The 144,179-nt window shown below is 37.8% G+C and overlaps 1 protein-coding gene and 1 pseudogene across 1 annotated transcript; one reads left to right on the top strand and one right to left on the bottom strand.

Annotated features, from left to right (window-relative positions):
- Positions 1–30,804: 30,804 nt before the first annotated feature.
- Positions 30,805–141,464, bottom strand: NCKAP1 (NCK associated protein 1). The gene is made up of 31 exons (XM_069577044.1): positions 140,754–141,464; positions 126,206–126,316; positions 102,221–102,313; positions 102,007–102,063; positions 101,170–101,312; positions 100,998–101,088; positions 98,011–98,148; positions 97,214–97,262; positions 92,823–92,979; positions 90,153–90,209; positions 87,299–87,395; positions 87,113–87,219; positions 86,257–86,389; positions 82,635–82,716; positions 80,944–81,002; positions 73,773–73,918; positions 71,768–71,900; positions 66,036–66,155; positions 65,244–65,383; positions 64,599–64,730; positions 61,421–61,639; positions 61,108–61,238; positions 60,776–60,873; positions 47,641–47,734; positions 43,220–43,302; positions 42,721–42,801; positions 39,083–39,176; positions 35,598–35,714; positions 34,912–35,021; positions 33,668–33,757; positions 30,805–32,703 (listed from the first exon to the last, which is right to left on the bottom strand). The coding sequence occupies exons 1-31, from the start codon at positions 140,859–140,861 to the stop codon at positions 32,587–32,589; spliced, it is 3,387 nt and encodes a 1,128-aa protein (XP_069433145.1). The 5' UTR covers positions 140,862–141,464; the 3' UTR covers positions 30,805–32,586.
- Positions 141,465–142,891: 1,427 nt separating this feature from the next.
- Positions 142,892–144,179, top strand: part of LOC138433796 (splicing factor 45 pseudogene) — a 2,103-nt pseudogene continuing 815 nt past the window's right edge.

The following is a 144,179-nucleotide window of genomic DNA, read 5'->3' as shown; positions in this document are numbered from 1 at the left end:
TCTGGGCTGGCAAAACGATTTAATCATGTCTTCTCCCGATACCCCAGTTACAGCGGTAGTCTTTCTGGACAGTGGTGCCACAGGTTTTGTTACTGCCAACAGTTCTGTTCCTGTATCCACCATGAAGTCAATGTTTTGGTCCCCCACTTTTAAGGTTAACATGGGTTCTTGGGGACCTGATATCTCTGAGCCCCGGCAGCCCTATTTAATCTCCAAGTCAGCAAGCCTCACAACTGTGGGAGCTTCCTCTTCCTTCCTTGCCTTAGGGCATTCATTCTTCCAGTAGCCAAAAGCTTGGCAGCAGGCACACTGGTTTGGCTGTAACGGGGCCCGGGACCTCCGTTGGGACCGGTTGAAGGACTGTCCTGTCCCTGGGGCAGAGGAGGTTTTCAGGAGGGCCCGAGATAGACTTTCCCAGAGCAGCAGCTAGCATTGCAAATCTCTTGTCCGGTTCTCTTTCATTCCCTCCAGCTCTCTGGCAGAGCGCAGTTTCTGCTTAATTCTAACGTCTCTCTCCCCTTCTTGTCAGTACTCACCGGGAGAGAGCCGGGTATAGCTTGGGCGGTTCAGCTGGAGCCGGATCCTGGAAGTGCTGGCCAGAGGCTTCTGTCACCGGGAAGGGAGCCTGCCGTGGTGGCGGCTCTGCGACCCCGGGGAGGGCTGGCGGAGGAGCAGCGGCTGCTGCAGGATTTCACCTGGCCCTGGGCTGGGCAGTAAGGCGGCCTCCGGCCCTGGTGGAGCACTGAGGCAGGCACATCATTATCCAGTATAGGGGAGGGGTCAGGTCATCCCTGTCCAACTCCTGTAGAATTTCCTTTTTATCATCGGTCAATTTTTGTGCCATTAATATTTTTCCCTTTCCCTTCTGGATACAGAACCTTGTCCAAGTAGGAGGGTCTTGAGCTACCCTAACCATGAGTCAATGTATGGATATTGATCCAGGGGTCCTGGCTCTTCTGTGACTACTGTATAGACTGCTTCCGCTATTTTTAAGTTCATGGTGTTCTCTGGTGGCCATCCTACTCCCAGAGAGGGCCATTCGGCCTCACAGAGTACGTGGAGGCAGTGAGGCTTCATCTTTACCCCATGCTGCTGCTGCTGCTGCTAAGTCGCTTTAGTCGTGTCCGACTCTGTGCGACCCCGTAGACGGCAGCCCACCAGGCTCCCCCGTCCCTGGGATTCTCCAGGCAAGAACACTGGAGTGGGTTGCCATTTCCTTCTCCAATGCATGAAAGTGGAAAGCGAAAGTGAAGTCACGCAGTCGTGCCCGATTCTAGCGACCCCATGGACCACAGCCTACCAGGCTCCTCCGTCCATGGGATTTTCCAGGCAAAAGTACTGGAGTGGGGTGCCATCGCCTTCTCCACTTCACCCCATATTCTCCCCCTAATCCCTTCTTTAAATGTTTAATCCTGCACTCCAGTACAGTTGCCTTAGATTCACTTCCTCCCATCTTGCTTACCTTCTTGGACCTTCTACTTTTCCTTTTCATTCTGTCTGTGAAGTTCTCAGTACCCTATGTACTTCTGATATTTCCACTCAATGACACTTAAATTGCCATGCTGCCTCCTTCCTAATTGGGGTGAGAAGAGCTTTACCTGCCAGATCCCAGAGGGAGAAGGGGGATCGGCGTGTATTCACCTGCTGGTCAGCACAGCCAAACCAGAACACCATGTGGTCCAAGACTGTTTCTCCCTTAACTGTTAAAGTCCATTCTGCCTTGGTGGGCTTGATCAGGTGCGGATGAAAACACAGGTGGGTTAAATATCCCACGTCCCAGGCCATCTCTGGGAAAGCCAATTCATACTCACTTATGTATCCCGTTCCTTCCAGCCTAACAATTCTAAGGGGGTCAAGAATTTCACAGCAGATGGGACACCTCCTGAGGGAGGGCAGAATACAAGCATACAAGGACCAGTTTCCTATCCTAAAAATCCCCTGGCGATCGCTGGTAATAATTTTCCCTGAGACGGCATGGACCTTCACAAATGTGAAATGACCTTCACAAATTTCCTTCCTAAACCGTAGCACGCTCATCGCCCTGTGTACCAAGCTATCGCTGCTGCCTGCCTATTCCAGGCCACTGTGGGTCCATGCCCCTTGTAGTCCCTCCCAGGGGGGTGGTCAGGGCCCCTCTTCCACCCTGCTGGGTGGGTCCCTCCTCACCTGAGCGCTCAGTTCCCTTGCTGCCATTTACTACCTACCAAAGTGAAGAAACTGGGCATTGAAAGGCTGAATTCTTCCACAGGGGTGAGGCGCCTTCCCCCCTCTAGGAGATTCAAGCCACAAAGCCTTGGTATGGCCTCAAATGAGACCTGTCTCCTCAAAGTTAGGAGTTTCCCAGCCAATGCACCAAATGTTGTAGCCATGGGTTCTGAGAAACAAACTCATTCAGAAGGACAATGCAGATAGTGGAGTGCAGTTTATTATACCAGCAGGCCCAAGGCAGAATTTGTGAGCATCTTTTATAGCCCATGTGTACGTGTCTGAACCCACCACTCCAAATTCTTTGAGACTTACATAAACCAAGGAAAATCCAATCCCAATAACCCCATCATTCACGTACTATGTGCTCATGTGCTCAGTCAAACAATTAGCCAATAATCAATAAACCCAACGTTATACTCCAACAGATACAGAAAATTTTATGGCCTGTCTGGAGAAAGGGGTGATTAGTGTATGTTTTCTCTTAGGTGATGAGTCACCTAGATACGATCTTCAAGTTCCGCTGTCTGGAGGGGTCTTATCCTTCTACTGTTGTTTTCATAGGCACTAAACACAGAGTTCAGAGTCCATTGGAAAGGTGGCCGAGCACGATCAGCATGAAAAGGCCTAAGATGGAGTCCAGGCCCTATGAATTCCTTCTTCATGGGAAAGAAAACATTTTTATTTAATGTTTAGTCATTTGCTGAGAGTGAAATAACAGACTTTCACCTTTGTTAGCTGAGGAGTTTCTAAAGGAGCCAACTTTCTAGAAGAAATGGTGCATATTAAATCTTTCAAGAAGAAATAAAGTCCAATGCAAGTATTCATTTAAGAAATATTTTATATGTCATATGGTGTAATCATTCTTAACCTCTTCCCCAGCCTTTTTGAAAATCTGATGAACAATACGAATTAATTCTCCAGGAAAAAGCACACACATGTAAGTAGAGGGCCTTTGTCACAAACTCCCTGAAGTGATGGCAGGAGTGATTTTACCAAAACAGTGATGCAGAAAGCCCCACCCTCAATCCCCCAGTAAAGATCAGCAGTTAGCTAGCTCTCTGGAAACGGAAACAGCTCTGGAGAGCACTGGAGTCCATTCAGCAAGGTAGGAGAGCAAAAAATCGAGAATAACCTCACAAGGGAAGGAAGGAAGCTTCATTTTGCCTGCATTATCCCATTCCTCAAGATAACATTACTCAGGGCCAGGAGAGAACTTCTAGAAAGAAATGAGGACAACCGGTAACAGTTCCCCTCACCAGGAAGGGAAGAGTGGAGAGAGTGAGCAGCCACCTCCCCCAGCCTTCGGGGTACCTTATGAAGGTCCCATTTCAGTTTCACCCCCACCCAGAGACCGACAAAGCTGAGACACATACAGACAGTTAGCAACAAGGAAGAAAAGCAGTCATGGTTTGAAGTGACTGTACTGGGGGCCGGCCCAGGCCTCTGTGGCTACATGAGTGCAAGATGCCAGCCTAGACCCCACAGCTTACATCCTCTTCCTAGAGTGTACTTCATAAAGCCACTCCAGCTTTGTATTTGAACACCACTAGCCTGACACCTGTCACCACAGTGTCCACATCCGATGGGGGGTAATACAGCCACTGATGGGCATGCTGCCACCCAAGGTCCCCATAACAGCTTGTGGTCTTAGGTCAGGCCCTACCTTCTAACCCTGGCCTGCACAACCACACCACACTACCTGTAGTTAAGGCCTCTAGCTGTGCACCTGCTTACTCCTGGCCTGACCTCCAGTACTGTCCTCCCCTGCAGTGGGGAGACTGTGTAGTCACAGGAGAGCATACCAGCAGCCAGGGTCTCCTCCAGCCCTTGCTGCCCACCCCGGCCCCCACCACTAGGTGTGTGTCTGCAGCTGAACCAAGCTTTCCCACAGGCACCTGCAGCAGGCAGGTGTGTGCACACTGCTGGCTCTAGCCACCATCACTGTCTGGCCTGGTCACTAGCTGCTGGAACCAGAGGGATAACTGAGGAGCCCAACAGCTCGTGCAGCTGCTGCAGACTCCCACAGCATTCCCAAGGACCACAGAGTCGTTCATGTTGTGGACCTCAGCAGTGTGAGCCAAAGAGACACTATGCAGCCCTGGACCCACTGCCCCACACTCGGTACCACTAGACCTAGGATCATAGTACACTCCAACCCACAGGTGAAAGTCTTTCCTTGCTGAGATCAATCCATGAAGTCTAGAAGAGGTGACAGTTATTTAAATGTAGAGACATCTATGAAAGCCTACATGGGATCATAAAGAACCAGGGAAACATGAGTCCACCAAAGGAACACAGTCGGCCATCAGTAACAAACCCCAACCTGATGGAGGTGCAAGAATTGCCCAATAAACAACTCAAAATAATCCTTCTAAAGATGCTCAGAGAACTATAAAGGACACAGATACGTAATGCAACAATATTAGGAAAACAACAGAAAAATAAAATGAGAAGTTCAACAGAAAGATAGAAAACACAAAAATGAACCAAACAGAAATTGTGGAGCAATAGAATACACTGAGCAAGCTGAAGAATCCAATAGACAAATACACAGAAAGGAAACTCTGTGAGACTAAGAGCAGATTTCTCAGTATAGACCTGACAGACCAGGAGAGAATGAAATCATGTATATGAAGCACTAAAAGAAAGAAACTGCCAATCGAGAATAACCAACCCAGCAAAACCACCCTTGAGAAGTGAAGCTTCTTCGCCACCATACCTACTTTACGAGATATGCTGAAAGGAAGTCTTCAAGCTGAACTGAAAGGGTGATAATTAGTAACATGAAACATGAAAATATGTATATACCACATTGGTTAAATTATACATATAGTCAAATTCAGAATACTCTAATACTATAACAGTATGTTAACTACTTAACTCTAATAGAAAAGATACTGGACAAAAGTATTTTTAAAAAGCTGTACTTACAGTAATTTCTTAATGGATGTACAATATAAAAAGATGTAAGCTGTGACATCAAAAACATAAAAGGGGGAGTAAAAGAGTTTTTGTAGGTGATTGAAGTTAAACTGGTATCTATGTAGACTATTATGTGGACAAGATGTTCTACGTCAGCCTCATGGTAGCCACAAAGAAAAAACCTACAGCATATTCATAAAAGATAAAGGGGGGATTTTTTCCTGGTGACCTAGTGGTTCGGATACTGAGCTTTCACTGCCATGGCCCAAGTTCAACCCCTAGCTGGGGAACTGAGATACTTTGAGCCTCATGGCATGATAGGTGTGTGACTACTGATGCAGTCTTCTTAGCCATTATGGTTCTGTTTAGTTTATCTTTTTGTAATAAGTCAGTCTTGATAGGCATATGTTTCTAAAAATCTATGCATTTTTTCTAGGTTAGCCAACTTGTTGGCATATAACTATTCACAGTAATTTCTGGTGTATATGTATAAAGGAATATTATTTGGCCACAAGAAAGAAGACAGTGCTGCCGTTTGTAACAACATGAATGAAGCTTGAGAGCATTATGCTAAGCAAAACACATCAGAAAAAGACAGACAAATACTGTATGATATCACTTACATATGGAATCTAAAAAAGCTAAAGGCATAGACACAGAGATTAGAACAGTGATTACCAGGCAATGATGGGGACTGGGCAAAGGGGAGATATTGATCAAAGGGTACAAACTTCCACTGATAAGATGAATAAATGCTTGGAATCTAACGGTTAATTATATTGTATTACGTAGTTGAAAGTTGCTAAGAGAGTATATCTTAAATGTTCTCACCACAAAAAGGAAATGATAATTATGGGACATGATGGAGGTGATAGCTAATATTCTGGTGGTAATCATTCTGCAGTATATACATTTGCAACATTTAAGTGTATCAAACCAATACTTCTTACACCTGAAACTTACATAATGTTATATGTCACTATACTCAATAAAGCTGGGGGGAAAAGACTTTATTGAATTAAAAAAACATATTTCAGGGGAAACCTTCCCTCATGTACTCTTTTATAACTGCCTGGATAAATTTGAGACAGTTATACTTTTTTCAGTTTAAGTTTTCAGAATTGTATTAGAAAGCAATAATTTGTACCCTTTCTGACAACCCACTTGAAGATGACTCTTGCATTATTTATGCATTTTTCACAACAAGACTTTTCATGTCTTAGAATTCTTAGAGCTGGAAAAGGAAATGCAAACAAATTAGCAAATGTACTTAGCCCTTGAAAGTCTGAGACATCTGAGTAGTTACAGTATCAACTATATCATGAACAATTTCTTTTATTAAAAAAAAACTGCTAAAACTCATAGGGTTGCAGTATTCTCAACACAGAATCGACTGGAACAGAAAATGTGGACCACTTTTAAATATCTTTGATGTTGGCAAGCCAGGGGGATTTTTTGATATGAGAAAAATACGTATTTGCTTTTAAGGCAACATACTATACTGCCTGTTATGCATTAATCAACTGACTTCAACAAAGACTATCTTATCTGTTGCTTAAAACTGACCACTATAAACAGCCACTAGAGTGCTGTCTTTGCTACTGCCAAAAAAGATGTCCAAATATTTTCAGCTAAAATGCCAGCAAAGATCAAGGAGGTTTCACACTAGTTCTCCACATGCCAATGAGATATAAATGCCATCTTTTAGCACATTATAACAATTCTGTTGTACAATATTCTTTTCCAATGATCTGTAAAAAATTATGCCTTTGTTGTTGTTGTTTAGTTGCTAAGTTGTGTCCGACTTTTCTTTTGTGACTCCATGAACTGCAGCCTGCCAGACTTCCCTGTCATTTAGTATCTCCCAGAGTTTGCACAACTCATGTCCATTGAGTTGGTGATGCCATCCAACCATCTCATTCTCTGTTGCCCGCTTCTGCTCCTGCCCTCAATCTTTCCCAGCATCAGGGTCTTTCCCAATGAGTCAGCCCTTTACATCAGGCAGCCAAAGTACTGGAGTTTCAGCTTCAGCATCAGTCCTTCCAATGAATATTCAGGACTGATTTCCTTTAGGATTGACTGGTTTGATCTCCTCGCAGTCCAAGGGACTCTCAAGAGTCTTCTCCAGTACCACAGTTCAAAAGCACTGATTCTTTGGCATTCAGTCTTCTTTATGGTTCAACTCTCACATCCATATATGACTACTGGAAAAACCATAGGTTTGACTATATAGACCTTTGTCAGCAAACTACTGTCTCTGCTTTTTAAAATGCTGTCTAGGTTTTCACAGCTTTTCTTCCAGAGAGCAAGCATATTTTAATTTTGTGGATGCAGTCATCCACAAAATGATTTGGGAGTGATTTTGGAACCCAAGGAAATAAAATCGGTCACTGTTTCCACTTTTTTCCCCATCTATTTCCCATGAAGTGATAGGACTGGATGCCATAATCTTAGTTCTTGAATGTTGAGTTTTCAGCCAGCTTTTTCACTCTCCTCCTTCACCTTCATCAAGAGACTCCTCTTCAGTTGCTCTTCACTTTCTGCCATAAGGGTGGTATCATTTGAATACTGAGGTTGTTGATATTTCCCCTGGCAATCTTGATTCCACCTTGACCTTTATCCAGCCTGGCATTTCACATGATGTACTTGGCATAGAAGTTAAATAAGCAAAGTGACAACATACAGCCTTCCATATTCCTTTCCCTATTTTGAACCAGTCCATTGTTCCATGTATGATTCTAATTGGTGCTTCTTGACCTGCATACAGATTTCTCGGGAGGCAGGTGGAGATGGTCTGGTATTCCCATCTCTTTAAGAATTTCCCACAAATTGTTGTGATCCACAAAGCTTTAGTGTAGTCAATGAAGCAGAAGTAGATGCTTTTTTCTAGAATTCCCTCACTTTCTTCATGATCCAATGAATGATGGCAATTTGATCTCTGGTTCCTCTGCCTTTTCTAAATCCAGCTTGTACATCTAGTAGTTCTCAGTTCACATATGGCTGAAGCCTAGCTTGAAGGATTTTGAGCATTTCCTTGCTTGTATGTGAATTGAGCACAATTGTGCACTAGTTTGAACATTCTTTGGCATCGCCCTTCTGTGAGATTGGAATGAAAACTGACCTTTTCCAGTCCTGTGGCCACTGCTGAGTTTTCCAAATCTTGAGTACAGCACTTTAACAGCACCATTTTTTAGGATTTGAAATACCTCAGCTGGAATTCCATCACCTCCACTAGCTTTGATGGTAGTAATGCTTTCTAAGGCCCATTTCACTTCACACTCCAGGATGTCTGGCTCTAGGTGAGTGACTACATCATAACAGTTATCTTGGTCATTAAGACCTTTTTTGTGTAGTTCTTCTGTGTATTCTTGCCACCTCTTCTTAACCTTTTCTGTTAGGTCCTTGCAGTTTCTGCCCTATATTGTGCTCATTTTTGCATGAAATGTTCCCTTGGTATCTCAGTTTTCTTGAAGAGATCTCTAGTCTTTCCCATTCTATTGTTTTCCTCTATTTCTTTGCATTGTTCACTTATGAAGGCTTTATCTCTCATTGCTATTCTCTGGAACTCTGCCTTCAGTAGGGTATATCTTTCCCTTTGTCCTTTGCCTTTCTTGTCTCTTCTTTACTTGGCTATTTGTAAGTTCTCCTCAGACAATCACTTTGCCTTCCTGCTTTCATTTTCTTGGGGATGGTTTTGGTCACTGCCTCCTGTACAATGTCATGAACCTTCGTCCATAGTTCTTTAGGCACTCTATCGGATCTAGTCTCTTGAATCTATTCATCACCCCCACTGTATTATCATAAGAGGTTTGATTTAGGTTATACCTGTACCTGAATGACCCAGTGGTTTTCCCTATTTTTTTTTTTTCAATTTAAGTCTGAATTTTGCAATAAGGAGTTCATGATCGGAGCCACAGTTAGCTTCAGGTCTTGTTTTTGCTGACTGTATCAAGTTTCTCCATCTTCAGCTGCAAATATAATCAACCTGATTTTGGTATTGACCATCTGGTGATATCCACATGTAGAGTTGTTTCTTGTGTTGTTGAGAGAGGATGTTAGTTATGACCAGTGTGTTCTCTTGGCAAAACTGTTAACCTTTGCCCTGCTTCATTTTATACTCCAGGCCAAACTTGCCTGTTACGCCAGATATCTCTTGACTTTTACATTCCAGTCCTAAAATGTTCATTCACTCTTGCCATCTCCTGTTCGACCATGTCCAGTTTACCTTGATTCATGGACTTAATATTCCAGGTTCCTATGCAATAAATTTCTTTACAGCACTGGACTTTTAATTTCACCACCAGACACATCCACAATTGGGCATTGTTCCCACTTTGGCCCAGTCTCTTCCTTCTTTCTGGAGTTGTTTCTCTGTTCTTCCCCACTAGCATATTGGACACCTGCCGACCTGGGGGGGCTCATCTTTCCGTGTCATATCTTTTTGACTTTTCTACTGTTCATAGGGTTCTTGAGGCAAAAAGACTACAGTTGTTTCTCATTCCCTTCTCCATTTGTCAGAACTCTCCCCTATGCTCTGTCCATCTTGGGTGGCCCTGCATGTCACGGCTCATGTATATGAGGGAGGTACTATTTTTTTTTGGAATAAGCTACATTTAGTAAATTCAGTGATCTATTGTTACAAGTTTATACACTTTATTCCCATTGTATGGACTTACAAATTCTTGGTCAATTGGCCAAAATACAGATGAAACTTGCATATTAGAGTGCAATTTAATAAAATACTTAGCACTCCTTAGTCACTTGAATAAATAATATATATGCTAACAGTTATAATGAAGGAGGAAACAGACAGAACAGGCTCCATCCTAAGAGCAGGACTCCATCTTGGGCTGGACTTGGGTGGACTTTGAGCTAGATGCCCAGTATCTATGGAAACAACATACCAATTGGAAAACCAGGCCCCCTGGATGGAAGAGCCCCAGGGCTCGTACCTAGACTCTCTGCTGCCTAAAAGAATACCCTAATTATCTGTATAACTGAATAGAATCTTATATTCTATTACGCTTATTAGGGTATGACCACAGGCCTATTGATAATTGTCCATTGGTAACTACCTAGGCTTAAGGCATATGAGTCACAGGTTAACTTTGATTGTATCTTTCTTTCCCTTTGTTCAGACTAGTTTCAGGGAACTGCGGGAGGTGGGTTTGGGCAGGTGCACTTAGGGTATATAAAGTTTTCAGAAAAACTGGCCAGGGTCCTTGGCTAAGAGGAGACTCTGCCTTGGGCCCACCAGTGTAATAACCTGCACTCCCCTATCTGCATTGTCCTTCTGAGTCAGTTTGTTCCCCAGAAGGCGTGGCTAAAACATTTGGTACATGGGCCAGGAAACTCTTCACTTTGAGGAGACAAGTCCCATTTGGGACTACTCCGAGGCCTTGCGGCTCGAATCTTCCAGAGGTGGGAAGGTGCCTGGCCCTTCTGGAAAGATACTGCTTCGCAATGCCTGGACCTTTCATGTTAGCAGGTAGTGGATGGCAGCAGGGGAAGTGAGTGCTCAGGTGAGGAGGAATCCACCCAGTAGGGTGGAAAGGGGGCCTGACCACCTCCCCAGGGAGGGATTAGAAGGGGCACAGACCCACAGGAGCCTGGAATAGGCAGGTGGCAACGATTGCTTGGTACACAGGTTGACGAGTGTGTTAGGGCTTAGGAAGGAAATTTGTGAAGGTCATTCAGGATGTGGTGTCCATGCTGTCTTGGGGAAAATTATTACCAAGCAATTGCCAGGGGATTTTTAGAAGAAACTTGGTTTTAATGTGTTCATATTCTGCCCTCCCCAAGGAGGTGTCCCATCTGCTATGAAATTCTTGACCCTCTCAGAATTGTCAGGCTAGAAACAGGGTATACATAAGTGAGTATGACTTGGCTTTTCTGGAGACGGCCTGTGACGTGGGATATTTAACCCAATTGTATTTTCATCTGCACCTGATCAAGCCCACCAAGGCAGAATGGACTTTAACAGTTAAGGGAGAAACAGTCTTGGATCACATGTTCTGGTTCAGCTGTGCTGACCAGCAGGTGAAGTCATGCTGATCCCCCTTCTCCCTCTGGGATCTGGCAGGTAAGGCTCTTCTCACCCCAATTAGGAAGGAGGCAGCATGGCAATTTAAGTGTCATTGAATGGAAATATCAGAAGTACATAGGGTACTGAGAACTTCGTAGACAGAATGAAAAGGAAAAGTAGAAGGAGGTCCGAGAAGGTAAGCAAGATGGGGGGAAATGAATCTAAGCAACTGTATTGGAGTGCATGATTAAACATTTAAAGAAGGGATTTGGAGGAGACTCTGGGGTGAAGATGAAGCCTCACCGCCTCCACATACTCTGTGAGGTCGAATGGCCCTCTCTGGGAGTAGGATGGCCCCCAGAGAACACCATGAACTTAAACATAGAGGAAGCAGTCTACACAGTAGTCACAGGAGAGCCAGGACACCTGGATCAATATCCGTACATTGACTCATGACTAAGGTTAGCTCAAGACCCTCCTACTTGGACAAGGTTCTGTATCCAGAAGGGAAAGGGAAAAATATTAATGGCACAAAAATTGACTGATGATGAAACAGCAAATTCTACAGGATTTGGACGGGGATAATCTGAACCCTCCCCCATACTGGATAATGACACGCCTGCCTCCCAGTGCTTCACTGGGACCGGAGGCCACCTTAATGCCCAACGCAGGGCCAGATGAAGTTTCTGCAGCAGCCACTGCTCTTCCACCAGCTCTCCTGGAGTTTGTAGACCCGCAGTTTCAGCGGGCTTCAATCCCAGCAATGGAGACCTCTGGTCAATGCCCCCAGAATTCCACGTCAGCTGGACTGCCTAGATTGTATCCCCCTCTTCCGGTGAGTACTGCTGGGAAGGGGGAATAAAACACACCAATTAGACAGAGGCTGCACTCTGCCAAGGAACAGGTGGAAAGAATCCCACTACAGATGCCCCTAGAGAGCTACGACAGGATGAATGGGACACTACCGTCCACCCTATGCAGCCTAGTTTCCCAGCCATTTTCCTCCACAGATAAATTAAACTGGCAGAGACATGCCACACCGTACTTGGGGCAGCCACGAGCCACGATTAGGCTAATGGAGACTATTTTTCGAACCCACTGCCCTACATAGGATGACATAATCCAACTACTAGTCTCCCTTTTCAGCACTGAGGAAAGACACAGGATCCTAACTGAGGCCAGAGAATGGCTAAGAGAAATGGCACCTGAGGGTACTGCAGACTGGCAGCAGTGGGCAGAACTAGCCACCCCCGATGAGAGGCCCAATTAGGACTGTAACACAGAAGAGAGAGGCCACCTGGAGAGATATTGGGTGACTATTTCAAAAGGTCTCAAGAGTTGGGGCCCCAAAAAGCTATGAGCATTGCAAAGGGGAAGCCAACCACCCTCTGAGTTCTGCGAAAGGCTGTGTGAGGCCTATAGCCTTTATACACCAATAGACCCATCCAGAGGCTGCTGGGTCTCAGATGGTGATAAATGCAGCCTTTGTGTCTCTAGCCTACCCTGAAAATGTCAGATGGGGGGACACCAAGTGACTCATGAATTTTTATACATCCCTGAATGCCCAGTACCTTTGTTAGGAAGAGACTTGCTGTCTAAATTGGGGGCACAAGTCACCTCTCCCCTCAGGAAGGACCCACTGTTTGAGTGGGCCCAACCACCTATTTACTCTTCCTCTCAGTAACACCTCAAGATGAATGGAGGTTGCACGATCTCCCGGAAAGGAAACCGGGCAGGCTAAACAGTCGAGAGAGAGAGTTTATTCAACAATTCCTTGAGGTCTAGGCAGAAGACAATCCTCTCAGGCTTGCAAAATAAGTCCCACTTGCAAAACAAGTTTCGGTAAGAGAACTCAAACCTGGTACAGTTACGTCAGCACCCACCTTGGGCCTGCCAGATCTTGCTAAGCCCTTGACTCTTTACGTGACTGAAAAGGACAAGGTGGCTATGGGAGTGTTGTCCCAGACTTTGGGGACACGGGACGGACCAGTGACTTATCTCTAATCAGCTGGACAATGTTGCCACTGGGTGGCTGGGATGCTTATGAGCAGTTGCTCCAGTTGCCTTACTGGTCCAGGAGGCAACCAAGCTGACTTTGGGCCAAGATTTGTTTGTAAAAGTCCTGCATGAGCTCAACACTCTCCTGGGATGGGACCCCCATAAATGACTGTCAGCATCCCGGATTACTCAATACCAGGGACTTTTACATGAGAACCCCCATATTACCACTGAGCCTCGTCAGGTTCTGAATCTGGCCACTCTCTTTCGTGTGGGAGAAGGTGGGCCCTCACATGATTGCAAGGAAATATGCCAGCAGACCTGACTTGAGAGACCAGCCAATCCCGGACCCAGATTTGGTCCTGAACACCAATGGCACCAGCCTGGTGAAACAAGGACAGTGATGGGCAGGATATGCAGTAGCCATGGAAGAAACCATCATGGAGGCTAGCTCTCTGCCATCACTCTGGTCCGCTCAGCAGGCCAAACTATATGCTCCAATCCAGGCCCTCCAGCTGTCAAAAGGTAAGAAGACAAACATTTACACAGACTCCAGGTATGCTTTTGCCACACTACAGGGCTCTGTATAAGGAGAGAGGCCTCTGACAGCTAGTGAAAAAGATATTAAACATAAAGAAGAAATTAAGACCCTATTAGATGCTGCCTGGAAACCAGAAAGGGTTGCAGTCATACACTGCAGAGGACATCAAAAGGAGGATATCCCCCGGGCTCAGGGAACAGACTGGCCAATAAGACTGCTAAACCAGCAGCCGAGGGCTTGGGGGTGACAAGTGAAGTCTCTATTAAAGCTCTCATATTGGAGGAGCTACCTGAGATAACGCTAGACTCTCCAAAATACACTGAAGCCCAAAAACAACTAGCCAAAGACAAAGCAACTAGCCAAAGCAGAAGGGGCCATCAAGACTGAAAAGGGATATGTGGGAATTGCCAAGTGGCAAATTATTGGTACCGGAGGAGATGGCACCCACTCTGGTAAGCCAAACACACCAAGCAACCCAACTAGGCCATGATAAACTGGAACAGCTAAGTTGAAAATTTTTCTTGGTGCCAAACCTCTCTTCCCTATGCAGGACAAAATCTCAGAACTGCACTGCCTGCTCACAGGTCAACGCTGCCTCTTGGCACAGACAGAAACCTCCAGGGATTTGGGTAAAAGGCACGCTGCCCTTTGAACAACTGGAAGTGGACTTCACTGAAGTGAAACCTCACCAACACTACCATTACCTGCTAGTCATGGTATACACATTCTCGGGATGGGTAGAAACTTTTCCTACCCAGACTGAAAGAGCATCAAAAGTAGCCTGGTGTCTCCTTAGGGAGACAGTTCCCAGATTTGGATTTCCTACCAGCATTGGATCGGACAATGGCCCAGCTTTCATAGCTGATTTAGTATAACAAGTAAGCAAAACTTTATACATCAAGTGGAAATTACATACAGCATACAGGCCCTAGAGTTCTGGGATGGTGGAAAAAACCAGCCGGACACTTAAAGAGACACTCTCCAAGTGGATCTTAGAGACTGACTGTTCCTGGGTGGACTTGTTTCCGACGGCTCTGCTCAGACTCAGGATGACCCCACAGTCCCATGGCTCTTCTCCATACAAAATTGGGTATGGGAGGCCCACTCACATCATAAAACAGGTGTCAACAAATTTGCCTCAGGTAAGGGGAGATGCGATTTCACAGCAGTGGAACAACTGGGTAAGGTAATAAATCAGGTAACTTAAGTTTGCACAAGAAAGGGTGCCGTTCCCCCTTGGGGAACAGATTCACGAATTTGTGCCCGGGCATCAGGTGTGGTCAAGGACTGGAAACACGACTACTTGGCCCCACATTGGAAGGGCCCATATACTGTTGTTCTAACCAGACCTGCTGCTGCTGCTGCTGTCACTTCAGTCGTGTCCGACTCTTGCGACCCCATAGATGGCAGCCCACCAGGCTCCGCCATCCCTGGGATTCTCCAGGAAAAACACTGGAGTGGGTTGCCATTTCCTTCTCCAGTGCATAAAAGTGAAAGTGTAGTGACTCAGTCATGTCCGACTCTTCACGACCCCATGGACTGCAGCCCACAAGGCTCCTCCGTCCACGGGATTTTTCCAGGCAAGAGTACTGGAGTGGGGTGCCAGTGCCTTCTCCAGCCCCACTGCAGTTAAAGTTGCAGGTGTCACTCCCTGGATCCACCACCTGAGGGTGAAGGGAGCATACCACACAGACCCAGAGGACACCAAGTGGACTATACAAAAGGACGCCACTGATCCCCATGAAACCAAGATCATCTTAAAGAAGAAAAAGAGATGAAGCTCTACAATCAACTGCTGCTACAAGGACTTGCTGGTATCATCTTGAGACTAACCATAGTGTCAGTACAACAAGGGACCTATGCTATAATTAATGTTGGATGTTGTGTATATATTCCTAATTTATCTGGCTATATGTCAGCCATCCTAGATGTGGCTCAGATGGTAAAGCGTCTGCCTACAATGCAGGAGACCTCGGTTCAATCCCTGGGTTGGGAAGGTCCTCTGGAGAATGAAATGGCAATCCACTCCAGTACTCTTGCCTGGAAAATCCTATGGATGGAGGAGCGTAGTAGGCTACAGTCCATGGGGTCACAAATAGTTGGACATGACTGAGCGACTTCACTTGGTCACTTGGTCTTAGATGACATGAAAAGTCAGGTAAAAGTTATGTCGGATGATGTACTTCCTTTCTGGACTACGGTCCTATCTTGGGTGAAGGGTGTTTGGTGGAAAACTATATTTACCATTGTTATAGTTGTCTTGATAGTTTTGCTTTGTGGACCCTTTATTTTACAATGTATTATGAACTTTGTAACACAAAGGTTGATGTTGTTCTCCCAAATTGGAGGTCGGAGAGTCAGGGTGCAATATATCCCTATGAATGATGCTCACACTATGAGTCAAGAGCATCAGGAGAGGGGAATGAAGGAGGAAACAGACAGAACAGGCTCCATCTTGAGAGCAAAACTCCATCTTGGGCTGGACTTGGGTGGACTTCGAGCTAGATGACCAGCATCTATGGAAACAACATACCAACTGGAAAACTAGGCCCTCTGGATGGAAGAGCCCCAGGGCTCAGACCTAGACTCTCTGTTGCCTAAAAGAATACCCTAATTATCTGTATAACCGAATAGAATCCTACATTCTATTATGCTTAATGGGGTATGACCACAGGCCTATTGATAAGTGTCCACTGTTAACCACCTAGGCTTAAGGCATATGAATCATGGGTTAACTTTGATTGTATCTTTCTTTTCCTTTGTTCAGACTAGTTTCAGGGAACTGCGGGAGGTGGGTTTGGGCATGCACATTTGAGTATATAAGGTTTTCAGAAAAACTGATCAGGGTCCTTGGCCAAGAGGAGACATTGCCTTGGGCCCACCGGTGTAATAACCTGCACTCCACTATCTGCATTGTCCTTCTGAGTGAGTTTGTTCCCCAGAAGGCGTGGTTAAAACATTTGGTACATGGGCCAGGAAACTCCTCACTTTGAGGAGACAAGTCCCATTTGGGACTACTCTGAGGTCTTGCGGCTCGAATCTTCCAGAGGTGGGAAGGCGCCTGGCCCTTCTGGAAAGATACTGCTTCGCAATGCCTGGACCTTTCATGTTAGCAGGTAATGGATGGCAGCAGGGGAAGTGAGCGCTCAGGTGAGGAGGAACCCACCCGGCAAGGTGGAAGAGGGGGCCTGATTACCGCCCTGGGAGGGATTAGAAGGGGCACAGACCCACAGGAGCCTGGAATAGGCAGGTGGCAATGATTACTTGGTACACAGGTTGACGAGCATGTTAGGGCTTAGGAAGGAAATTTGTGAAGGTCACTCAGGAGGTGGTGTCCATGCCGTCTTGGGGAAAATTATTACCAAGCAATTGCCAGGGGATTTTTAGGAGAAGAAACTTGGTTTTAGTGTGTTCGTATTCTGCCCTCCCCAAGGAGGTGTCCCATCTGCTATGAAATTCTTGACCCCCTTGGAATTGTCAGGCTAGAGGGAGGGGATACGTTAAGTATGAATTGGCTTTTCCGGAGACGGCCTGGGACGTGGGATATTTAACCCATCTGTATTTTCATCCGCACCTGATCAAGCCCACCAAGACAGAATGGACTTTAACAGTTAAGGGAGAAACAGTCTTGGATCCCGTGTTCTGGTTCGGCTGTGATGACTGGCAGGTGAATACACGCCAATCCCCTTTTCCCTCTGGGATCTGGCAGGTAAGGCTCTTCTCACCCCAGTTAGGAAGGAGGCAGCATGGCAATTTAAGTGTCATTGAATGGAAATATCAGAAGTACATAGGGTACTGAGAACTTCGTAGACAGAACGAACAGGAAAAGTAGAAGGTCTGAGAAGGTAAGCAAGATGGGGGAAATGAATCTAAGGCAACTGTACTGGAGTGCATGATTAAAAATTTAAAGAAGGGATTTGGAGGAGACTCTGGGGTGAAGATGAAGCCTCACCGCCTCCACGTACTCTGTGAGGCCGAACGGCCCTCTCTGGGAGTAGGACGCCCCCCAGAGAACACCATGAACTTAAACATAGAGGAAGCAGTCTACACAGTAGTCACAGGAGAGCCGGGACACCCGGATCAATATCCATATACTGACTCATGACTAGGTTTGCCCAAGATCCTCCTACTTGGACAAGGTTCTGTATTCAGAAGGGAAAGGGAAAAATATTAATGGCACAAAAATTGACTGATGATGAAACAGGAAATTCTACAGGATTGGACGGGGATGACTTGATCCCTCCCCCATACTGGATAATGACGCGCCTGCCTCCCAGTGCTCCACCAGGACCGGAAGCTGCCTTACTGCCCAATCCAGGGCCAGGTGAAGTTCCTGCAGCAGCCACTGCTCTTCCACCAGCTCTCCCAGAGTTCGTAGAGCCACCGTTTCAGTGGGCTCCAATCCCAGCAATGGAGACTCTGGTCAACGCCCCCAGAATTCCACCTCAGCTGGACCGCCTAGATTGTATCCCCCTCTCCCGGTGAGTACTGCTGGGAAGGGGGAAGAAAACACAGCAGTTAGACAGAGGCTGCGCTCCGCCAAGGAACAGGGGGAAAGAACCCCACTACAGATGCCCCTCAGAGAGCTACGACAGCCTCCAGTTCAGGACTCAGGCGGGCACTACCATCAGCTCCCTGTAGCCTAGCATCACCAGCCATGTTCCTCCACGGATACATTTAACTGGCAGAGACTCGCTCCATCGTACTCGTGTTCCCCGCCCCACCCCCTAGGAATACAGGTACTTTTTAAGGTGTCTCCTCCTTCTCACATGCAGAGAGAATTAAATTCATTATGAGGGTTCACCCTGCATAAACTTTTCATGAACTTTCACTTCAATGGATCAATTAGGTTAATTTATGAAGCAACGCAGAATTCCTACCAGAGATGTAAAAAGACATTACATTGTCATAGCCTGAGGGACTAGAAGCTGTTCTTAAAACAGCACAACTATCTTCCCACTGTCACATTCTGCAGAATCAATGAGCAGACTTTTTCCAGAAGAGAATATATTGAGTGGTGTGGTCTTTCAGATGGAAGTCATGGTATTGCCAGCAACCGTTGGACTTAGGCTCTGAAATGACAAGAATAGCAGAACTCACTGGAGAGGTCAGCAGCTGCTTCCTCTAAACACTTTCTGGGTGCTGTGACCTCCGGCAGCGGAGGCATTTATTCTTCAAGGGTATCTGGCTGTCTTGGAAGCAAATGAGCCTGGTCGGTCCTCACTGTGTGATCAGTTGCCAAGGGAATTAATTGCCAGTGCAATCTTGAGACTAGATGTGAAGTTATACTGATAGGATAACATTTCAAGGTCTACTAATCCTTGTGCATAGTGACATGAGAAGACCATCAGGCCAGCTTGAGTATGGGAGGTATTTCTGAAAAGGGATAAGATTACAATTAAGTGTCTCAAAGCTCCTGCCCCTTTTATGAAGTACTGACTCTAGTTAGAGGTCAGTCACCACAGTGAAAGGATCATTTCTCTATTTCAGGACAGTGACCTGGGCAGTCACTCTGTTATTTCTCTGATGGTCCCTCTTCTTTGTCCTTGGTGTGTGCGTGCTAAGTCACTTCAGTCATGTCTGACTCTGTATGACCCCAGGACTATAGCCCACCAGACTCCTCTGTCTATGGGATTCTTCAGGCAAGAATACTGGAGTGGGTTGCCATGCCCTTGTCCGGGGGATCTTCTGACCCAGGGATTGAACCCGTGTTTCTTACATCTCCTGCATTGGCAGGCAGGTTCTCTACCACAAGCGCCACCTGGGTAACCCCTTTGTCCTTGGAATTTTACTTAATTTCTAAATTTAAAAAAAAAATTTTTTTTTCCTACAACATGGAACACCTTTTTGATATTCTGCCAGTGCTCCCACTCTTATGCCTATTTATATAAGAAGATCAGATTCCTCACCTTCTCCCCCAGATACTCTGGACAGGTGAATCACCTCATTAGGAGAAATCACAGAAACCATTTTTTGTGTCACCATTGAGCTACCTCTGCTCTGGGTGGTAGAAACCCCCACCTACTGTAACTAATAATGCTGTGCTCCTCCATAAGAATAAAGGGAAAAAAAAACTACGTGCGCCCATCATAAAGCAAAGAGTGTCATTAGCAATGGAATTCTGTAGTATCTGTCTAGCCATCAGTCTTTTCTATCTGACAGCATATTTTCTGAAGGCTAGGCAGGGCTGGGGGTATGACTAAACTGAAAGATGAAATAAACATGGACCCTGACCTTAAGGCTTTCCTAGAATTGAAGAAGACACAGGCAATGTAACAAATACAATGTGATTCAGTAAGTAATCAAGTAAGTAAATAGTAAAGGCACCTACAAGGTTAGAAAGAGAGGATGGCATGCTAAGGAATGGGAGGTGATGAATATGAGACAGACATAAACAACATGAAGAAAAATACAGAGGCTTTCAATGGGCAATTGTTGAAATTGTTCTAGATGTTGCAACGATATTTCAAAATACAAGCTTTACATCTGTTGTGTGTAGTATACAAAAATACAGTAGAGAGTATTACAGTACAGAGCAGATTAAGACATTTTTTTCCCATTTAAGACAATGTAATGACTTTCAAACCGGAGCTAGAATTTAGCCTGACACAAAAACATCCATTCTCATGAATGTAAATTGTGAAGTTATACTATTCCTAAAAAAGTGAACTCTCAGAAGGCAATTTTATAAGAAGCAAAACCAAATAGCCTAATAATATCAGAGAAATAACCACTATTGACTGAATTCCTGTGTGGCAGGCTCCAATGTCATTGATTTATATACATAATCTTGTTTAACTCTCACAACAGCTCTTACAATAGTTACTAACCCCATTCTACATTTAAGGATACAAAATCAGAAGAGTCAAGCAATTCATCTATAAGTGAGAGCTGGATTCAAATCCCAGATTAATTTGATGACATGGTATCATACTTCATACATCAACCCCTAAAATCCTACCAAGAACCAGTGAATGCTCATTATGATTAAGACTACATGAAGCAGTATCTCACAGCACAAAGAGCACGGCACCAAGGATCAAGAAGACAGTATCCTAGCTCCAGTCTTTTTCTATGCAACTTTGGTATAATTACTTAACCCTGGAGTAGTTTAAGTAGCTAACTTCTAAGGCTCTATCTAGGTAAAGACTAAAATGCTCCTTTATTATAACCACTGCTGTATTTTTCATTCAAGTATTATATTAGCTATTATTTTGAAGATAAGGTCATCTTTCATACATGCAGAATCATTTAATCAGTTACATTTACAGAGTTCCCTACACTAAGTGTAATACTAGACTAAATGCTGAATATTCCAAGGTAGGATCTCACGTCAATAGTTGGGTTAGGATCACAAATTCACTAAAATATAATTTCTCTTAACATAGAAAGTATAAATACTATGTGATTTTGAGCCTCAAAATGAAAATGAGTAGTTTCAAAATTGGTAAGTATGACATACTATCTATTACATATTGGAGAGACAGGGGAGCATGAAGACAGACTAGGAAAGAAATTAGGGTTGGTAGAGATTAAACTAAGAAGGATCAGAGAGGAAGTGCAGAGGTAAACTCTGTCATGAAGGGCAGAAAGTGTCAGGGAGAACAAGCCCACTGTTCTTTACCCAAAAAATGGTTTTCACTGTTTTGGCAAAGTACACAATATAGCAGAAGCAGAGGCAAGAGCTGATGCCTTTGATTGCGGTGCTGGAGAAGACTCTTGAGAGTCCCTTAGACAGCAAGTTAATCCTAAAGGAAATCAACCCTGAATATTCATTCGAAGCACTGATGCTGAAGCTGAAGCTCCAATACTCTGGCCACCTGATGTGAAGAGCTGACTCACTGGAAAAGACCCTGATGCTGGGTAAGTCTGAAGGCAGGAAGAGAGGGGGACGACAGAGGATGAGATGGTTGGACGGTATCACTGACTCAGTGGACATGAGTTTGAGCAAACTTTGGGAGATGGTGAAGGACAGGGAAGCCTGGCATGCTGCAGTCCATGGGGTTGCAGAGTCAGACAAGACTGAGCGACTGAACAACAAATAGGCGAGAAATCCAACAGCCATCACTAAATAATTTTAATTATTAGTGCTGTCACCCAAATAATTTTGTGACACTGGGGCCAGGGATTTAAAGCTGTGAGACAGCTTTCCATTTGTTTATGAAAATTCAGAAAATAATCCCTACTGAGTAATTTGGTTTTGGAGACCAAATGAGATAACTAAAGAACAGGAAAACACCTAGCATTGAGAGTGACGCAATGTAAGCACTGAGTAAGGGTTATTCTTCTGCTCCTTGAGCTGCAGTTAAATTAGTGAAGATTTAAATACTTTCGGATTAAAAAAAAAATCCCACTCACATATGAGAGACAATGCAAAGATAAGAGTACAGCTCTGGGCCAGATTTAAATCCTGGCCCTGCTACTTCCTTGCAGTGTGAGTCGGTCAGGTTACTTACCTTCCCTGAGCTTCTGTTTCCACACTGGTAAATGAGAATAATCATCACGTAGGGATACTGTGAGAACAAAATGAATGACACTTAGAGGATTAAATTAGATAAAACTTATACTGCAGTATCTGGTAAATGGGGATCTCTCAGTAAACATTAGCTCTCGATTACCCTAGCCAAAAATTTCAGTTTGGACAAAGCCCCTATTAACAGTTAAGGTCAAATTTTCTCTTGGCTCCCACCTCAAGTTTTGCCAGCTGGGCCTTGCTTCAGCTGCACACAAGGACCCTTGTATATTTATGATTGAAGGCAAGAACTAGGAATGAACTAAAGTTCAGCTTCTGCCTCAGAACTTGTACATTATCTGCTCCACCTTCAGCCTAGGCAAAGTTTAACAGCTAAACGACTACTTCAGTGTGCTTTCTGGCACCCAGAGCTTGTGTAGAATCAATGACTATGTAATTAATTACACAAGGTTACAGTCTTAATTAGCATGGCATCTCAATTTATAATTAATCATTGAATGTTCTTTTTGTGTGTGTGCATATTGATTTATTGTCCACAAAGATGTAAGTGAGGGAAAGAGGGGGGACACAGGAGGGGACCCTACTCTCCCACTGGAACTCGGGGGCTCACTGAAGCACCATTACTGGGGATTTCAGGGTACCTGGGCACTGCAAACTCTTCCCCCCACCCTCTCTGTGGTCCCTGAAAGAGCCCCACATATCCACTCTGCTGCCACTGCTAAGTCGCTTCAGTCATGTCTGACTCTGTGCGATCCCATAGACAGCAGCCCATGAGGCTCCCCCATCCCTGGGATTCTCCAGGCAAGTACACTGGAGTGGGTTGCCATTTCCTTCTCTAGTACATGAAAGGGAAAAGTGAAAGTGAAGGCGCTTAGTCGTGTGCGACTCTGTGCGACCCCATGGACTGCAGCCTACCAGGCTCCTCCATCCATGGGATTTTCCAGTGGAGTGGGGTGCCATTGCCTTCTCCATGAATGTTCTCTTTCAAATAAATATTTTAGGTGTAACTTGGAGTGAAAATCTTACTGTGTGCTTTACATGTTGAATTCTATCCATCAGTTTAAGCATGAATTTGCCTTTAGAATGCAAGTATTTCTTACATGATACTTGCCGTAAGGATCCACTTTCTACTACAGAGAAGATGCTGAAATTGGTATGAATGTGCATGCAACTAAAAATGATACATAACTTGAAATTCAGAAGCCATACTTTTACCTTGACAGCCAATCACTTCATTGCCACATTGCTAGAACCTACATTTACTGACAATTGTTTTCTCAATCAAATGTATGATGCAATAAATCCATGCAAAAAACATTAGAAAAAATAAACATCACACCATATTTCAGGTTTGTTTTTAAAAATGTTATCCAATAGCGCACAGATGAACAAAAGAGTCCGAAATGCAGTACTTAGATGCAATCTCAAAAACGACAGAATGATCTCTGTTCGTTTCCAAGGCAAACCATTCAATATCACGGTAATCCAAGTCTATGCCCCAACCAGTAACGCTGAAGAAGCTGAAGTTGAATGGTTCTATGAAGACCTACAAGACCTTTTAGAACTAACACCCAAAAGAGATGTCCTTTTCATTATAGGGGACTGGAATGCAAAAGTAGGAAGTCAAGAAACACCTGGAGTAACAGGCAAACTTGGCCTTGGAATGCGGAATGAAGCAGGGCAAAGGCTAACAGAGTTTTGCCAAGAGAATGCACTGGGCATAGCAAACACCCTCTCCCAACAACACAAGAGAAGACTCTACACATGGACATCACCAGATGGTCAACACCAAAATCAGATTGATTATATTCTTTGCAGCCAAAGATGGAGAAGCTCTATATAGTCAGCAAAAACAGTACTGGGAGCTGACTGTGGCTCAGATCATGAACTCCTTATTGCCAAATTCAGACTTAAATTGAAGGAAGTAGGGAAAACCACTAGACCATTCAGGTATGACCTAAATCTAATCCCTTATAACTATACAGTGGAAGTGAGAAATAGATTTCAAGGACTAGATCTGATAGATAGAGTGCCTGATGAACTACGGACAGAGGTTAGTGACAGTGTACAGGAGACAGGGATCAAGACCATCCCCATGGAAAAGAAATGCAAAAAAGCAAAATGGTTGTCTGAGGAGGCCTTACAAATAGCTGTGAAAAGAAGCGAAGCAAAAAGCAAAGGAGGAAAGGAAAGATAAAAGCAAGCATCTGAATGCAGAGTTCCAAAGAATAGCAAGGAGAGATAAGAAAGCCTTCCTCAGCCATCAATGCAAAGAAATAGAGGAAAACAACAGAATGGGAAAGACTAGAGATCTCTTTAAGAAAATTAGAGATACCAAGGGAACATGTCATGCAAAGATGGGCTCAATAAGGACAGAAATGGTCTGGACCTAACAGAAGCAGAAGATATTAAGACGAGGCGGCAAGAATACACAGAACTATACAAAAAAGATCTTCACGACCCAGATATTATGATGGTGTGATTACTCACCTAGAGCCAGACATCCTGGAATATGAAGTCAAGTGGGCCTTAGAAAACATCACTACAAACAAAGCTAGAAGAGGTGATGGAATTCCAGTTGAGCTCTTTCAAATCCTGGAAGATGCTGTGAAAGTGCTGCACTCAATATGCCAGCAAATTTGGAAAACTCAGTGGCCACAGGACTGGAAAACGTCAGTTTTCATTCCAATCCCAAAGAAAGGCACTGCCAAAGAATGCTCAAACTACCACACAATTGCACTCATCTCACATGCTAGTAATGCTCAAAATTCTCCAAGCCAGGCTTCAGTAATACGTGAAATGTGAACTTGCAGATGTTCAAGCTGGTTTTAGAAAAGGCAGAGGAACCAGAGATCAAATTGCCAACATCCGCTGGATCATAGAAAAAGGAAGAGAGTTCCAGAAAAACATCTATTTCTGCTTTATTGACTATGCCAAAGCCTTTGACTGTCTGGATCACAACAAACTGTGGAAAATTCTGAAAGAGATTAAACCTATATGCAGGTCAGGAAACAACAGTTAGACTGGACATGGACCAACAGACTGGTTCCAAATAGGAAAAGGAGTACGTCAAGGCTGTCTATTGTCACCCTGCTTATTTAACTTATATGCAGAGTACATCATGAGAAATGCTGGGCTGGAAGAAGCACAAGCTGGAATCAAGATTGCTGGGAGAAATATCAATAACCTCAGATATGCAGATGACACCACTCTTATGGCAGAAAGTGAAGAGGAACTCAAAAGCCTCTTGATGAAAGTGAAAGAGGAGAGTGAAAAAGTTGGCTTAAAGCTCAACATTCAGAAAATGAAGATCATGGCATCTGGTCCCATCACTTCCTGGCAAATAGATGGGGAAACAGTGGAAACAGTGTCAGACTTTATTTTTGGGGGCTCCAAAATCACTGCAGATGGTGATTGCAGCCATGAAATTAAAAGATGCTTACTCCTTGGAAGAAAAGTTATGACCAACCTAGATAGCATATTGAAAAGCAGAGACATTACTTTGCCAACAAAGGTCCATCCAGTCAAGGCTATGATTTTTCCAGTGGTCATGTATGAATCTGAGAGTTGGACTGTGAAGAAAGCTGAGCACTGAAGAATTGATGCTTTTGAACTGTGGTGTTGGAGAAGACTCTTGAGAGTCTCTTGGACTGCAAGGAGGTCCAACCAGTTCTTTCTAAAGATCAGCCCTGGGTGTTCTTTGGAAGGACTGATGCTAAAGCTGAAACTCTAGTACTTTGGCCACCTCATGAGAAGAGTTGACTCATTGGAAAAGTCTCTGATGCTGAGAGGGATTGGAGGCAGGAGGAGAAGGGGATGACAGGGGATGAGATGGCTGGATGGCATCACCGACTCAATGGACATGAGTTTGAGTGAACTGTGGCAGTTGGTGATGGACAGGGAGGCCTGGCATGCTGCAATTCATGGGGTCGGAAAGAGTAAGACACTACTGAGCGGCTGAACTGAACTTTGCCAAATATTAATTTCAAGACTCAATTACTGACCTTTTGGTCAACATGTGTACTATGAATGACTCAGCCATATACCACAGTTAAGACATGGCAATCAACAAGGTTGCATACCCCATACAGTCCCATCTCCAGCTCACTTGCTTTCCAGGTTTGTGAATCGCATCTAAGAGGCTGACCAGAACCTACACCAAGAACTTGTCCATCCATCTTACTTCTGTAAAGAAAGAAGTAGAAAGATAAGGGTCAAGGTGTGTGCACTTAATCATAAATGAGATATGGCCCTTTATGGCTAAGTTCCTAACTAGATTGCTAATTTATCCTATTTTGCTATTTTCCGGTCAGAATGACAGGCTGAAAACTTTTGAAATGCAACATTTCAGTTAGGCATGCTTGAAATGTTAACTACAGCAATGGGTACAGAAAGTTCAGCTCATACAAGAAAGAATGCAATTTAATATACTTAAAGCAACTTTCCACTCTGAAAATAACACAAGAGCAGAGTCAATAAATATTTTTCAATGGGCCCAAATAACTCAAAAATAATTTCTCACTGAAGATTAAAACATTTAAGATTTCAAACTGATTCTTTTCCCGAAAGGGGGAGAAAGAGGTCATAATATACCTTTAGAAAAAAGAAAGCAACGTGTCTATTTTGAAATTCAGACCAAGATAATCAAATGAAATGATGGTTCATGCTCAAGTGACTATAAAAAAGGGATGAAGGACATATATGAGTTATACTACTTTAAGGATTATTCATTCACAAGTCTTTACAAATAAGACAGCTGAAATCTCCCAGAGGCAAGTCATTATAATGGAAAGGTGGACATGATTTCATGCACAGTAACTAGTAGGTTATGGTTCCCTGTCTGATAGAACTTGAGGTTGGCTTAGAAAACCTGATGGTATACAATAGACTTTATCATTCTCGTATCAATGACACAGCATCAGTAAGTTCAGTTCATTTCCTTCTTTATAACCTACTTGTCTTGATTGGATCTGTAAACTCTTAATATACAGACAAAGAACAAAGCAAGACAGGCAGACCAGAGAAAAGAAAAGCTCTAGCTAGCCAAATTCGGCTCTGTCAAGCTGCTCTTGTGACAGAAATACTAATTTGTATACTTCTACTTCTCATGTATGCCAAGTTTGTTTTTGCCTTCTGGGGCTTTACCTTCACTGTTCTGGTTTCTTTTCTTCCTTCAGGTTTTATAGAGGCTTTCCCAAGTGACACTTTCTAAAGTGGTGCCCCCAAGCAACTCTTTCAATCCTCAGCTCATCATCCCGTATATTTCCCTATCACCATCAGAAGTTTCCTCCTTTTCTGTCCATCATCGTTAAGATGAGAACTTAAGTGTAAAGCGGAAACTTCTTTATTTTGCTCACTATTATAACCAGGAATCTATATATATTTGCTGAATGAATTAATTAGCAGAAAAGAAGAAAATGATTAGGAAGAGTGCTAATGACTAACTGGTAATCCAGGATGGAAGTCATGGGAAGCCTGTGTGTCAAGTTCCATGGTTACCTCTTGTAAAGAAAATGAAGGGAAAATTAAGAGATAAGTTGAATAAACAAAAGGAACAGGAGTCTAACAGAAAGGGAGGAACACCTTATTTTAACTCTAAGGTACTACTTTAATGTGAAAAAGTGTTAGTTGCTCAGTCACATCCAACTTTCTGCAACCCATGCCCGTCAAGCCCCTTTCATCGAGTCACAAAGAGTCAGACATGACTGAGCAACTAACATTTTCACTTTTCACTGTTTTAATAACTGAGGAAACACAGACTTGGTAAGGGTATTGCTACTTTAAACTACATTGATCTCAACTGGCCAATACTTGGGCTTCCCTGGCAGCACAGCTGGTAAAGAATCTGCCTGCAACGCAGGAGACCTTGGTTCAATTCCTGGGTCGAGAAGATCCCGAGGAGAAGGGATAGGCTACCCACTCCAGTATTCTTGGGCTTCTCTGATGGTTCAGATGGTAAAGAATCCAACCCACAATGCAGGAGAGCCTGGTTTGATCCCTGGGTGGGAACATCCCCTAGAGGAGGGCATGGCAATCCACTCCAGAATTCTTGGTTGGAGAATCCCCATGGACAGAGGAGCCTGGTGGGCTACAGTCCATGGGGTCGTAGAGTCAGACATGACTGAGCAACTGAGCACAGCACAGCATCAGCCAATACTTACTCAACTGCATCAGACTCTCACATGATCACCATAGCATTGTGCCAATTATAACCCATAAAGCCAGGTTCTGACTTAATTTTCTGGACTCAATCTTCCCTTAACTCTAAGCTTCCAACTGTTTTTCCTCCTGAAAAAATACCAGAGCCCTAGTCCTATGGTAGTGAGCATCTACTATTTTACTATTTGAGGTGGGGTGGGAGCGGTGGTTTAAGAAACTGGCAACACTAGCACAATAGAACAGTTGATTACATTATGACTTAAACCAGTACAAAGTTCACTCTAAGATCCTGGAAGGCAGGGGTAACCTCCTTCATCCTCAACAGTTCAGACATGTGCTCTCCAACTGACTGAATAGAGGACACTTTGTGATCAGAAATCCTGCATTAGCTCTATCTAAAAAATAGGTAGTGATTACAGTAAATAAAGATGGATTAATGACAGCTAAGGAGTGATTTCTTTTCTTAGTTACACTTAATATATGATGTAGATTTCTATTTCCTCTGAATATTTAATAAGAAAATGGCCACTTTACCTAGGTTCCAAAGTATTCTGTAAAAAGGGAACTTTCCAAAAAATGAAGTCTGTGCCGGAATGAATGATAGAAACACAAATTTAGCAAGCACATTAAAATATAGAGCTTTACAAGTTAACTTTACAGGATGTGATTTAATTGGCTATTTTATTGGTAATTTAAAAGGTTAGTATTAATTACATCAATTTATGGGGAAAGTGATTTTTTTTTAAAGTATGTATACCAGGCTATCAGTACGAAATGCAAGGAAAGCCTTCCAGCTTTTCACCTTTTGATCGGCAGATTTTTTAAAAATTTATTTAATTGGAGGCTAATTACTTTACAATATTGTAGTGGTTTCTGCCATACAATGACATGAATCAGTCACTGATTGGTAGATGTTTTTACTTGAGAACATAAAGTTTTCAAAATGACATATCTGAGAAATGAGGTTAAAATTTTTAGATAGTTTCCTACATATAGAGTACCTTTTGGAATTAGCTTACTGTGTAACTTAACAATACACCTGTTTAACAGTTTAAATTTAGAATTAAGGAATTAGTGTCATGGCATAATTTCAATCTACTCTGTAGTTTATATACTTAAATTGGATATCTTTTCATTTTAAAAAAATTATTTTTATTTATTTGGCTGTGCCAGGTCTGATCTTCAATCTTCTTTGCAGCACATGGTAGTTGCATCATGTGGGATCTAGTTATCTGACCAGGGTTTGAATCCCAGGCCTCCCCCATTACAGCCTGGAGTCTTAACCACTGGACCACCAGGGAAGTCCCTTCATTCTTTAACAGGGATACACCATTTTATAGCAATGCTGTTCTTAACTTGGATTTGGAAATAAATACTTTATACTCCTAACGGTCAATTAAAATTCAGTAATCAAAGTAGCTGTATACTAACATTAATTACTATGGACTATATTTTAATAGTCATATCACTACACTTAACATTGTTTGGGAGGTGTTTTCAATTCTAAATACATGCAGAAAAATAACATGCAAATGTGTCCCATTAGCATTTAAAGAAATCTGGAACATTCCACTTGAAAATAAGTAATCCATTAAATAAAAACAACAAATAAACTTAAAAAAGATATTCCACTTTACTAATAAGCAAAGATATGCAAATTAAAACATTTATGTTTCATCTTTTAAAGAGGCAAAGATGCATCAACAACAGTAAAACTGGTATGTATCAACAGTTTACCACAGGAGGAAATTATACTCAAACACATAATTGTAAGAGTAAAACTGATATAATCTCATTGAAGGGAAATTTAATATGTTTAAAATGTATACACCCTCTACCAAGCAATTTTATTTGTAAGAAATTATGCCAAAGGAGATAAAAGCCCAAGTTCATCAAGATATTATTTATAACACAGGAATACTTCCTTTTATTGCGCTTTCCTTTACTGCACTTTGCAGATACTGCATTTTTTATAAATTGAATGTTGGTAGTAACTCTGCATTGTCAGATGATGGCTAGCATGATTTTAACAATGAAACATTTTAAATTAACATATGTGTTTTTTTAGACATACTATTATTTCACAGTTAACACACTACAGTGTAGTGTAAACATAACTTTTATATGCACTGGAAAATAAAAAAAACTCATGTGACTTGTTTTATTGTGATACGCACTTTACTGTAGGGGTCTGGAACTGAATCGACAATATCTCCAAGGTATGCCTGTAATGAACAAGAAGAAATCTGCCTAAATGTTCATCTACAAGAAACTTTTAAACTAGTTATGGTATACAAAGAGGCATTAAAAAGAATATCAAATAGCAGACTTTTTCTACTTGAGTGAAATAAATAGATTACAGGCAAGTATATATGTTATGATTACATTACTGTAGAGAAAACAAAATCAGCATGTTTGCAGTATAAATTCAGAAGAAAATAAGAAAAGTTAAGACAAACAAGATGTTAAAAATAGGAGTGTTATCTACTTTTAACTTTATTTAAAAATTTATTTGGGGGGAAGGGTAGAAAGACTCTCTGCAAAGAACAATCCCATAGTACACCAATTAGTCAGTCAGTTTAGGTATATGAGACAAAAACTGGGGCAAGATAAACTTGACAGGACTATGAAAGAGTGACTTTTTTCTTCACCTGAAGAGGGGTAAATAATGTCTTAACCCTTCCACATACTAGCCCAATGGAAGTGTATATACTCAAAATGCCTATTTTACCTTTGAGGATATTACTACTGACAAGATATTACCGCTCTAGGATCCTAGTATTTCAGAGCAAACAGCATTTAATCTTACTTTGAACTGTTTACTGTGTATTTAGGTTATTTCAAGTCTAAAACTATTTCATTAAAAAATTCCTTACCACTGGAAATTTTCAACAGATAGTGACAACTATTCCCTGCTTTAAATATAAACTGGAGAAACCATACCCAAAATAGAAATACAGTCTTGTGGCACTTCAATTTCATTCCAGTATCTGAACTACAAAAAAATTACTACGTTCACAGTAGCTTTCTTTTATCTTAACACAAGTTACCAGTGTATATATACCAGCTTGTGAACAACAGAAGCTCTATGATATCCAGATACACAGCTCATGAGAAAAAGTCTATTTCTGTGATCATTCTTTGTTTTCCCCCCAATCTTTCAAATAAATCTATTTTCTCACTGATAAAAATTAGCAAGCTGATGGCACACAAGTTTCCTTTTAGCTCTTAATTTTTAAAAAATGTTATGCAACTTTATTTTCTAATTTAGTATTTTTTCTAGTGGAATATTTTTCAAAACATTTAAGCAAATCTTATAATAGGTGACCTAGTATCAATGTACTACTTAGATATACCTAAAATAAAGTTTATTTTAAACTAAGTTTAAACAAAAAAAATTCCATTTTACTGAATAAATTTCTGAGGATCCCAAAAAGAAATCATTCAAAATGTGATAGTCTAGTGTTTATTTTGTTACGGCAGGTACACTTGAATTTCAAAAATTTAAAACATATAAAAAGTGGTTAGGGACTAACATTTGTATCAACAGTTGATAAATGTCTAAGATTATTTATTATACAGCAGGGTACAATGGTAGTGCTAATGCCAACAGGGCACCATGGAAATTAGTCTAAAAATTATTATTAGGCTTTATACAAGCAACATCATTTGCTGCTGTTTTAGAATTTGGGGACACAGTCTGCTTCTAATGCTAAGCAGTCCATGAACACTTTTAATGTTATACAGTGTTACAGTAATTAGTTTGGCAAATGTTTCAAAATAAAGTAGAAATGTATTCATAACATCACAGAAATGCACATCCAGTTTTGTTTTCAATAAGAACCATAATAGGTACAGGTCAGAACTCTTCCCTATATGAAATAATTTACACACAATGAATGCTATAATATCACTATCTAAAATAATCACTAAATACAATTATTTTTCAGAAATAAACAAGCAAAGGTGTTTTTTTCTTTATCAAATATCAAAAACATAGAGAATGTATGATTTTCAAACAAATGATATTCTAAAATTATTGGAATAATTTCAGTGAATTCCGTAAATGTGCAACCTAAATCAACCAAGTATACTGAAGTACAACCATATTAAGAAACTGATGATCAGAAAATACAACCATATGAAAGAAATTTATAATCCACAAAACTGTTTTTCAGGTCTTAAGGTCAAACAGTTCCACAGTTTACAGGTAAAACAGAGGCAACAAAAATGCGTGCTTGTCTTCAATAAGTAGGTATTTTATGCAGAGGATGTAACACTTTGCTTGTAGACAGCGTGGTATGCATTTCTCAGCAAGACATAAGGAAAACAAGATTCCAAAAGATCCATTGTCAGGAATGGGGATTCCTGCACAATCTGAAAAATTCCAAAAATGTATTAATTCAAGTTACTTATAATGGAAACATTTACTGACAATGAATAAAGCATCAGTTTATATTGCTCTTACTGGGAACACATAAATTTTTACTTTTACTTTTAAAGTACTTTACTTTTACTTTAAAATCTGAAATGTAAATGTGCCATAGTGTATGCACTAAAACATTTTAAATCACTACTTCTCAATTAAATCAGTTAATCAACAAGAAATACCAAGCACTTGTATTGCCCTCAACAATATACCATTTATTTAAAATGCAGTCCATATCATCAAGTCTAACTGGGAACACAACACTAAGCTAAAAAGCCAAATCAAACCTCAGACCATCTATAATCAAGTGGAAAGCTTAAATTCTAGAATTTTCAAAAGAGAAGAAAAATCAGTGTAGGCTAAAGTAATCAAAGTCTATCTAAAAAAAGAATCTGAGCTACAAAGTATGTGGAATCATTATTAGGCTAGACACAGACCTCTGCAGATAAAGGAAATTATTCTAAGTGAGGAAACAATCACACTACAGAAATAAGCACAGCTGGCTTCATGGTAGTAAAAAGAAGGAACTGACTAGGCACAGAAAGTTATAGGAAATGTTATTAGATGGGTGAGATGGAGTCAGAAAACAGAATATTCAGAAAACTAGAAAGAGATGAAACTAGGAAGACTAGGAAAATATAAAGCTTGAGTGTTTCCCAACAGGTTGAAAAACTATTTATAAAAGAACACTCTACAGGTAATGGTGATTCATTCTGTCATTTTCTGATATCCTTACCACATGGCAGTCTTTTCAGCAATTATTAGGAAATGTGTGGCTTGGGTGGAGTGAATATAAATTGTCAAAAAAGTATATCAGCTCTTATTACTATTTAATGACTAAAATACCAAGAAAATACTATCAGGAATGACTGGAACCTTTTTGTGATTAACAAAAATTAAAGTAAGACTTACCATATCTAGCAGTAAATAAACAGATTCTCTATTCCGTGTAGTTGTTTTATCTGTCTCCTGGCCAATTTTCAGTAGACTGGAAGATGCAAGCTTAAAAGTATACATACATTTTAAGTAAATAAGTTTTTTTAAAATAAAACTTTCACCATGTATTTATCTTCAGTATGCTTCAACTTGCAACACATTTCAATAACAAGGTGAGCTTAGGTTCTATACTTTCAAGCAACATTTAAGAGCTATTAAGGTATAAACAGACACAAAGATAATAAATAATACTGAAAAATTATTAGAATGATTTCCAATAATAATTATTGGAATAATAAATATTTGGCTAAAGTAATCAAATATTCTTACTGGTCTTTAAAACAGATTTTTTTTAGAACAAGTGAGAAAAAAAAAAAACCCACAATAATTTAAATTCCTTTTTCTCTTCCCAACATCTGTATTAACTATATTTCCTAATTGCCAAATAAGAAAATTTCACACTGAGTTTGAGTTAATAATACTACAGTGAGATTAAGACATTAGGTCTTGAATGAAGGAAATGAAAAAGAAAAATTTTAACTCTTATTACTGTTTTCTTTGAAATAGATGTTATTTTATTCTCCAATTAGTACTACATTTGCTTTAAAAATTAAAAAAAGAATTATTACAAGCTAACAGGATTTATAACTTAGAAAGATGCAAATATTCTAGTGTTCTTATATAAGTGTGTCTTCTAAGTAAAATATGAAAAGGTATGCTGATAAAGGAAAGAAAGAGCTACACTACCACAGAAACTAAGATCAATACTTCATGAGGCTAGAGTCAGCATTACTACCTTCTTTTGGCAGTGAGTAGTATTCTTATTTTTGAATTTGTCTCCATTCACAGACTTTCTCCAAATAAATGGAAATAAATAAAATATATCCTTTTAGAGGGAACATTCATTCTCCTCAGTCTTTCTTTCGTTTTGTTCTCTTTCAAACACTTAGGCAAAATTCTAGAGCAGTCCAAACATCAGCTCAGAAAAAAGTCATATTGCAGAGCTCTAGAAACAAGAGACTGCTAAGCCAAAGGGGAAAAATGCTAATCTAATTGCTCCTTGATTTTAATACCCTGTCTTTACCTGTTTCTTCTTCCAAAAATGAATAAATTAAGAGAATTTACTTTGTTACAACCCACAGTTGTGATTTTTAATTTTCTCTAAAAACAAAAACAAACAAACAAAAAAAAAGTCATGAATTTTGCCTGATTATACGTACCGCCAAAAATTCTTTAAGCCGATCTTCAATGCTTCCTTTGTGAATTGTAAACAAAGCTGCAGCGATCTGGTTGATGGCTTTGGCCAAGCAATGTATGTTGTTGCAGTGCCCTGAGAAAGTGCATATAGGGTTTGTGGTTTCTGTGTGACTTCAAAATATAAAATCTTTAATGACTTTATAATCTACATAAATAGTGGCATGATTAAAAACAGAGTTGAGGCATAACCTGCCTTGGCTTCTTTTTACTTTCATGAGAACTAGTGCCTTTAAAAATAGTGTAGAAGAGAACAACATTGCTGTATTAAACAGGCACATTTTCAAAAACCCCTAAAAGAAACCATACATCAGTTTTACACTGTCTTGGAAACTTATTAAGAGCTTAGCTGCTTTACGAACATTTCCCCATTCAATCCGTTAAATAATCCTGAGTTGGACAGTCCCTTCACTATCCCCTGCCACATACATGTGCAGGCACCCACAGGCTCACATGTACACACTTCATATGTGTATGTGAAACTGGGGCTTAGAAAAAGAAAACTTCAGTCTTAAGATTACACATCTAGTAAGTAGCAAAACTTAATCCACTTCTTATTGTGTTAAAAAAAATACACAATTACTTGAAAAGTACCTACTATATCAAAACTCATAACTCTCCCAATGCCAAAAGAATTTTAAACTACTATTACCTTCTATAGCAGGGCTATACTGAGACATCACGTTACTGGCCAGTGTGGGCAAAGAAACGGCCACAAACACCATTAGGAGGCAGGCAATTTTATATTCTTCTTCTGGACTTATGTTTTCTAAGGCAGAAAAATTACAAATAACATCAAGATTAGTTAAGAGTTGACGATCTAAATCGGAAAAAGCACATTTTAATTTTTATGTCTTTTACTGAGTCTCTATAGAGCTGATTATGATTTTGTTACAAGAAATATAGAATGCATAGAAATAATACACAATAGTATCCGCCGTTATCAAGTTGTTAAGCATATTTCAAGGACATCTGAAAAAACAGTAAGGCAAAATTTCCTTTTTGTTTTTTAAATTGTAAGGTTACAGGACTAAAAATATATCTAGAATAACTGACATCCTAAAATCTTCTACTTGATAACTAATAATAAATTATTTAATAGGAAAATTCTATGTTTCAGTATAGAAAATTATCTCCTAACTTACTCTGCCAAGTCATCCAAAAAACTCAATTTTTTTCTAAAATAGATATACATGTGATCTGATAATTACTATTAAAAATATATAAACGTATAAAGTAAACTGGATTTCTAACTTCTTCATTTTAGAAGACAGGAGGAACCAGTCATAAATGAATATAAGTAACACTGTCCTAATGTTTTAATTATTAATTGTAAAATAATTTATCTAAAACATTTATTGTATCCATATACTAAAATTGTGTGTTATCTAGGTATTTCACTTATCTGGTACCTGAGAATTTCGAGTCACTCCACTAACTATATATAATAAAGAATTTAACATAAGACAAGAGTCAGAATATATTTGAAAAATCTAGCTGATTATGACTATTCACAATAGCCAAAACATGGTAACAATCCAAATGTTCATCAACAGATGAGAGGATAAAGACATCCATCAATAGATGAAGGGAATACTACCCAGCCATAAAAAAGAACAAAACAATGCCAACTGCAGAAACATGGAAGCAACTAGAAATTATCATACTAAATGAAGGAAATCAGAAAGAGAAAGACAAGCACCATATGATATCATGTGGAATACATACCATATAATATATGTGGAATCTAAAATATGGCATGGGCTTCCCTCGTGGCTAAATGGTAAACAATCTGCCTGCAATGCAGGAAACCCAGGTTCGATCCCGGGGTCAGGAAGATCCCCTGGAGAAGGAAATGGCAACCCACTCCAGCATTCTTGCTGAAGAATTCCATGGACAGAGGAGCCTGACGGGCTACAGTACATGGGGTCTCAAAGAATCAGACATGACTGAGCAACTAACACTTTCACTTTCAAACAACAAGGTCTTACCATAGCACAGGGAATTATACTCAATATCCTGTGATAAATCACAATGGAAAAGAATTTTATGTGTATAACTGAGTCACTTTGCTGTACAGCAGACTGGCACAACACCGTTAATCAATGATATACACTTCAATAAAATTTTTTTTAACCTGGCTGATTATAAAAAATACAGCCCTGGCAAATCAAGCTAGTTGCAATAATTATCCATGTGATTATAATTAACATTTTGCGTAAGTGATGAAACAAAACTAATGTCAAATCAAAAAAGAACTGATGAACTTAGACAAACACCATGTTACATCCAAGGAAGTAGGGGAAGCATTTTAGTACCAGAAACAGATGAAACATTTTACTTTGTGGAAAAAACTAGAATTCTGAGTAATACATTTTAAAGGGCTGATCTTAAAATATTTTAAATATTTAATATTACAGAAGAAGCACAAGCTGGAATCAAGATTGCCAGGAGAAATATCAATAACCTCAGATATGCAGATGACACCACCCTTATGGCAGAAAGTGAAGAGGAACTCAAAAGCCTCTTGATGAAAGTGAAAGAGGAGAGTGAAAAAGTTGGCTTAAAGCTCAACATTCAGAAAACGAAGATCATGGCATCTGGTCCCATCACTTCATGGGAAATAGATGGGGAAACAGTGGAAACAGTGTCAAGACTTTATTTTTGGGGGCTCCAAATCACTGCAGATGGTGACTGCAGCCATGAAATTAAAAGATGCTTACTCCTCGGAAGAAAAGTTATGACCAACCTAGATAGCATATTCAAAAGCAGAGACATTACTTTGCCAACAAAGGTCCATAGTCAAGGCTATGGTTTTTCCAGTGGTCATGTATGGATGTGAGAGTTGGACTGTGAAGAAAGCTGCGCGCCGAAGAACTGATGCTTTTGAACTGTGGTGTTGGAGAAGACTCTTGAGAGTCCCTTGGACTGCAAGGAGATCCAACCAGTCCATTCTAAAGGAGATCAGCCCTGGGTGTTCATTGGAAGGACTGATGCTAAAGCTGAAGCTCCAGTACTTTGGCCACCTCATGCGAAGAGTTGACTCACTGGAAAAAGACTCTGATGCTGGGAGGGATTGGGGGCAGGAGGAGAAGGAGACAACAGAGGATGAGATGGCTGGATGGCATCACCAACTCGACGGACGTGAGTTTGAGTGAACTCCGGGAGTTGATGATGGACAGGGAGGCCTGGCGTGCTGCGATTCACGGGGTCATAAAGAGTTGGACACAACTGAGCGACTGAACTGAACCGAATAATGCACAGACTTTCTATGGTAAGTAGCTCTAGTCCAATTAAAATGGGATAAACTTTCATAGTTTTTATACATTTAAAAAATTTATGTCTTAGGGTTTCTTTTTTTGGCTGTGCCACAGCTTGTAGGATCTTAGTTCCTAACCAGTAGACTGTCAGGGAACTCCCAAGACATCCTTTTCTAGATAAAAATGCTTCTAGCTATTAGACGATTTCCATCAGCAGACAAACACTTATTTTCCCATCTGAAAAATTTTCTTCTTTTGATTTTACTCTGCCTCTAGCTACTACAGTTTTATTTCTTTGCTCCCCTTTCTACAGTAAAAGTCTGCAAGAGAGTTGTTTTATACTCATTTTCTCTAATTTCTTTCCTCCTATTTTCTTTTCAGCCCTCTTTAATCAGCTTTTTGCTTTTAGGACTCCACTGACACTGCTCTTGTCACACCTATTAATTCTACACAGCTGACCATTTCCTTTCCACTCAAATGGAAGTGATTCTTTCCTGGTTTTTCTTCTCCTTTACAGATCCTTCCTTCTCAGTTTCTCTTTTGGTAGTTCCTCCTCTTCTCCCTGAACTCTTAAACTTGAGAGTGGCCCAGGACTCAGACTCTGACCCTCTTCACCTCTGCGTAACAAATGGGCTTAATAACCTTATCCAGTCTTAAGACTTAAATATCTAATCTCTGTGATGACTGCGCTATAACATTAAGCTCCAGGAGACAAGGATCTTGGTATTTTCTGCACTGATATATTCCAACTACCAAAAAAAACCCCAAAAAACCCATTGATATAAAGCAGACACCTGAACAGTAAGTATTACATCTATATTTGTGTTGCCTTGGTTATTTAATAGGACTACTACATAATTTTACTAATGTATTTTACCTGATTTTTGTGAGGAAAGAGCTACCACCAAGGCAGGATCAATCTCACAAGGTAATCCAGCAGCTGATGATAATTCATACACATTCATTGCAACCTAAAAAATATAAAAACTAGAGTAAGAAACATACTAACAAACTTCTGAGAAATCTCACTTTAGTAAGAAAAAATACATAATGTTTAAATTCGAGTCACCTATAAGAACACTCAGTTCAGTCAGTTCGGTCGCTCAGTCGTGTCCGACTCTTTGCGACCCCATGAATCGCAGCACGCCAGGCCTCCCTGTCTATCACCAACTCCAAGAGTTCACTCAAACTCACGTCCACCGAGTCGGTGATGCCATCCAGCCGTCTCATCCTCTGTTGTCCCCTTCTCCTCCTGCCCCCAATCCCTCCCAGCATCAGGGTCTTTTCCAACGAGTCAACTCTTCGCATGAGAAGGCCAAAGTACTGGAGCTCCAGCTTCAGCATCAGCCCTTTCAATGAACACCCAGGAGTGATTTCCTTTAGAATGGACTGGTTGGATCTCCTTGCAGTCCAACGGACTCTCAAGAGTCTTCTCAAACATCATAGTTCAAAAGCATCAATTCTTCGAGCTCAGCTTTCTTCACAGTCCAGCTCTCACATCCATACATGACTACTGGAAAAACCATAGCCTTGACTAGACTATGCTGGCAAAGTAATGTCTCTGCTTTTGAATATGCTATCTAGGTTGGTCATAACTTTTCTTCCAAGGAGTAAGCGTCTTTTATTTCATGGCTGCAATCATCATCTGCAGTGATTTTGGAGGCTAGAAAAATAAAGTCTGACACTGTTTCCACTGTTTCCCCATCTATTTCCCATGAAGTGATGGGACCAGATGCCATGATCTTCGTTTTCTGAATGTTGAGCTTTAAGCCAACTTTTTCACTCTCCTCTTTCACTTTCATCAAGAGGCTTTTGAGTTCCTCTTCACTTTCTGCCAAAAGGGTGGTGTCATCTGCATATCTGAGGTTATTGATATTTCTCCCGGCAATCTTGATTTCAGCTTGTGCTTCTTCTAGTCCAGTGTTTCTCATGATGTACTCTGCATAGAAGTTAAATAAGCAGGGTGACAATAGACAGCCTTGACGTACTCCTTTTCCTATTTGGAACCAGTCTGTTGCTCCACGTCCAGTTCTAACTGTTGCTTCCTGACCTGCATATAGGTTTCTCAAGAGGCAGGTCAGGTGCTCTGGTATTCCCATCTCTTTCAGAATTTTCCAGAGTTTATTGTGATTCACACAGTCAAAAGCTTTGGCACAGTCAATGAAGCAGAAATAGATGTTTTTCTGGAACTCTTCTTTATCGATGATCCAGTGGATGTTGGCAATTTGATCTCTGGTTCCTCTGCCTTTTCTAAAACCAGCTTGAACATCTGGAAGTTCATGGTTCACGTTATTGTTGAAGCCTGGCTTGGAGAATTTTGAGCATTACTTTACTAGTGTGTGAGATGAATGCAATGTGCAGTAGTTTGAGCATTCTTTGGTACTGCCTTTCTTTGGGATTGGAATGAAAACGGTTTCCCATTCTGTTTTTTCCACTATATCTAGATGTGTAACCACTGGTAAATATTTGCTGTGATTCAATCAGTGGCTATATTTCGCTGCCAGTAAATTTTCAAAATGAAACCTGTGGATGCTCATAAGTTTACTAACCTTTCTATTTCAAACAGTATATTAATTTAAAAAATTATAACCCATAATTAACATCCTTTTGTAAGACTTTTTAACATCAATTTTTAAAAGCTGAATTTAGCTTCATTTAAAACACAACAACTCTCATTTCACTGGTTTTTCATTCTGCTCATGACCATGTATAGTTTAAGGAAAAGGAGACTGGCCCACATTACCAAGCGCAGCCTGGAGAGCCCCAACCTGGGCCTCTGGCAGATGACGGACAGTGAGAAGTTCAGGTGAGGCCAGCAGCAGCTGTCTGTCCCACCTGCCCTGTTCGCCCTCCGGCCACGCACGCGGTGGGTCGATGACCGGAAGCCCCTGGCTCCCTTCCCCTCTCCCCCTTTTTTTTTTGTGTGTAGGGGGGGCGGTGTCCACCCCCACCACCCCCGCCCCTCTCCTGGACAGGTTGCTTACTACCCACTCCTCCCGGAGGAGGGACTGAGCTACTGTGCGCCTGGAAGCTGGGGCAAGGGTGAGCAATCCCTCCAGCCCTGGGGAGTTGAGGATAATGTCTGCCTTCACTTAAGCTCCTTCACTTAAGCTTTCATTTGAATACCATGATCTGGTTTTTATTTTGAAATATAAAAAAGCAAACCCAACTACAACGGCCTTTTCACCCTTCTTACACTTTGTAACTTTTCCCAGTCTCGCCTCATCACTCCTCTGACAGCACTGTTACTCTTGCTCATTTCATTTGTATTTGTCTGTTTTTTTTTTTTAAGAAACGTGACATCAACTTGTCTTTTTTTTCTTTTTCTACTGAGTATATATATTATATAAATTACACACACACACACACACACATATGTCAGGCTAACTCGTTTTAGTTTACTTTTTTCTCTGAAGCCCTGGAGTTCTCTAAGAGAGATATTTTGAGACTGAAACACTTTTGTGCCTGGACTAGGAAGATACCCATTGGGTTTGTATGTCTTTTTCATTTTGGCTTCTTCCCAAACCCCATCCATCTGGTGTTTCCCACTTCACATTTCTGGCTCTTATTTTTCTTTTTCCCCTTGTCTCTAAGCATTTGAAGACCCAACTGTGCTCCTAAATCTTGACTTAATTTATATAGCACAAATGTGTGGGAGACATGAGAGTTGGACTGTGGTTTTTTTTGTTTTTTTTTTTTGGGGGGGGGGGTCTGTCTGAGATGCAGATTGTGTCTTGAAATGATGATTATATATGCAAAGCCTCTGCCCTGCCCTCCCTCTCTTCCACACTTCCCTACAAAAAAGGCACAGTGAAGCTTCCTGTAGGGGGCAGAGGAGCTAGAGCTGGCTTACAGGGGCCCGGAGCCCTGGTGTGAAGACGAGGAGACTGAATTTCATGTCTTATGGCTATTGTTAATAAAACAGGTGGTGGTGGGTTTTAAAAATTCTGTTTCTAAATGGAGGAGTAGATGTCTTTCTTTATTTTGATGGGGGTTGGGACTTGTGGCTTTAAAAAAAAAATCACTTCTGAGTAGGATGTATATTTTTCTGTTGGGGTTTTCTGTTTGTTTTGTTTATTTTTTAGAATCCTCCACAGCAACACATGAGACCATGGAGTTAAAGAAACCCAGAGACCTTAATCAATTAATTGTACTGTTTGTGAATTTGTATAAATAATAACAAAGATCCTCTTAAAACATTTATATTCTTATAGTAAAAGGTTAAACTGATATTTATATAATAAAGGAAGAAATATGAAGTATGTTTTTTGAAAATAAAAAAGGTGACTGATATTAACCCATTTTACATTGCTACAGGTGATTAAGGAAGACTGACTTTCAAAATGCCTATATAGTATTTTGGTGCTGAGCTTTCAAAGATGCCTTTTCAAAGGCAAAAATGTTAACACATTATTCTAAACTTTATAACAGCTTAGGATTTACTAAATTTTACTTCATATATAAGTTAAATATGTCATTTTAGAAACAGTAAAATACAAATAGAAGTTTTACTACCTTCATATCAGTTTCCCTTGGAATGTGGTCCTTGAAATCTTCAATTGAACTGACAAGAAAAGGAATGTGGTAGGATAAGACCTAGCAGGAAAACAAATAATTATTTCTTAATGGCAATCTCTAAATTTATGAAATGTTACCACTCAACTACTTTCAGCTTTCATAAAATTATTTTGTCAGTTTTCATATGATTTTCTAATGTACCCATTAATGGAATGCATTTGATGGCAAACTGAGTATAGTCAAAATGGAAAATGCTTTAATGAAGAGAAAGTTGAAAAAGTAGCACAATATCTAGGCAAGTTGTATCTCCTGAATTGTATCACCAAAACACAAAACAGTAACTATGATTTCTATATGCTTTATTTCACATTAACTATGAAAACTGGAATTTTAGTTATATTACTGCCAACTATAAATGGTAAAAGTTACTTTTAATTTCTGGGAAATTAAAAAGGACTATTTGGCTATAGAATATGTACTTAAAATGACTTCTTACATCTCTGAGTGCTTCCTGTGCCAATGATCGGAAGGATAAAATCACACCAATTATTGTCATCCTCTTCAAGACACTGTCAACAGCTAAGTTTAAAGGAAGGAGAAAAGAGGAGAGAGTGAATTGGATTCTTTCTTACCCTTGGAAAAACTCTTTATCATAAAACCCCATGATAAAAGGCACAATTAAAAACAATTTGATTATAACAAATGATTAAAGAGGCAAAGGTATTGAAAGTTGATATTAAAACTAAGGAAATTATTGTTTACTTCAAGTGGAGTACACCGTTCTTTAAAATGGCTTAGATGGTTCATCAGACTCGTGAAATAATCATGCAAGCAGCCTCCTGTATAATCCTATCACAGTAATGGTAGAGGTAGGAGGAAGGAGAAGACAGACTAGGGAAAGAAGAAGCTGTTGAGGTCCAGAGTCCAGAAACAAAAACTAATTATGTAGATCATAAGCAATAAGACCAGGTTTCTGAAGACTATGAATAGATTTGATCGTTTACATTTTGGTCAGAGAGCATTATTCTGAAACTTATTAGTATTATATTCAAAATTAAAACTTGGTTAAATAAAATCAAGGGAAATTAGGATTAGAAGGATAAATACCTTCATTTTTAAAAAGCCAACATTTATTGAATTACTCCTCATACACAAGGCACTGTACTATGTAATAAAGCAGATACAAATAGAACAATAACCTAGATCTTAAGTAACAATTTAAAGGCACTGTCAAGAAAACTAAGAAAATAGAATCCTATTTATATGAAACATACACACACACATATTTGTATATATATAACAAATTGCCAGACAGATGTATAGAGAAACTGTTAACTGCAGTTATACTTTTGAGCAATAGGAATGAATTATTTTGTTTTGACTTCCTACCTCCTGTGTGGTTTGTTTAAATCTTTACCATAATCATCTTTTATTACTACACATGAAAAAGCATAAAATAAACCAAAATGTGATGAGAATCAAAATAGTAGTGTTAACAAAACCACGTAAGGCACAAATACAAATTCCACATGAGCAAAGTCCTTTTTATCTATCTATCTTTAGGACTCAGCAGAGTGCCTAAGACCCAGAAAACAAGAGGATGTTTAATGGAATGATTAGTCAAGAAATGAGACTAGGAAGTTGTTACTATCCAGAAAAGATGAAATAAAGAGAGTAAAAGAAAAGATTTCTCTAAGAACATGTCATCCAATTTATGGGCATTAAGGAGGAGTGAGAACAAAGGGGCATGCCAGTCTAAAAAAACAGGACAGGAAACCCAGAAAAAAGAATCCAGAGAATAAGGTGAGCAATCAGAAAATAAGTAGGGTGATACAATCATATACTTTCCAAAGGATGTTACCCAGAATTTAACAAAGTTTGCAAAGACTGTATCTATAAATTCCTCTTAAATATGCACAGTAACAACATATTAAAAGTTCTGAGAAACTTCACAGTAAGAAATTTTGTTTAATTTATAGTTTCAATAAATAAAATAAATTTGTTCAAGTCACACAGAAATTATGAAAAACTCAAAAGTTAATTGCTGATTGCCTCCCAATTCACAGCTTTTTTTTTTGTGTGGGGGCGGGGGGTGGGGGGGTGCGGGGCACACTATGTGGCTTGTGAGATCTTAGTTCCTCCACCAAGAACTGAACCAGGGCCACAGTGGTGAAAGGACCTAACCACTAGACCACCACGGAATTCCCCAGAGCTACTTTTAATAAATTACATAGCTTTCTCTTTTTAAGAGTATTTAAAAGAATGTGTTAGCTGACTATGAAAATCAAACTGCTACAAAAGTCCATCCATCAATTTAGCACAAAGGTAAAAACAAGATTAGAGACAGAAGAGTATTCTGGAAAATAGTTCAACTCAAAGAGTAGCTTTCTCTATCCCCTAAGTAGATCACTCTTGAGCAGACCTTTTCTTTTCCAAATCACAAAAAAATATTGTTTCATTTCAACAAACAGGAGAGTTAAAAGTAATAGTAAACATGCATTGGACACTGTAGTGGGTTAGTTGCCTCTAACCAGATGATACAGCCAGAATATTGTTTATTAGCATGAAATTCAGGCCAGTAAGGCCAGTAAGGGTGGTCAAATGAGTATTTAAAAAGAAAGAAACATGAAAAACAAAAATAATAAGAATAAAGTAAAGCATACTAGAAAATATAAGTATATAGTATACCAATGAAGAAAAGAGATCAGATAGGGATTTAAATAATAGTAACTATTCATTCACACTCCTCTTCTGTATAATGCTACCAAGTCAATCTTTTTCATTTAAAAAATTTCATTTCCCAAAGTTCCCAAGAGTAAAGCTGACTTTTCCCCCTTTCAGTGTACAGTTCTAGGAAAAACTTTTAATATGTATAGATCTACTTATTATCATCACCACAGTGGCAAAGTTTCATCACCTCCGAAACCTCATTTGCTGCTTTCCCTTTAAAGCTATGGCAAAGGCTGATCTGCTGTAAAGGCAACCTGAAATGTAGTTTAGTGGGACGTTTTTTTGCTTTTATTTACTTTTGGCTGCTCTGGGTTTTCATTATCGTGCATGGGCTTTATATCTAGTTGCGATGAGTGGTGGCAACTCTTTGCTGAGGTGCTTGGGCTTCTGGTTGTCTGGTTTCTTTTGTTGGGAAACACTTGCTCCAGGCATCCGGGCTTCAGAAGTTATGGCGTGTGGGCTCAGTAGCTGTGGCTCACAGGCTCTAGAGCACTGGCTCAGTAGCTGCAGCGTATGGGCTTAGCTAACCCACAGCATGTGGGACCTTCCTCCCAGACCAGGGATCAAACCGTGTCCCTGCACTGGCAGGCAGATTCTTAAATCACTGGACCACCAGAGAAGCTCCTGTAGTTTAGTTTCATATTAATTTTTATTAAATAAGTTTGTATTTTTAAAAAGTTTTTTATTTTTACTTTATTTTACTTTACAATACTGTATTGGTTTTGCCATACATTGACATGAATCCACCACAGGTGTACATGCGTATAACTTTGTATTTTTAAAAGCAAGATAAGCTAGCCTAAAGAAGTGATTCTTGAAGTCATTTTATAGTTTTGTAGAATTTGATATAGCTGCAAAACATTTAAAAGAAAAATATCAAAGGGGAAGTACATAAACTCTATGCATGTCTTTAATTTACTTCAGGATTATCTTTTATTTGGGAAAATAAACTCTCTGGTTTTCTCAAATATAGGAAGTATTTTATTCAGGATTTCACTAAGTCTTTAAAGTTGGAAAGGTTTTTAAATAGAATCAATAGGAAGTGTGACTTTTAGTTTTTAATTATAACTCTGAGTTCAAGGACAAAAAGCAGATGAAATTAACTCAAGTGGATCTAAAATAGTTGCCTGGATAAACATACTTTAATAAACACTTAAGATTCACTGTTATTTCACAATATAGCTCACACAAAGAATCAGTATCAAGAAGATATGTAAAAAAAAATTTTAAGTTGGAGGCTCAGGTTTTCATGCAATGAATCCTAGGTTAGCAATACAAAGGAACAAGTTACTGATTCACTTAACAAAGAGAGGTGAATCTCAACAATATATACAAAAGAGTACACACTGTTTATACAACAGAACAGGTAAACTTAAATTTATCATTTCTATAGTGATAGAAATGAGATCAGTCATTGTCAAGGGGTATGAAACTGACTACAAGGAATCATGAGTTTTCTGAAGTGAAGAGACTGTTCCTCCATGGGCTAGCAAAGAGTTGGACATGACTGAGCGAATGAACTGACTGACTGACAAGACTGCTCTACATCTTGACTGTGGTAATGGTTATGTGGATATATGGCTGTAGTGGTTTAGTCGCTAAGTCATGTCCAACTCTTGCAACTCTATGGACTAGTCTGCCAGGCTCCACTGTCCATGGGGACTCTCCAGGCAAGAATATTGGAGTGGGTTGCCAGTTCCTTCTCCAGGGGATCTTCTTGATCCAAGAATTGAACCCAGATCTCCTGCATCAGAGGCAGATTCTTTACCAACTGAGTTATGAGGGAAGCCCATGTGGATGTATACATCTGTCAAAAACCATCACACTGTTCACTAAAATGCACATTTTACTTATATAAGCTATACCTCAATAATGCTGATTTTTAGAAAGTTACAGACTCAAAAGTTAAATCTCCTTTGGTCTAAATTAATGTAGATTAACTTATTTAATGGTTTCATGAGTTAACTGATAATGATATTGACTATTTAATGTGTGATGCTAAGAGTATGGTAAGAAAAAAAATTATGGAACAGATAAGCCATTCACTTAAAAGATTCTTTCACTGCTAAAATGTTCTAGTGAAGAATGCTTTTCATAATTTCTACTTATATTTACATTTGAGCAAAAACTAATAAAGACTGAGTTTCAGGGTCTTCTTAATTCTTATAAAAAGCATGAGTTACCCACATGATAATCTTTTAAAGAGGGCAGCCATCTGGTCGGGTTTGTCAAAGCTGGTCCGCATTTGTGTTAGCACATCAACATTCTCCACCACAAGTTTCTAAAAAAAAAAGGAAAGATCCTAGGTCAGGCACAGACTTCCTTATGGTTGATGAGATAAGAACATGCTTGGCAATCACAACTGGCAAGTAGAAAAAATAACACAGAAAATCCAGATGGTCTATGCTATGTTTTTGTTATTTTCATTAAAAGAATCTTAAAATTAAATAAAATTAATGTTTTCCTTCGGCTTACAAATTCAAAAAGGGAGGAGTTCAGGAAAAAGCAATAAAGATAAGGAGTAGGATAAAGGATTATCTCATGCTTAGACACAGTACAGCACCTACAATAAAAAGCAGACACGAAGTGGATATAGAAAGCAATAAATTCCAACCAAAACAAAAAGGAACTTGCTAAAGTTAAAGCTGGCTAAAGATAGCTTAAAGCTCATCACTGGATGATATACATGAAAACAGAGGAGAAAACCAGAGGGGTATGGTACCACTTCATAAAAATTATAAACAGAGTAAAGTTTCCCAGCACTAAACAGAAATGTCAACATCTACCTCCTCTTCCAAGACCACTGAGAAAAGCGAAGAGAGGGAAGGGAGTGAAGGATAGCTAATTAAGAAAAGTACAAATCATTAAAGAATTCTTTTCTTAAAGGCAGTACTGGAAAAAGTAATTTCATTTACAAATTATAACTGAACAAATATAATTAACTTTATTCTGGCAGAGATAATGGATATATTTGGAAAGCCTGGATATCTCAACTCAGCAGGTCTGGGTTTGGAGATGTTGCAAGCATACTGTTAAAATCCCACAGGAATTGTGTTAAAAACCAATGGCTGATGACAAGAGATTTAAGGGAAGCATAAAAAGACTAATGGAAAATTTATAAAAATTTTTCTTATACCAGTATGAATTTTATTTTACACTTTGGATTATTTTTGCTTTTATTCACATTCAGATGATCAGTTCCAGTCACAATTGTTTGCTAAATTCAACCTCTACAGTGTCTAATTAGAGACACTGCCTGCTCTCTCTAAGGCCAATTCAATACTTGTCTCATCAGTCAATACACACTCAAATATATGCCCAACCTAGACAGTGTTCATGCATCTTGAACATAATATCATGTATCAGCGAATCACAGACAGCATTTAAATGTACCATTATTTTATGTGCCATTAAGGAAAAAACTCTAATAATTAAACTGACACAATATTTCCTAATCATGTAAGACACATATAATCTCAGAAATACTAATATAGGGTAATTTTGTTTCAGAGTCAATAAAACAAAATAGTACATATTTAAATAGAAACGGTGATCATTTTTTAAGTTCCTCTACTAGGCAATTTACAAACAATCCCATATACCCTGATCCAAATGAGGGAGGTGACAGTCCACAATTTCACAACTGAGAAAACTAAGGCTCAGAGAGGTTAGGTAACTTGCCCAAAGTTACAGATATTAAACAGTGGAATTTGAATTCAAGTATGTCTGATTTTAAAAGCCATGTTCTTAAACTCCCAAGAAATGACTGTTGATCTTCAGCGTGCATCATAATGATCTGGAGGACTTGCTGGGCTCCAACCCCACAGGTCCTAATTTAGCAGGTCTTAGGAAGAACCAAAAATTGTGCATTTTTAAGTAAGATTCAAAGCAAGGCTGCCTCTGCTGATCTGGATACCATACTTTAAAAACAATCAGCCTAAAGTATTTAGTTGCACATTACTCTTGAAAAGCCAATGATGTCTCTTCTTGAAAGTATAGTTTATATAAATTTCTTTTCTCCCTCAACTGTATCCTGAAACAGAGTTTTCTATATATTTAAAGCCATGATGAATGATTATCTCTGACAAATGACCCCAAAGCTGGAAAACTAGGAATTATAACTAAATAATCTAGAACAACCTGAGATTAATCAAGTGAAACAAATCAAGACTACTAAAAAAAAAAATATATTGGTTTTCTGTTCTAATGTGGTGAATTCTTGGCACAATTCATATTTAAATTTCTTACTTCATTTGAAAAAAACACCTTCTAGGACTCTAAAGAACTACAGAAGAAATGATCTGTAAAATGTCAAAACAATTCTTCTAGCAGGACTGGAAGAAGAAATTGACTTAATGGGCACAACTCCAAACACCCCAAGAATTTTAGTAGGAATGCAGACTGGTTGTTTTCTTCTACAGAAAGTAATAAAAATGTTTTATCATTAGTACACATGCATAGTGTTGACTATGTCTCTGACACGATTTATTCACAACCATTAAATATAAAGAGGCTTCCCTGGTGGCTCAGCTGGTAAAGAATTTGCCTGCAAAGTGGGAGCCTGGGTTGGAAAGATCCCCTGGAGAAGGAAACGGCTACCCACTTTAGTATTTTAGCCTGGAGAATTCCTTGGGGTCACAAAGAGTCAGACATGACTGAGCAACTTCCACATTAAATATAAAGAAACTTTTCCTTATATTTATTTTATTGGCCCACAAACTTATTTTGAAACAAAAAGGTCCTCAGCTAAAACAGAAACTAAAACAGTCAATTAATGTAACCTTTAAGATAAAAAGAAGATGCAGCCACATAATATTTATGTCAGTTTAAATATTAAAAAAAAAACAGAAAATTAAAAGCTAAAAAGTTACAGAACTATCTTAAAAATATTATAATTCCCCCAAACAATGTATTCATTAATTTAAAAAATGATTAAAATGCTATACTGGCACCATTATGCTTTAATGTGCAGAGTGCGAGTTAACAATCTTTTCTGAGGAATATTTGATAGTATCAGAAAGTAATGTAAATATTCATACTCTTTGATTCACTAAACGAAATTTCTCCTATAAAAATGTTCAAACAAGTATGTAAACCTCATGAAATGCTGATTAAATGTAGAAAAATCTCTATATATGTCTAAACTATGCTTCTTCCAAAAATCCACTGAAGTGAGAAAGGCGTAACTCTACAATAACAAAGGAAACAAGACCTAATGAGACAGCCCAACAAATTTTTAGAAGATGAAAACTGGAGCAAAGACTAAGTAGAGGTGAGAAATTTGAGTAGTTAAGTTCTTTTAAGGGAGATACAATACAGAAGGCAAGTTAATGGAAGCCTTGGAACCTAGGCAGGGCTCAGAAATTGTAGGCAGTGGCATAGAAAGGAAGACTTGGATTTGATAACAAGAGGGTAATTATATGCCTGTCTGGGGCATCTTCCACATCCAACTTCTCACGTGATGCTGACAAGAGGATGCTACATTCAGGAACATCAGGTAAAGAAAGTGGAAGGCAAATTAAGCAGGATTGCTTTCCACTCCCACTTTGGGTAGGCTTTGTCTTGGGTTTTGATAATAGAGCTCCTTGCTCCACAAGACCACCAAGACTACAGGATCTTACAAACCTTACTTCTGAATTAGCAAATGTCTTCACATCAAAAGTGGCTTCAAGGGGCACTTCCCTGGTGGTGCAGTGATTAAGGATCCATGCTTCTACTGCAGGGGGCACAAGTTGGATCCCTAGTTGGGGAACTAAGATCTAGAAATAAACACCTCACCGTCTTTTTAGCTCTTCCTCAGAAGATGTCTATCTTCCTTTCTTCCTATCTCTCTATTTAGCTCCATTTTTCAAAAACAGTTGTCCTTAAGGTAAGTTCAGTTCAGTTCAGTTCAGTTCAGTCGCTCAGTTGTGTCCAACTCTTTGCGACCCCATGAATCGCAGCACGCCAGGCCTCCCTGTCCATCACCAACTCCCAGAGTTCACTCAAATTCACATCCATCGAGTCGGTGATGCCATCCAGCCATCTCATCCTCTGTCCTCCCCTTCTCCTCCTGCCCCCAATCCCTCCCAGGATCAGAGTCTTTTCCAATGAGTCAACTCTTCACATGAGGTGGCCAAAGTACTGGAGTTTCAGCTTTAGCATCATTCCTTCCAAAGAAATCCCACGGCTGATCTCCTTCAGGATGGACTGGTTGGATCTCCTTGCAGTCCAAGGGACTCAAGAGTCTTCTCCAACACCATAGTTCAAAAGCATCAATTCTTCAGCACTCAGCTTTCTTCACAGTCCAACTCTCATATCCATACATGACCATTGGAAAAACCACAGCCTTGACTAGACGGACCTTCGTTGGTAAAGTAATGTCTGCTTTTGAATATGCTATCTAGATTGGTCATAACTTTTCTTCCAAGGAGTAAGCATCTTTTAATTTCATGGCTGCAGTCACCATCTGCAGTGATTTTGGAGCCCAAGAAAATAAAGTCTGACACTGTTTCCACTGGAAGTTTCCTTAAGGTAAGAACTGATCTAAATAATCTAGCCTACCCATACTGGAAGCAAAAATCTGTGTTATTTCTATTAATATAAATTTATAAACTAAGTATTCTAAGCAAAGTAATTTTATAGGACACTGAAAATGCAAAACAAAATTAGAATCAGCACTGATAAACAAGTACTAGGAGATTTATCTCAATAAAATACAACAGTGTAAAACAAACTGAACTTGTCTATATGAAATACCATTATATTATGACCATAACATTTCTTATGGAAGAAAATATAAGCATACACACTAAGTAGGCCTCAGTACACCGAGGCTGAGAAAACAAATTTATGAATAATACCTCCAGTTCTTAATAATACACAAGCAGTTAAATTCACAGAAATCTGAATTACAACTTGGGATTGTTAAGAATGATCTCTGAGAAAACCACTGTAAAGCACTGTGCAATTCCAGATAACTAAATCCTGAGGACTAGCTTTGTTTTGCAGAAATCTAAATGATAATGGGCACAATGCTAGACATGTAAAGCTTTCATGTAAAGCTTTCAACCATAAGGTTGACCACAGTAAGAAGCCTTCTGGAAAATGCTTAACTAAATCATGATTTAGTGCTGAGAAGCAAAAAAAAACAAAAATATAAAGCTCCTAAACAGCAAAACATAACCATGCGGTTTTTCTAAAAGTCTTACAACTGATAAAATATGCAAGGTTTTATGAAGGTAAACTGAAAACTCATGTCAAGTAAGGAAAATCACAAAGAAGATTACTAAAATCAAAAGTTTTAAAGAAAAAAAGTTTTAGTATTGTAAACCGTCTTCGTTTTGGGGTATATTACATTTAATGAGAAACCCAAGTTAACTCACACCGATATATCTCTAAAGATAATAAATCTAAACTCTTACCTAAAACGTTTCTTTTGACTAGCTTTTAAACTCAGGTTTAATACTATCAAATATCTGAAAAAGAACCCAGCCAAGAAATAACACTCAAGTCAGAAAACCCATAGTATTAAAAAAGAAGTCAACATTATTTACATTATTATTACATCAACTTTAAATTTTAATACCTAAGAAAATTCAGTCACTCCAAGATATAAAGAGAAATGTTAAAACATCAGCTTTTACCATTTATTTTAAATAATAAGAATATACTTGATAACATTAACAATTAAGGACATAGCTAAGGACAGTTAAGTTTATAAAAGGATTACTGAGACCATGAGAAAAATCTGAACTCAAGAAAGATCCAAAAATAATGAACAATAACATGTAAAATTATGAAAATAATAAAGGTCTAAAAAACAGTATAATACAAAATATAAGATGTGGAAAACCAAATAAACAAATGGGACCTAATTAAACTTATAAGCTTTTGCAGAGCAAAGGAAACTATTAATAAACAAGATTAAAAGACAACCCTCAATGGGACGAAATGGGAGAAAAAACCCTGCAAATGAAACAACTGACAAAAGATTAATCTCCAAAATATATAAGCAGCTCATACAGCTCAATATCAGAAAAACAAACAGTCCAATCAAAAAATGGACAGAAGACCTTAACAGACTTTTCTCTAAGGAAGACATACAGATGGCCAATAAACCATCTATATGTCTTGTATATACTGAGATGAAAAAACACTCAACATTACTCATTATTAGAGAATACAAATCAAAACTACAATGAGGTATCACCTCACACCAGTCAGAATGGCCATCATCAAAAAATCTACAAATAATAAATGCTGGAGAGGATGTGGAGAAAAGGAAACCCTCCTACACTGTTGGTGGGAATGTTAAACTGATACAGCCATTATGTTCTCAAATGGTATGGAGATTCCTCAAAAACAAAAAACAGGAATAAATCTACTATATGACCCAGCAATCCCACCACTGGGCATATACCCTGAGAAAATCAAAATTCTAAAGACACATGTACTCCAATGTTCACTGCAGCACTATTTACACAATAGCCAGGACATGGAAGCAACCTAGATGTCCGTCAACAGATGAATAGATAATGAGGTAGTACATAGCTACAATGGAATATTACTCAGCCATAAAAAAGAATGCAACTGCGTCATATCCAGTGAGGCAGATGAACCTAGCATCTATTATAAAGAGCGAAGTAAGTCATAAAGAGAAAAACAAATATTGTGTATTAATGCACAAATAGGGAGTCTAGAAAAGTGGCTTTGATGAACCTATTTGCAGGTAAGGAATGGAGACTCAGATGTAGAGAAGGGACTTGCAGATACAGTGAAAGAAAGAGAGAGTAGGATGAATGAAGAAAGTAGTGACATACAGACACTATCATGTACTAAACAGATAGTAGGTGAGAAGCTGCTAAGCACACAGGGAGCCCAGCCTGGAGCTTTGTGATGACCAGAAGATGGGATAGTGGGAGGAGAAGAAGGCTTAAAAGACGGGGTGTATGTATAATTAAGGCTGATTGTGTCACTGTTCAGCACAAACCAACACAACATTATAAAGCAATTTTCCTTCACATAAAAAATAAATTAAAAAAAAAAAAGTCAATCTGTAAGGACAACGTACATTTGTTATGGCTTCCCTGGTAGCTCAGCTGGTAAAGAATCTGCCTGGAATGCAGAAGACCCCAGTTTGATTCCTGGGTCAGGAAGATCCCCTGGAGAAGGGATCAGCTACCCACGCCAGTATTCCTGGGCTTTCCTGGTGGCTCAGATGGTCCCCTGCAAAGCAGGAGCCTGGGTTTGATCCTGGGTAGGGAAGATTCCCTGGAGAAGGGAACAGCTACCCACTCCAGTATTCTTGCCTAGAGAATCCCATGGACAGAGGAGCCTGGTGGTTACAGTCCATGGGATCACAAAGAGTCAGACACCAATGAGTGACTCTGACTTCACTTAACTTCATACATCTGTTAAAACCCACAAGATGCACAAACCAAGAAAGAACCCTAATGTAAATTAGGGACTTCAGGTGATAATAGTATGTCAATGTAGGTTCACTGATTATGACAATATGTACCCACTCTGATAGAGGATGTTGATAATGGGGAAGGTTATGCACATGTGAAACAGGGCATATATGGAAAATCTCTGCCCCTTCTGCAGAGATTTTGCTGTGTTCAATTTTGCTGTGAACGTAAAAGTGTTCTAAAAATGTCTATCTTAAAAAAAGGTCCATCTAGTCAAAGCTATGGTTTTTCCAGGAGTCATGTATGGAAGTGAGAGTTGGACCATAAAGAAGGCTGAGCACCAAAGAACTGATACTTTTGAACTATGGTGCTGGAGAAGACTCTTGAGAGTCCCGTGGACTGCAAGGAGATCAAACTAGTCAATCCTAAAGGAAATCGCCCTGAAAATATACACTGGAAGGACTGATGCTGAAGCTGAAACTCCAAACTTTGGCCACCTGATATGAAGAGTCGACTCACTGGAAAAGACCCTGATGCTGGCAAAAACTGAAGACGGGAGAAAGGGACGACAGAGGATGAGATGTTGAGATGGCATCACTGACCCAATGGACATGAGTTTGCATAAACTCTCGGAGATAGTGAAGGACAGCGAAGCCTGGCGTGCTGCAGTTCATGGGGTCGCAAGGAGACAGACACAACTTAGTGACTGAACAACCACCTTGTTAAAAAAAACAGATGTGGAAGCCATGGTTCAAGTTAGTGTAGGAAAACAAATGAGGGGAGTGAAGGGGAGGGGGAAGGAAGGAGGAGGAAGAAGGGTTAAGAGAAAAGAAAAAAAAAGGTATCTGATTCCAAGTTGAAAACAGCATGGTATAGCTACATAAGTGCTGATGCTACCTTAAATTGTATTATATAGTAAGTACAGTGTCCAGGATAAGTAACTGCACTCTCACTAATCAGATCTCTAGTTGAAGTTGAAGTTTATTCTCAGTTCTGGGCACTATTTTCTATAAGCAACACCAACAAGAGAATTTGTGACAGAAGAGAGTGAGACTATGTATGAATACATTTCACCTATGGAAGAGAAAGGCAATATATTAAAAACTGCTTTAAACATGTGAAGGGTCATTTTATTACAGGTAGTCTCTACCTCTTGAGGTAACAGTAAGGGCCAATCAAAAATTACTATTTAGATATGAAAGTGTAAGTGAAGTCGCTCAGTCTTGTCCAACTCTTTGCAACCCCATAGACTGTAGCTTGCCAGGTTCCTCCGTCCATAGGATTTTCCAGGAAAGAGTACTGGAGTGGGTTGACATTTCCTTCTCCAGGGAATCTTCCCGATCCAGGGACTGAATCCAGGTCTCCCTCAATGTAGGCAGACGCTTTACCATCTGAGCCACCAGGGAAGTTTAGATATATACATAAGTAGAAATATACAGTAATTGATGAGATTGCCTCTTTTTCAAGATCAACTCATCCACCTAGGAAAATGTATGTTTCTGCATTAGCTAAGGGTAGGTTCAGTTCAGTTCAGTCACTCAGTTGTGTCCGACTCTTTGCGACTCCATGAATCGCAGCACGCCAGGCCTCCCTGTCCATCACCAACTCCCAGAGTTCACTCAAATTCACGTTCATCGAGTCGGTGATGCCATCCAGCCATCTCATCCTCTGTCGCCCCCTTCTCCTCCTGCTCCCAACCGCCCCCAGCATCAGCGTCTTTCCAGTGAGTCAGCTCTTCGCACGAGGTGGCCAAAGTACTAGTTTCAGCTTTAGCATCTTTCCTTCCAAAGAACACCCAGGACTCATCTCCTTTAGAATGGACTGGTTGGATCTCCCTGCAGCCCAAGGGACTGCAGCCTCAAGAGTCTTCTCCAACACCACAGTTCAAAAGCATCAATTCTTCGGTGCTCAGCTTTCTTCACAGTCCAACTCTCACATCCATACATGACTACTGGAAAAACCATATCCTTCATTGGATGGACCTTTGCTGGCAAAGTAATGTCTCTGCTTTTGAATATGCTATCTAGGTTGGTCATAACTTTTCTTCCAAGGAGTAAGCGTCTTTTAATTTCATGGCTGCAGTCATCATCTGCAGTGATTTTGGAGCCCCAAAAAATAAAGTCTGACACTGTTTCCCCACCTATTTCCCATGAAGTGATGGGACCAGATGCCATGATCTTCGTTTTCTGAATGCTGAGCTTTAAGCCAACTTTTTCTCTCTCCTCTTTCACTTTCATCAAGAGGCTTTTGAGTTCCTCTTCACTTTCTGCCATAAAGGTGGTGTCATCTGCATATCTGAGGTTATTGATATTTCTCCCGGCAGTCTTGATTCCAGCTTGTGCTTCTTCCAGCCCAGCGTTTCTCATGATGTACTCTGCATAGAAGTTAAATAAGCAGGGTGACAATATACAGCCTTGACGTACTCCTTTTCTGATTTGGAACCAGTCTGTTGGTCCATGTCCAGTTCTAACTGTTGCTTCCTGACCTGCATATAGGTTTCTCAAGAGGCAGGTCAGGTGGTCTGGGATTTCCATCTCTTTCAGAATTTTCCACAGTTTATTGTGATCCACACAGTCAAAGCCTTTGGCATAGTCAATAAAGCAGAAATAGATGTTTTTCTGGAACTCTCTTCCTTTTTCGATCCAGCGGATGTTGGCAATTTGATCTCTGGTTCCTCTGCCTTTTCTAAAACCAGCTTGAACACCTGGAAGTTCACGGTTCATGCATTGCTGAAGCCTGGCTTGGAGAATTTTGAGCATTACTTTACCAGCATGTGAGATGAGTGCAATTGTGCGGTAGTTTGAGCATTCTTTGGCACTGCCTTTCTTTGGGATTGGAATGAAAACTGACCTTTTGCAGTCCTGTGGCCACTGCTGAGTTTTCCAAATTTGCTGGCATATTGAGTGCAGCACTTTCACAGCATCATCTTTTAGGATTTGAAACAGCTCAACTGGAATTCCATCACCTCCACTAGCTTTGTTCATAGTGATGTTTTCTAAGGCCCACTTGACTTCACATTCCAGGATGTCCGGCTCTAGATGAGTGATCACACCATTGTGATTATCTGGCTCGTGAAGATCTTTTTTGTACTGTTCTTCTGTGTATTCTTGCCACCTCTTAATATCTTCTGCTTCTGTTAGGTCCATACCATTTCCGTCCTTTATCGAGCCCATCTTTGCATGAAATGTTCCCTTGGTAGCTCTAATTTTCTTGCAGAGATTTCTAGTCTTTCCCATTCTGTTATTTTCCTCTATTTCTTTGCATTGATTGCTGAAGAAGGCTTTCTTATCTCTCCTTGCTATTCTTTGGAACTCTGCATTCAGGTGCTTCTATCTTTCCTTTTCTCCTTTGCTTTTCACAGCTATTTGTAAGGTCTCCTCAGACAGCCATTTTGCTTTTTTGCATTTCTTCTCCATGGGGATGGTCTTGATCCTTGTCTCTTGTATAATGTCACTAACCTATGTCCATAGTTCATCAGGCACTCTATCTATCAGATCTAGTCCCTTAAATTTAGTTTTCACTTCCACTGTATAATCATAAGGGTAGTTCAGGTGACTGCTAACATCTCTTTCATGTTTTGACACAGTACTAGAAAGCTCTGGAGTCAGGGTGACTGTATATATAGATTCAAATTTACTTAGTTATATATTAAGCATGTCAGCCTGGACAATTTACTTAATCTTTCTTGGTTTTACTTTTCTAATGTGTAAAATAGGGACAATACCAGTTCTAAGGATTTAAAGGAGTTAATAAACTACATGTAAAGAGCTTAGAAACGTCCTAGAATAAAGTAAAAAGTCAGGAAAGCTATCTGTTTTAATTTTTGAACCCAACAAATATTTACCAAGCACCTCTATCTGCTGGATATCAATTTAGCACCAAGATTTTAAGAGAGTTTATAATTAAGTTTTTTTTCTAGTGAAAGGGACATAAGATGTGTGACATGAAAGGTCACAAATAACACAAATAAAGCTGGATAAAAAGAATATAAAGTAATGGTTGCTATTTTTAAAAGTGTGGTCAAGAAAGGATATTCTGATAACTGAAAAATATATGAATGTTACAAGAAAACAAGCTAAGACAGTATCTCAGTGAACAGTACTTTGAGACCACACAACAGCAAGTAGGCTAGCTGGGATGGAAGAGTAAAAAATGTGAGAAAAAGTGGAAGGCCAGATCCTCTTGGCACCTTACAATACTGTGAAGGACATCAGATGCCTTAAACTCTCACAGATATGTACAGGCCAATTTCTATTATCACATCATAATGCTTAACCTGCCACATTAAATGGCAGAGAAGCAATAAAAACACTAACAGTTCTAGAAGTGTCTGAAACAAACAACAGTTAGCAAAAGCTAAATAACCGGACCATAATTCTTCAATGATCTCATACTGAGAGGAACACAAGAAAGTACACTGGGATGATAAATTTGCTACCAGAGAACAGAAGGATAGAAAAGAGATCATGAATTTACAGAGGAATTAGTCTAATAAGTCCATACTGTTAGTAAAGCAAGCAAAGCACCAAAACTAGAATTGCAATGTTTGTGTATTTAAAACTATGTAAGGTATAATATCTATGCATTTAAAATCCACATTATAAAGTAACTAAAGGCTGATTTCTAACCAAGAATTGCAGATCTTTCTTTTAAAGAAGAAGTGAGAGGATAATGACATGATGAATACTAAAATATTTACTGAGTTCCTATTGTATGCCAGGGACTATGCTGAGTACCTAAGCAGCTGAAACATATCACCTAAAATGATTCTTAATCCCAAGTCAAAGCTCTTAAGTGACAGGACCAAAATCCATGATAGCCTGACTTGAAAAATTGAGTTCTTAACCACTGGGTAATACTGCCTCTCCTTTTAGTTACACTGAGTCTTGCTCTCTATTCACTCAGCAAAATATTAATCTTGCAGGAATTGACTTCATCTATTTGCTCAATTTTCAGTAAATGAGATTACCACATTTAGACTTCTCAGGTGCTACACCTGAAATGCAAGCTACTTATTAATGCTATATACCATATTCTTAAGTAATTTAAAACAGAAGGCACAAGTAACCACCAAAAAACTTTCACAAAGAAAAAGCCGTATTTTTAAAGGTGGCTTTCCTATTTTGTTTGTAAATTTAAAAATTTTGGTGGCACAAATTTAAATTCTTTCAAAAACTAGATAGCTGTTATATACAGACTCATTCAGTATAAATCACTTTAGCCCGGAGATCTTTTTACAAGGCTTCTGGAGTTACTTAAGACGTTGCTTCAGCTCTTTCACATCTTTATTAACATGATAAGCACTTTTTCAGTTTAAAAGGCACAAGATAATTTAAAAGACTGCCTAATAATAATAATAAAAACAAACAAACAGTGGGATGTGGTAGGGAAGTTCAAGAGGGAGGGGACAAAGGTATACCTATGGATGGTTCCTGTTGATGTGTGGCAGAAACCAACACAATATTATAAAGCAATTATCCTCCAATCAAAAATAAATAAGTTTTTTAAAAGGAGAAAAAAAACAATAAACCTAACAATGTTTATATTGGAATCTGTGGAAGGTAATACATTCAAACTACAAATTTAAACAGATGACTGGCTCGAACTTTGAACACGGTCACTGGAAGAAAGGCATCATGATACAACAGAATGAAGACGACTAAAAGTCAAGAAATCTGAGTTTTAGTCTCCTTTAGCTAGTCAATTCACCTCTCTAGGCTTTCTGCTTTATCATTTGTAAAACAGAAGCAAATGAAGATGCTACTGAAAGAACTTGCTAGCTCTATAATTTTGTATAATTTATAAATTTCATATTCAAATAATTTCATTTCATGACAACTTCATGTCAGATTAAAATAATTAATACTCTAGGCTTGTTTGTTCACATTTTTGAAATATTTTAAAGCTCAAATCAATAAAAACTGTATTACCTTAAGTTCAGCAACTTGTGATGAAATATGCCACATAAGGCTTTCACTTAGGAACTTCATACCATATGGGCCAAGCAGCTCTGATAATGACCTCATTTCTGAAAGGAAATGGAATTAATTTTATACTTTGACAAAAAAAATTTTAAGAAGCAAATTATTAATTGAAAACTCTAAGAAAAGTTTCTAGAATAAGAAAGAACATAAAGGCCTAGGTAAGTCTAAAATTAATGTTTGATTATCCATACAATTGAATGAAAATAGTCATAATGGAATCAAAACCCAAAAGAATCAAGGTTTCTTCATTCTCTAAAATATGCCAGAGTATTATTCACCTGATATGTCAGAATATTCCTCTGCATTAAATGTTAATTCATTTTCCGTAGGTAAGTTCACAAAAGCTTTCATTGCAGGGAAATAAGCTATATGACCATTGCTGACTTGTCTTAACAAAGTTTCCAAATACCTAAGGAGAAGAGTAAATTTGCAACTGGAGAATTTAATTAAAAATTTATTAAGGTATACATTCCTGCATATAATTTTAAAGTTGACCAATAACATAAACAAGCATTAATCCATTTAAAAACTTTAAGTCGTTCATTACAAAGAAACTTTTTATCATTCCAAATTTCTAAATATGTTTCTTACCAATTTGTGTACAGACTCGTAATGGTTGGTTCTCCATGACTATCTAAATGTTGTGTTTGTTGAAGAAGAACATTATTAAATACTCTTGTAATATCAATTTGCACATAGTTTTCTATTGACTGGAGTACAGTCATGTATGCTCTTACACTTGTTAGAAGCTCTGATGGTTTTGCAATTTCCTGTGTGGCTTGATTATACATAGTCATTCCAACAATTGACCTGGAGCGAGGATGGTAGAAAAAATTAAAAAGCTCTGATTTTTGTATTTCGGTAAATAGGCCATTCAATCTACAATTCATGAAATTACTACTACTATCATTATCTTCCAAAGCAACAACTTTAAAAAAGAATATACTTAGTAGATATATAGGAATGAAATGGGGGTGCAAGTGATTAAAAAAATACTAAGGGCATAAGCAATAAAAATGATTTAAGAATAAAGAGGGTTTTAAAAATTCCTTTAACATGATATATTGTCTCCAAGTAAATGGACTATTCAAGTCTACAGCTTGAACTGCTTTAGCACTGTTTTTAGTTTTTAGGCCTTATATATATTACCTACAGTCTTCATATTTAATAACCCTGCTATGCAGTTATCACCATCATTTCATAGAGGAAAGAACAAACCTGAGGTGCAGAACTCAAGTAAACTGATCAAGGTCACTTTGGAAGTGCATGCATGTGTGTGTGCCAAGTCGCTTCAGTTGTGTTTGCCTCTTTGCGACCCTACGGACAGTAGCCTGCCAGGCTCCTCTGTCCATGGGACTCTCCAGGCAAGAATACTGGAGTGGGTAGCCATTCCCTTCTTCAAGGAATCTTCCTGACCCAGGGATCAAACCCACATCTCCTGTGCCTCCTACATTGCAGGCAGATTCTTTACCTGCTAAGCCACCGGGGAAAACCTAAAATTCCCTAATCATTAGATTTATAAAGATCTTAAGACTTGTATCTGTGAGGATAAATTCATAAAGACAACAGACAAATTCCATCACTAGTAATAGTCCCAGAAGAACAACTCAAGATGAAAACTGCTGTCCTTGTACACAGCCAGTAAGTCTTTACGACTGTGTGCAAGTGATCAGCAAAATTCAATCAACTAATATTCACAAGCTATTTGTTCTGGCATAAAAATATTTCCCAGGTAAACAAGTATACAGCCTTGCCTTGAACCTGATCACTAAGTAGATGTTCGATAAAAAGAACATCTGCTTCTCTGTGGATAAATGGACCAGACTGTTTACAGAAAGCTGTAAATAGAGAGCTGTAGAGAGCTGTAAACAGAAAGCTGTTTACAGAGAGCTGTAAACTGAACCCTACCTTCCACACAACACTGTACCAATCCACCGAGCTGACAGTGATAAGTATCAGAAGGTGTCAATGTCCTATAGTCTAAATACTGAAGCAGTTTTGGTTTCACTGTCAGGATACCTTCCTTACTAAAGAAGAGCAACACCTGACTTTGCTCAGTACCAGACTCTTTGCAACTGATGACTTGACACTCAATTTACTGCCTGTTTACCTATTCTATTTTCTTCTATAGTTGTTGTAGCTCTAAATTTTATACAGTTTTATTATTACTCATATTTCTTAACACAATATTACACATAAGGCACAAATATTTGTTAGTGACCATAACCCTTAGCCAAACCTTTTAAAAATCCTTTGGCAAAATTTCTTTCATAAGGCCTTTAAGAAAAATGTATTGAATCAATCAATATTTTCTTTAATAAATAAATGTGTAACTTTAGAAAAAGGCTGAAGAAACATTTACAAAATTTCTGACTTGTTACATAAAATATCAAGAAACATAACTTATAAAACTAATTAGAATTGAGTGCCTCACGGGTCTAGAATTCTATTGGCATAACAGCATATTTTGGAGTTCACGAGACTTTCGTGTTCATCTAACCCTGAGGTTTTCACACATTCGACTGTGACCTGCTATAAGGTATGTATCTAATATCACCAACTCAGTACACACAAACATATACCTAACTAAAAAGCTCCATGAAACAATATTTCTACTTAGTACATGCAATGCACTGAGTTTCCCCCCTATTTCTTCTTCCTTCTTTCCTTTCCTCCCTCTTTTTTCTTTAAATGTTCACTACAACTTTCTAAACTGATTCCATGATCCTACTGGGCTGCCACCTGCCAGCTGAAGTACACCAATTTGCTCCAATCTTCTCCTTTTTCTTAGACAGCATATTAAAAAGCAGAGACATTACTTTGCCAACAAAGGTCCGTATAGTCAAAGATATGGTTTTTCCAGTAGCTGTGTATGGATATGAGCGTTGGACCATAAAGAAGGCTGAAAGTGAAAATTGCTCAGTCATGTCCAACTCTTTACAACCCCATAGACTATACAGTCCATGGAATTCTCCAGGCCAGAATACTGGAGTGAGTAGCAGTTCCCTTCTCCAGGGGATCTTCCCAACCCAGGGATTGAACCCAGGCCTCGTGCACTGCAGGCGGATTCTTTACCAGCTGAGCCACAAGGGAAGCAAAGAAGGCTGAGCGCCAAAGAATTGATGTTTTTGAACTGCAGTGCTGGAGAAGACTCTTGAGAGTCCTTGGACTGCAAGATCAAACCAGTCAATCCTAAAGGAAATCAACCCTGAATATTCACTGGAAGGACTGATGCTAGAACTGAAGCTCAAGAAGCTCTAATACTTTGGCCACCTAATGTGAAGAGCTGACTCATTAGAAAAGACCTTGATGCTGGGAAAGACTGGAGGCAGGAGGAGAAGGGGACGACAGAGGATGAGATGGTTGGATGACATCACTGTCTCGATGGATGGGAATCTGAGCAAGCTCAGATGGACAGGGAAGCCTGGTGTGCTACACTCCATGGAGTTGCAAAGAGTTGTACACGACTGAGCGACTGAACTGAACTTAACTGTCCTTTTTCTTATAAGGAAATTAAGGCTCACCGAGATTAACTAGCCTCTCCAGTGTTACAATGAGTTAAATGTGGGATAAGACTGGGTAATTTAAGTAATTCCCAGTTCACTATTCTTCGTACTTCCCAGTTATTTTTTTATACTACAATTTTACTAATTTATATACCATTTCTACTAATGCTTTCCCTCATAAAAGACTGCACAGATATGAAGAATAAATAAAACAAACTCATTAACTTAATCAACAAACAAAAACAGTTTATATTCTTTCTTACTTAGTAAAGCGGATTTCCAGATGAGAAGTCAAATATTCTCGTGGGGTAAAGGTATGTTCCCAAACCACCATGTTTGGTACATAATTTATAGAGAAACACAACTCGGAAAGTGCAGTGTGCAACTTATCAAGGCTGAAGAATATTAATAAACAGTAAAGAAAAAAATTAACATTTCATAATAGCAATATGAAATTAATTTCATAAGTATATCAGAATAGTAATGGCAAAATTCAACTTTTCTTCTCTCTTAAACTGACATGTTCAATATATAATATATAACAAGATGCCAAAATAGTGTCAGACATCTAATTTCAAATAAACTGAAAATTACAGGTTGCTTATAGTATACCCCTCCAAATTTTTGGACAGATTCTTGGCCTTCAATATTCAACATGTTAAAAAAATGACATCTATTACATGTATTTTCTTCAAAAATCCAAAATAAGTACTTTTGGATTAGATAAGCACTAACTGGCTAATTAAGTTCACAAATGTCAAAAAACATTAACAACAGGGAAATGAAGAATTTACAATTACTAGCATTTCCTCAGTACTAATGCCATACAAAAAAAAGAAACTAACAAAAAAACAAAACAAAACTCCTCTACCTGTAACAAAAAGATACAGTAATATTGGATGGCTTACTTGGTCACGACCAGCCTGTTTTTCCTCATGCTTTCAACTCCTGGTTTTTCCCTTTCAGGTTCCCCTTTCTTACCAGTCTGTTTTTTTGACTTCTTATTCACTGCTTGACTGATGGTTTTGGCACAATGCTTGGGCAACAACTAAATTTAAAAATAAATGAAATCATATACACCAATTACTCTGAAACATTAACTACTGAAAGAAACTGTAGCTAAACCCAGACTATGTGGCAAATACACTAGCACCAAGAACAGACGTATGAAGTGAGACGCAGCATTCATCCAGCCAGCTTGGAGAGCCCACTCAGCTTGGAAAACACAGAAACAGGTGAATCTTGTGTGAAGAGACATTTCACAGAGGTAGTTATATCAAAGCTACACTTCAAGGACAAATTAGAAAATACCAGGCAAGCGAGGAATAAGAACACTTTGCTGAAAGGAAAATGGCCTATGAAGACCAAAACCATGATAGAACACAATGTGCTCTGAACCTAATTAGAATGACTCAGTAGTGGAGCATAAAATGCTGGGAGAGATGTTTGAGCTACCTCGGGAAGGGACTGGAATGCCAAGCTAGAGGCTGGATTTTAAACCATAACCCGAAAGACGGTGGCAATGTCTTAAAAACCTAACAATGGAGCTTCATAATAAGAGGTAATGAGATTCACTGAGAGTTTGAGGATAAGATTAAAAACAGAAAAAAAAAAACAACAAAAAAACAAACCAGCTAAGAGATGATTTTCTTGCCTTCAACACAATTTTCCCATCTGTAAGGAAACATTTAAATTATTACCTGGTCACTAAGAGTACACTGTTCTGTGCAAATATCAGTGATGAGATTTCGAGCTTGTTTGGCCATTTCATCAAGGAACATATTACATAAGGAAAGACTGCGATCTCCAATATGATGTCTCTGTCAAAGAAAAATAGTAACAGAAACAGTAAAAATTATAACAAAGTAATCTGAATTAACAAATCTAGACAAACCTAGAAAGCATATTAAAAAGCAGAGACATTACTTTGCTGACAAAGATCCATCTAGTCAAAGCTATGGTTTTTCCAGCAGTCACATATGGATGTGAGAGCTGGACCATAAAAAAAGCTTGAGTGCCAAAGAACTGATGCTATTGACCTGTGGTGTTGGAGTAGACTCTTGAGAGTCCAATCAATCCTAAAGGAAATCAGTCCTGAACATTCATTGGAAGGACTGATGCTGAAGCTGAAGCTTCAATCCTTTGGCCACCTGATGTGCAGAACTGACTCATTGGAAAAGATCCTGATGCTGGGTAAGACTAAAGGCAGGAGGAGAAGGGGACAACAGGATGAGATGGCTGGATGGCATCATGGACTCAATGGACATGAGTTTGAGCAAGCTCCGGGAGCTGGTGATGAATAGGGAAGCCGGTGATGAATAGGGAAGCCTGGCGTGCTGCAATCCATGGGGTCACAAAGAGTCGGGACACAACTGAGCGACTAAACTAACTAACTTGAATTAAAAGAGTTTTTAAATAAACGTAGAAAATAAGGTTCAAGTGTATCCTACGTAAGGAGTGGAGATGGGAGATGTTATAGTTCTCTTTTGTCTCTTATAAAAACTAACCTACCATATCGTATTTGCACACAATTGACACAAAGTACTTGGTGATTATACAAGTATGACTGGAAGCAATCTGAAAGGACCATTATTTTCCTTACAATGAAAAAATATTCAAATTCCACAATGTCCTATATCCAGTTCTTAAATACTAAAATATCAAACATATGATATGACAGAACATGTTAACTTTTAGGAAATAAATGTTATTTTTAAAACCTTAAAAAAAAGGAAAGAACAGATTTAGAGTAATATTTGCTGATCTCACTTGATTATATACATACGTGTGTGCGTGTATATATATATATTTTAGCAAAGAATTTTGTAGTTTATAAACAGAAAACAAGTGCTCAAATATTTAAATAATATCATTAAAACTCGAGTCAGTAAAACAAATTCACAAATCATTCAATTCTCTAAAATCCAACTTCCCATCCCAGAAGAGAAAAAAAAGCTGACCATGCATGCATTTTCTGAACTCAATAGGGGAAAAAAGAGAACATTATCTCTAACTTTTGGGAGATTATATATGTTCGTGTAGATACATGTGCTGTGTGTGCTTTGTGCTCAGTCGTGTCCGACTCTCTGCAACCCCCCTGGACTGCAGCCCGCCAGGCTCCGCTGTCCATGGGGATTCTCCATGCAAGAAAACTGGAGTGGATTGCCATGCTCTCCTGCAGGGAATCTTCCCAATCCAGGGATCGAACCCAGATCTCCTACACTGCAGGTGGCTTCTTTATCTTCTGAGCCACCAGGGAAGTCCACGTAGACACATACACTCACTCAAATCCATCTATTTCTAGCTACAGATCTGTATCCTTTTAGTTTTGCCGGGTGCTGCAATAGTTTAACAGGTTTTTCTTGTTAACGGTAATTGGAACGTTTAATATATAATACTGTATAATTGTGCCCTATACAATTTGTGCTGCTGCTGCTACTGGTGCTAAGTTGCCTCAGTCGTGTCCGACTCTGTGTGACCCCATAGGTGGCAGCCCACCAGGCTCCCCCGTCCCTGGGATTCTCCAGGAAAGAACATTGGAGTGGGTTGCCATTTCCTTCCCCAATGCATGAAAGTGAAAAGTGAAAGTGAAGTCACTCAGTCGTGTCTGACTCTTAGCGACCCCATGGACTGCAGCCTACCAGGCTCCTCCATCCATGGGATTTTCCAGGCAAGAGTACTGGAGTGGAGTGCCATTGCCTTCTCTGATACAATGTGTAATACTTTACAAAGAGACAGATTTTTACTATTCTATTTTTATTTTAAAATTTTTTATTGAAGTACAGTTGATTTAAAATGTGTGTTAGTTTCTGGAGACAGATTTTTACAAGTTTCCCTTCCCTGACCTTCCATAATTATATAACAAAAACATTTAAACATTACAAACATTATTTCTTCACTGAAATAAATGTTAAGATAATATAAAAGAATATAAAAATGCTTACATATGTAAAACAACTGTTCTTTGATGTACCATATTACCTTACAACGTATTTTATTTAAAATGCCCTTTAAAACTTGAATAGGAAGCAAAACCAAAAGGGATCCACAGACCAGATATAATTAAATAATGGTTCACTTTACTTAAGGTAAAATTTCAAATTATAGACATTTAGATTTTGTTTAACCAAATTCCAACTCCTGAAAGATAATATATCCCTTACCATCCCTTCTTCCTGAAAAAAAGGACTTGAACTAGCATTGCTTTAAACTTACTAAACTAACTTATTTAAAATACAGATCTGACTTCACTACTTCTCTTCAACGGCTAAAAAATGCTGAGACTGGAAAGCAAGACAACTAGAGTGTAACGCTGGCTCTGTGCTGCGAACAGGATAATGGCAGAAGCAGAGACCACGTAGGAGACAGTAACAATCATCCAGGCAAAGGATGATGGGGCTTGTTCAAAGGTGCAAAGAGGCAGGAGCCTGAATACTTATGTAAAAGTACAGCCAAAAACAGAAAAGGTTTCAGGTTGGGGTAGATGTGGAAAAATCAGGGATTCTATTCTGGACATGTTACACTTCAGATGGCTAAAAATACCTAGGTTGCAGTATAGAGAAAATCTAACTTGAAGTACTGGGCTGCAGATATAGATTTAGGAGCCACTACCATAAACACGACTGAGCAACTTAACTTTCACTTTTCACTTTCATGCATTGGAGAAGGAAATGGCAACCCACTCCAGTATTCTTGCCTGGAGAACCCCAGGGACAGAGGAGCCTGGTGGGCTGCCGTCTATGGGGTCGCACAGAGTCGGACACGACTGAAGTGACGCAGCAGCAGCAGCAGCAGCAGCAGCAGCAGCAGAAACAAGATTTTTAAACAATGAGACTGAAAAAGATAAATGGCCTACTATACCAGATGGTACAGTTATGGCAACTCATTACTTAGGTTTCCATTAGTACTGGCTACCATTATCTAGGAATCCTGCTGACCCAGGATTTTGTGGGAATTTCAAATCTAATTCATACTATCTTTCTGCAAATTCACTCTAAGTACTCCAGCTTAAAATAAGGGCTCAGCATTAAAAAGTTATTTTACAGGTCTTTTCTATAATCTTTCTGATCTAAATGAGATGAAAGGCTAAAACTAAAACTATAAATTAAGACTGCACTGAGAACTATTAACTCTGCACACCAACTTAGTGTATCCTCACCCAAAGGTGAATTCCCTCAGTGTTCCAAGAGTGCCCCATGTATATTTTTACCACAATACAGATCATCAAATCATGGATTTGTCTAGGGTAAGGACTATGTCTTTGCATCCTTGCAAATACAAGTTTAAGAAAGCTGGCTGGAATGTAACAGGCTTTAACAAATTAGCTAAATTAAAAACAGAATAGTACCAGTCATGTCCAACTCGGTGAATTCAAGGACTGTAGCCTGCCAGGCTCCTCTGTCCACGGGATTCTCTAGGAAAGAACACTGGAGTAGGTTGCCATTCCCTCCTCCAGGGGATCTTCCCAACCCAGGGATGAAACTCATGTCTCCTGCTCGGCAGTTGAATTCTTTACCACTAAGTCACCTGAGAAGTCTATATTTATATGTGTGTGCATGCACACAAAATTGCCCAGTTTTGTCCAACTCTTTGCGACCCTATGGACTGTAACCCACCAGGCTCCTCTGTCCATGGGATTCTCCAGGCAAGAACACTGGAGTGGGTTGTCATGCCCTTCTCCAGAGGGTCTTCCCAATCCAGGGATCAAACGCTCATCTTTTACATCTCCTACACCGGCAGGTGGGTTCTTTACCACTAGCACCACATTGGAAGCCTCTGTGTGTGTGTTTGTGTGTGTGCATATACATGCGGGGCTTCCCTCATAGCACAATGGGTAAAGAATCTGCCTGCAATACAGGAGACCTGGGTCAGGAAGATCCCCTGGAGAAGGAAATGGTAACCCACTCCAGTATTCTTACCTGGAGAATCCCATGGACAGAGGAGCCTGGTAGGCTACAGTCCACGGGGCTTTAAGAGTTGGCCATGACTTAGAAAATAAACCACCACCATATATATATACATACATATACATACTTTTTTTCTCTCCCCCTTAAAGGCAAAGGACAAAAGGAAAGGAAAAAAAACACAAACAATGAGGATGGAGATTTGTTGAGGATTTTCAATGCCTGAGATGTTTCCACCTTCTCCATATGCAATGGAGAACTCTAATGCTACTTGAAGAAGGAAAGAGGCACTCTAGTGGCACTGCGGTTGTCTTTAAGGCTAAAATATTGAAGGAAGAAAAATTATTTAGGAGTAGATATGAAAACCTTTGAAAAGCTGAACTACAATAGTGCCAACAGCAATGGAAAGTAAAGGATGGGGTCAAGAAATTATATTACACAAATAAAATTAAGAGGACATGATGAGTAATTAATGTGAAGAAATGACAGTGAGGAAGAAACTGACATCTTACATCACACATTACATTACAGTACATCTTAGGTATCATGATTAGGAGGGAAAATTTTTCATTCTAAAAAATCTATAGATCTATTAAAATTGGTGGTGTCATATCCTCTCACAGGTATTAATTAATCTTAAAAGCACTCCCTAATAAATTTCCTGTAGGATTATTGAAAAACAACTTGTAGTAGAGAGTACCTAATACTTAAAGATAATGCTACTGCTCTTTGTAAGTTTCTTTTCTATAAGTTCTGTAGTTCTAAGTAAAAAGATTCAACACTAAGCTATTTTTTAAAATACTATTTAATTTTAATATATACTTACCATACTCACTAAGTGTTATTTTTCTTTTTGGATGATTATGAGAAATACTGATACTGCATATTTGATAGATACTTGGTATGTGTAAACTACAGAGTACTTTAATTACTCAGTAACTGTGTATGCCAGTATGTGAATTCTTACAAACACTGGCAAATCTCAGTTTTGCTTACGGTATCTATTATATTAACAAGTCAGTGAAATCCTTCTTTGAAATGCTTATATTTAGTCAGTAATGTTTCCATTCAATTTGCAAGTATTTTCAATGAGCATTTCAGATGAAAACTAAACATATAAAAATCACTCATTATACATAACTTTACCATAAACATTAATGCCTGACTATTTATTTTAATAAAGGTTAATTCCAAGTGGCTTTATGCCTGGGAAATCCCATGGACAGAGAAGCCTGATGGGCCAGAGTCAATGGGGTATCAAAAGAATCAGACACGACTGAGTGACTGAACAAGTGATTTTATGATGTGTCCTTAGAAACATGTACCTGTATTTATCCAATCATTTAAATAAATATTACATCATATGCCTAATCAAGCACTCTGACTCTGCACAGAAATATATTAGGTGGGCAAGCAGGTTAGGTAATTATGACTTTGTGAGTCTTTATCTTTGTGAACATTCGGTCAGCTGTATGTCTGGAGTAGCTTATTCTGCATACTATTTTAATCACAATAATACTTGAAATTACCTCTTCTGGACACAGTTCATGTGTGCAACTCATAAAATGAGTGCAAAGTAGTGGAAATGCGATTGAGTATCTTGATTGAGAGGGTAACTCCAAACACTGTTGAAACATCTTCTCAAAAGCACGACTATAAAAACTGTAAGGAAACAAATTAAAAATCAGAATCACAATTTTTATAGTTAAAATTAAGTTAGTTTAATTTGATTCAAGTAAATGAAAATTACCAACTGTAGCATTCTCACAGGAAAAGTTATTTTTCCAAAGAGTTCTCTTACATACCAATAACCATTTCAGAGTTATAAAATATTATTTATAAAACATTAACACATTTAAAAATAAAAGTTAAAGAGAAAATAAACCATATCTATGGCATTTGAATATATACCACTCAACCCTTACAGCATCAAAAGTCATCAAAGCTAAGTCACTATCAATTGTAAGAAACACCATTATTTTATGTACCACTAAGAAAGAAAAATACTGTTAATTAAACAATACACCATCAACTTTAAATTACTTCCAGATTGAAGAGATGTTAAATCTAAAAGAATATGAGGTGATAAAATATAGATTTAATACATCTTGCAATAATAAAACAGAAGTAGTAAATGTCTTTATTTTGGATGTGACAAAGTAAGAATGTGGTTAAGAGCAACTATGATATAATTAATTAAATGACTGAAAATTTCCAAATTTTAAATATTATTCAAAGTGCCTTATTTCCAGGAAACAGAAAAGGAATTTATTTTTTTCTTTTTGAAATTAATTTATTTGGCTGTACTGGTTCTTAGCTACAGCACGCAGGATCTCTGGTCTTCACTGCAATATGTGGGACCTAGTTCCCTGGCCAGGGATAGAACCCGGGTCCCCTGCATTGGGAGTATGCAGTCCTAGCCAATTGACCACCAAAGAAGTCCCCAGAAGGGGAATTTCTAATTGCTGTATCCCTCTTTTACAATATATAGCTCAAAAATACCTAAACATTAAATGTTACATTTTCTTTTCAAGGTAGCCTCTGGGTCAGACAATAGGATAGGGTTCCAATCTTAAAACTCTTACAAACTTGTTATATATTAACTATATTTCCTGAGTTCCTTTAAGAGATCCCTTAAGTCTTCCCTGCCAAGTAATTTGGATTTCTTCTGCAAAACTGCTAATTAAAGCCCCACTAAAAACTGCAAAAATCAGTGTAGATTGGTTTTCTCCACAAAACAAAATTAATCACAAGCTTTTCAAAATGATCTCTATTTAATACAGAGACACTACTATCACTATCCACTGAAACTATTTTAGAATTAAAGGAACCTACCAGGCTATTCTCATCAGCTTCCCTAAAGGAAAAAAGATCAAGAAGCAGAAACAGAGTGGACACTGTACAGCTTTGAAATCAGAATACTTAAGTTTGAGTCCTGACACCACTGTTTACTAATTTTATCACAATCAAGTTCACTTATTCATTGAAATACTTACTAAGTACTTACTCTGTTAAGACACTAAGGAAACAAAAACTTGACCTCCTTCAAGAACCACATAATGTTGGCAGAAAAGGAGGAGCTGCAAACTACTATGAATAACAAGAGAACTTTATAATAGAAGCAAAGGAGAGTGGAGCACAGTGGAGGGAACTGTCACCACATTATCACAATATTAGTGTCTAACTTAATACTACAGAGTGAAACCACATGGAATTTAATTTCCAACATTTGCTCTACTTGACCCAATCCAAATTGTTTTTCCTTTAAGGACACAATTTGAAGTGACTGTTCTTCACTTCTTCAAAGAAAGTGTAAAAAACAAATTCACATCAGTAAGAGGTGCTCTTATAGACAATTAAAAACAGACTTAAAATCCCAACATAGTAAACTTCACTACTGGCAGGTTGTTCTCTATTCCCTTTATTCTTAGAATCTCTTATTAAACTGTCTTAAGCACCACACTAACATAATCAAGAAACGTATCTTTGGATAATAAAATTTCAAATTCTAATTTAAAGAAAATTACAACATACCAAAATATGGAGAGATCTGATGTTTCCACCAACATTTCCACCAAGGAATCTACCATTTTTGTGTGAAAAATTATTGTATTCATCATCTTTCCAAGTTCTCTGTGATCTGAAAGGCTAAGTGAAGCCTTAGAGACACTCGTATATGCCTGAAAAAGGAAAGAAAGGAACAAACGTAGCTTAGGTAATGACTTCAGGTACAGACCAAGTTTACAAGAAAAAAAAAAAAAAGAAAAAATACCCACTATTGAAAAATATTTAAAGTTTATTAAGAACATCATCTTTTAAAAATTGTCTACAGTGACTCAAACTTAAAATTCCTATCAAGACTTTCTTTAAGGAAACTGAAATATTATTCCTAAAACAGAATCTAATACATGGGTCATTCAGCTTGAACTCCTAAAGTAAGTGAAGCTACATATCAAAGATATAAAACAATGAATTGTCACATGGTGTCCCTAGCAAAAGAAGTTTTCGACTTACTTCAAGAGAAAACACATATTCAAAACAGTTAAGATGAAACTTAAGTACTGCACATGTTGATTCAGGGAGGTTTTTGATTATGGTGAATCATTAAAAACTGGAGAGCATAACACACTGTACTAACTGATGAATTCTAGAGAAGCATTCTGAAGGTGGTAAAATTAGTGTTAAGTTCATAAAAAAGGTGACAGGTCTTAACCAAAACCATCAGGACAGGTTGTGAGGGAAAGAAATTCCACTAAAGGGGTACCAACTCACTGAAAGCAAAACCTGCCCTTGGGTGGTAGACATTCCACAAGCAAGGAGAACAATACGAGGGATGCCTACAGAATAAACACCATATATCACGCTGAAGAATTTAAACTTTTTGATAAATCACCGAAGAGTCTGTGTGATGGATAATTACTGCTTAGAAAGATTGTTCTATGCTGAGGTGGAAACAGAGAGGAGTGGAGAGGGAACAGGAGGCAGAGATCTTAGGAGGCAGTGGTGGTAACAATCCAGACAGGATTATGAGATGGTCTAGGGTGGTAAAGCTCAAAAGTGTTTACTCAGGGAATGACGAGATGTGGTAGGCAACACAAAATTATGGTTGATGGCCACGGTCCTGGCTTTTGGGAGACATTCCTTCATGAATCTCACGTGTGTGTACACACCTTGCTGGATATGCCAAGAAAGCAGAGCCCAGAGCACTCACTATCTCAGCCATTTCTCCAGGCCTTACAGCTACCAAACTTGAGAAACAAAGTAACGTGTCCCTCTGGAACAAAGAGCAAATATGCTTACTGTTGATGATAAAACAGAGGGTTCCTCAAACTCAGTCCTCCTTAGCTTAAGACATGCCCAATGCATACATAGCATTCATCCGGGTCTCTCTGCACTACCCCCAAAAGACATGAAAGCAAGGGAAAAATAATGTATACATCTGGATGCTCATGGTACTGCCTGTGCAGTGAATTAAGTTCTCTGTCTCTAAGCCAGGAACCCCAGGTCTTCTGCTAGTATCCATGAAACAGTAAGAGACTAAATAATTATTGCCTTTTAAGTAAGATAAAAATCAAATCTCAGTCTCTTCAGTCAGAAAAGGTCACCACACAGATGAAGTTACCATTCACTAAGGCAGACCCATCACAAAGCAGAGCTCTATAATTTGGTGTTTGTGTCTTCTACCACAAAAAGGGAGAGAATGAAGAATGTGATGGCAATACACTAATGGCAAGATGTATTGTGGACACTCATCACAAACTAAGTCTAACGGAAGTATAATTTACCTTTCATCAGCTGTAAAGTACAAAGAGGAACCAGTAGTCGCCATGAGTTCAATAAAGACTTCCACTGAGAATAATCTTAAAAATTCTGAATTAAAGTACCACTGTGAAAATAAGTTCAGATGAAACAAGATGGTGACAAAATGAGACAATTTAATTGAAAACTCACTGAAACGCATGACAACAGTAGAAGAAGAAACACACGTTATAAAAAAAAAAAACTGGTTTAAATAAAAGTCTAAAATATGAACTACCCAAGTAAATTAGAAGGCAGAAGAGAATGAGTGACTGAAGATGCTTAAGTGACTAATGGAACAAACAGCAGAATGAGATCCTAATTTAGGAAGAGAAAAAATGGCAGAGAATACATGTAGAGAAGGAGAACTCTTCTTTTAAGACTCCAAAGACCCCAGTGACGGTAACAAAGCGTACCATCACATTCTCTTAAAGGCTTATTCTTCTAGCCCTGCCCTACTCAAGAAGTGATACATACAGGGCTCCACATCTCTCTCTGGCCACATACTTAGACCTAGTAACTGTTATCCTTCCACCAGATCACTCACCAAACACAGATCATTCATATCTTTTGTGAAGATACTTTTCTTCCTGTAGTAATATTTTATATTCAGAAGGCTCTTTTCTTGCCCTTTCTTGTGTAAGTGATTCTCCTACTACAACTTGACCCATCTTTCAGTGTGTGGGTAACAGGCTGTTTTCTCTATAAGGCCATTATTAGTAATTCCACTTGAAAAAAACTTTCTCCTTCCTAAGAAAACTGTAATTAACTGATAATCATACTCTGTCAGTATACTGATAATCATGCTGTCATTGTAACTTAAGCTTTTAAACTGTTTAATTTTTCCTATCTTTTATGCCTTGTCTCCAAAGCCAGATATATAAACTATCCAAATGAGGATTATACTCAACTATATAAATTGTCAGGATTTAATCTCCCACATCCTATAGCCTAGTCTGTGATCTTGCAACCCTAACAGTTGACTTGCTCTTAGTCATCCATGCAAACATCCTAGGTTCTGGACATTGCCCTCTGCCTTGCATTTTTGTCCTTTTTTCCTAGTTAACGCTTAGTTTTATGTCCCATTACTTTCATCTGTGGTATGTTTTGACCTATTATCACTATAAAGTGAGAGTCTAATACACAACAGAAAGGAGTTGAGTGATTGTCCTAATCATGATTAAGAGTAATGTTATGGGTTGAACTGTCTCTCCCAAAAAGATATGTTGAAAGTATAATCCTTAATATTTCAGAATGTAACTTTATTTGGAAATAAGGTCTTTGTAGATATAAGTTAAAATTAGATCATTAAAATGGAGTCTAATCTAGTACGAACAGTGTCTTTATAAAAAGAATAAATTTGGACAAAGAGATAAAGAAGGAAGATGATGTGAAGAGAGAGAGTGATGTCATTAGAGTGTTCTATCTATAAGCTAAGGGAAAACAAAACATTCTCACAAGGGATATATCAATTCTATACCCCTAATGCTCACTCTAAAGCTTCATACATTGCTGTACGACAATAGACAAAGGTAAAATTCTCAAGTGAATTTTTCAAATGAGTAAGTCTAATAATTCAGGAAGTATTCAATAAGGGTTAATTTGAAAGGCATTTAAATCTGTAAAATTCTCTGAACATAAACGTTGGTTTAGGAACTCCCACAAACTGAGAGTAAGAGGCTGAAAACAGTTCAAACTTTGTGACGATGACTTTCAAATTTTTTTAATGTGTACATATCTTTTGCCACAGTAATTCTATTTTGTCATTTAATAAGCATGACTTACACACTGTTTGTAAGATTTTTTTAGAACAAGAAAATGTTAATTTCTAAACTTTATTTTTAACTGGAAGAAAATAACATATAATATATACTATTACTATTTGGAGGTGGTAGTATCTCAAGTATTCTTCCCTGATCTCCCACTAATCAGCTCTGCAATTTCAGGGAAGTTACTTAAAACATTACTAATTATCAACTCACATCTGTTACCATGGCTATTATAAAAAAAGGTAATATATAAAGAGAGTTGGTGAAGATGTGGAGAAAAGGAAATCTTGTTTATTAATGGTGGGAATGGAAATGGGTGCAGCCACTATGGAAAACAATACAAAGGTTCCTCAAAAACTATAAAGAGAACTACCATATGCTCCAGCAATTCCACATCTGGCATGCATCTGAAGAAAAGGAAAACATTACTGCAAAAAGACATCTATATCCCTTTGTTCACTGCAGCATTATTTACAATAGTCACAACATGGAAACAACCCAAGTGTCCACTGATGGATGAATGGATAAAAAACTGGGACACACACACACATAACTAGGAATGTTAATCAGCCATGAAAAGAGAAAGGAAATCTTGCTATTTGTGACAATATAGATGGGCCGTGAAGGTACTGTGCCTAATGAAAGAAGTCAGAGAAAGGCAAATATCATATGATCTCTCACTTACATGTGGAATCTAAAATGACAAAAACAAACCAAAATGAACAAAAGAAAAAACCAAACTCACAGACATAGACAATAGATTGGTGCTTCCCAGAGGCAGGGAGTCAGGGGTAGGTGAAAAGGGTACAGCAGTCATAAGATACAAACCTCCAGTTACAAAATAAATAAAACATGCATCCTGAAGAGCATTACTATGAACAAAGCTAGTGGACCTGATGGAATTCCAGCTGAGCTATTTCAAATCCTAAAAGATGATGCTGTTAAAGTGCTATACTCAATATGCCAGCAAATTTGGAATACTCAGCAATGGCCACAGGACTGGAAAAGGTCAGTTTTCATTCCAACCCCAAAGAAAGGCAATGCCAAAGAATGTTCAAACTACTGCACAACTGTACTCATCTCACACACTAGCAAAATCCTCAAAGCTAGGCTTCAACAGTACTTAAATCTATGTACAAGCTGTATTTAGAAGAGGTGGAAGAGGCAGAGATCAAAGTGCCAGCATCTGCTGGATCACAGAAAAAGCAAGAGAATTCCAGGAAAACATCTACTTCTGCTTTATTGACTATGCCAAAGCCTTTAACTGTGTGGATCACAAGAAACTATGGAAAATTCTTCAAGAGATGGGAATACCAGACCACCTTACCTGCCTCCTGAGAACCTGTATGTAGGTTAAAAAGCAACAGTTAGAACCAGACATGGAACAACAGACTGGTTCCAAATTGGGAAAGGAGTACATCAAGGCTATACATTGTCACACTGCTTATTTAACTTATATGCAGACTACATCATGCAAAATGCTAGGCTGGATGAAGCACAAGCTGGAATCAGGATTGTGGGGAGAAATATCAATAACCTCAGAAATGCAGATGACACCACCCTTAGGGCAAAAAGCGAAAATGAACTAAAGAGCACCTTCATGAACGTGAATGAGGAGAATGAAAAAGCTGGCTTAAAACTCAACATTCAATAAACTAAGGTCATGGCATCCAGTCCCATCACTTCATGGCAAATAGATAGGGAAATAATGGAAGCAGTGAGAGACTTTATCATCTTTGGCTCTAAAATCACTGCAGATGGTGACTGAAGCCATGAAATTAAAAGATGCTTGCTCGTTGGAAGAAAAGCTAGACCGCCTATTAAAAAGAAGAGACATTACTTTGTCAGCAAAAGCCATTTAGTCAAAGCTATGGTTTTTCCAGTAGTCATGTACAGATGTGATGAGTTGGACAATAAAGAAGGCTGAGCACTGAAGAATTGATGCTTTCAATTTGTGCTGTTGGAGAGGATTCTTGAGAGTCCCTTGGACTGCAAGGAAGTTGAACCTAGTCAATGCTAAAGGAAATCAACCCTGAATATTCATTCGAAGGACTTATGCTGAAGCTTCAATACTTTGGCCACCGGATGCAAAGAGCCGACACACTGCAAAAGATCCTGATGCTGGGAAAGACTGAAGGCAGGAGGAAAGGGGACAACAGAGGATGGGATGGTCGGATGGCATCACCGATTCAATGGACATGAGTTTGAGCAAGCTTTAGGAGATGGTGAAGGACAGGGAAGCCTGGCTTGCTGCAACAGCAAAGCGTCGGACACAACTGAGCAACTGAACAACATGGGCTTCCCTGTTACAATAAAGACGATAAAGACACTACCTGCAATGCAGGAGACTGGGGTTCAATTCTTGGGTTAGGAAAATCCCTTGGAAAAGACAATGGCTATCCATTCCAATATTCTTGCCTGGAAAATCCCACAGACAGAGGAGCTTGTTGGACTGCAGTCCATGGAGTTGCAAAGAGTTGGGCACGACTGAGTGACTAACACTTTCACTGTCTTTCATGTGATATATAGGATGGTGACTATAGTTAACAACACTGTATTATATATTTGAAAGTGGAAGAGGAGAGTGAAAAAGTTGGCTTAAAGCTCAACATTCAGAAAACGAAGATCATGGCATCTGGTCCCATCACTTCATGGAAAATAGTTGGGGAAACAGTGGAAACAGTGTCAGACTTTATTGTTTGGGCTCCAAAATCACTGCAGATGGTGACTGCAGCCATGAAATTAAAAGACGCTTACTCCTTGGAGGAAAAGTTATGACCAACCTAGATTGCATATTCAAAAGCAGAGACATTACTTTGCCGACTAAGGTCCGTCTAGTCAAGGCTACAGTTTTTCCTGTGGTTCATGTATGGATGTGAGAGTTGGACTGTGAAGAAGGCTGAGCGCCGAAGAATTGATGCTTTTGAACTGTGGTGTTAGAGAAGACTCTTGAGAGTCCCTTGGACTGCAAGGAGATCCAGCCAGTCCATTCTGAACGAGATCAGCCCTGGGATTTCTTTGGAAGGAATGATGCTAAAGCTGAAACTCCAGTATTTTGGCCACCTCATGCGAAGAGTTGACTCATTGGAAAAGACTCTGATACTGGGAGGGATTGGGGGCAGGAGGAGAAGGGGGCGACAGAGGATGAGATGGCTGGATGGCATCACTGACTCAATGGACGTGAGTCTGAGTGAACTCCGGGAGTTGGTGATGATGGACAGGGAGGCCTGGCATGCTGCAATTCATGGGGTCGCAAAGAGTCGGACACGACTGAGCGACTGAACTGAACTGAACTGACGCGAATAAATCTTAAAAATTCTCATCACAAGAAAAAATAAAATTTTTAACTACATATGGTGATGAATATTTACTAGATTTGTTGTCGATCATTCCAAAATACACATATATACTGAAATCATTGCTGCATACCTGAAACTAATATAATGTTACATGTCAATTATATCTTCATTAAAAAAAGTTTTTTCCATGAGGTAAAGACCATGTTAGTTATGACAATACAAAAGAAGTCTTTTCAATAGGTATACAAGGAATATTTTTTCATATTAAGTTATGCTCTCATGTTAACTAAGGTATTCAATAACAAACAGAATGATGATGAAAATTAATGTTATTCTTACCTGTAATCGAAACCAATCTAATCTCATTCCTCTGAAGTCAAATACTTCCCCATCTTCAACTACAGTAACAGAACAAAGATTACAAAGCTAATTAATATTTTAATAACCTAAATCACACTTTAAAATTTAAGGGCTAGGACACTTTCACTTCTGGACATATATAGAAAAGAATACACCCATGTTCTTGTGTACACCAATGTTTATAGCAGCATTATTCACAACAGCCAAAAAGCAGAAGTAACCAAAAAGTCCATCAACAGTGGATAAACAAAATATAATATATACACACAATGGTATATTATTCAGCCTAAAAAAGGGACCAAATATTGTAACATGGATGTCATGTCATGGATGACATGCTGAGGGAATGCTAAGTGAAATAAGGTAGTGATAGAAAGACAAATATTGTACTTATGTGAAGTACCTAGAATAGCTGAACTCATAGAAACAGAGTAGAATAGTGGATCCAGGGGCTGGGTGGAGAGGAAAATGGGGAGTTGTTACTTTATAGCTACGTTTTCAATTTCCCGGGATGAAGAGTTCTGAATATTTATTGCACAACTGTGTCAATATACTTAACTCTACTGAACTGTACACTTAAAAATGGTAATGTGGTAAACTGTATTTTACCACAATTTAAAAATGATTGCGAAGAGTGAAATAATTCTCATATCCTATAAAGGTGATGAGGCAGCTGTGCTAAGAGAAGTGTAAAGTACAGACTTCTCTCTAAACCCCGTGATTCTCATTTTGCTTACATGTCAACTCAAAAGCACCTATAACAGAGCATGAGGAATCCTATGAACAGAAACTTTGGAAAGCATCCACAAAGTAACTTTATTTCAACCAAATATCATCAGGCAAGTTTATAGCAGATTCATTACATAAGTTAAGTATGTTTAACTTATCAATTTATAAGTTTATCAAGTTATTAATTTATCAAGTTATAAGTTTATCAATATTAAGACTGATAAAACTAAAATAAATTTATTACTCAGAAATTCACAAGGTTTCTGATATTTTTTATTTAAAGAATATAAAACTAAAATATCAGTCTACTGGAATGGAGGAGTATTCAGCTAATGGAAAGGCAGTCTATTATATGACCCAACTTTTGAGACTGACAGATCTAAATTTAAGTTCCTATTCAAGAACTTAGTATCTGTTAAAAAGAGTGGGCAAACCATGTTGAATAACTGAAAGGTTAACCTTAAGCCTTAAGTTTCCAAATGTGTAACTAAAAGTAATTAACAGCTTTTTAACATTGATGAAGATTGAATAAGATAATATATATAAAGTGCTTGCCCAGATTAATCATTTCATTAATGGTATTGATTACTGTCATAGGTAATGCCTGGACCATAATATAAACTTTATGATGATACAGGGTGCTCATTTTTCTTTTTTATAATTACAAAATACCTTTTTGCCTCAAAACTACGATTTTGCTTCAAAATTACCATTTTGCCTCCAGCTGAATATGAAGAAATGTCAAGCTGTATTTCTTATAAATATCACCACACATCCATCTTTGAAACCTTTGCTTCAGAGCAAACAAAGAAAAGAGATTAAATATGCTCCTAAGTAAGATAAGTAATCCTATAAAAACTAACTGCTAAGTCCTCTCCTCAATAACAGAATTTGAAAACCTAATGGCAAGAAAATACATTTCAATTTAAAAGACTTATTACCTTGTTTTACACTTAGAGAAGTCATAGTGTTAACAAAAGAGGACATGATGATTGATTCATCTTCAGGGCAAACAGAAAGATTCTGAAAAAAAAAGAAGTGATAAAAATGATAAAAACATCTAGTTGGCAGAAAATTCACAGGTCCATCAACTAGTAGGTGGATAAACTGATATATCCATAGTTGGAATGTTTTTAAGCAATAAATAAAAATGGAATGTTTATACACACAGTAACATGGCTGAACTCAAAAACATACCAACTGAAACAAATGAAAAACAAGGATGATTTCATTCACATGAAAAAAAATTTTTTTTAAGGCAAAAGTGACAAAAGAGCAGTCAAGGGGTTGTTGAGGATCTAGAGAGGGAATCAACTACAAAGTTGCACAAGAAAACTTCTAGATGTTGGAAATGCTCTTTATCGTGACTGGTAGTGGTTACATGAATGTATACAGCTGTCCAAATTAAAACAGTACACTAAAAACAATTGATTTTTATCATGTATAAATTTTGCCTCAACAAAATTAGCAGCAAAAAAATCCCTCTGAAAATAGCTTAAAAAGTGAATATTTAATAAACTATATCTGAGGTAGATGCTACATGATAAACTTTTTTAAAACGTATATGCTTATTAGCTCACAAAAAGCCTAATTTTCAAAATATTAAGACCTGTACAACCATGTAAATGCACAGAGTTCTATACTGTACTATTAAAAATAGTTAAAATGATAACTTTAACGTTACATACATTTTTACCACAATTTTAAAATTAAAATTTAAAAGTTACCATTTTAACCAATATTACAATGAACTATTTTAACAAGTTATCTTAGTTCTAAATTAAAATCCTACCAAAAGGTTAAAAAAACTATGCATGTAAATACTGTACTTGCATGTGGTAAAAAGCTCAGACATTTAACACATTTAAATAGTGTTTTTTGAAGGTGTTATTACTCATGTACTCATGAACTGTGCGACAGTGATCAAGTTACATAAGGTCTTTTTTTCTTCACTATACCTACCCTCAGAGTTGTTAATATACTATGGATAAATGTCAATTATTATATTAATATCAGTATTGCTGCTGCTACTGTTTCAGAAAAATAAGAAATTAATTTTCTCAGTTCAGTTCAGTCACTCAGTTGTGTCTGATTCTTTGCAACCCCATGATTACAGCACACCAGGCCTTCTTGTCCATCACCAACTCCCACAGTTCACTCAAACTCATGTCCATCGAGTTGGTGATGCCATCCAGCCATCTCATCCTCTGTCGCCCCCTTCTCCTCCTGCTCCCAATCCTTCCCACCATCAGAGTCTTTTCGAATGAGTCAACTCTTCGCATGAGGTGGCCAAAGTACTGGAGTTTCAGCTTTAGCATCAGTTCTTCCAATGAAATCCCAGTGCTGATCTCCTTTTGGATGGACTGGTTGGATCTCCTTGCAGTCCAAGGGACTCTCAAGAGTCTTCTCCAACACCACAGTTCAAAAGCATCAATTCTTCGGCGCTCAGCCATCTTCACAGTCCAACTCTCACATCCATACATGACCACAGGAAAAACCATAGCCTTGACTACACGGACCTTAGTCGGCAAAGTAATGTCTCTGCTTTTGAATATGCTATCTAGGTTGGTTATAACTTTCCTTCCAAGGAGTAAGCGTCTTTTAATTTCATGGCTGCAGTCACCATCTGCGGTGATTTTGGAGCCTAGAAAAATAAAGTCTGACACTGTTTCCCCATCTATTTCCCATGAAGTGATGGGACTGGATGCTATGATCTTCATTTTCTGAATGTTGAGCTTTCAGCCAACTTTTTCACTCTCCTCTTTCACTCTCCTCAAGAGGCTTTTTAGCTCCTCTTCACTTACTGCCATAAGGGTGGTGTCATCTGCATATCTGAGGTTATTGATATTTCTCCCGGAAATCTTGATTCCAGCTTCTGCTTCTTCCAGCCCAGCATTTCTCATGATGTACTCTGCATAGAAGTTAAATAAGCAGGGTGACAATATACAGCCTTGACGTACTCCTTTTCCTATCTGCAACCAGTCTGTTGTTCCATGTCCAGTTCTAAATGTTGCTTCCTGACCTGCATATAGGTTTCTCAAGAGGCAGGTCAGGTGCTCTGGTATTCCCATGTCTTTCAGAATTTTCCACAGTTTATTGTGATCCACACAGTCAAAGGCTTTGGCATAGTCAATAAAGCAGAAATGGATGTTTTTCTGGAACTCTCTTGCTTTTTCTATGATCCAGCGGATGTTGGCAATTTGATCTCTGGTTTCTCTGCCTTTTCTAAAATTTTCTCAGTATTGCTAAAATAACATAAGACACAAAAGACACAGGGTGGCTTAAAAATTTTAATACTTTAACATAATCTGTAAAATTTATTAATAAATATCCAGTTAGTCATAGCAAACTTCAAAATGCCACAAAGCCAGGAGTCTTAATTTACTTTTTAGACTGTGATAGCACAGTAGCTTTTGGTTTATCTGGTATATAACAACAATTTTTAAAAAAGCAAAAACTGCATTGCTGTTCACCTGAAACTACCACATGTTAACTGGCTATACTACAACATAAAATAAAAAGTTTTTAAAAAACAACTGCAGCAAAGCACTAACACTTTTCTTTGGATAAAAGCAGCTTTTCTATTCCTTCTTTTTACAGACATTGTAGAAAGGAAGCGTATGAGCTCCATCTAGTGGATAAAAGAAGAAATAAACTAGGATAGTAAACTAAGCTGTTTATAACTCAGGGTAAACAATTACATGAACAGTTTTTTTCTTGTTTGCATTTTTAGGTAGGTTTGAAAGAAAATGAGGATTTCAAAGTATGGTTATTTCTGGGGAAAACCAATAGTTTTAGATTCAGTTCAGTTCAGTTCAGTCACTCAGTTGTTCTGACGCTTTGTGACCCCATGGACTGTAGCACGCCAGGCCTCCCTGTCCATCATCAACTGCCAGAGTCTACCCAAACCCATGTCCATTGAGTCAGTGATGCCATCCAACCATCTCATCCTCTGTTGTCCCCTTCTCCGCCTGCCTTCAATCTTTCCCAGCATCAGGGTCTTTTCCAATGAGTCAGTTCTTCGCATCAGGTGGCCAAAGTATTGGAGTTTCAGCTTCAGCAACAGTCCTTCCAATGAATATTCAGGACTGATTTCCTTTAGGATAGACTGGTTGGATCTTCTTGCTGTCCAAGGGATTCTCAAGAGCCTTTTGCTATCTGCCTCTTCATGTGGCCCCCAGTAATTTCTCATCCACACTAAGCCAGGGTGATTTTCCTAAATATTAAATCTGACTTATGACTAACCTCCTCTTTTGCAAGATCCTCTATAATTTGGTTACTGTACACCTCCACCCACCAAGATAAAGAATTATTCCCTGCATGTGTTCACTTTAAGCTTTATAGACCCTTAAGCATAATGCCCATCACACTGGAATACAACTAAATGTTTTCTTTGCTCTAGATAATGATACCCTTGACAAAATATGACCATGACTTATTTACCATTGTGACTTTACCATGAGACAAAAGATTACTTTTGTAAATGTTTACTGAGCAAACAAATCAATTATTGGAAAGGAGGGAAATAAGAAACAAAAGAGAGAATGCTATCAAAGGTTTTACCTGCACAAGCTCATTGAGGACAACAGCATCAAAGCCAGAAAGGTACTGCACATAATATCTCTGCATTACAGGTCCGTATTTCCTTACATGTGCTCTAAGCTCTTCCATATAAAATATTAATTCAGCAATGTGCCTTTTTTATTCAAGAAAAAACATTTCAAAAAAATTAAATTCACTCACTATCAAGGAAAATATGAACTGCCTTTGATATTGCTACATCAATTTTTTCCTTAGAAAAAGCACTGTTAAATATTTAATGTCAACTACTTTTTTTTATATTATCTCATATACAGAAAGAAACCATGGAAAGCAAAAAAAGCAAGAATAAAAAAACTGATAAAGGAATATACAAAATAAAAATAAAATTAGGACATCTCATAAATATATCATTAAAAAGTCACAAATAAAAGAAGGTTAGAGTATTAGGAAAAAGCAAGATTTTTCTGTACGCTATTATTTCTCTGATTCATTTATCTAATTGCTGTTGCAGGACTATGGACTAAAATAAGAAAAAAATTATTACAAATGACACAGCTGTAACTCCGTTAGGATTGTTATTCAAATGTCTGTGTAATAAATAATTCTGAAACATGAATCCTATAAGAAATACTATAGCACAAAAACATACCTCTGCAACAACCTAGAGTACTAGTGAGAAAACATTTAAGCCTTAATTCAAAGCTAAAGTTGACTTTGCATTCTAATTCATATCACCTAACAATATATTTTAAATATTCCCTCCATTATGACATATATGAAAAGCCTTAAAGATTTTCAAAATTACTTTAGTCCTCAAATTCCATAGCCCATAAATCATATATACAAAAAATATATTTTCTTACTGTTGCTAACTTACTTATCTATAAAGTCATCTGCACTCTTCTTTGGCATGTTATCTGCATGACGAAGTAGCCAGATAATTTCATCACGGGCAAAGGATAATGCCATAAAAACAAAAAGTGCCTGATAGATAGGAAAAAAAATTATTTTAATTTTAATGTGGCACATTTGTTGTAGCCAAAACAAGAATTAAATCAATTACCTTAGGACCTAGCAAGCCAGGCTGATCAGACAGGACAGTAGCCAATTCTTTCAGCGCAGACCTTAAAAACTTGCGTCTTTCTCTGTGCATTGAACCACTATAGGAAAAGACAGCCACCATTAGAGTTTATCTGTTTCTACTAAACTTATTACTGGCAATTAGTTAACATCATTTCAGAGTCAACTTCCAAAGTTTTCTTAGGAAACAGAAACCCTTAAAAATATCTTCTACGTGTTGGTCATTAAATGACTTTTCAATCTCGTCTTTCTTTGCCTTTCTTGTGCTGCTATGGTTAACTATTTCCACTTCTCTCTACCTATCAAGATCCTACTCAAACTTCAAGACCAACTCTTCAGAAAGTATTTCCCAATATAGAGATGTCTAATCCTGAAGAATTTCTGCCAGTTAAGTACCACATAGCCCAGAACTCTATAAAATGGACTGTGAAATCCTTAAAAGTAAGCACTTTTTTACTGTATACATTTTTGTAGAATCAATAAATATAACTTAATAAATATCTGATTATCTATATCCTCATTTATTAAGTATATTGCTATTAAATATATCATTGTTAGTCACTAAGTCATGTCTGACTCCTTTGCAACCCTATGAACTTAAAACTAAGTAAATCAAAGCTATATTCATTAAGGTACTGGGATGAAATCTATTTGGTGCTATTGTTCAAAAACAGAAAGATGAGGAAAGGATAATCATAAATATTCATGTACTGGGTATCTTAAAAATAAAATACAAATTAGAAAAAATTTATTCTCACAAATTAACAACAACAAAAAATCAAAGAGTATTCTAAATATTCCAACTCCTCATACTGTTCAAAATATAAGTAATTCCAGAAAAGTTTTAAACTTTAGACAGTTGCAAAAAAATGCCACCCCACAAACAGATGGGGAAAAAATGGAAACAGTAACAGACTTTATTTTCTTGGGCTTCAAAATCACTGCAGTTGGTGAATGCAGCCATGAAATTAAAAGACGCTTGCTCCTTCAAAGAAAAGCTATGACTAACCTAGACAGCATATTATAAAAGTACAGACATCACTTTGTCAACAAATGTCTGTACAGTCAAACCTATGGCTTTTTCAGTAATTACGTACGGATATGAGAGTTAGACCATAAAGAAGGCAAAGTTCCAAAGAATCAATGCTTTCAAACTGTGGTGCTGGAGAAGACTCTTGAGAACCCCTTGGAATACAAGGAGATCCAACCAGTCCATCCTAAAGGAAATTAACCCTGAACAGTCACTGGAAAGACTGATGCTGAAGCCCCTATAGTACTAAGAGCTGACTCATTGGAAAAGACCCTGATGTTGGCAAAGACTGAAGGAAGGAGCAGAAGAGGGTGACAGAGGATGAGATGGCCGGAAGACGACATCGACTCAATGGACATGAGTCTAAGCAAACTCCAGGAAATAGTGAAGGACGGGGAAGCCTGGCTGTGCTGTAGTCCATGGAGTCACAAAGAGTTGGACACGACTGAGAGACTGAACAACACATCTATTATATGTCAAAATCCTAAGGAGAAGAAATATGCAACATGAGAAATTTAACTGACACCACAGATTAATTTTGAAGACACACTAAAATCCAACCTTTACCTATGTGACCTTAGGTTCTACCTCTCTTAAGCTCCAGACTCTCATCAAGAAACAGGGATGAGGACACCTGACTCAAGATGTATCTTTCATGTTATCTAACATATAGTACCTTTACAATGTTAGTATAATTCTAATGACAAGCTCTCTACTTACTGAAAATAATAGACTCATCTGGTATAGTATCTAAATAGAGAGTGGGTAATGTTTTGATTATTTTACTATACAGGGTTGCTGCAAGGAGTATTACCATCAAGAGAAGATATAAACACTATGTCTGGCACATGTTAATGAATGGTTAGAATTACTGCTGCTCACTACTTATAACTGTTTTATATAATGCAGGGAAAAAAGACCTTTATAAAAGATAGCTGTGAGACCATGTATCTGCCAAGGGTTTCACATATGAATAATCAGGCCTGGAATGGAATTCTAACCCACTCCAAAGCATGTTATTTGTACTAGAGACTGATTTTATAATAATATAAGCACTTTATTTGAGTGAAAAAAACACATGAGGAAATAATACACTATAGTTAGCAATTAATAAAGATGATTTAAATTCCTAATATCAATGTTACAGCCTAAGCCTAAATTCTAAAACTTCTTGTAGGTTTCTATTTTCACCTATAACTGTGGTGTTATGTTTTCTCTGCCTTGTAGAAATACTGATGGATCAGATAGTGTTATCTCTACTGTACCTAGACTTACTAAAGAAGATATTCTATACAAGTATACCATATAACAAGTAAATGAATTACCAAATTATTTCATGGGAAAATTGAACAAACATTTTAAATACACTAATATCTAGTTTAAGTTATCTATATATTTTCTAATAAAATATATTTACTAATATTTGGGCAAGGTATGGGATCACATACTTTGAAAAACAAATACCATTGGGGGGAGTGCACATGAAGTAGTACAAAAATCGTCATAACTTGCCAAGTACTGGTACCAGAGCGTAGGGGTAATAAGAGGAATGAATGACACCAAAATAAATTCCTCTGTATGGTATTCCTTAAGAGCATGCTAACACTTAAAAAATATTAAAAATCTGTCCATACTGATACCAAGAGGACTAGACACAGAGTTATAAACATGTTTCTCATTGATTGGAAGCCCCCTACTTCCACTGCCACATCTTACACACCGTTAATCTGCACTCACTTCAACAAAATTATGCTTTAAGAAAGGAATTCTTGATTAAAAGTTTCACAGATAAGTTAGAGCCACTTACGCATGTGACACAGCTGCCTCTTTGCATTCTCTTATGTCATTAATACGCTTATTATAGCTGTGAGCCAAAAAAAAATTGGAAGTATGTTAATCTTAATTTGGTCAATAACAGTGAAAACAAGTTAGTCAAATACTAGTCAACTAAAAATGTCTTACTATCAACAAGAAAAACTGGCTCTCAAACTGGAAATACATGGAAGAAGTCTACCCACATCATTTTGAGCACCTTAAGTACCCCATTGGCTCTTCCTGAAGTAATAAATCTTGTATTACATTAAATTCAGTAAAATTAAATTTACAAAGACGACTTTCATTTTCTTAAATCTCCAATAGGGACACTAAATTACACTTCTAAAATAATTAACAGTGATTTCCAAAAACTGCAAGTGCTGACAAAGCTATTACTTTTGGTTTTTTACCTTACCTCATAAGCATAAAAAAATTTCTCAAGGCACATATACTAGGAACAGAAATTTTGTGGTGGAGAAAACTGGAGCAGGAAAGCATTTGATTACTTTAAGTTATTTTAACGGACAGACCTACGGGTGATTTTTACTGACCATTTTTTTTTAAAAGCACATTTTTTTCAAATTAAAAAACATTTAAAATAGAAGACACTGAATAGAAGCATCAAACAGTCTAAAGATGTCATCTATAAAATAAACTCTAATAAAGATATGCTAATTTCCTGGCTACTAAATACCTAAAAATTCAAAATTCCTAAAATGTTAAGCAAAATTATCTTCCTAACCAGTTACACCAAGAACTTCAATTTCTAAATTAAGTATGCTAAGATTTGTGTATTCTTCAAGCAAATGTCATAATTCTGTAACCACTGACCTGTATAAATGATGAGTTTTCACACTTATGGTCTGACTTGTTAACTACTATAATTCACGTTTTAAATTGGATCACTCATGATTTAATAAAAAAAATTAAACCTTTTCAAATTTAAATACAGAAATTCTTAAATGGTACATTTAACACAGAAAAAGCATAACAAAAGGATTCAAGAGGTCCAGTGGTTGGTACTTGGTGCTTTCACTGTGATGGGTCTCAATACAATCCCTGGTCTAGGAACTAAGATCCCACAAGTCATGTGGAGTGGTCAGGAGGAAAAAAAAAATGGCATAATGAAAAGACAATTGGTTTCATAAAGCCATTAAACTTATCTGTACCATATATACCTTACGCTCACTCAATACACAGAAACTCTCTGGTTCTAAGTGTTTACATATATTTAAATATAATTCCCCAGAGAGGATGTCAACAGGCTAAGACATAAGTTTCAGGATTTTTGATCTGAATCACTTTGAAAATGACAAAGTTCACAACGACATAGGATATTTCCAGGTACTCCACCATCTAAAATAAAAAGTGAACTAAGAGCTGAAAAATACAGAGGGTACTGTTTCTCACACTATGGCTGAGAGACTACCTGCATGGGAATGTCAGAATCCCTTATGGCGACAGAAATCAAAACAGATCACCTGTGAAGGCTAGGGGGAAATGGACCTGGGGTAGCAGTACTGACCAGAAAGAGGCACAAGAGAACTTTCTGGGGACAATGGAAATATTCTGTATCTTGATCAAAGTGGTTGCCAGGAGTATTTGTACGAAAAATTGTTGAGTTGTTCATTTAAAATTTATGCATTTTTCTGTCTGTAAATTTACCTCAATAAACTACTGGGGGGAGGCAGTAGGAGAAAAGGGCAGATTTCTTTACCTCTCCAAAATATAGATACAGGGGATTTAGGAGGTTAGGGGTGATGCCCAGGAGCCTGGATTTTAATTCACATCCCAGGGTACTTCATACACATACTAAAATCTGAGATGGTATACTGGCTTAAACTGTCAGTACTAGACATATCTTTACATTTTAATAACATAGATTTTTTTAAATCTGAATTTCATTTAGGACATTATTTAATCGGATATGAAATAAATGTAGGTGAATTTCACTTCCATTAAGCTGACAAATCCAACCCAATTATTCAATAGTTTTACGTCCAATAGACCCCAAGATATTTTAGATACTCCTAATTTCAAAAGATTTCATAAAGGCTACCAAGTGTGAGTTCAACTTGTTTTTATATACTGGCTACAGAACCAAAAGTGGGAAAAAAGCAAGCATTAAAAATTCCAAGGGAACAAATTTAAGAATTATTTGTGTTACAAGGAATGAGTATAAATGAGTCAGTTGGAATACTTCCTCATTATAAAGAAACATGATTTCCTTTTTGCAGTGGTCTGACTTCTGCAACGGCTATAAATAATTAATGAAGTATTTTCTGATATATTCATACACTTTTTAAAATGCATTGCATTCTAAAATACATTTCTAAAAACTTCATAATTCCTAAAATGTACATTGTGCTTTTAGTAATATTTATGTCTAAAACATAAACATATTTATGTAACGATACACAAAAGAGATCATATCATCTTTTTCCTAGAATACAAATTTTGAAATAGCAGAAACACTAGCTATTTCAGTCTGTGAAGTAACCTGTAAAAAACATCAGGATCACTGTTAAGAACTTGGTGTGACTGACAAGTTGGTACAGATTGTATCTTCTCTCATAATGTGAGCCTTCTCTACCTCAGAACGTCAACAGATACCCCACTCACTACTTTTCTCTGAAAAAGAAAATAATTGAAAATGACATACCCTCGAATGTTAACAAATAAGTCTTCTGCAGCTTTATGAATGTGGAAAACTTCGTCCCGAAAGAGAGAGAGGCAAGAGCTACTTTGAAGAGCTAGCTTCCAAAGGTTCAGTGCAGTTGCATCAGTATTGAGGATCCCATGGCACAAAATAAAGCCAACTTGAAACAAAAGGAAAAGAAGTAGAAAATAAAAGTTTTCCTAAGTTAGGTTATTTGAGTTACAAGGTAGCTTTTTAAAAATAAAGAAACATAAACACAGTCACTTAAACTGAGGCTTTTAAGTGACAGGTAATAATACATATATATCCAAGATGGCAACAATATTTCTCTTTTTCAATAATAATTTTCTGTACTTTGCAAAACCAATGCTTTGTACTTAAACTGATGAAAAGGGAAAAAACGTCATTTCTGAGTTGTGAGGGCTTCCCTGGTGGCTCAGAGGTTAAAGCATCTGCCTGCAATGCAGGAGACCTGGGTTCAATCCCTGGGTTGGGAAGATCCCCTGGAGAAGGACATGACAACCCACTCCAGTATTCTTGCCTGGAGAACCCCATGGACGGAGGAGCCTCGTGGGCTACAGTCCATGGGGTCACAAAGAGTTGGACACGACTGAGTGACTTCACTTTCACTGGGTTGCGAAGCAACTGACTTTAACAAATGAGTAAAAGATATTTTAAGCCACAGATCAGAAGCTACCAATTTACATATATACAATTATCCTTACAGTAACTGAAAAAGAAAGCTAGTCTTCTAAGTCATTACAGGAAATGAAATAGCATGTCACAATTTCATAGCAAATTATAGTTTCTACTAATTTAGTCCTTTGACATATATTATCTCATAAGATTATCACACAGAGTGGAAAGACCAGTGGTATCCTTTTACAACTGAAGAAATGAGGGTCAATGACTTTCCTAAAGTCACACTAATAAAGTATTAGAACCAGACTTTTCCTCAAGTAGTTACCCTTAAAGGCCAATATTCTTTCAGTATGTTACACAGCTCTATATTCTATAAATTCAAGTATCTTACCTTCTGTCATCTAATTTAGAAGGTCTTCAAAAATGTGTAATCCTGTATGTTTACTGAGGTCTTCCCTGACCCTCTATTTGAGGCCATAAAACCTCATCTTTCATTCCTAGAAAGTGAAAGTCGCTCAGTCCTGTCCAACTCTTTGCAACCCCATGGACTGTCCATGGAATTCCCCAGGCCAGAATACCAGAGTGGGTAGCCTTTCCCTTCTCCAGGGGATCTTCCCAACCTAGGGAGTGAACCCAGGTCTCCTGCACTGCAGGCAGATTCTTTATCAGCTGAGCCACAAGAGAAGCCCAAGAATACTGGAGTGGGTAGCCTATCCCTTCTCTAGCGGATCTTCCCGACCCAGGAATTGAACCAGGGTCTCCTGCCTTGCAGGCAGATTCTTTACCAACTGAGCTATGAGGGAAGCCATAAAACCTCATCTTTCATTCCTAGAACAGGTACTCAAAGCTTATTATAAACTAGGTATCATGCTGGGCCAGTTAAAAACCAATTCTATTTTCTGTAAGATTTCCCTCTGATTCTCAACAGTCATTTCAATCTTTAAACTCCTCAATCACTAACATTTAACTTGCCTTGCATCTTTTATTCTTAATTAAACATTCCCTTCAAAGGGCAACTACATAGGCAAACTAACTCTTTAGGTAGGCAAATATTGTAGGATTATACACACAGAAGTACATTTATTAATAAATTCCTTAAAAATTCCTGAAATATATTATGATGTTTTTTATACTTATGAAAATGTAAGAAAACAAGATAGAAAATCAATACTAAACAAGAAAGCTGGAGAAAAAATTTGAAGAGAGAAAGACTGTACTATCAATTTAAGTATAGTCAATAAAGTAAGAACAAATCCTGAAAAGAGTACCAGGATAAGTTACTGAATAAATTACTGTGTTAGTTACTCAGTCATATCTGACTCTTTATGATCCCATGGACTCCAGCCCACCAGACTCCTCTGTCCATGGAATTCTCCAGGTAAGAATACTGGACTGAGTAGCCATCCCCTTCTTCAGGGCATCTTCCTGACCCAGGAATCGAACCCAGGTTTCCTGCACTGTAGGCAGATTCTTTACTGTCTGAGCCACCAGGGAAGCCCCAAGTTACTGTGAAATCGCATTCAAAAGGGCTGGATCCTCAACATTCCAGACCCTCAACAACCCTTGTGCCATGTGCTAAGTCGCTTCAGTCGTGTTCGACTCTGCAACTCTGAGGACTGTAGCCCACCAGGCTCCTCTGTGCAAGGGATTCTTCCAGGCAAGAATACTGGAGTGGGATGCCATGCTCTCCTTCAGGAGATTTTCCCAATCCAAGGATTAAACCCCAGTCTCTTATGTCTCCCGCATTAGCAGACGGGTTCTTTACCACTAGCACCACCTGGGAAGCCCCAACAACCTTTGGCCCCAGGCTAGAATCTAGACTAGTGATTCTCAAACTTCAGCTTCATATCAGAATCACTGGGAAGGCTTATTAAATCACAGGTTGCTGGGATCCATTCAGAGTTATTCATCAGAAGTCCTAGGGTGGAAATCAACAGTCTGCATATTTAATAAGTTTCAAGGTGATGCTGCTACTCTTTCAACTAATCTACAGCAAAGCTGTAAAGAAAATAGACTAGCTTTTATACAAAGTTCTAATGGAGGAATTGGTGTCAAAAAGGAAAAAGTGAAAAAAAGGGGGGGGAGAGAAAGAAGTGCAAAGTTTGATGTAATTCTACTAACTCTACTCAAGGCTCAAACAAATGAAAGCAGCAAAACTTAGTAAACTTTCCTGACTTTTGGCAACTGAGGCTATCCCAAATTAGTTTGCCTTTTCCATGCCCAGGCATCCTCCATCAGGGTATTCTGCCTTCTGACTTCTCCTCACTGCTCATTACGAAAAGCCTTGCATTCATTATTGCCATTTAAGGTAAGGACTGGGCTTCCCTGGTGGCTCTGATGGTAAAGAATCTGCCTGCAATGCAGGAGACCTGGATTCACTCCCAGGTCGGGAAGATCCCTTGGAGAAGGAATGGCTACCCACTCCAGTACTCCTGCCTGGAGAATTCCATAGACAGAAGAGCCTGATGGGTTATAGTCCATGGGGTTGCAAAGACTCAGACAAGACTAAGTGACTAACACTTTGAACACTTTCGAGGTACAGACGGATAGAAATAGTTCTATTTAACATTAGAGGTCACTCATGCCACCTAACTACTAATCACATGGGTTCTGCATCCATATATCCATAAACATGAAACAATCAAGGGTCACCATGGCTTTGAGCAAAATTAATACTCCGAAAGCTGTCTTTTTAAATCAACAAAAGCATAAAAACCTTAACAATCATTATAGAAGAAAATTTAAGGATCACAAACCTGATCAATGTAAAAATTATAATTAATAAAAATGGCTAAGGACAGGCAATGTGTGTTAAATTCTTCCTCTTTCATACTAATAACCACATTGCTCAAACCACCAGTGCATAATGAGATTAAGTAGAGAACTGAGAGTATTTAGAAACTTTCATTTAGAAAACTTTTCACTGATAGCAACTTAAGGGTAGAAATCTAGTAACAATCAAACTGTTAGATTAAATATTTGTTAGATTAATACTTAAATATTGAATCTAATAATTAAAATGTAGGCTTTAATTTCACCTTTTCTTATTACTTTATTTCTGATAATTCCACTAATTCAGTTTCAATGTATTTTATAAAAAAGTACCAGTCCAAAAATCACTAAAAAAGAAAAATTGGTCATTCACCAGTTTTAGAAACAGTATAATAAAAAGTCATCAAATAATACCTAAATGTTAATAAATTAAGAAACAAGAACTATAAAAACTAAAAAGCACAAACTGCTCAAAATTATTCCCCTCTGCCAGTGGACATGGGGGTGGTAGAAAAAAATATAGCAGTTTTCATTTACACTGTATCTGTGTGTCTATTTCTCCCACAGTTTGTGAACTTTGTAGGCGTGCAAACAAGTAATTTTATTTCCCATGCAAACGTATGTCTATTATATATACTAAAATAATTTAAAAACAAAAACAACTGAATAAATGTAGTATCAAGAAAATCATTAAAAATAAAATAAAAATTTGCTGTTGATGGCCTTGTTCAGAGGCAACAGAATGTAGACCATGAGGCTTGAAGGTCCTTTGTCTTTGTCACTTACTTGCTGTGTGGACTAAACTTTAATTCCTCATCTATAAATTAGATCAACCTACTCTAACCAGATCAATATAAGGACTGGGTGATGCACACAGAAGGCTTAGCACAGTGCTTGGTATTAAAGTAATCCATGTACTGTTATTTCTCTCTAAAACTTAAATCTGAGGAGTATTCATAAAATTGACCAATGTTACTTACAGATAATCCATTTTTCCATGGCATCCAAAGAGAGATATTCACAAGGCATCTTAAAAAAAGAAAAATATAAATTTGTGATTTAAAGGAAAAAATTCTGCACTGGGTCACGCCTCCTTCTCTTCTTTCTAAAAAGTCTGACTACTCAATTCTTGGTTCAAATACCACCACAAAAGAGTTGAAAAAGTGGATGCAAGTTTTCTAACCTATATTTAAACCCGTAGTCCATAAAAGGCAATGAAAGCTGTGCCTCTTTCAAATCCACACACCCTGAAACTTCTCTTTCAAAAACACGGTTGTTAAATTGTTTTCAATTTAGTAAATAACTACTTCCAAATTTCCCAAGTTTACTGCAGAGTTTGCAGTATTTCAAAGGATAAAATTTTATGGACCTGGATGCTCACTATTTCACCCAAGTCAGTAATTATGTGTGTTTATTCTCCATATGCATAACATTTATGTTTATATACACAGAAAAAAGACTGAAAAGAAACTTAACAGAATACAATAGTGATTTTCTCTAGCAAGTCTGTAAACTTGGCGTGATTTTTGTTTTCTTCTAATTTTCTGAATCTTCCAAATTTTCTACCATAAGAAAGCAAAGCAAATAACTGTACTCAGCATCAGCATTTAGAAATTAAAAAACTATGAATAGTACAATGTAAATAATGAGCATTTTACAATAAACTTCACTGACAAGCTAATACTAATTAGAAGAAAAAGTGCAACAGGACTGCTTAATTGATTAAAAAAAATTTTTTTTTACTCTTTCATTCAAAAAAGAAAGTACAGAACCATACAGTGTCAGACTGTGCGGGATTAAGCATTGTGCTGGGGGCACTGATGAGACTCAGCAACTGGGCATTTCTCCACTGGTCAGCTGAAAGGTTCCTTCGAGGATACACCATCTGAAGAGAAATTAGTGCATCTGAAAGAGACTAAATAAACCAGAAAAACAGAAAGTTGAAGAATGAGTTGGTTTTTTTTACTTTCCATTTAATTTGCAGCTACAAGTGCTGTGTGTTTCTAACTGTATCATCATAAAACAAGAGCCTAATTACAAGTATGCTCCATATGACACTTGTGGTGGGTTCCAGTTATGCTCTAGATTTTGTTTTTAATTTCATGAAAGTTACATAGATTCTGCACTCCTCCCCTAAAGCTTAGCTCAGCAAATCATGTTACTTTCTTAAAGGTGAAAATGTATGGCAATCGTGTGATCTTTATTTTAAAAAGGACACAGAGTCTAGCATCATCCTTTTGTGTGTCACTTTCTACCCCAATAGTGCTCACTGAAAGAAAAAGTGGTGCTTAAGGTTATATGACTAAGTGTTACCAGAGCTCAACATGTTTCATATTTCTTCAAAGAATGCCTTCTAAAAATGATCCACTGTACTTTGTGTCAATAAATTATTTCTATTTGCCATTTAGTCTATTAATGATAACTTTATCATCAAGGTATTTTTCATCTCATTTACTTCTTGCTTGCTTTTAACTCTTTTGCTATTCACTCCTGCTTCCTAAAAATTCTGTACAGAGTGGTCCTTTAATCTGGCTATGCATAAATTGCCAGGAGAGTTTGTTCAGAAAAAAGAAAATCCAGGGCTCTGCCTGAGCCAGAACCTCTGGGAGTAAAACCTAGGAATTGTTTTTATCACTGCATCAAGTGATTTTTGAATAATTTTTTAAATTAATTTGAACAAATCCTAGTAAATATATGATGGTCTTTCTGTTGGGCTTCCCTGTTAACTCAGTTGGTAAAGAATCTTCCTGCAATGCAGGAGACCTGGGTTCAATTCCTGGGTTGGGAAGATCCCCTGGAGAAGGGATAGGCTACTCCAGTATTCTGGCCTGGAGAATTCCATGGACCAAGGAGCCTGAAAGGCTGCAGTCTATGGGGTTGCAAAGAATCAGATACAACTGAGTGACTTTCTATTAACATCAAAGCCCTGAGATATCATAGAATATCAGAAAAATCAAGATTAGGAAAAAACTGATCTAATCCAAATAGACAATTATCCTCAGGTAATTATTAACAGTCTAGTATGTGCTAACGGCTATGGAAAACTTAGAGATATATGAGGTGAAAGTGAAAGTGTTAGTTGCTGAGTTGTGCCTGATGCTCTGTGACCCTGTGGACTGTAGCCCACCAGGCTCCTCGGTCCATGGAATGCTCTCGGCAAGAATAACGGAGAGGGTGTCCACTCCCTTCTCCAGGAGATCCTCCCGATCCAGGGACTGGACCTGGGTCTCCTGCACTGCATGCAGATTCCTTACCACCTGAGCCACCAGGGAAGCCCTAAATAAAGATATAACAGCCTTTAAAATAAATGTTTATCATTTAACTGGGAAAAGAGCCAAATCTGAAGTGGGTAACTAAAAGCAAAGCCATATCTGATTGGCAAAAAGTTAGAAACAGATTCAGAGGAAAAACAAGAGATGAGTAGCTGAGGTAAAAGCACTAACAAAATCAAAGAGACAGGTGGTGATGATCTGTTTAGCACTTTGAGAAACCCTGACACTTCCATCTACAATGCTGATTTTTACTTCAAAATTGGTATCATCTACACCTCATGCAAAGAGCTGACTCACTGGAAAAGACTCTGGTGCTGGGAGGGATTGGGGGCAGGAGGAGAAGGGGACGACAGAGGATGAGATGGCTAGATGGCATCACTGGCTCGATGGACGTGAGTCTGAGTGAACTCCGGGAGTTGGTGATGGACAGGGAGGCTTGGCGTGCTGCGATTCATGGGGTCGCAAAGAGTTGGACACAGCTGAGCGACTGAACTGACTAGACTCTTTCAAGCTAATGCTACAACTAACGCTAAGACATTAAATCTACATGAATTTGTGGGTATAATATAGATCCGCAGAGAAATTAAACTGGAAATGCATCTTTAGAATCTTCAGTAAGAAAACTGAAGGAAAATTCTTGCTGCTAACTGTATGTCAAAAAAATAAAGCACAGATTCATATAAAACACTGCATTATTAAAAACCTAACTCCCATCATCCAAAGGGAACAATGGAACAAGATTCTAATATCCTAGCCTTCATTTTGCCACAACTGCTGCCAAATGGCTTACTTCATCATACCACTTCCAGTCCTCAATTTCCCTATCTTTATGAGGATACCTATAAGCTTCCTTGACATGCTAAGGAACTAGCCCTCCCTCAGAGAAGCCATAATGGCAAGACTCTAAACCAAAATTATTTCATTAAGAACTATTTTTTAATATATCATAAATGACAGACATTTCAAATTATCAAAAACTCCTGTAATTTTTTCTCATTACGAGGCTATGCTCTAATAACATTTAACTAAGATTTATCAAATACTATGTGTGGAAACACTTTTCACAAAATAACTCATTTAATACTCATAATAGCCCTATAGAGTAGGACTACTATTACTGCATTTTTACAGGTAAGAAAACTGAGATACAGTGAAGTCGGTTAAGTAACCTGCCCAATAATACACAGTAACTGTCGGAAGTGGGATTAGAACAAAGCAGTCTGATATGAATCTAGTAGACATTCTCAAATACTAAACTTCACTAACTATATCCTATAGAGAACCTAAAAACTACAATGGATCAACATATTCCAGAGTTTCCATTAACAATTCTGGATATAACTAAGGGGTTCTCTGGTTCAAATTAGATAAAACCATATATAACCATAAATCATATCTCATTAAGATTTTCTTTCTTAGAAGCAGTTTATCACCCTATCCACCCTCAAGCTCTCATATGCCTACTGAAGCACCCCTGAAACCCAGCTCTTACCTTGCTATGAGGCACAAATTCTTCCATCATTTTCTTTAAAGGGTTTTCATAATCCACAATCATCTGACCAAGGCGTGGGTATTCTCGGTCACTTAAAACAGACACATAAATATCACTGAATTGTAAGCCATCAAACTGAGAATTTCACACAGGTTTCTTTAATGCGGTATACCTTGCCCCATGCGTCATCTCATGAGCATAGTTGTATAATCCAATGATTGCCTTCCTTTCTTCAATTCGAGACAGCAGTATCATTAGTGTTGTATATGTTATGATCAAATCTAAGTAGTTCTTTGTTAAATCAAAATTTACAGTCTAAGAAAAAAAAACATTAAGTTCAACTTTTTATTTCACAAACTTTTAAGCACACACAAAAGAATCTTCATGGCAGCTACTGGAAGCTAATAAGTTTCTGTATTTATTTATTTTATCCCTATTTCTGAAATTCTACCTAATTCCTTTCACCAAAAACATGTCTAAAATTTGGGAGTTACAAATAATAGTGTAATTTTACAGGTGAAAGAGTTTGTGATCACCCTATTCAACCTGCTAACAATTTAAAAGAATAGCCAAAATCAGAATAATAATAAGCATGGAAGCAATTCTCACTACGCAAGAAAAAAGGAGTATTAAATTAATGAATAGGTTCACTGTTAACTCAGTGGAGATGTTTTTCACTCATTTCTTATATCTAGAAATTGTCTTATTAAGAAAGATTTTATCAAATATGCCTTTTATAGAGAAAAAATTATTTGTGTAACCTTTTAAAATTGAGCCTATTAAAATAAAATACTAAAATTAACAACTATTTCCCAATATGTACAAGATTTATATTCAATGGCAATCAATAAGCAAAAAAAAAGAGCCTTAAAAAAAAAAGTCAAATTCAATGCTGAAATTTTATATACTAATCATATAAATTATCTCTAAAGAAAAGCATTTGATCCCCTTAGTTCTACTACTAGAAACAGAGAGAAGAATTAGAAAATTTTCTGAAAATTATACGTACAATGTCAAAGAAGACTTGGCAAACATCAATAGTATTCAGCAATTCACAAACATGGTCCTGAAAACAAAAGTTTATTTTAATCTTTTACTTATATGACTACTACTAAATTCAGAAAACACATACTTTATTATCCACAAGTGACAGAACAATTTATACAATTAACAAATATCAATTTATCTCTGAAATGTTAAACTGTATGTATTAAAATACATACCTTAAATTCCATAACATCTACAAATGTGAAGTAATATAATGCCAGATTTTTCAGAATCTCTGATTTTTCTTTCTGCAGTTGTGCAAGCTGTTGCTGTGAAAACAAAATTAGAATGCACTGTTTACTGTGAACAAAATTATTATGTTTAATACAAACTATCTTCTTTTATGATTGCTATATGAAAGCACAAGCTTTTAGAATAATATTTCTAGATGATTACGGCTCTTTTAAAAAACCAAAATACTTGAAACAGCAACTTCTAAATAGTGACCAGCAACTTACAGTGTGAGGCTATAAAACGAATCAAAGCGGATTAGTACCAAACTGCACTACTATTAAGGAAAACTGGAAAGTGTTAGGAAAAAAATAACTATCAAATGAACTCTTAAAAGAAAACTAAAAGCAACTCATGAGCATGATCACATTACTAAAAGTGGGAGAAAAGAAGGTGAAAAATATTATAACTTACACTACAGAAACAATATGCTTTATAAATTTGGAACTTACCAAAAAGAACATCCAGGCAAAGCCACGTTACGCATGCAAAATAAAATGTAGATACAAACATAAAATACAGTAACGGTTCCCTGACCAGATCCACAAAACACAGTAATACATTAAAGAAAAGCAAAAATCACAACAACAAAAAAAGAAATGAGAAAGAAGCAAAACTAGAGTTAAGACGCATAAACATATGAAAAGGGAAATGTGAATACAAAAGACAAACATTATTTCAGTCAACTGTATTATTAAATTTACAGAAGTCCTAAGTTCTCTTTTAAAACAACTATTAATAAAACTTCTGATAGAACTCAGCCATATCGGACATGCAGCAGTAAACCATAAATCTGCCAAACGTCAACAAAATCATCTAGAACTATCTGATATTCTGAATGTAGCCTACAGAATAGAAATGTCCACATCATTTAGAAACTTGTTACAAGAGGAGGATCTCAGGCTCACCCCAAATCAGAATCTGCCATTTAACAATATACCCAGGTGATCTGAATGCATGTTAAATGTAATTTACCTGGGACATGCGAAAACTAGAAAATATGAGAAAATGGTTCAAAATATCAAACTTGCTATCCAGTTTTAAGACCCCCCTGCAGTTCTTATGCATCTTATGCACTTTCATGCACTGGAGAAGGAAATGGCAACCCACTCCAGTGTTCTTGCCTGGAGAATCCCAGGGACAGAGGAGCCTAGTGGGCTGCCGTCTATGGGGTCTCACAGAGTCGGACACGACTGAAGCGACTTAGCAGCAGCAGCAGCAGCAGCAGCAGTTCTTACACCTAACACAGGAGAGTTGGGGGAAGGGGTGCCTCTACACATTTGATAAGTCAGAAAATTCTTAATAGTAAGCGTAACATCAAAGGATTAAAAATATACCTATTAAAAGGCTATTTACAGTAGCAAGCACAGCATTCTGGCAGACCCAACTACTATATAGAACCCTAAATCCTGCAGTCCCTGAGGACATTTTTTAAAATGTATAAACAAAGTTTATACTGCATTATACTCTACTTCCCCTTAAAGCCAGGCAAACTGAGGTATATACTTACAGTGATGTGCGTAACTGTTCTAGCTTTATCTTTATCTGTGTCACTAGTTGACTTTATTTTGAACATGCTATCTGTTTCAAAACAATTCTATATTTATATGCACACTTTTAATCATTACCACTCACAACATCAAGCAGATACTTATTTTAAAATGATTCTATTCCCTCAGATGATACTTCCTTTACCTTGTTCAACAACATTTAAAATTTATAATTGATATCAATTCTTTTCCCTGCTTTTCAGTACTTTAAATTTTAATTTTGAAATGTAACAGGTGAAAGTAAACTCCTAATAGGATAAAAAGCAAAAATATAACTTGGTTGCTACTGGGTTTATATTTATAGTGCCTCCTTTCAATTTCAGTGTCTAGTTTGAACAAAAAATGACAGATTACCATCTTATTATGGGCCCTAATGACCTTTTATACAAATTCTTATTTTGCATATTAAGAAGCTAATGCCCACAGAACTTAAAAGAGTCTTCCCCAAAGTTATATACCTAGTTAATATGAATGGGCCAGGATTAAAATTTCATACCCATAGTCCTAATAAAGTGTTCTTCCTACCATTTCACATGGAGGTGGGGAGGTTTCATCCCCACCCCCATCTTCTTTTTTAACAGTAAAATCTCATCATGGTCTCAATTTCTCATTACAATTTATTTCCCCCAAATTGTATATAACTAGCCTCTACTGTATATTGTCACCCTGCTTATTTAACTTACATGCAGAGTACATTATGCAAAATGCCAGGCTGGATGAATCACAAACTGAAATCAAGACTATGGGGGAAATACCAACAACCTCAGATATGCAGATGATACTTACTCTAATGGCAGAAAGAGAAGAACTAAAGAGCCTCTTGATGAGGGAGAAAGAGGAGAGTGAAAAGCTGGCTTAAAACTCAACATTCAAAAAGCTAAGATCCTGGCACTCAGTGCCATCATTTCATGGCAAATATAAGGGGAAAAGGTAGAAACAGTGACAGAATTTCTCTCCTTGAGCTCCAAAACCACTGCAGATGGTGACTGCAGCCATGAAATTAAAAGATGCTTGCTTCTCGAAAGGAAAGCTATGACAAGCTTAGGCAGAGTATTAAAAAGTAAAGACATCACATTGCTGACAAAGGTCCATATAGTCAAAGCTATGGTTTTTCTAGTAGTCTGACAATGGTCTGTATAGTCAAAGCTATGGTCCAATGTATGTCTCATGAATGGGCATGAGAGGTGGACCATTAATGAGGGCTGAGTGCTGAAGAATTGATGTTTTCCAATTGTGGTGCTGGAGAAAATTCTTGAGAGTCCTTGGACTGCAAGGAGATCAAACCAGTCAATCCTAAAGGAAATCAACCCTGAATATTCATTGGAAGGACTGATGCTGAAGTTGAAACTCCCAATACTTTGGCCATCTGATGCGATGAGCCAACTCTTTGGAAAAGACCCTGACACTGGGAAAGATTGAGAGGAGAAGAAGGGGGCGACAGAAGATGAGATGGTTGGGTGGCATCACTGATGCAATAGACATGAGTCTGAGCAAACTCTGAGAGATTCTGAAGGACAAGGAAACTCGGCATGCTGCAGTTGATGGGTCGCAAAGAGTCGGACATGACTTAGTGACTAAACAACATCAACAAAGCCTCTACACTGGTTAAAACAAATTTACTGAACTAATTATATATGAATTCAAAATAATTAGTCAAGTTTTCAAAGCTCTACATCCCTTTGTCTAAACATACCTTCCAATCTAAATTTCTCCTACATCCATTCACAGACTACACTAAGCAGCTAAAACAAACTTTCCACTATTGTATATAAACGTCTCACATTTTCTCTACTGTTTCCTCTATGGATATGCCCAAATTCCACTACTTATACATGTCCAAATCTCACTACTCCTAAACTACTCAATTTAAATGTTAACCTCATTTTCAAGAAACCATCCCTGACTGAACTGCTTCCCTTGATGCAAGTAACACCTCCCTCTTCTAAATGTGTACAGTTTCTAATAATTATCACTTTCTACCTTGTATCATAGTTCTCTCCAGCACCATGAGGCAGTGTACAAAACTCCACAGCCTGTATCATACAGCTCTGCACAAAAATATCCAATACAAACATCTATCAAATGAGTGATTAGGACAAACTGAAAAGACCTTTATTCGCTATATAACTCAGGGAACTCAAAGCAGGCCTCTGCATCAACCTAGAAGGGTGGGATGCAGAGAGAGGTAGAAATGAGGTTCAAGAGGGAGGGGATATATGTATACCCATGGCTGATTCAGGTTGCTGTTTGGCAGAAACCAACACAATTCTATAAAGCAATTATCCTTCAATTAAAAAAAATAAACCTAAAATTAAAAAGAAAAAGACCTTATATGGCAGTGTCAGATAACGTTTTAGTAAGTTAACACTAACCAGCCCACCTCTTATTGTGAAATCATGGCTAAATAACTTAACCTCTCACAGTCTAATACCCTCAATATTAAAATGGGAGCTGATGTGGGCAGTTTAGCCAAGACAATGTACAGGGCACCCAGAAGCTGCTCATTAATTATTAAGTGAATAACAGAAGATACTCACAGATCACTTCTTCAAAATGAGCAAAAAATAAAACTATTTAAGATAATCTTAATACTACTCACAGTATCCTAATAAGAGCTGATATTAACTGAGCATGCTCTGTTTTGCAGGTAGTGTTCCAAAAAATGTGCAAGTATTTTACACGATCCTCTCAACATCTCTATAAAAGGTTACAATTATGTTCCCTATTTAACGAAAATAAATTCCATAAAGTTCTGTGTGAAAATTCAACTATAACAACAAAGAATAAAAGTATCTACAACTCTTGGGCTTCAACTGAAAAAAATACTAACTCCATTTTCGTTTTTAAAGTGAAAGAGAGCAGACACTTCCAAAAAGTATTTAACTTCTAGGTTCAACATTCAGAACAAGTCCTCTACCTCCCATCTCATTATTTCATACTAAATAAAAAGTAGGAAATGGTTTAAGAATATAATCAGTACTAGACCATAGAAAAGTACAATTTTGAGAAGGTAAGATTCTATTTGCTAACACTTTAAAAGCATATCATGGATACATGGGTTAAATATATTACCAAAATATCTGTACAGTGCTTTCATTAAAGGTTTTAACTGTGGACCATTATTCTTAAAATTCAAAGTAAAAACAAAATAAACAGGATAAACAGCCATGCAGATCACAAAATAAGATCATATCTCTTCAATGAAAAATACTGGTAATTAATCTTTGTACAATGAAAAAGCATTTTCTACATGAAACGTAAGTATCTTAAAAACTGATTGAGGGACTGCCCTGGTGGTGCAGAATCTACCTGCCAATGCAAGTCAATCCCTGGCCTGCCAAGATTCCACATGCCACAGAGCAACATAGGCCCACGCCCCCAGAGCTGGTACCCTGCTACAAGAGAAGCCCTGAAAGAAGAGGCCTGTGCACTGTGACGAAGCCCCAGTGCAGCCATAAATAAATATTTTTTAAAACCTGATTGAAGTCTAGTATTTACTAGCTTTCATTCTTTCAGAGAAAAGATACTAGCAAATTGCAATAAGGAACCAATGACAAAGAGAGCTAACTCACAGGCTTTCAATATAAAGGAAAGTGACTCAAGTCCTTTATTCACCTATGTCAGTTATTCTTCCATCATTGAAACTGCTTATGCATAATAAATAACTTTTCCTGACCTAAAATATACTAGTGTTTTGTTCCTTTAAAAAAAACAACTAAGTACAGAAGTTTGGTTTAGGGAAGGCTTTGTTCAATTTCTTAGTAGATATTCTAAACCAGGTTTTTTAAAATAAGAGTGCAAGAGAGACTATTTGCATAAACCTCTTTTAAGCAATTGTCCTGCCACCACTCTGTAATCAACGCTCATAGCATAGCAGCTTCCTAACTAGTGTCTGTATTCTGCTCTTGCCTCTTCAGTCTTCTCCACATAGCAACAGTAGAGTGGACATTTCAAGGTAACACACTACCCTGAAGAGATGATCCCAATGAAGGAAAAGGGGATGACAGAGGACGAGATGTTTGGATGGCACCACCGACTCAACGGACATTAGTTTGAGCAACTAATGGGGTCTATGGGGTCGCAAAGAGCTGGACATGACATAGCAACTGAACAGAGCAATACAAGATATTAACAATGGGTAAAAAGTATAACGTGAATTCATTATATTATTTTTGTTCAAATCTAATATTATTTCAAATAAAGGGCTTAAAAAAATTCTAATAGTTTCTCATCACACTTAAAATACAAAGTCCTTAACAATGTCTCAATAAAATCTAAACAGGACCCCTGCCTGTCTCCACAACTTCATCTCCCCTCATACTCCTCCAGCTTCTCTCAGTAGCTGTCATACCATTCTGCATGCTGTGCTCATCAAATAAATTCACCAAGGCCGGCCCCACCCCACAGCCTTTGCACTTGCTCTTTACCATGTCTGGAATGTTCTTCACTTCTTCTCATAGCTCAGTCTTTCACTTCAGAGAAGCCATTGTTGAGCACTTATCTAAGATAATCTTCTCACCCACGTTACTCTCTTAATTCCTTATTCTGCTCTCTATTTCTTCCTACTACTTATCTCCAAATAAAAGTACCTATTTATTCACTTTAGTTGTTTATTGTCTCACATCCCAACATAAAATGAAATTCCACAGAGGCAGTTCAGTTCAGTTCAGTCGCTCAGTCGTGTCCGACTCTTTGTGACCCCATGAATCACAGCACGCCAGGCCTCCCTGTCCATCACCAACTCCCGGAGTTCACTCAGACTCAAGTCCATCGAGTCCGCGATGCCATCCAGCCATCTCATCCTCTGTCATCCCCTTCTCCTCCTGCCCCCAATCCCTCCCAGCATCAAAGTCTTTTCCAATGAGTCAACTCTTCGCATGAGGTGGCCAAAGTACTGGAGTTTCAGCTTTAGCATCATTCCTTCCAAAGAAATCCCAGGGCTGATCTCCTTCAGAATGGACTGGTTGGATCTCCTTGCAGTCCAAGGACTCTCGAGAGTCTTCTTCAACACCACAGTTCAAAAGCATCAAATCTTCAGCGCTCAGCCTTCTTCACAGTCCAACTCTCACATCCATACATGACCACAGGAAAAACCATAGCCTTGACTAGACGGACCTTAGTTGGCAAAGTAACGTCTCTGCTTTTGAATATGCTATCTAGGTTGGTCATAACTTTCCCTCCGAGGAGTAAGCGTCTTTTAATTTCATGGCTGCAGTCACCATCTGCAGTGATTTTGGAGCCTAGAAAAATAAAGTCTGACACTGTTTCCCCATCTATTTCCCATGAAGTGATGGGACCAGATGCCATCATCTTTGTTTTCTGAATGTTGAGCTTTAAGCCAACTTTTTCACTCTCCTCTTTCACTTTCATCAAGAGGCTTTTGAGTTCCTCTTCACTTTCTGCCATAAGGGTGGTATCATCTGCATATCTGAGGTTTTGATATTTCTCCTGGCAATCTTGATTCCAGCTTGTGTTTCTTCCAGTCCAGCGTTTCTCATGATGTATTCTGCATATAAGTTAAATAAGCAGGGTGACAATATACAGCCTTGACGTACTCCTTTTCCTATTTGGAACCAGTCTGTTGTTCCATGTCCAGTTCTAACTGTTGCTTCCTGACCTGCATACAGATTTCTCAAGAAGCAGGTCAGGCGGTCTGGTATTCCCATGTCTTTCAGAATTTTCCACAGTTTATTGTGATCCACACAGTCAAAGGCTTTGGCATAGTCAATAAAGCAGAAATAGATGTTTTTCTGGAACTCTCTTGCTTTTTCCATGATCCAGCGGATGTTGGCAATTTGATCTCTGGTTCCTCTGCCTTTTCTAAAACCAGCTTGAACATCAGGAAGTTCACGGTTCACGTATTGCTGAAGCCTGGCTTGGAGAATTTTGAGCATTACTTTACTAGCATGTGAGATGAGAGCAATTGTGAGATAGTTTGAGCACTCTTTGGCATTGCCTTTCTTTGGGATTGGAATGAAAACTAACCTTTTCCACAGAAGCAAGGTTTATTTCATGCTGTTATCTCCAAGGTCTAGAATATTAGAACACAGCAGATATCCTTTAAATAAATAAATAAACGATCAAGTTTCTCAACAGAAAAATTTAAAAAAATCAATTTTTACACTGCTCTGCTAATTATAAATGAATGCAATATCAGGTATCAATTCACATCCCGTGAGTTCACGTATCCCAGTACAGCATGGTGATTTAATCCCCTGAATAAGTCTATTGGGTAAAACACTTCATTATGCCCTTACAGGATAAAAAATGAGAAACATCTAGAGAGAATTACATACTCATATCAAATATAACTAAATCTCCTAAGAGTACATGAAAATCCAAATTAACACCAAGATTAGTCGTTTCTTAAAAAGGTTCATGGGACCTTATCAAACTTTCTTTTTATCATATACAAATAATTCTACTGGCATTCACTATTTCAGAAATGCATTTTTCTGAGCAAAAGGTAGTAGTAAATTCTAGGGAAAGTTTTCCTAACACCTAGTAAAAATGCATCATTGAGTGTTTAATATTTGTTACTAAACAATCTTCATAACTGCTTTTCAAGGTTCATTTTTTAAATTATGGTAAAACACAGCATGACACATATCACTAAGGTTGCATGTGATAAGTGTAGCTCACACTCACAAATACATGTGCACTGCTATGCAGCCATCACCCTCATCTATCTCCAGAATTTCTGTCATCTTCCCAATCAAGGCACATTCTTACCATTTTCCAGGTTATAGAAACAGACTAGAAAAGGGTAATATGTTAATATAGATAACCAAATTTCAAAGCTCCACACACCTCTTCAGCACACTTCAAAGCTCACGTTGCCATACAATGACAAAAGGAGTATAGGAATAGTAAAGCTAATGCCATTTTCTCTCAGAAACTACTTCTGTTTAGTTGTAGTTTCATCAGTCTCACAGATTGAACTTCTAAGAGCTCTAATTCAATCTGTTCATTTTATACATTAAAGCCACGTTTTTCAAGTTTATACTGGCATCTGTTCAATTCTGAAAAGCAGAGTTGTGTTTTTTAAAGAACAGAACTTAAAGGTTGTATCCATGCCTCTTTGCAATAGACCTTTACTGTTCCTCTCATCATGGGTCTATTTTCCCACCCTTACCATCTCAGGGAGCCTTGAGACTTGCTTTGACCAATGGAAAATGGAAAATGACACTCTTATAACTTACAAAGCATTACAGCTTCACATTTTGTTCTTTTTTAGGACACTGTCCTGAAGTGTCATGTATGAGCAAGCTTGAGATATCATATCCCACAGAAAGAGGGGTTCAACATGCTGCTATCCCAACAGGCCCCATGCCTCAGCCACCCTCCAGATGAATGAATGCAGCTGTGACCTAAGACTGCTGAGACCTGCAGAAGAACTGCCTGACCAACCGAAATAAGTTGTTGCTGCTTTAAGTCTATTAAGATTTCAGGCGGTCTGTTATACAGCACTAGGTAGGGAAACAAGATTAATATAAAGTTTAATAAGAGAAATTAAAATAGTCTCTGTTTCACTACCTGGGCATGATAACTTGCACCAGGAAAAATCTTAGAAATCTAAGATTTCTGGTTACAAGATGGTTGAACTAATGCAAACTGATGAAACTAATTTTAAGCATTAGAAAAGCACTAATTATATACCCCAGTACAGTGTGGTCAGTCAGATCTAACACCTTTATAAAAGATATCACACTGTGTTAAGGACAATACAATTCACTTCAGTTCAGCTGCCCAATCGTGTCCGACTCTTTGCGACCCCATGAACCACAGCACGCCAGGCCTCCCTGTCCATCACCAACTCCTGGAGTTTACCCAAACTCATGTCTATTGAGTTGGTGATGCCATCCAGCCATCTCATTCTCTGTCGTTCCCTTCTCCTCCTGCCTTCAATCTTTCCCAACATCAGGGTCTTTTCAAATGAGTCAGCTCTTCACATCAGTATTGGCCAAAGTATTGGAGTTTCAGTTTTAACATCAGTTCCTCCAAAGAACACCCAGGACTGATCTCCTTTAGGATGGACTGGTTGGATCTCCTTGCAGACCAAGGGACTCGCAAGAGTCTTCTCCAACACCACAGTTCAAAAGCATCAATTCTTCTCCGCTCAGCCCTCTTTATAGTCCAACTCTCACATCCATACATAACCACTGGAAAAACCGTAGCCTTGACTAGACGAACCTTTGTTGACAGGTAATGTCTCTGCTTTTTAATATGCTGTCTAGCTTGGTCATAACTTTCCTTCCAAGGAGTAAGTGTCTTTTAATTTCATGGCTGCAATCAGCATCTGCAGTGATTTTGGAGCCCAAAAAAAAAAACTCTGACACTGTTTTCACTGTTTCCCCGTCTAATTACCATGAAGTGATGGGACCAGATGCCATGATATTTGTTTTCTGAATGTTGAGCTTTAAGCCAACTTTTTCACGCTCCTCTTTCACTTTCATCAAGAGGCCCTTTAGTTCTTCTTCACTTTTTGCCATAAGGGTGGTATCATCTGCATATCTGAGGTTTTGATATTTCTCCCGGCAATCTTCATTCCAGCTTGTGCTTCCTCCAGCCCAGCGTTTCTCATGATGTACTCTGCATAGAAGTTAAATAAGCAAGATGACAATATACAGCCTCGACGTACTCCTTTTCCTATTTGGAACCAGTCTGTTGTTCCATGTCCAGTTCTAACTGTTGCTTCCTGACCTGCATATAGGTTTCTCAAGAGGCAGGTCAGGTGATCTGGTATTCCCATCTCTTTCAGAATTTTCCACAGTTTATTAAGGCTTTGGCATAGTCAATAAGGCAGAAATAGATGTTTTTCTGGAACTCTCTTGCTTTTTTGATGATCCAGCAGATGTTGGCAATTTGATCTCTGGTTCCTCTGCCTTTTCTAAAACCAGCTTGAACATCAGGAAGTTCACGGTTCACGTATTGCTGAAGCCTGGCTTGGAGAATTTTGAGCATTACTTTACTAGCATGTGAGATGAGTGCCACTGTGATGGCTGGATGACATCACAGACTCGATGGACGTGAGTCTGAGTGAACTCTGGGAGATGGTGATGGACAGGGGAGGCCTGGCATGCTGCGATTCATGGAGTCGCAAAGAGTCGGACACGACTGAGCAACTGAACTAACTGACTGAACTGTGCGGTAGTTTGAGCATTCTTTGGGATTGGAATGAAAACTGACCTTTTGCAGTCCTGTGGCCACTGCTGAGTTTTCCAAATTTGCTGGCATATTGAGTACAGCACTTCCACAGCATCATCTTTCAGGATTTGAAATAGCTCAACTGGAATGCCATCACCTCCACTAGCTTTGTTCGTAGTGATGCTTTCTAAGACCCACTTGACTTCACATTCCAGATGTCTGGCTCTAGGTGAGTGATCACACCATCATGATTATCTGGGTCGTGAAGATCTTTTTTGTATAGTTCTGTGTATTCTTGCCACCTCTTCTTAATTCTTCTGCTTCTGTTAGGTCCATGCCATTTCTGTCCTTTATCTCGAGCCCATCTTCGCATGAAATGTTCTCTTGGTATCTCTAATTTTCTTGAAGAGATCTCTATTCTTTCCTATTTTAAAGGCACCATTTTCCATTATGAATGAAAATGTAAATGAAGCTAATCCCTTTATACTCAATTTTAGTAATATTCTTTAAAAGTTTTTCAAATATGTGATTAGCTTGTTTTCATAACCTAGGTATAGAGAAATAAGTTAGGCTTTTCTTACTCGTTAGACGTGGTAACTATAACTGATAATTATACTGCACTGTTTATGTCAAGACGGCTTCATGTGCTATTGACATGCGCAAGGTAGCATGACAACATTAGGGAGTCCTTGCCAGCCATACTTTTCACTTTTAAAGTTTTTATTTCTTTTCCTATCAATTATCATTTGCTCCTGATCAACGTATCTTTTAACATCAATGCTTTGGAAAATATACTTTTTACAATTTTACCTAGGTAAACTCAACAAGCTTGGGCACATGGAGAACCAATAAGCTTATTTCTGAATAAACTTCACTCTTCATAAACTACTATTTCTGGTTAGTCAAAATAATTTTTTTAACAGGTTTACTGAGGTATAATTTATATATCATAAATTAATCTACCAACTAAATAACTGAAAATTAAATAATTGTAGTAAATACATAAGAGTTGTACAACCACCAACCCTACCCAGTTTTAGAACATTTACATTATCCCAAAAAGTTCTCTTGTGCCCGTTTATAGTTAATACCATTCTCGCCTCCAGTCCTAATACTGATCTGCTTTCTGCCTCAATAAATTTGCTTTTTCCAGACATACCCTATAAAATGAAATCATACATAAACTTTTTACAACCAGCTTCTTTCATTTAGCCTAATGTTTCTGCAGTTCATCCATGCTATAACATGTGCTGGTAGCTTGTTCCTTTTAATTGCTAAATAGTGATCCATTAAATGCATATACCAATTTAGTTTATTCATCAATTGATGGGCATTTGAATTACTTTCATTTTTAAGCTATTTTGAACTATGAATGCTGCTATAAACATAGCCATGTGTGGACATGTAAAGTACTTTCATTTTTCTTGAGCAGATTCCTAGAAGTGGTATTGCTTCCTTTTGAGTTCTCAAGTGCAACTCAAGAGAGGCATGTGATAAGAAAAGTAACCTCTAGATAAGAGTCAAGTTACTATAATTATATACTATATATTTATTCAACAAATACCCCAACCTGATATTATATTGTCAGACACTGTTGGAGGAGCTAGGGATAAAGCTATGAATAAAATGCTGACCCTGGCCCTAAATGAACATACAATCTAATGAGGAATATTTATGTAGGTATACAGGTAACTTTTTTTAAAGTATATATAGTTTTTAAAATCTGGTTACACCACAACTAACTTACAGGTGCAAGGTTCAAAGCTGGTGAAAATTTGTGATGATTAATTCCCATTTTCCCTTCAAGACAGAGACCCTCATCAACTTATAATAATGTAAATGAAGTTTAAAGGAAAAAACAACCCCTACACAAAATGCTATGAGAAAGACTACAACAAGAAAGGTCAGAGCTTCAAAGGGTAGTAAAGATGATGAGCAAGATGGAGAAAATTAAAGGAGGGCCATACACTCAAGGATTATTTTTGTTACTTGATTAAATGATGACAGAGAGTGGAGGCTCATGATTAGGCTGCCTCAATCAGGAGGCCTGTAAAGAGGAATAAAGTTGATGCTTAAGCTGTCTTGCACTCTTTCTGACCTTTTTGGACATCTGATGTTCTTGGGAGATTTGGAGGTAAGGTGAAGTGGCATCAATGGGAGAATAATTCCCACTTGATCTTTTAATACCCACTTTCTAATACCACCCTAATACCCACTTAATACCCTGAAAGTGAAAGTCACTCAGTCGTGTCTGACTCTTTGTGACCCCATGGACTATACAGTCCATGGAATTCTCTAGGCCAGAATACTGGAGTGGATAGCCTTTCCCTTCTCCAGGGGATCTTCCCAACCCAGGGATTGAACCAAGGTCTCCCACATTGCAGGCAGATGTTTTACCAACTGAGCCACAAGGAAAGCCCAGGCAGGGTAGGCAGATCATAAAGGGCTTTCAAGAAGGTGGGGTACTTAATATCCTACCTTCATCAATTCTTTGAACTCAGAGGGAGCTCCTACCTACACACTCTACTACTCTTTCTTGAAAACATACCATCTCATGCTCAGTCTCCCCTTTTATCCATCTTAAGATCAACTGGCCCATCATTATGTTACTCCCTTGTAACTCTCTGCCTCTGTCATACTTGCCAGATAAACCCACAGTAGGAGAAAGCCTATACCTATGCTCTGACTCCATCTCAACCGGAATTCACTATCACCAACCCTAGATGAGTTACAACATTTTGCCATTTTCACCATCAATTCCCTCTCCCAACTCTCCTCAGTGACTATGCGACTCCTCCTCTCTCTCAATAATGCCTCTTCAACTTGATTCTCAGGTTAATGCTTGCCTAAGCTGGACCTTATATATATAGCTGGCTACTCAACATCTCCATTCAGACTTCTAGTAGGTCTCTCAAACTTAACATATCTAATACTGAGCTACTGAGTACTATCCCTTCTATAATCTAACCCTAAGTAATCTTATTTCTTCATCCCAATAAATCTTGATATTTCCTAATCCAAAAACCTTAGGATCTTAAATTTCTCACTGTTTTATATACCCCATACTCAATGCATCAGCAAATACTATAGGCTCTGTCTTCAAAACATCCAGAATCTGAACATTTCTCACCTTTACCACCCTAGGCCATGCCACACTCAGCTCTTTCAATGACAACAAATTGCCTAATCAGCTTCTCTGTTTCTACCTCTGTTTTTTTCTGCAGAATCTCTCTCAATCCACCAACCACAGTGACCATAGGTATATCACTTTATTCCTCTATTACTCCTCTACAATAACATCTCAACTCAAGAGTAGCTAACCAAAGTCCTTACTATGTTTGAGAAAGCCCTTTACAATCTGCCTACCCCTTCAACCATCGTCCTTATCTCCTACCACTATCTCCCAGCTCCTTCCCCAGGGGGGACTCTGGCCTACCTCCCTTTCCCTGAACAAGCCAGGTATGCTCCCACCTGAGCTTCTGCCATTGCTGCTCCCTAAACACAGAAGGCTCCTTCCCTGGCTCACCTCACATCCTCCTAACTTTAAATCTCCACCCTGCTGTCTCCTCAGTAAGGCCTTTCTCAGCTCAAGTCAATTAGCATCTCCCCATTATCACTCTGGAGCAGGCTATGGCACCCCATTCCACTCCTCTTGCCTGGAAAATCCCATGGATGGAGGAGCCTGGTGGGCTAGTCCGTGGGGTCGCTAAGAGTCGGACATGACTGAGCAACTTCACTTTGACTTTTCACTTTCATGCACTGGAGAAAGAAATGGCAACCCACTCCAGTGTTCTTGCCTAGAGAATCCCAGGGATGGGGGAGGTTGGTGGGCTGCCGTCTACGGGGTCGCACAGAGTCGGACACGACTGAAGCGACTCAGCAGCACCAGCAGCAGCAGTATCCCTCTTCGTTCTTTTTAGAACTCATCTCTACCTGGCAATGTGTTCCTATTCTAATCGACCTCTGTCCAGAAGAGTATAACTTCCAAGACCAGTGATGTGATTTATTTGCTGCTGGATTCCCTCTCCCAGAATAGGACTCAGCTCATAGAAGGCACCCAGTAAATGTTTTAAATAAATAAAACTATGGGAACACATACAAGTGGTACTTAACCTAATTAGAAAGGGTTAGAAAAAGCTTCTCTGAAATGGTGACATTTAAGGATAAACCTGAAAGACAAGTAGAAATTAGCCTAGTGAAGGAATATGGGAGAGAAAGATTTTTCTAGATAATAAAAGTAACAAAATGCTAGAGGCAAGAGAAAGAATGGCCATTTGTGCCATCAAAGTGTACAAATAAGTCTCCCCAAATAACATACTGCTTTAAAAACAGTCTATTTCCCCAAGGAGGAAAATGAGGGCTAACACAGTATAATATCCTATATATTCCTGGCCAAAGACTATTAGGGTATATATTTAAAACAGTATTAGCCAAGATGAGCGCTAAGAAGAACAAAAGTAAAACAAACATTTTGCAACATCTGTTATTTATTCGCTTATAGTTCCTTCTGCTATCTTTGATTTTAGAGCTTGGCAAATAACTTTTGGTTTGACAAAAGGTAAAACTGGACTGGCCGTGAAAAACAATAATCAGATACCATGTCAAAGGTACTCAAAGGATACCAGGTTAAAAGTGGCCAAAGGCCCCTTCAAAGAAATGACTCAAAAAAACAAAACTAAAGATCAACAATGCCACTAGGTTTGGTAACATACTTTGCTGTTATGAAGGAAATCACAATCATCATTGCAGTCAAAGGGATTAGCTAACAACATCCGGAAGATGGCTGAAAAACTGGCAAGATATAACTTTAGGAAATTTTAAGAAAATGAATAAATAATTGCAAAAGGCAGGAATGCATCTCCTTGGGGACTATGCTATGAAACCCCAAGACAAAGCTCACTGGCCATTTTACCTGCGGAAAAATTGACAGCAGTTTTTGTAGTTTAGTATAATTATTATTAAACTATTAAACTATTATTGTAGTTTAGTATAATTAGAACATACAATGCACAAGACTCACAAAATAAGGTGATTTTAAAACATATGTATTTTGGGATCACAAGAACCACCCTTGGGAATATGACAAAAGCTGAAAAATACACTGACACATCAACTCTGTGTACAATTTCGGGGTTTCCCAAACTCTATGAAATTCAGTGTGAAAGTTCAGTCAGTCAGTCAGTTCAGTTGCTCAGTAGTCTCTGACTCTTTGAGACCCCATGGACTGCAGCACGCCAGGCTTCCCTGTTCATCACCAACTCCTGGAGCTTGCTCAAACTCATGTCCATCGAGTCAGTAATGCCATCCAACCATCTCATCCTCTGTCGTCCCCTTCTCCTCCTGCCTTCAATCTTTCCCAGATTCAGGGTCTTTTTCAAGAGCTAATTCTTCGCATCAGGTGGCCAAAATATTTGGAATTTCAGCTTCAGCATTGGTCCTTCCAATGAATATTCAGGACTGACTGCCTTTAGGACTGACTGGTTGGATCTCCTTACAGTCCAAGGGACTCTCAAGAGTCTTCTCCAACACCACAGTTCAAAAGCATCAATTCTTCAGGACTCAGCTTTCTTTATAGTCCAACTCTCACATCCACACATGACCACTGGAAAAACCATAGCTTTGACTAGACGGACCTTTGTCAGCAAAGTAATGTCTCCGCTTTTTAATATGCTGTCTAGGTTGGTCATAGCTTTTCTTCCAAGGAGTAAGCATCTTTTAATTTCATGTCAGCAGTCATCATCTGCAGTGATTTTGGAGCCCCCCAAAAATAAAGTCTCTCACTGTTTTCAATGTTTCCCTATCTACTTGCTATGAAGTGATGGGACCAGATGCCATGATCTTCGTTTTCTGAATGTTGAGTTTTAAGGCAACTTTTTCACTCTCCTCTTTCACTTTCATCAAGAGGCTCTTTAGTTCTTCTTCACTTTCTGCCATAAGGGTGGTGTCATCTGCATATCTGAGGTTATTGATATTTCTCCTCGCAATCTTGATTCTAGCTTCTGCTTCCTCCAGCCCAGCATTTCTCATGATGTATTCTGCATATAAGTTAAATAAGCAGGGTGACAATATCAGCCTTGACGTACTCCTTTCCTAATTTGGAACCAGTCTGTTGTTCCATGTCCAGTTCTAACTGTTGTTTCTTGACCTACTCACAGATTTCTCAGGAGGCAGGTCAGGTGGTCTGGTATTCCCATCTCTTTCAGAATTTTCCACAGTTTGTTGTGATCTACACAGCCAAAGGCTTTGTGAGAACCAATACACTTGGGATAATAAAGAGAAATATATCCTGGGATGAAAGCTATGCAGCAGGCTTATGAAAACTGTCCAGAGGAAAGTTGGAAGACAGAGGGTTATAGGAGAGTGGGTTCCAGAAAAAAAGGAAAGCTTACAGAAAGGTGGCATGAATTTTAGACTAGATAAATTTTAATATTCTGTAAAGAAAACTAATTCAGGAAAGTCATAATATTTATCTATGGAACAAATAACTGTGAAATAGTTCTGGAAGACAGAATCCATTTCATTTTGATAATAAATATATATATAAATACATGTAATATAAAAATATTATATTATTTGGACTTCTAAGAAAGTCCAAAGTGTGATAATGGAGTGAAGAAATACAAATCAAATATTCAGGTCTTTGCCAATTATTTTAACTTTTACAATCAGCATATAATTTAATCTCAGAACACTGTATGATTACAGGACCAAAGGAAAGCATTAGGAATTCTGGCAACATGAAAGTATAAATGACCAAGGTTATGGTTATAAATATAGAGAAATACACTATTTAAAGTTTAAAAAGGAAGTAACCAATGAAACGAAAATATTAACCAAAAAAAAAAAAAAAAAAGCAAACCCCATCAAACATCAGGAAGAGGGGAGAGGATAGAGGCAGGGAGGAAACAATGAGCTAAATCCTCATATTTTGTAGCAAAGAATTAACAGATGCTATCTAAAGTTGGCAAACAAATATATAAAAGAATGAGCATATTTCTTATAGTTCTGGAGGTAACCTCCAGGTATACTAAAAATACAGGTTCCCCTGAGAAATATGAGCAGGATAGGAAAGAGTGGATTAGGATTACATACATTCACATTTCATCCTAAATTCTTCCAGACTATTTAATTATGATATATTCATGATAGCATGGTAAAAATTAAAAGTAAAAAAAGAAAGCCAGTTTAGGTAGGTCTTTAGTGCTGATGCAATTCCTGCCAGCACTTGACCTATTTCAAATTCTTTTTAAATATATCAAAGCAAGGTTTACTTGTTTTTTCTATTGAGGGGTTCATTCTTTTATTAATTTTCTTTCTTATTTAAGCTAGAAATAAAGACTATTACATGTGGAAGAGATATTAATTGAATGTTGATGACACTTTTAAAAAAGAATATAGACACAAGTTAGTTCTCATTGTATTAAAATTTCTTGAATTTTAGTCAAAATCAAGTATTTCTTTTAAGTTTCCATGAGAATATACACATATTTCTTTACTAAAGTATACATCATCAAAACTGTTACATTACTTTTACTGTAAGATGATTCCTTCTATAATCAAAGTATTATTTGCTAGCCTACTACATCCAAATCAACAGAGATTGAAAGATGGGTGCATGGAGAACAGAGGAATGAGGTTCCACAAAGAAAGAGATCACTTTTGTTTTGCTCCCCCTAGTGGAGGCTGGAGGAAAGGAAGGAGGGGAGTAACAGGAGAGACATGGTGGGGGGGAGGGGGGGTGCGCGTGGGCGGGCATGAAGAGCTTTGATGGGATCATTACAGCACTTCACTTGTCAGAGCAGGACTCACAGATCTGAAAGGACACATTCAGAAGACATTAAAGACGGTATTAAAAGCGACAAACCCTCAAAGACCAGTTTAACATTTTGTAAAAGTTAGAGGGGTTTCTGAAGGTCTCTAGGTTTAGGTAACCAAGTGAATTGTAATGATTCAAAACAAAGAATACAGAAAAGACACAGAATGGAGGATAACCATGTGTTCAACACTGGACACAAAGTGTGATGTTCAGCTTGTGGAGCTGTCCAAAGTGTAACTAGAGACAGTATATTACTAGATAGTGTAGTATCTAGCATGTTACTTAGTTGATAATATATTGTTTAGATGAAGCCATGGAAGTATAAAATGTTTTCTTACATACATATACTGCAGGAAGTGAAAAAAAAGGTCATTTAGAAATATCTACATGAAAACAGCTGCTAGAAAAAAAAGTTCGTGAAACAGACCTGAAAGTTAGAGAAGTAATATAAACAAAAGCTTCCATTTTTCAAAAGCAATGTGTTACACAAGTCTGCTGAGTGGTAAAACCAAAACTCAAATTTTGTTGTCTATCCTTTTAACCAATATAGCACCATCATGATGGAAGCCATGACAAGACAAGTAATGCCCATTTTAGAGACCAACTAGGAATAAGCAAGTTTCCTTACCCTTTCATTCTAACTCCTGACTAAACCACAGTGCATGTGTCCAGAGCCTCCCCATACCCACCCTCAATACCACCACCCCACCCCCAAAACACATTTATGCTTTCAAGAAGCTAGGGCTCCACTAAAAAGTACAATTATTTTTATAGCTAATAACATAAAGTGTTTTAAAGTGTTGGTAAATTTGGATCTTGACATAGTTATAGACAATATTTCAATAAATGAAAGCTAGCTAAGTTAAAACTTATCAATTAGGTTCATTTACTCTTCATTATTTAGTGTCTTGCATGAGCCAAGCACTTGGGATAAAATGGTGTCTAAAAACAGACTTTAACGTTGTGCCTCTGAACAAACTATGATGAAATTATCTCACTTTTAGAGTTGCTTTGTCTTGTCTTGAGTGACCTTGTAAGCTACTTAATTAAAAATGTTTATTACATATAATAGCATCTTGTAATATTATGCTCCAAGAAAAAGGAAATAAACAATAACACAAAACATTCCTCTAAGTTTGAAAGCTTAACTTCAAATTATTTCAATAATGGCCTATACCTAAGTCCAGAATCCCTGTATTATTGTACCACCCCAATCACTAATAATGTCTTCATTCTTAGGGAGTTAAGACCTAACTAAACATACATAAGACAGTAATTTACATCATTTTCTCCTTAATTTGGGAATCAAAGTTTTATACTAATGTACAATAAATAAGAAAATTCCTTAATGATACTTTTGAGCCAGATATTTTCATGGTTTTAAACTAGCTTTTAGATGTAAATACAGCATAGGAAGAAAGGGGGGATTAAGTTTTTAGAAGTTTAAGAAAAAAATTTCTTAAAAGTTTTAATATACACCTGAACATTAGCTTTAAGAATTTCTTGGGCAAAACAACCTTTACCTATTGATAAAATAAGGAGTTTCTACTCTTTTCTTCATCCAGGGAAATAACAGATTTCCCTCTATATGTTCGTAAGAAATCTATGAGAAACAAACCATAAATCCATTTGACAGTAACACTTTCAAAACAATGGAAGATATGGTACAGACAAATAACCTTTCAGCTCAGAAATGTTTTCCTTATCTACATTAAATAAGAACATCTATAAAGCCTATTAAAACATATAGCCAGGGGCTTCCCTGGTGGTCCATTGGTTATGAATCTGCCTGCCAATGAAGGGCACATGGGTTTGATCCCTGGTCCGGGAAGAATCCACCTGCCAAGGAGTAACTAAGCCCATGCGCCACAACTACTGAGTCCGCTTGCCCCAGAGCCCATGCGCCACAACGAAGAAATCACCGGAGCGAGAGGCCCGCCTGCTGCAACTAGAGAGTGGCCTCTGCTTGCAGCAACTACAGAAAGCGCACTCACAGTAACCAAGACCTGGCTCAGCCCAAAAGAAATAAATAAATCTTAATTTAAAAGAAAACCCCCCCACACACATATTGTTCAGTTGTAAGTCGTCTCCGACTCTTTGTGACTCCATGGTCCCTCCAGGCTCCTCTGTCCATGAGCTTCTCCAGGCAAGAATATTGGAGTGGGATGCCATGTCCTTCTCCACACATATATATTCTGTGTGGCATATATTAGACAGTCAATTAAATAGCTGCTATAATAAAACTGGCTTTTATTCATATGAATTTTATTTAATCGACTGCTTTGAAGCATATAGGGCATTTAATTCAACACCATGATCCAGGAAAAAAAGATTACATTCCTTGGTATGGACTCTCCCTAAGTCCAAAATTGGGGGTGGGGTAGAATTTGTAAATTTACAACTGGTCACAACTACACAAGACAGTAAAAGTGACTCAACAGATTCAACATCATCACTACATGTTAGGAACCAATCCTATTAGTTGGCACTGCCCTCCTTCACTGTATACGAGATACCTATGTGCTCCCAGTTTCTACTGGATTTAAAAGTATGGGAGCTGGCACAAAGCAGATACCTGAGAAACAATTTTTTAAAAAAATCAATTTTTCGCTGCAAAATAAGACTGGCTTTTTTGTAAGGATCATTTTAGAAACTTGAAAGCAAAAATTTTGCTGACTTTTCCACTGAAACAATCTTTCTGTGACTGCCTTTCCTGAAACTGAGGGCAAGTGGTGCTTGTGTAGCATGCATGAAAACAGAAACACCGCTAATCAGTAATTCTCCCTGATCCCTGAGATAATACAAGCATGCTCTATAGCACGTATCTCTACAATGGCCCGAAGACCAGGAATAAGAGGAGGAAAAAGCCAGCTGTGATGTCAATACCACTTCTTCAGTGTATTTAGCCAGAAATCTGTAAGCTCCCATCATCCCAGACAATACTGTCATTCGCTGTCCTTATTTTTCTATTAACCACTTCTCTAGAATTAAAACATTACAAGATGAAATCCCTCATTTCTCATTTCCTAAGCCAAACTAGCTAGGAACTTCTCATGAGGATTTTAGCAGGCCCAAATCAAAACTAAGATCACAAAACTTCACAAACAGTACACACAGTACTTTAGCATGTAGAGAAACAACAGAATGGCATTACACAGAATAGCTGTAAAGGCCATATGACAAAATTCAGACTTTGCTAACAACACAACCAGAGTACCTTCTACAAGCAGAGACAACATTTAACAATGGTGTATAATTGATTTTATAGGTTAAACATATAATTATCACACGACCCAGCAATTCTACTCCAAGGTATATATTTCCAAGAGAAATAAAAAACGTATGTCCATATAACTTTCACATAAACATTCATAGTAGTAGTATCCATAATAGCCAAAAAGCAGAAACAACTCAAGCATCCATCAGTTGATGAATGGATAAATAAAAGGTGATATATCCACACAATGGAATATTTTTTGGCAATAAAAAGTACTGATATATGCTACAACCTGAATACATGCTAAACCTTGAAAACATTATACTAAGTGAAAGAAGCCAGTCAAAAAAGACACATTATTTATTTTATCTAAAAAATCTACAGGACAGGCAAGCATACAGAAGGAGATTCATGTCTGCCTAGAGTTGGGGTGGTGGGGATACTGGCAGGAGTGACTGCTAATGGGTCTTGGGTTTCTTGTGGGGATGATGAAGATGATCTAAAATTGATTGTGGCACTGAGATACACAACTCTGTGGATGGACTAAAACCCACTGAATTGTACATTTTAAACAGGTGAACTGTACGCTATGTGAATCATATCTGAATAGTTATTTAAAAAATCAATTTCATGCTATAAAAGTTGAAAAATAAACTATTAAAAAACAATAACAAAAACCTAGTATTACTGTAAACAGCATGCCCAGCAAATCAAAGATTATCAATTTATTCAACAAAAAAAATTACTGATATGAAATGTTTAATCAGATCTTGCTAATTTTCTAATAAAAGGTCTCATATCAAGGAACTATGCTTATTCTCATACAGAAATTTATACACACGTATAAATTAAATTGAAAAGATTCTCTGAAGAGCTCATGTCACAGATTTTATAAGCCATGAGAAAGACAAGCATAAAATTAAATGTAAAATTAAATGTAAAACAGATTTCATTATAAAATCTCTTTTAGAGTGAGTATATAATCTCTCATATGAGTTAGTAAACTAATACCAACAATTGAAGAGAGTTTTCCACACAATAATAATGTTCTGAAGACATGTTCATTTTCAATTACCCATATGTAATCAGGAACTAACTGTGATATCTTAATATACCAATGATAAAAAAAATCTTCTGTGAAATGAAAGAAAGACTTCTATTAACCTATATTCACAAAAAACCACAAAACTTTTAAAATAAAAACTTAAAAAAATTATTTGAAAAGCACTTCATACTTATTTTGTTAGTTCTGACCGGTGTTTTTCCTTCACATTAAAATATTTTTAAGTGAAAGTTGAATAACAGCCTAAATAGAAATCTTCAATGAACATACACATGATTTAAAGAAACCAAAAAATGGCAAAATATCTTTTAAGCAGAGCTTCATAAAAGTAGGGAGATTATATGTAAGAGGAAATTTCTAGACTAAGTTTGTACATTAAGGAAAAGAGAAAAGAATTATAAGGCCACCAGAGAAAAAAGGAAAAAGAGAAGACATGCAGAAAGAGTCCAAGTCAACAAAATTTAAATGAAAAGACCACAGTAAGGTGAAAAAAACCCCTAATTTCCTAAAGTTAGTTACTCATAGCAGTTATTATAAAGAATTACCAAAAGATATGTGAAGGAATTGGGAAGACTCTAAACGTTACCATCTTTCAATATAACACTATGAAAAATTCTACCATCTGAGGAAATGTAATATGGAATAATAAACATCCTAACACCATCAGCTTGTTCTCTTATTTAATATAACAAGTTTTTCTCAATTATAAAAAGAAACACATTTTAAAGCTAAACAGCTAATTATTAAAAACAATACAAGCTCTATGAGACATTTTCTAACTTCAAGACAAAGTTAAACCTATGACTATAAGAAAAAAGTCCCTAACTAGTCATGCAAATACTAATATTTGAAAATATATACATTATCTATTACCTTACTCTTTGTTGCAACTTGAAAGGGAATAAGTATATGTAAGAAATTAAGATCCTATTTTTCTGTAATAAAATGGCAATGTAGTTCAATGTTTTTTTTCACCAATTTCTGAGATAAGATTATCATCTCTAAAAGCCTTTAATGTATATAGTTTATATATTCAAAATACAAAGAATTAGATAAATAAGAGCTACTTCAAGTACTGACCATTACTTCCACTACAGATGGCTAAAATCAAGTAACATATAAATTTAAATGACTTACATTGTTGTTGCGAGTTTCTACAGCAGGGAATTTTCTGACTATGAATTTCACAGCAGATTCCAGGTTTTTGTCAATAAGGTAGGATGGTTTTGCCTTGGGGTCTCCACAAGCCTATAAAACAACAGTAATAAAAAAAAAGTGAAATGCATCGTTTTTCTAAAACCAAGAAATAATAGCAAATCTGTAATCAGAAATTAGAGAGATACTTGTTTTTGGTGAGCAGGTGATAAAATGAATAGGCAAAGTGCAGGGATTGTCACAGCTGAAATATGCAATGGGAGACAGTACAGAGATGTTCTTCTACTGAAAAAAAATGCATGGAAAGTTTCAAAGCAGTTAGCGCAGAACAGCAGTGAAGGAAAAAGCTCAAACCTAAAAAAAAAAAAAAAGAAAGAAAAGAAAAAGAAAAAAAAATTCTTGGTTTGAGGTAGGATTGTATTCATCTGAAGCTAATAAAGTATTACAAAATTAAATATTCAATAAGAGTACTAGAAATGTTTCTATGTGTTATATAATAAAAGCTTATATTTAAATGTCTTTTCCAAAATGTTCTCCTCTTCAATCTAAACATTTTAAATACAAGAGCCCTAGTTCAAAAGAACTGGAAGGCACTAAAACTGGCCTTATAGTATTAACTTGTGTTGCCGAAAATCTGAGTTACAACATTGTTCTCCATCATACCAGCAGCACTTCAAACAATGAAATCTACATCTATTCTGTATCTCATAAGCACAGAACAAATGGAAATGTTTACATTTTGACCACATCAGCAGTACAGCATTCTCTATATTAAACTGTAAAGCATTGTACAAATGTAAGGCATTATTATTAGAAAGAACTTTTTACCTGAACTGTTAGCAATACAGAATAATCTTCAATACTGTTCAGTTTCATTCTGTGACATTATTAACTGCTTCCTAGTGAATTACTAAAATGGTAACATTTCTACTTAACTTCTTTTCATTGTATTTTAAAGAGGATATGTCCTTTGAAAAGTTATCTATTATGTGTGAGGAAATACAATACTGTAATTTAATGTTTTTTCACTGTTTACTATAGCTATGTTGTGGATTGCAGAAAGAGAAGTCATGAAACATGAAACTGATCTGAAAGCGGGCAAGCGGGCAAAGGGAAGGTGAAAAGCTTTGCAAACCTTCCAAACTTGTCCTTGCTGGGGAAGCATTGTAATAAAAAGAGAGAAAATTACTTGTAAACAATGACTGTCAAACTCTGACATACGTTTCAGTAGAGAACATATGCACTGCAGACTATGAATAACAAAACAAGATGGAAACTATATGGTGCTACAATTTTAAAGGTATTCTAAGTAGCAAGTTTTAGTACACAGTAAGTTTATAGAGTTTATATTATTCATATATACTTAAATACTGCTGTGAGGTGTACAACCATGTCAGTTTCTTGGTGCTCTTTCTAAATAACTTAAAAATAATACTAGAAGGAAAAAATAAAGACTACATGCAAGTATAAAAACAGGAGCAAAACCATCAGTGAAATTTTACATACCTTAAAAAGAAACGGTAGCCAAGAATAAAAATAAGTCGTTATTGGATGACCTTTGCACTTTAGCTCAAATTTCAACTGTTTTTCAAATACCAACTAACTCCTTACCAAGCCAAAGTATAAAAATCAATGCAAAAATTTCTATATTTTCCAAAAGGAAATAGGAATGGAGTAAGAATTATCTTAATTTTCAAACATAATCAGATAAAACAAAATTAACTGTAAGAAATTTAGAACCTCATAATCTTTAGCCAGACTGACACAAAGCTATTGTATAAATTTCATTTCAATATCATAAACACTAATATATCTGACTTTTCCTCAGAGTAGACTGTCACTAGCTTAATATACTATCTCTCATAAGTTAACCTTCCAATTAACCCACATCCCCCAAAATATTATATATAGGAATAACTGAGAGCCACATAACTAAGAATTTGTACCAATGGAAATAGCTACATATTAGCAATTCCTTGTATCAATGATAAAATGAAAGCCAAGTTTCAAGAACATGCCTGAGGTAGTACAGAATACTAAAGTGATTCCAAATTCTTTTTAAATATTATGTATCATCTTTCATACTCTAATTATTTTAAAATTCAGTTATTCATTTTAACAATATAAGTGAAATAACTAATGAAATATAATAGACTACCATACCCATTCCCAGTGATCACAAGTTTTATTGTGTAAGAATTTGATCAAATAGCTAAAGATATATCTGTATATAAACAGCTCTTCCTTACTGCACAGAAAATAAAAAGAATGGAATTTCATTTCAGTGGAAAAATAAGTGGTTATATAGTCTTTCCTTGGAATTAATTTAACCTTTTTCCACACTACTCACTGAGCCATATTTAAACAAACTACACTGGGAGACAGTATGCCATAAAGATTAAGAATACAGACCCTGGAATAGAAGACTAAATTTCAGTCTTCATCACTTACTATCCATGGGACAATCCATACTTGAATATATTATGACACATCTCCTAATCTCAATTTCTTCATGTGTAAATGGGGAAATTAGTATTTACCTAATAGCTATAATTATAATTACCTAAGTAAAAGTCTCATGTGAATAGTAACCACTGAATAGTCTTTATCATAGTAAACAGAATTAGAAATAATCACTAAGATTCTTGCCTCCAATCATTATTATTTACCCCAAGTCTAAACATAACCAAATTTGCTTTACTCATAGAAAACGAGGAGCCTAGTAGTTAAGAACATGAGTTATAAGATAGGCTGTCCATGTTCAAATCCTGGCTCCTAGCTATAACTGTAAACGAGTAATTTTCTGTGCCTCAGTTTCATCTGTTAAACAAATCATAATTGTAATCTACCCTAAAAAGTTTTTGCCCATTAGATTAGTATCTGTGGGTGCTTGTGGGTGTGTGTGTGCATTGCTAAGTCACTTCAGTCATGTCCGACTCTGTGCGACCCCAGAGACGGCAGCCCACCAGGCTCCCCCATCCCTGGGATTCTCTAGGCAAGAACACTGGAGTGGGTTGCCATTTCCTTTTCCAATGCATGAAAGTGAAAAGTGAAAGTGAAAAGTGAAAGTGAAGTCGCTCAGTTGTGTCCGACCCTTATCGACCCCATGGACTGCAGCCTACCAGGCTCCTCCATCCATGGGATTTTCCAGGCAAGAGTACTGGAGTGGGGTGCCATTGCCTTCTCCAGTGTGTGTGCATATGAGCAGAATTTTTAAGGGTATCTGGCATACTACATTCACTCAAAAAATGCCAATAAAAAAACACAAGATTCACAGACACTATACAAGAGTACTAGGCACCATTTCATTTTTTTCTGAAATCAACCTACTCGAGATACCAATAGAGACACTTGCAAATACTCAGGCAAAAAAAAAAAGTGCAAGAAAAAAAAACAAAACTTGACTAAAAGCTAGTATTTAGGTAAATACATCTTGCCAAAAAGCCATTCTTAATAATTAACTGAAGAATAATGTCCTACCATACTGAAAGAATACAACAATATCCCAACTAACCAGATGTCTCAGTTTATAGAGATTAAATCTTCACTCAACTCAAAATTTTCATTTTAATGATACCAACAACAAAGAAATCATAATAACCTATATTTTAAAAACACAGCCTGCAGTTGGTACACCTAAAACTCTTACTTCGTCCTACTACAGAAACATTACACAAAACTCATCTTTCATTCTTGAAAGTATTACCCTTTGAAATAACATGTTTAAGAAAATGATAGGGGATTCCTTGGTGATCCAGTGGTTATAACTCTGAGCTTTTACTGCAGAGGACCCAGGTTCAATCCCTGGTTGGGGAACTAAGATCCCACAAGCCACGAGTTAGAGCCAAAAAAGAAAAAGAAAGAAAAAAAAATTGAATATACTACTATACTTAGTTATCAGTATATTCCAGAAAGGCTTGCCACAAAGACTGAATCAAAAGGTTTGATCAATTCAAACTAGAGTACATCTAACCTGTCCATCACCCCACCCTCCAAAAAAAAGGGGAGTAAAGGACAAAATTTTGTCTAAACCCCTGAATCTCATCTCTACAAAAGGTGGAAAAAAAAAAAAAGTTTTTTGAATAATTGGTTAAGGGATTGCCCAAATGGCTCAGTGGTAAAGAATCCACCTCCCAATGCAGGAGGATCTAGGTTAGGAAAATCCCCCAAAGGAGGAAATAGGAACCCACCCCAGTATTCTTGCCTGGGAAATCCCATGGAACAGAGGAGCCTGGAGAGTTACAGTCCATGGGGTCACAAAAGAGTCAGATACACTTAGGAACTAAAACAACAACAATAATTGGCTAAAAGGGCTATTTCATCAAGAAGCACACAGGAAACTACATCTGTAATCTCAGAATTGTTTTAAAGAGCACCACTCTAAAACCTTATTTTATCTTGACTCAGCATGACTTCATAATGCATAAAATACCAGAATTTAAAATTCCAGAACATCTAAAGCAAATTTAAATATTTATACACTTAAATTTCCAGTTTTCAGAACTGAAACTTTGTTTCCCATGAATATTCTCATTATCTTTAAATTTAACAAAGCTAAGACTAATCTAGCAGATAAAATTATACTAGTGTTAAAGGAAGTACTTAAATGTAATAATTAATAACTGTCTCTAAGTGGATCACAGCCCATACAGCCTTAGGCAAGTTGCTTCCCTGAGCCTTAGTACTTTAACCCACAAATTAAGGATACTATTATTACCTACTTAATAAGGTAGGTTGTTCAGATTTTTAAAAGACAAAATACACAAAAAGTGCTTATTCCAGGTGCCTGACACACAAATTCTTATGAGTTTTAATTATCTTCTATTTTTTTTAAATAGAACTTTTCACAACAGATGGATATCTATAATGAGTTCCTAATTATCAAAAAAGACCACACATTTAACCAAATTAGTGTTGTCAATTCAGTATTTCTTAGTTCACCTCTTCACAAAACACAAATATAACGTTATTATCCAAAATAAACAACAAAGACGTTTCAGGAAACCACATATTATTTTATTCAGGCCACAAAATAGACATCTTTGATTAAAAACCTCAAAATCAGACTTAAAATAGTTTCAAAGTATGACTTTTCAACAAATCTTCCTGCCAAATCTACCACTGAAATCCCTTCCGAGGTCTTTCCTTGGGTTGTCACAACACAGATTACGTACCACAGCTTAACTTTGCACGGTTAACATTACAGATTTTTCCAAGAACTTCCTTACCACAATGTTTAAAAAATAAAAATTGAAAGTACAGAAACAGTCCTCTATCCATAAGAGATTAAGCAACAATCAAGAGAAAACAAACGATAGTGATTATGTGTCAAGAGTAAAAGGAACATTCACTAGGCAACTGTTGCATGTAAAACACCTTGGTTTAGAAATTATCTAAATCTTTATGCAACAGACAGAAAAGGAGCATCAGAAATTAAGTGACTCGCTCAGGGCTTTAAGATTACTAACTTTGAGTACTCAAGTATTTCAAAACACTAAAAACAAAACAAACAAAAATACACTAAAAACATTTACTAAAAAATATATACACCAAAAAAAATATGTAAAAATTGTTCCATTCTTTCAATACCTCAGCTGCTCAAAATTTTTATTGAAGTAATCATTATTAAAGGAAAAAAAGTCTGATTGCTTCAATCAGTTTTATTTTTTAATTTCCAGTCTAACTTAAAATACATTCCTTTGCCAAAATATTATAGAACAAAATAATTTATTCTAATACAGTAACTTAACTGGAAAAAAACATGAACAAAATCCCAGGGATCAGAATGACAATGCTATTTGTGAGAGTATAGGAAAGAAATCAGCCTCACCTGAATCGTATTAGGAAAGAGAAAAATACAAAATGTGACCAAGATGAAAGATGAATTTAACTTTTACTCCACAAACAAGAAATAATAAACCTGTTTTAAAGCAGGTTTTGCAAAATTGAAGTACAAGGGGACTAAAATTCTCCCTTGAGTCTTCAACAAATTGATATTAATACCTAGAGGAAAAATGGACATCACTTAAGACCATGGATTGTAAAAGGAACTTGCTTATAACTCTTTTATTTTCTAATCTGAAAAATAATGAACTTCAGTGTGCAACTTTCCAGTAAGTATTAAAAATATCTTAAAAAAACACCCCAAAACCTATCAAGACCAAAACAAGCCTCAAACTCTAAAAATACTGATTAAATTTTTCACTTTTTTTCATGCATATCACCCACATTTTGACCAATGAATCTGCCTGCAACTTCCCCCTTAAGATTGGGTAGGTGAAAAAAAAGGGGGGGGGGGCAGGAGAAGAAGAAAAGTAACCCACTTCTATAGTTTGGATTAAAAAACTTGATAGGAAAGTAAATGGAAATTATTGGAAATGCTTTAAAATTAATGTAATCTTATAAATCATCTCTTATAGAGTCAATAATAGCCAATTTAAAGGTATATAAATATGATTATTGTTTCCTAAGAACAAGTTCTCAGAAAATCATATTTTCTCATTATATATTTCAAAATTCTTTATTAAAAATTTTAATAAATCAAAGTTTCTAATTACCATTCAATACTCAAAAAGATGTCTATGTTACTGTTTTCAAACATTTCTCAGCTTCTCATATACAGAAACATTTCAGTTTATATCCAACAAAGAGTAAGGGTTATATGTGGTTACACTGTTACTATTCTAAAAGAAGTTGATCTTTAAAGGACTGCTGGGAAACATACTCCTGAAGAACAAACACTTATTTTGTATTAGCAGCAAGTAGATATCAAACTATAATACCAGGCAGTAAAAAGGAATAATTAAGTAATGTTCCTAAAGATGGTATTGAGCTGGCTTTATTAGGAAAAAGTGAACACTTAGTAACTGCCCACTATGTTTCAAGCTCCAGAAATACCCAACATCTATTCACTAAGGTCTTACTCTTGTGCCAGGCACTATACTAGCACTTTGTGAATTAACCCATTTAATTCTCAACTTTATAATGCTAATTAAAGAGTATTCCACATGTGGGAAAACAGGAATATCTAAGATTGCAAGAATTAGAGTCAATAAGACTAACGTGGCTTAGAAAACCAAAAAATGTAACTTGAAGTGTAGGAGAAGCTGAGAGCAAATAAGCACCCTGTAGATGGTTTTGCTAGTACAGAGTCTATGTGCAGCCAAGCATTCCAGGAATTTAGTTATCCCTCAAAATCAAAATTAAATCATTGCAATTATCAGAAAAAGAAATCAGAAGTATTAAGAAGTTAACTTTACTTATTTCAGTGGTTCTTCAGAACAACTTCAAGGGCTTTCGCTTATTCAGTAGATTTGGGTCATGATCCAGATGTACTTTTAAAAACCTTTTAAAATGATTATGTTATGTATTTCTAACCAAGAACCAAGGAGCTCCTCAATTTATAAATAAAGGAACTCTAACTCAGAAAGATTAAACAATTTGTCCTAAGTTAAAAAAAAAAAAAGTACCAAAGTTTTATCTAGAATCTAGCCCTCTCAACCCACAGAATGCTACAAGTATAGGGGGGTGGGGGGAACAGAAGTTTAGAGTCTATATGCCAGCAAGAAGGATTAATACAGGACTTTCAAACTTTATATATTTTATATCTTTATATATTCTACTGAACAAAAGTTCGGAATCTTGAATGATTGACTATTCCTTGTCATTGCCTAGCTGAAGTTTCTATTCATACTTCAAAACCAAGCACAAAAGTCACTATCTCTTCTTCCCATCTTCCCCAGACAGGAATCTTTAACTCCGTTCTCAAGATACCCACAACAACACTTAATCACTGCATTTTAGTTAATTATCTACACATCTGTCTCACCCACTGCAACAGGAATTTCTTGGCACTGGAGACTGTATCTTAATTTGTTTTCCCAGTGTCCAGGAAGCCATTCAACAAATGAATGAATGAAAAGAAAACTCCCAATGTTTGCTACTAACTGAAAGAATAGCTCATAATATGACTTCCAAAGTTTTATTAAAGATACAATTTTATTACTGTCAAGTATCTAAAATAATCAAGTATGCAATATTTTCCAATACTTAAAACAAAATATTCCTTCAAAAACTTTAACCCGTTATTTATTTCAAAACTATTAAAAATGTTAATGATTCAAATAAAAGTTACTGTCATTCAGTTCTCAAGAAGATGTCTATGCCATTTTCTGCTGTTCAACTCTCCTTACAAACTTGCAATTTAAGAGATTATTAAGTTTAACTTGTTGAAGTAAAACATTTCATTACAATAGTATTTAAAGAAATGTTTTAGAAGATTCTGTCATATTAAGTGAGTCAAAATTAATAATTACAATACTGCAAATTCCTAACAGGATCAAAATTAAGACGATTTTACTACATTTACCAAAAATGACAATATTAAAACCAGTCAACAAAAAAACATATCTTGGGAACAGAAAAGAATAGTACAAATTTTGTAAAGTTCAAGACAGAAAGAAACACACTTATTGATTGCACTTCCTTAATGGCATTTATTTTATTTCATGCAGGGTTTTTCAATGGAAAAAAAAAGTTGCCATTTGACTTTAAAAATCCAAACACAGAATGTATCTTTGAAATCTCAAGAGACAAAGCCTCTTCAATGAAAAGATGCCTGTACACACCCTTACAATGAAGCAGGATAAGGGCGGTCTCACTGTCTGAACGCACACCTTCTTCCTGTTTTATGTGCTCTTCCCTCAAGCAACAGTTTCTTTTAGTTTTCAGTTTTCTTAGTGTTATTCCTGTGGTTAGTCCTCTCAGTTTGTGCTTTTAATATGTCATGGGCTAATTTTAGAAATAATCACAAAGAAAAAAATCCATATAATATGAAAAGTAAATATAAAATATTTGTAAGTTCCCCAAAATGTCAATAAATTGAATTTTTAAATTTCCTAATTCTAAACTATTTCTCATTTCAATATACTACAAAGCTAAATAGAAGTATTTAATAATCACTGGTGGACTGTTAATTACAACCTCAATGCCTTTTCATAACAAACCCATACAAAGTTCATCTAAAAGTAGTCTACAGTAAATAAGAAAATTATTTCTAGAATTGCCTATTTCTTTTAGGTTAAGATTATTGTGTGTTCAAAATTATATGTGCCAGAAAAAATTCACTAATGATTATAATCTAATGACAAAAATAAAGAGCCCAGACTCAGCAGTTAAGAAAGAAAGGAGTCAATCCAACCTTTCATTTTTCAGAGTAAGACTTGGACAAGTTAACCAAATTCAACTGCTTTATCTAGAGAATAAATCACAGATCTAGAGAATAAATCACAGATCTGTGGACAACTAAAAGAAAAAAAAAATTTTAATTTAGGATATAATAGAGTCAATAAATAGCTAGCATTACTTTTACTTTTATTACATGTTCTTTTTTGCTAAAGAAAGACATAAAAGGGAAGTCTGGCATGCTGCAGTTCATGGAGTTGCAGTCAGACATGACTTAGCGACTGAACAACAACAAAGAGATGAAACTATTTTTAACATATAAATGTATATCTACTGAACATGATCTGAAATTATTGTTGGAATTTACTTAACACTCACACTGCAAGTAAATTATCAAACAAGAATACAAATTAAATTTTCAATCACCCTTGCCAGTAAAGACAAAAATTTTCAATACCAATACTTTCTCATCTGAGCCTTCTCATTTTCAACATATTGCATGTAGTTAGCTAAATATATCCATCCCTTTAATTTTCTTAAAATATAAATATACAAGCAACAGATTAAGAATCCTAATTTTATTTATATGTAAACTGTACCATGCTGCTTCTTCAACTTTATTTTTGGAAATAATCTATTTTAGTCATAATATAATAAAATATACATGCACATATGTTAGCATTTGTACAAAAAACTGTATAAGTATACACAGCTCATTTTTTAAAAGTGGGAGATGAACAGGCAGAGAATTTCTGAAGTCGTATTTGAGTTTTGACAGTAACAAGTATTCCTCTGTAATCATTTAAAAAATTTATTATTTAAGTTATTTAACAATTCCACAAGGGAAACAAAAGGTGGACAATTTACCACTGACACTTAAAAATAATAAAAATAAGCCTCTTTCCTAAGTAGTTTTCAGTGATCTTTATCTCCTCAGCCTACCATCCAGTATAACAAGAAACAGAATTATCTATCAAATACTCGTTTTTACAAGCAGCTTCCTTGAAAAGTAAAGTTACAAACAGAGGTAGAAGGATTTGTTTACATAAATATATACATGTTTTATATATATATAGAACTTAAATACAGATGATGGAGAGACAATGCTTTAACATGTTTAAGGATTTTGATAATGAAAATCTCCCTGGGGAAAAAATTTTATAGGTACTAACAGTACTTCTACAACTTTCCAGAATCCAGTCTTTGGAACATGCTTTCTTCTCCTGATTAACCCATACAGAAAATAAGGCCCTTAAATGAAGAGAAATCCAACATTGAAAGGGAAGACTAAAGCAGATTCCCCTTTCTTTACCCTGCCTGCATACTTCACATACATTTTTTTACCTCCATTAGATAAGCAGATATCAGGTAAAGACTTTCAATTTTACACTGCTATTAACTTCTTTACTCATAAAATAAACTTATTCAAAATCATGGGCAAAAGCCTGTAATAAAAACACTCCATTAAAAAGAAGTTTGCAATAGCTGGATAGGTATTTTCACCTTTCTGTCCTTTAGAATTGAAGCAGTAATTTAACAAGTTGAAAAATATGAAAAGTATTAACTGAGATCTTTTTGGTACAGAATTATCAAGTTCATGTTGGTGATGGCATAGGAAAAAATAGAAAAAATGAACAGGGAATAAACATACACACACACACAAAATTAAGCTCAGCTAAAAAAGGCTTCCTTTTTGGAGTTTTGGTGTATGTGTTTGCTAGACAGCAGTAAAATTTCAGAAAAAAACAAATGTTGCTCCCAAAAGTTACTGACAGCCCTAAACAAATACCATCTTACATTCATAGAAGTTTTAAACTATTTTCACATTGTTATAATCTTTTATCTTCACAATCCTGTGCAGTAGACAGATCATGTATTACCATCCCTATATTAAGAAAAACTAAACTGAGCTCAGTTAACTGTTTAAAATGGGCCTTAACTTCTACTTTGTAAAGATAACATAATCAGAGTTGGAACAGACTTGAGTGTTCCTTTCAGTTAATTTTCCCCCATTTCACAGATGAAAAACAATGAAGCTCAGGGAAGTCAAGATACCCACCCAATATTACAAAACTCTCAGTGACATACTGAAGACTGGAAGGCAGGTCTCCTAACTTCTGGCTTGATACTCTTTACTTCCACCACACTGCCCTGCCATGTTACAATGAGTGATATACAAGTAGGCTGAAATGTTAAAAGTCACTATATAAGTGGGTAGTAGTATTAGCTCCAGAAAAGGGAAGACATTTTTAATTTTTAAAAAATTTAAGACATTATGAAATAAATAAATTTAAATGTAAAACTACCTACCACCTTCGCCTTTTTCCCCTAAAATCCTCCTTCACATCTTAAATCTCTGATTTGATTACAAATTCTTAAATTTTTCATAACCTGTACATATTTGTTCGTTGTTTAATCACTCAGTGGTGTCCCGACTCTTTTGCGACCCTATGGACTATAATCACAAGGCTCCTTTGTTGGTGGGATTTCCCAGCCAAGAATACTGGAGTGGGTTGCTATTTCCTTCTCCAGCCTGTATATATTAAGATATCAAAAATTACTCAATTGATAAAATTTTACTTCAAAAAGCAAAATATTTTTCAGGGGCCATGTTACATTCCCCTAAGTATTAAAGCCTCTTATTCTTGGTTATAGTAACTTATTTTATTGCTACTTAAGTCACTGAAATATTTTTCACTCTATATGCTCACTAAAATATTGCCATTGCAGACTTTTAGTTGAAACAGTAATCAGATCTGATAGACAATCTAATGAAAACATGAATTAATGAAAATGTGGTAAATGACTGGCAGACATGTATTATGCAGTAGAAGGGTTTTTTTTTATTTTTAGGACTATAAGAGATTGAGATTGAAAAGATTACGTGGGTTTATACTGCCATAAAAATGTAGACAGCAGGAACCTTATAAACACATGGTAAACAGATCTTAATCACTTTTGGGGGCAAGATTTTTGAACAAATGTTTCAATCCCAGCCAGCCAGGAAGATATGCCAGCCTTTATACACAGCTCTATACAGGCTTAAAGACTCAAAATCCATCTGATGTATTTGTATATAAAATCACATGAGGAGGGCAGATCAAAAGCTATTATTATTAAAATTAGAGCAAGATTACACACACACACACACACTCATATATATGTTGCATATACATATATACATAATATGCCTAATATAGTCATCCTTTTCAACAAGTCCTAACTGAAAGCTTCATGGACCACATAAGATCCCAAGTACTAGTAATTCAAAAATGAGTAACACAGTCCCCACTGAGTGGGAACTCACAATCACTCAGATAAGGTAGAAGTATTTCTCAAGAAATTATAAATGTGTTAAGTGCTGAAATATAACATTTCAATAATTCAAAATATTAGACACTTGATCAATTCACTTTAAATTGTACTAGTTCAATAAGGCAAGAGCCTAAAGTTTCTCAAAAGAGGAAGTGAAAAAATAGGCTTTTAAGAAAAGGCAGTGAACTGAAGTGTTTGAACGCTTAGAATTTAGTCTAATCTTCGATCATTTATGAAGATGAAATTTGTAAAATCTTACTATTTTCATGACATAAAAATGTGTAACGAATGCTTTAAAAAGAGGAATTTTGCCTAAATACCCGAATCACTTTTGATGTTACTCTCACTTCCTCTTTTGGAAACCATCATAACCATTTCCTTTAACCACAATACCACACCTCTGGTAACTTTTAGCGATGTCTTGTTTTTTTTTTTGTTTTGCACAAAGATCATATAGGAACGAATTTCCAAGTTAAGGAGCATCTCACAAAAAAGTTCAGGTCAATGAACCTGTAAATAATACTATCTAAAATTATTACAAACTTACATAAACTTATAACCAAGTCTCTTCTCAGTAAATGTAAAGGGTTTCATTGGAATGACCCTGAGCTCCTGTCACACAAAATATAAGCGTGAAGAGGCATTTTACTTTCCAGAGTGCACTAGGTTTAAAGTCAAAAAATCCTCATATTCTGGGAAGCCAATGGAACACAGCCATCGCTACACAAAATTTGTCCCTATTAAAACAGGACAGTCTTCTCTAGAATTTCAAATGGCTGAAATAGGTCAGTTTTATATTGAACTCCATCATACAAATTTTTAAGTATTTTTTTCTTCAAGAGCCCTAATTCACAACGGCTACTACTCTACTGCTACGATTAAACTAAAAGGAAATATTCAAAATGCATTAAAAAGCCAAAAAAAAATTATGAAGATATAACATTAAACACACACTGGAAACTGTCAGGACCTAGCTTGCATCAAAAAATCTTAAGTTTTCTCCTTATCAAATTACTAAAAACTTACTAACTTTGCCTTAAAAGGAATAGAATTCTGGTCTTTCTTTTCTAAAATAAATTAATGTAATATTTGCTCTTTCAATCTATTCTTCTTAACTTCAACTCAGCCTTGCATTCCTTAATCTTGCGAAAGCCATGTACAGACTTTCAATGGGCCTATTAGCTAGAGTTACTCAAATGATCAGACTACACCATAAAATCAGCATAAGAGCAACACAATCACAGCTTTTATTTTGTATAGATACCGAACGTAAAGAAATTTAAGAAACGATGTTTCGGTATTATCGACATGGTTGGAAAAACTAAGATGAGGAGGAGTAAAGAGAAAAGAGAGAAGGTTGTTATTCCTGTCCTAGTGACTCACAACCCAGAAGCATTTCAGGAGAAAACTGGTTCCACCCTCACTCCCACCTCCTTTCCACCTTCAAAATGAAATAATTCCAAATCGTCAACACACTCTTAAATGGCTTTTATTTGGCAATCCAAAATAAAATGGCCAAGTGGAGGAGATGTAGGGCTCATCCAGAAGAGCCATTCCCTTCTCACATTCCCACTTACATACCAAAAGAACTGAGGGGAAAAAAAACCCCAAAACTGCTACCATCTCCGCCAGATTTCTACCATTCGATCTCAGTTACGGAACACCCAAGTTTTCCTATCCCCCTCCTAGGATCTCATCCATCCTCCTCCCTTTCGCGCAGACCCAGTTCCGGGGGCCGGGGCGCCGAGGAGGGGGCGGCAGCGGCGGCGGCGCCCCGCACCCCGCGCCGGGCCGGCCAGTTCCCAGTGCTGGGAGCGGGTAAATGGCTCCTCTCCGCCCCTGGCCGGCCCGCGAGCCGGCGGGAGAGACGCCACGGCTCCGCATTAGGCCGCGGCGCATCCCGGCGACCCCGGTGGGGCCTGCGGCCGCGAGGCCGTGCTTCCTGCCCCGGGCGCCGCCCGCCGCCCCCACTGCCCAGGCCTCCGCTGCCCTCCATCCCGCCCCCGCCGAGGCCTCGCCGGCCCGTGCGCACCTTCTTGATGTTGTAGAGGCGGGTGAGCATGCCGACGCCCCGGTCGTTGAGGATGGTGAGCTTCTCCGCCAGCTTCTGCTGACTAGGCTGCAGCACGGAGCGCGACATGGTGGTGGTGGTGGTGGCGGTGGTGGTGGTGGTGGTGGCGGTGGCGATGGTGGGGCCGGCGCCGCCGGCCTCGCGCCCAGTCACCGGCCCGCGGCCTCCGCAGCTCCCTCGGTCGGGCCTCCTCCCCTCCCGCCCGTGACCTCCGCCTCAGGGGAGCGCGCCCATGGCTCTCGCGCCCCAATCCCGTGCGGGTGGACAGAGCGAGCCGCGGCGGACGCCTCGTCGTCCCTCTCCCCGCAGCAGCCCGCGCCCCGGCGGCCTCCTGCCTTCGGTCCGCAGCCCTTCCGTCCCCACCCCGGGCGCCCTCCGCCCCAGCCCCCACCACCGAGCCGCCTTCCCCGGCTCCTCCACTAGGTGTGGCGGAGGCGGCGGCGTCTCCGGCGGCTGAGAACGAGGCCGTTTCCCCGCAGCCCCGGACGAGCGCTCGGTCACCTGATCTGCCGCGCCGGCGCCCTCGCGAGGCCGGACGGGGAACTGCGCCTAGTGGTGGGGGCGCGCGGGCGGGAGCCTCGGCCCGCCTCGCCTGGCCTCGCTGCAGCCGCCGCTCGGGACGCGGCTCCGGCTCCACACCCGACCCAACCCGGCCTGGCCCGCCCACTGTCCGGGGAGCCTAAGCCCGACCTGATGAGGTTACGTTTTTCTGGCCAACACACACCCCTCCCCTTTCAAGTTTCCAAAAGTTGCCTCTCCACCGCCTCCCTAAAGAAACCAGCAGAAGCCCGCGGGGAGGGGGCGGGGGCAGGGCGGGTTTTTTCTGGCGAGTTTCGCCCGAGAGTGGGCTGGTGGTTCCGTGCTCTTTTCCCTCCCACTGCTTGACAGACGCTCCGGCTGAACGCAGCAGATGTGCTCTGCGAGGCGGCCTTCGCCTCTCCCTTCCTCCCCTTTCCTGCCTATCTCCCCCGCTTCAAGGCAGTTCAGGAGAGAGAGGGTCGGAAGTGCGGGCGGGCTCAAGTTTCTCAGATAATCAGAATCTGACATTTGTGGACGGGATTACCCCTTCGGAGAAGACGTCAACAGAAGAGGCCCTGGCCTGAGGGAGGCAGAACTAAATGTTTCTTCAAGGGCATGAAGGAACTTTCCTATTTTTTTTCTGGCCTCCACCCCAAATCCCACCCCTTCTTGGCAACATTCTGCTTTTCCATCTTTTTTTTTCTTTTTCTTTTTTTCCTGATCAAACACCTCCCAGTCACACCTGAAGGCTGCCCCCTCTGATGCCAAAAGTGAGCAAAACCAGGGACTTATGTCATTGCCTTGGGTGAGGAACTCCAGCAAAGAGGAGTCAAGCTGTTTTGATGGATTTTTTCGCCTTAATTTCGTTTGATGTATTAATTTCTAAGTAACTGACAAAATATTCTGCCACCTTCAGTAAACGACATTACAAAAGTAAGTGTCATTGGATTGATCAAAACACTTTATGGAAAGGAAATTGTGAGGAATATATTCTGAAACATTTATTTTTAATCTAGTATATATAGAGTTCCTTCAGAAATTTTCTTTTTAATATTACAAGATCAAGGCAGTAGACTGAACTTGATTTAAGGAGCTTTGAAAAAGAGTCCTACATTCACTGAAAAATCCTACCTGCCATTATGCTTGGAAACCTGTACACAAAATTAACTTGAATGAAAGTTTTTTAATAGAAACACCTCAGAGAGATCACCTATTGAGCTAGTATTAGTTATTAGCATATTGGGGGATTTAATTTATCTGGTTGCATTCCAACTTGATAGTTTAAATATTAATTTAGAAAAGGTAAGAGTCTGGAACCTGAGATAGTGAGGGCATACCTGGGAAGGAGAGGGTATAGGGAGCGGGGTGGGGAGTAAAGATGTGCTTTTTTCAGGGACCAAAGGCAAATTTAACCAGACAGAATTAGAATCCTATGTAGAAAGGTTATATCATTTTCTAGTTTTTCAAAAGTGCTGTCTAGAGAGAACAATAAAGTGGTGCCACATTAAAATTTGAACACAACTGTTATTTAGAAAAGCCACTATCAGGATTCCATGTGAACTTGAACACTTGCTGCTTGTAACTTAGAAGCACCAGATAGAGGGAGAGCTCTGTAGATTCTATTCTCATTATTGAATTTTTATTATAACTAACTTTTAGACATACTGGTCCTAGATTGAATAGAATATTTATATTAGGTGTAAGTGAAGTATTCATAATTCTTGCATGTCTCTACATTTTGCATCAAAAAGAATTTTGTTACTGAGCCAACCCTTTTGAAGTTTACCCATATGTGTAGTGCGAAGTGGGCTTCCTCAGTGGCTCAGCAGTGAAGAATCTGCCTGCGATGCAAGAAACTTGGGTTTGATGCCTGGATGAGGAATATCCCCTGGAGGAGGACCCCACAACTCACTCCAGTATTCTTGCCTGGAGAAACCCATGGACAGAGGAGCCTGGTGGGCTACAGTCTATAGGGTCGCAAAGAGTCAGACATCACAGAAGTGACTGAGCTCACGCATAATATAAAGTTTATTGTAAGTGCTAAGGTAATAATCCTGTATTTTCCTATGCATATATGATTTTATGGCTAGGATAATTAGTATATGTCCTTTTATATTTCTTCTCAGTATTTCAGTCTTTGAAAATATGTCATACTATGTGAATCAGCCTATAAAATTATTATAAAAATTGCCCATCATGTAGATTTTTTTCTTCCTATTGTTTTCTGGAAAAGCAGAAATTTTAAAAACTGATTTGGAAACTTAGAAAAGATGAGATAAGTTTTAAAAAGCTTGATTGAAGATTTTATTTCCCTCATCATATAAAGCATAGTCTTCACAATTCCTTTGGTACTAAAGATTTTCAAATTGTTTCACTTCAGTTAGATTTTTGCTATTTGTCCCTAGAACAGAAGGCTTCAGAGAGATTTAGAAAGTAGATGATAGCTTTTTATTTGCAGTAATCATAGAAATTTAGCTAGCATAGACCAATAGGCCTTAAAAAGTGTGAATTTTACTATATGTAAAGTATATCTCAATAAATCTGACTAGAAGTTACAGAACTGTGTTTTGAAAATTATTTTTTCTTGATAGAAGTATAAAAGTAGCCACTGTAAGGAAAGTAAACATTTGAAAACCCAAACTGGAAAATATATAAATTGGAAGAGGAATAAATTTGGCTTTATAGAAGAATTCATAATAGAATTATATTTTGTGACCCACAAATATATTTTACAATGATTCAGTTATAAAATCCTACTTATAGGCCCGCGGTGTCGGCGTTGCGTCGGGCTGGCACTGAACTGAGATGTCCCTGTACGATGACCTGGGAGTGGAGACCAGTGACTCAAAAACAGAAGGCTGGTCCAAA

The sequence above is a fragment of the Ovis canadensis genome, chromosome 2 (genome assembly GCF_042477335.2).
Source record: "Ovis canadensis isolate MfBH-ARS-UI-01 breed Bighorn chromosome 2, ARS-UI_OviCan_v2, whole genome shotgun sequence".
In the NCBI taxonomy this organism is placed as follows: Eukaryota; Metazoa; Chordata; class Mammalia; order Artiodactyla; family Bovidae; genus Ovis; species Ovis canadensis.
This window is presented reverse-complemented; position numbering and strand designations above follow the sequence as displayed.

Coding starts and splice junctions, on each gene's coding strand:
- NCKAP1 (XM_069577044.1), bottom strand. CDS start 140,861: ATGTCGCGCTCCGTGCTGCAGCCTAGTCAGCAGAAGCTGGCGGAGAAG. Junction 64,731..65,243: donor AACAGGCTGGTCGTGACCAA/GTAAGCCATCCA, acceptor AATATTCTTCAG/CCTTGATAAGTTGCACACTG. Junction 42,802..43,219: donor CACAGGAAGCACTCAGAGAT/GTAAGAAGTCAT, acceptor TTTTCCTGCTAG/GTCTTATCCTACCACATTCC.